The sequence below is a fragment of the Sylvia atricapilla genome, chromosome 14 (genome assembly GCF_009819655.1).
Source record: "Sylvia atricapilla isolate bSylAtr1 chromosome 14, bSylAtr1.pri, whole genome shotgun sequence".
NCBI lineage: Eukaryota > Metazoa > Chordata > Aves > Passeriformes > Sylviidae > Sylvia > Sylvia atricapilla.
The window spans coordinates 14,794,377-14,917,093 of NC_089153.1; the positions used below are offsets into that span (position 1 = coordinate 14,794,377).

General features: G+C 44.7%; 5 protein-coding genes and 1 long non-coding RNA gene across 14 annotated transcripts in view; 2 read left to right on the plus strand and 4 right to left on the minus strand.

Annotated features, from left to right (window-relative positions):
- EBF1 (EBF transcription factor 1) overlaps nucleotides 1–10,829 on the minus strand; it is a 265,338-nt gene extending 254,509 nt beyond the window's left edge. For all 6 annotated transcript variants that reach the window (XM_066329262.1, XM_066329261.1, XM_066329260.1 and 3 more), the window contains exons 1-4: nucleotides 9,891–10,829; nucleotides 8,431–8,587; nucleotides 8,058–8,121; nucleotides 7,796–7,851 (exon numbers count right to left, since the gene is read on the minus strand). In XM_066329262.1, coding sequence (XP_066185359.1) covers nucleotides 7,796–7,851; nucleotides 8,058–8,121; nucleotides 8,431–8,587; nucleotides 9,891–10,024 — 411 coding nt within the window. In that variant the 5' untranslated portion in view covers nucleotides 10,025–10,829. The remainder of the gene's footprint in view (nucleotides 1–7,795; nucleotides 7,852–8,057; nucleotides 8,122–8,430; nucleotides 8,588–9,890) is intronic.
- A 15,644-nt stretch (nucleotides 10,830–26,473) lies between these two features.
- RNF145 (ring finger protein 145) lies at nucleotides 26,474–73,467 on the minus strand. The gene is made up of 11 exons (XM_066329267.1): nucleotides 73,223–73,467; nucleotides 63,986–64,199; nucleotides 55,194–55,302; nucleotides 46,107–46,198; nucleotides 41,051–41,286; nucleotides 37,394–37,569; nucleotides 33,600–33,740; nucleotides 32,357–32,539; nucleotides 30,605–30,752; nucleotides 29,591–29,947; nucleotides 26,474–28,070 (listed from the first exon to the last, which is right to left on the minus strand). The coding sequence occupies exons 2-11, from the start codon at nucleotides 64,167–64,169 to the stop codon at nucleotides 27,642–27,644; spliced, it is 2,055 nt and encodes a 684-aa protein (XP_066185364.1). The 5' UTR covers nucleotides 64,170–64,199; nucleotides 73,223–73,467; the 3' UTR covers nucleotides 26,474–27,641.
- Nucleotides 73,468–73,536: 69 nt separating this feature from the next.
- On the plus strand, nucleotides 73,537–74,752 carry LOC136367540 (uncharacterized). Its single transcript, XR_010744699.1, has 2 exons — nucleotides 73,537–73,795; nucleotides 73,920–74,752. It is a non-coding gene; the product is annotated as an uncharacterized lncRNA (long non-coding RNA).
- A 6,443-nt stretch (nucleotides 74,753–81,195) lies between these two features.
- On the plus strand, nucleotides 81,196–94,141 carry UBLCP1 (ubiquitin like domain containing CTD phosphatase 1). Of its 4 annotated transcripts, none has more exons than XM_066329265.1 (11): nucleotides 81,196–81,240; nucleotides 83,529–83,723; nucleotides 84,555–84,646; nucleotides 85,054–85,139; nucleotides 85,227–85,342; nucleotides 86,408–86,506; nucleotides 87,528–87,565; nucleotides 89,661–89,759; nucleotides 90,209–90,325; nucleotides 91,677–91,804; nucleotides 93,112–94,141. In XM_066329265.1, exons 2-11 carry the CDS (start codon nucleotides 83,570–83,572, stop codon nucleotides 93,137–93,139), a joined length of 957 nt encoding a protein of 318 aa, XP_066185362.1. In that variant the 5' UTR covers nucleotides 81,196–81,240; nucleotides 83,529–83,569; the 3' UTR covers nucleotides 93,140–94,141. The 4 variants fall into 4 exon arrangements, with proteins under 4 accessions (XP_066185362.1, XP_066185360.1, XP_066185361.1 ...); XM_066329263.1 differs by having other exon boundaries at nucleotides 81,197–81,298; XM_066329264.1 differs by having other exon boundaries at nucleotides 81,197–81,298; nucleotides 83,532–83,723.
- A 13,001-nt stretch (nucleotides 94,142–107,142) lies between these two features.
- On the minus strand, nucleotides 107,143–113,871 carry LOC136367546 (serine protease inhibitor Kazal-type 6-like). The gene is made up of 5 exons (XM_066329271.1): nucleotides 113,751–113,871; nucleotides 111,263–112,653; nucleotides 108,998–109,023; nucleotides 107,953–108,065; nucleotides 107,143–107,188 (listed from the first exon to the last, which is right to left on the minus strand). The coding sequence occupies exons 2-5, from the start codon at nucleotides 111,318–111,320 to the stop codon at nucleotides 107,143–107,145; spliced, it is 243 nt and encodes an 80-aa protein (XP_066185368.1). The 5' UTR covers nucleotides 111,321–112,653; nucleotides 113,751–113,871.
- Nucleotides 113,872–114,575: 704 nt separating this feature from the next.
- LOC136367545 (ovomucoid-like) lies at nucleotides 114,576–118,827 on the minus strand. Its single transcript, XM_066329269.1, is given in 10 exon segments — nucleotides 114,576–114,753; nucleotides 115,238–115,353; nucleotides 116,028–116,082; nucleotides 116,223–116,350; nucleotides 117,180–117,225; nucleotides 117,485–117,612; nucleotides 118,150–118,172; nucleotides 118,642–118,706; nucleotides 118,708–118,742; nucleotides 118,744–118,827. Coding segments are annotated over 10 exon segments (711 nt in total). The 5' UTR covers nucleotides 118,813–118,827; the 3' UTR covers nucleotides 114,576–114,707.
- Between the last annotated feature and the right edge of the window lie 3,890 nt (nucleotides 118,828–122,717).

A 122,717-nucleotide genomic window follows, 5' to 3' on the forward strand; every position in this document is an offset into this window, starting at 1 on the left:
TAGAATGAGCTGCTTTTCCAGTCCTTACAAATGTAACCCACGAAGGGTAAGAGGTGTGGTACTTCCAGACAGGGCACAAATCCCAAGACACACAAATCTGAAGAAGCATGCACTGACTCTTACACGATTTAAATGGCAACATGCAATATTAATATTATGCATTAGAAAATTACTTAATAATTCCATAAATAATATCAGAAATGGGCCTGTGTTACCTCTGGTAGTTTTAATTTTTTAACTTCAATTTTGCTCTGGGCCTTCCCCTAAAATCTGAGAGCCCTGAAGCTGGAGTTTTATAGCTGATGAAACAGAGGCTGCTATTAATTGCCATTAATGGGCCCAGAGTCTCACCTGGCTTCTGCCCCCTCATTTCCACCAGCGAGACACAACAACTGTGAACCCAGCACTGGGATAAAGGGGATGCACAGAAAGTCTCCCCAGCACAGCCACCAGCAACCCCCTGTCCCAGCTGGCACCCCCACCTTGAGCTACTTCCACATCAGTGCTCAAGAAAGATACAGATGGTTTGCTAGAAGCTTTGGAAAATGGAATTACAGGTATTGCAGCAGGAGGTGGGTCAAATTCAGAAGAGCCTCATGCCCAGCATTAAAAGGGAAGATAGGGAGAAGCTTCTTCCAGGCAAAGCCAGAGAACTGAAGTAACTGGCTGACACCTGGTGGGGTCAGTCAGCGGGGACATTGCAAAGACTCCAGAAAACCCCAGATCAGGTTCCACCTGGCAGTGAGACAGGCCAGGCAAGGAGGAAGCTCATGGCATTTGCTGGACTTCATCAAGAGTTAAAAAATATTCTTTCTCTGAGAATGCAGAGCAGGATGGGAAGGAGCAGATCTGCTTCTGAGGCCTTTAAGTGGGGACAAACACCTCCAGCCCCAGTCACCTCCAGACAATCACAATGGGAAGAGAGGGCTGCTAGACTCAGCTCGCTCTTCTAATACTTCCAAATATTAAAATAAATTTACCCAGCATGGGTTAGCTTGTTGCCAGTGGAGCCAAGGAAGCGCTAGAAACGACAAGCCAAAACGCAAAAATTTACTTTCTTTTTTTCCCCTGCCCTCTCTCCTCCTCTCCCCTTCCTGCTGCTGTGCTTACTTAACCTCCAGGTAGCTGCTTAAATAACTCAACTAAATAGCAATAATGAACGGGCAGAGTCAACACTGTGGTACATAATCACCTTGTCTGTTGTGTTTAGCATCAGTGATCCCTTCTTTGCGTGCATGACATTCTTCTGCCTCCCTCCACATTAAGGATTTGCTTCTCACTTTATTTGCATTCAATTATCCAAGTTTCACCCGTGCACATTTTGTTTCCTCCGCGTCAAACGCAGCTCCTCTCGCCTGCCCTATTCCTGCAGGAATTTCTAGGAAATTCTGGGAAACAGGAGGACGTGCTGGGCTCATCCCTGAGCAGCTCATCCCCATCTCCCCACTCCTGTTGCCCCAATTTACTTGTGAGAAGGGCCAACAGTTTGCCCCCATGAATGGCTGCCCGAGAGCCCTGCAGATACTCGACTGCCGCGCAAACCACTCCACTCTGAAGCATTAATTCTACAATTAGCTTCAAAAAGGAAACAGGAACTGCTAAAGTTTCAGATCGTTAGAGCTGCCAGAAGTATTTTTACAGGAAGGGTCTACTACGTTAGCGTTGTGAAAATGTTTAACTCTCGGATTTGAAAAGCTAGTCTTTTTAACAAAAAGTATCTTGAATTTTTTAAATAAATGACGCGGGATTCAAGCTCTGATGTTGGAACAGGGAGATCGTGTCGGGGTTCCCTGTCGCACCAACTATCGTCGTGATTTTGTCAAACAGGGACCACATTAATGAGAGACAAAGTGAAAGTTACAGTGCACGAACTTAGACCACAGCAGAGCTAAAAATACGCCTGCAGATACACATCAGAGTTGCACAACAAAACACCGGCAAAGGAAATGCAAAATTATAGACTTTGGGGTTTTTTCTTTTTGTTTACTTCAGGTCGTTTGAACTCGGCGGTGTTTCATAAGCACTTGAAAATAGCGTTTCTTCTCCCGAACAACTTAATCATTTCCCCACAAAATTTATCTTCCATTTTGCCAGCTGTTACTCACCCAAGTAACCTTCCTGCAAGAAGTCCCAGTGAGTAAGAATCACTCATGCACAAACGGGCTTCAAAATCAGGCCCCGAAAAATTAATGTCAAAAAATATAAGGCTTCCTCACTTCTATTTAAATAAATCTGCATAGAAGTTAAATCAAATTCAATTCACTGCTTAACAGCAAATAAAAATTACTACATTGAGCCCGTCACAGTCAACTACGTCCAAATATTCACCTAAACTTTTCAGTGACAGACCTCATTATTAAAAAAAAAAAAAAAAAAAGAAGAAATAAAAAATAAAAAGAAAGGGGGGCGATATAAAACTCAGGGCTACAGATCTCATTTAATCTACTTTTTCCTCCCTATAGACGCAGTAGGATAACGCAATAAAAGAATGGACAAACAAGCTGGAAAAATACAGAGACATATTTTGTCCTTAACCATTCCTGAATAAATCCAGATTTATGCTGGTACAAGTGAGGGCAGAATTGTCTCGTGGTGTCAGTTTGCCAGTCAAGCAATCCTGCTTTCAGAACTGGACGAAAAACAATCTTGAAGGAATGAGATCATGGTCATTATATTACTCAGTTATGTCATGGCCTTGATTTTAAAAGAGTAAGAGAAGGAGAGAAATCACCAGCGTGCATCTAAATCCACTTGCTTTCAGATTCCATCTGCCTCACAAAACAAAGTATCTCCCTCACAGAAAATAAAAGAGAAGGGAAAACTCATTAAAATTAGGGTCTTTTCCAAAACAGAACTAAAATGATTTGGAATGACGTTTACAGCTGTACACACAGGGAGAAAATAAAATCCTGGCCCCACCGAATTCAATAGGCGCTTTGCAATTGACTTCAGATGGGCCAGAATTTCACCCAGAGAGGATTAGGCTTGTATCCACTATATATCTACAGAGAAAATACTGGGAATTACATTTATTTGGCTTTGAATCCTTAACCCTCAATTACCCGAGGTTTTACCCCTTCCCCAGGCAAAACCTCAGCTCATCCCAGGGAGGTTTATCCCGGACCAGCAGCGCGGAGCTGGTCCCGGGGCGAGGACAGGGAGTTCTTGTTCTGCCTCTCCACACACATTTCAGAAGCATCTAATTATTTTATCCAGTCTCCCTCTGCCTTTGATTCACAGCCTGCTTATCGACGTATTCACACAAATTAAATAAATTTATCTCTCCTAATATGTTCATTTTTAATGGTTTTCAAACATTCACATGGAAACAGCTCTAGCGTAAATATCCCAGAACAAATGGCTGTATATTATACAGGAGGGAGCAGTTGGGCTGCCAGACTGGGAATGCACCAGGCCATCTGGCTCAGGCAGTCTCTCCAAAATCCTCAGCTTTGTTTTCACCCTCAGACTCCAAACAACACATTTTCCACTGTGATGAGTTTACATTTTCCCAAACACAGGTCCTGATCATGCATGCAAATTCCAAACTTCTCCATTCCTCTCTGTACAAGAAAATTAAAATCACCTGCGCTTCTGACATCTCACCAAAGGCACAAGAAAGCTGCTAAAATCTGGCTCAATGTAAACTTTCCCCGTCACAGGGGTTAGGTTTTGTTTTATGTTTGTGTGAAATTTCTCCAACTCTGCTGAGGCTCCTCTGAACTTATTGATAACATTTTTTTTTCCCATGCGTGTAGCTGCCAGAGAAGGGCCATGCCATGCACAGAATAGAGCTGATCAAATATCCGCAGACCTCAGAGAATGACAGACAAGTCAACAGAAAAACCATTTGCATCCAGAGTTATAGCTCTGAAAAAAAAAAACCCAAATATAAACAGGGTTTAAGTCTGAAGGAAGGATTTTTGACTCATGAGGGCTCTCAGCAATAGACAATAGCCAGCGAGCAAAACTTATGATTGTTAAGATGCCTGAGCCATATTAGCATCCGTTATATCTTATGGATGAGAACGGCTGAAGGAAAAATGGGTGGGGAACAAGTATTTCAGATTTATTTCCTCCATCTCTCCTAATAGTGAAATATCTCAACTTTATGAAAATACAGTCAAAGAAATAGAAGGCATCTCTCCTCCATAAACATATTAAAATCCTTTGAGTTGCCTAAAAACTCCAGTTTTATTAGAGCACACATATTTCACGTTTTGCAGGCAATTTCAAAATGCATCATTGTTAGAAGCAGATCTTCTGCGGGAGGAGCTGCTGCTTTATGGAAAGCAACAGCTCTAAAGTTCGGGGTCCTACAAGGTTTTAAGTGCTTTAGGAATGTGATCCTGACATAAAATGAGGTGCCAATATAACATAAAAGAAAATTTAATTAAGCCAGTATTGACACCGAATGTTGTTGCCTGAACTAGAAAGAACTCCTCTGCCACAGGAATGATTTTTGTGCAGCACTAACAATTTTCAAGTGACAGGGACACATTTCAGAAACTAACCGAGACCCCCGAAAGCCACGAAATTCCCATTTCACCCAGCACTTCTGCAGGGCCACCACCAAAGGCCAAGCACGACACCCCAAACACAACCCCAAATGAGGCACTCTGAGACCAATCCTGCCTGGGTTTCCCGTCTGGAAGTCCCACAGTCCCCATTCCCAAGGACTGAGCGTGCAGCCCCAGCTCCTGTCTGGGACAGTGCGTGCAGAGCTCATCCCACAGCCCAGCTCTGCCCTGGGATGCAGCTCCCAACACAACTCTTGGCTGCCTCAGTAGTGCCACTCTCCAGCCCCACTTCCCATCCTGCTCCACAGCTACCAGAGGAACACACGCACCAGGACTCAGAGATCCCCCTGTTCCACCCAGGACACCACTCTTGCTATGACTTTCTCAGCTGGGCACAGGCACACAAACAGACTCCTGACTTAGGCAGAGCAGGAACACTCAGGAGCAGGAATATCTCCTCTATAGAACATTACACAGCCCCCAGAATAGCCAAGCCCTGCCTACCTACTGCTATAACACGAGCTACTAATGGGACATTCACATTAAATCTCTGAGCAGCAATCCTATGCACAGAAATCCAGGTCTGATTTGCAGAAGGGCTTTTATTTTATCTTACGGAACTTAATAATCCGCAACCGAGCAAAACCTCGCAATTTGTAACTGTGACACAAAGAGAATATATTTAAATCTGAGCCGTTCATATTAAAAAATAATAGTAAAAAAATTAATATTAAAAAAAAAAAAGTCACTGATACTTTCCTGTACGAGCTGGGGAAACCTAACTCATTCAAGCTTTGCTTCTGTGGGATTTTTAATTTGCCACCAGAAACCTCAGAGTAGCTGTAATTTCAGTCTGGGAATTCACAATTATCGAGTGTGTGAATGTGCGTGTGTGAGGACTGAGCAGATACTTGCCAGCTGAAACGTGTACACTTCTGCAACAGTTTCATTTAAAAGTAATCATTTCATTATCCAATTTGTTCTGGGCGTCATGCATTAAAATACTACACCTTCAAGTAGACTGACAATATATATTTAACTTTCATTAAAAATTAAAGAATTTTCAGACAGTCTTTGCAATATTTAATTACAGTTTGATGATTTGAAAGTTACTTGAGAATCTTCTATATAATTCACTGTCATAAAATATAAATGATATATTCAACATTTGGGTGAGCTTCTGTCATGTGTTGTACTTCACTTCCTAATAAGCATTCAGTAACCGGCGCGATCCCAACTCTGAAATAATTTCACTTTTGAAAAGAAAGAATTAAAAAAGGAGAAGAAGGCGAACTCAGCGTCTGGCCCCCAAAAAAATTCGGAACGGCACATGCCACAGCTTTGACATGACAATGCCCTATTTTTCACAAGCAGTTATAGTCATGCCTAAAGAAACTACAGACATGAAATTAATATGTAAGCAAACATGTTTGCGTCTAAAACAGCCTTTTGCTCCCCGTTTTCTAATCTAAGCTCAGAGGGCTTTTGTTCTAAAATCCTCGCTTCTCAACCGCACTGCACTTTTCCCAAAATCTGTAATTTGCACTAACTTTGTTTTGCTAAGATTTCCTGAAATCAGACAGATTTTTTTCTTTCCTCCTCCTTCTTCATTGTGAACGTGCTTTAAAGCTACATGGTAGGTTTTACAAATAAACTGTATCTGGGTTTTTTTTTCCCCCTTTCTCTCCAAAGACCCTCTGATGACTTGATAATAATGAGAGACCAAGAGGTCAAACAGTGCCTTAGGATGAACTCTTCATATGCAAGATGCCTTTGTTAAGAAAATTATTTTGAATCCACTGCTCTCCATGAGTTCAGGGCTCTGTTTTCAACAGGATTATGACCACAGGCTTCTGCATTTCCGTAACGATAGGAAAGCTATTTAAAGATAATATTTATTGATAGCCTCTCTCACACGATCTACACTGAAATACACGAGCTCCAAAAGGACTAAAAAAGAGTTCATATATCAGGAAGATTTTGTTACTTTTAACACAAACTAACCAATTTGTGCCTGAAAACCAGGGAATGACATCAAACGCTTTCCAGGATTTTTTATGAAGTAGGGTGTATTGCTGCTGTTTTAATTCCTACAGGGAATGGGCTCTGTTTGGAAGTGCACAGTATAACAGAGTTCAGATGCACAGCGGATTGTCTAGTAAAATTCACCCAAGTTCCTTTTTTCTTTTTTTTTTTTTTCTTTTTTTTTTTCTTTTTTTTTTTTTTTTTTTTTTTGTTACTGTTGAAAGACAGTCTTCAATAGCAGGAAAAGATGTTTTGGGACCATCAAAGAGAGTTTTGTAAAACAAACTCAGCCCTTAGAGCTTTATGTTTTGCTGTAGAAAAGAAATCCGAATACAAGCCAAGAGTTTTGTCCCTGCAGACAACATACAAGGACTGACATTTCCTAGCGTACAAAAAAAAAATCCTTAATGTTTTTCTTAAATAAAATTTAAGAATTTTCTTTAACAAGTAAAACAGATTAGGAAGGGAAGAAACATATTTTAAGGATGAAAAGGCTCAAAAGCGATCTCAACTATTCAAAAGAAACATATTCTGAGAGAAAAATATTCTAACAGGAGCAGCAAAAAAAAAAAAACAGAGGAACAATTAAAGAAGGGGGGAAAAAAGAAAGGAGAAAAAATCGATTTGCTCAGATAATCCCTTTGTAAAAAATACTGCGTTTAAACAGAAAAATATTTTTTACAGGTAGGCACGCGCGTTATTACTCGGTTTGGGAGGTTAAAGAACAAGCTGAAAACGAGGATTAATCCACTGACAAGTCCTGCTGCCCTCCCCGAGTCCGACATCGAGCTCGCCGCTGCCCGCGCCGCGATTCTGGGGTCTATCCCGACATGCGAACCGTGTCGCGATACAAGCGCTCCTCCTCCGGCCGGCGGCAGCGCCCGGAGCGCCCGAGCCCCGAGCCGGGGCAGCGCCTTGTGCCGGCGGCGCTCGGGGGCCGCCGGAGGCCGGAGGTTAATTCTTATTAATTAAGCGACAAAACTCTCGGCAGCCCTGACTGGGACGGCTGGGAGGATCGCCTGCGGTTTTTGCTCCAGCCGCGGGCAGGGTCCCGCGGGGAGCCCCTGGCCGCCCCGCAGCCGGTCGCTGGCCGCAGCGGGAGCGGGGCCGTGGCCGCGGGAGGCGGCGGTGGCTCCGTCCCGGCCCCGCCGGGCACAGCGGCCCCGCCGCGGGGGCGGGATTCGCCTCCCGGGGCCGCCCCGACGGCTGCCATCCATCCCCCCGCTCGGCGGCCGCCCCGCAGCACCCACCTGCTTGGTCATGGAGTCGATGAGCCGGACGTAGAAATCCTGCTCCGTCCTGATCCCTGAAACAAGGCAGAGGCGTGAGGAGCGGAGCGGGGACGGCCGGCGGCAGCGAGCCGGGGCTCGCCCGAGGGCTCGGGCCTGCCGGGGCCGCCCGTGTCCCGGCACAGAGCGCGGGGAGCGGAGGGGAACCGGGAGAAGCCGGGCGCTGCCGGGCCGTGCGGCCGCGGAGGCGGCGGGGCCGACCCCGGGGGCTCCCAGCCCTTACCATTGCTGTAGAGCAGCTGCAGGCGGTAGTGGATCCCGTTGTTGGTCTTTTCGCTGTTGGCTTCCTGAAGTCAAAGACGACACGGGAGGCCGGAGGGAAAAGGAAAACAGTATCAATGAAGCTTCTCCATCACTCGCACGCCGGGTGTCCCCGGGGTTGGATGGGGCAGCTCTCAGCCCTCTCCCTTGCCCCGGGCATAGCGAAGGATCAAGGGACACCCCTGCCCCATCTGCCCTCCGGGACACGGGAAGACTGAGGCGCCCGGGAGGCTGCCGTGGCTCCCGGGACGAGCCGGTGTCGCGGCCCCGGGGGAGCGGAGCGGGGAGGGCCCCGGAGAGGCGGCCGAGCCCCCACGGGGTGTTAGGGTACTCACCTTCTCCTTCTCCACGAAGCCCACGAAGGCGGTGCGCTCGATCTCCACGGGCTGCCCCTGCCGGTCGTACAGAGCCAGGACGAAGTGGAAAAAGTTGGACTTCCTCAGGTTGGAGGGCGGCTGCTTCTCGAAGTGAGCCCGGGCCAGACCCACTCCGCTGGGACCAGAGACACGCGGGTTAGCGGCGGCTCCGACGACGCGGCCTCCCGTCCCCCCCAGCCGCCTCCCCGGCCCGTGCCTTCCCCCGCCGGGACCCGGCTGGGCCCCCCCGGGCCAGAGCATCCCTCCCTCTCCCGAGCGGCCCCGGGGCTTTTCCCTCCGGCCACGAAGAAAGAAACACTCAAACTCCGAACCCCGCCGAGCCCCGACCCCATCCCGTCCTGCGGCGAGCCCGAAGCCCCCAGCAGACCCCCAGCCCGGGCCCGGTACCCACCAGCCCTCCCCGAGGGCCGTGCCCGCTCGCAGCCGGCCCTGCATGGCGGGGCAGCCGCGCTCAGAGCCGCCGGCGCTTTGCCCCGCGGAGCAGCATCGGTCCTGCCACTTCTCAAACTCGGCTCGGAGCTGTCACACCAGCGCCCATGTGCCTTATCTTGGGAGCCTTTCCTCCCGCGCCGGAGCGGTGGGTAAACACCGAGCCCAGGAGACAACTTCAAATATTTCAGGGTTGTCCCTGCAGAAACTTTCCCTTCCTTAGAGGGCTCCAAAGGGAGGGGTGCGGGGCGAGGTGGGAGACACCGGGAGATGTCAACATTAAACTGATGCCGGCTCCAGGGCTCAAGCTGCGAATCCAGCATCAGGGTTTGGTTCGTGTTTGGGTTTGTTTTGGGATTTTTTTTCGAAGGGAAGAGGATGGGAAGAAGGAGAAATAAGAGAGAAAACGAGGCTGGGCGCAGCTTCGCCAAATCCATCTTACATTTGGAGGGATTTCTTTTTAAAAATCTGAGATAAATGGCAGTGTTTTTACAAAAGGACATCAAATTAAATTTCTCCTGGAGTACGCTTTGCAAACTACCTACTTATCGGAGGAGAAGAAGGGGAGCTGCTGATTCTGACGAGAATAGGAAAACGAGGTAGAGAAATATATTTTGGATACATCCGTGCACAACTCGCTGCTTTCCGGAGGAGGAAAGTGTCATTTGAAGATCATAAGACTAAATCAGCAGCAAACATAGTTTTGAAAACTCCTTCCTCCGAGCGAACACAAGGACCCAGAGTGATGAAACCTACCTATCCGTACCTAGCGAAACTCGCCACTTCCTTTATTGTTGTTATCATTATTTAATAAAAAGTCATTCCTACGGGACAATAGGGATAAATATTTAACTGGCGACATCTACGCGAAACTCACTGCCGGTAGCAGAGCTCCAGAGCCGGGTTTTTGTTGGCGCGGGGGGGAAAGGCGCTGCGGGCGGGGAGCGCCCCGGGGCGCGGAGCGGGGCGCGGGCGCGGAGCCTGCCTACCTCTGAGCGGCCGTGCTGGCGTCCAGGACGCCGGCTCCCTGCATCCACGTCCGCACCGCGTTCATCCCCGCGCCGAGGGGCTCTTCCTTCATGCTGCTCCCACTCCGCTGGATGCTTTCCTGAATCCCAAACATGAATCAGAAACAACAGCGCAAATCTTCCTTCTTTATTCAAATTTTTTTTAAAAAAAGTGATAAAATCGCCAGACGGACTGTTATATGTGGGGTTTTTTCTTTTTTTCTTTCTCTGGTTTTTTTTTTTCTCTCTCTCTCTGCAGCTGATCGCTGGAATCAAAGCAAGTCGGAGAAAGCAAACACAGGCACGCACATTAAAAAAAAAAAAAAAAATCCAGAGGCAATCAGAGCCCGGTTTTGTTGCTGCTGTTTGCTGCGTGTGCAGTTTGTTTGGGTGCTTGGAGGGGCTGGCGGGGTGCTGGGGGCTGGTTGCAGCGCTCGCAAGCCGGAGGAGTACTTGAAGTCCCTTTTGTATGAAGACACCCCTCGGATGGCAGCAGGCAAAAAAAAAAAAAAAAAAAAAAAAAAAAAATCTCAGATGGCAGTTTAAGAAACAATAGGACGAACGGGAGCTGCGGCAGGCTCTGCTACATCAAGTGTCATTTTCCAGTGACAAGAGAGGCAAGTCCCCCCCCTTCTCCCCTCTCTCTTTTCTTTCTTTCTTTTCTCCCTCTTTCTTCTCTCCTCTCCCAGCCGAAGCGCTCTCCGCTCCTCTCCTCTCTCCTCCCTCCTCCAGCCGCGCAGGAAGCGAGTTGCCGGAGCCGGGCGCACGCCGGGAAGGGAGCGAGAGGGGCGCACCCGCGGCGGCGGCGCGGACGGACGGCCGGAGGGAGACCCTGGGGCTCCCCGTGCCCCCTCCCTCTCCCGCAGCGCCGGGCGGACTCGCCGTCTCTCCCTATGGGAGCCACTTTGACTGTCCCCGCCGCCGAACACGAGCCCCGCAGCCCCGGCGGGCGGGGGGCGGGCCCGCCGCGGACACGCCCCCTCATTTGCATCGCGTCACCGCCCCGCCCCCGGGCCGCCGCCGCCAATGGGCGCCGGGAAAGCGCCCCGGAGGGGGCGGGGTCACGCCTCCCTCATTAGCATAGCCCCGCCCCCGGCGCGGCCGGCCCGGGGGAAAGTTGCCCCGGAGCGCCCGGGGCGGGCCCGGCGCAGCGCGGCCGCGCCTTTGTTCGGCGGCCGTGCCCCGGAGCGCCGCGGGCCGCACGGGCACCGCCCCCGCAGGGGCTCCCCCGGTCCCCGCACCGAGCCCCCGGGGCCGGCCCTCGGCAGGAGGGCTCCGCACAGCCCGCACAGCCCGCACAGCCCGCGGCCGGCACCGCTGCGTGCGGGGTGGCCGAGCCCTCCCCGCTCCCCGCGGGATCCGCTGGCAGCGCCAGGCTGCCCACCCCGACTGCCCAAAGCTGGGGGTGCCCGGTGCCCCAGCCCGGGATTGTCCCTCGCTGGGAACGCGTGTGGGGCAATCCCCGGCCGCAAAGCCCCGCTGCAGCCCCGCCGCTCTGCCCGGCTCCTGCCCCGCGCCCGGCACCGTGCGCTGCTCCGCGCCACGAGCACGCGATTTCCGAACAGGACGGTTCGCGGAGAAAGTTCTTTCTCCTTTTTTTTTTTCTTTTTTTTTTTTTTTTTTTTTTTTTTTTTTTTTTTTTTTTTTTTCCTAGGAAGTCCGATTTTTGTTTTCCCAGGGAAAAATATGAATTATAATAAAACCAGTTCCTGTCCTCGCTAGGGAAAAGCCGGGCCGGTTGCGCGGCCGCCGAGAGGGCGCAGTCCCGCATCTCTCCGCCGGCTCCCCGACCCGCCGCTGTCCCCGCATCACCCTCCATCCCTCCATCCTTCCCCTGCCCAAGTCGCTCCGCGACTGAGCCGCTCCCGTCTCGTCTCTCGCTCGGGCTCTTGCTGCGGAAGGAGCTCTCGGTGCCGGCGGCCTGGGTTATGCCTCCCTAAACACAGGCTCGCCCATCTTCGCACATACAATGAAACAAAACCCTGCGCATCCCGGCACGCCGGGCTCCTCGCCCTCTCCACGGCGATGTCACACCGCGGAGGCTCCGGCGAGGGTAACCTCGGAAGTGTCAGGGCTATCTCTGAATTGCTGCTGTGTCCTTCCATGCCCCCGCTCCCCGTTCAGAGGTGCGGGAGATGCTGCCCCGGGAGATGGAGGAGCAGGAGGCTGCTGCCCGCTCCTTCCAGGGCTGCAGAGCCCCGCAAAGAGCAGCGGAGCCCACTGGGCTGCATCCACCAGGCAGGAGCCGGCTAAGGGCCTGGAGAGCAGCCGGACCAATCTACCAGCAGCACTTTACAGCTCCAGAGGCACCCCACGGCAGCCCGACAACTATACAGGACCCTCTCTCAACCACCTGTACATCACTTTGTGTGGCACAGCCGCCTGAACCCACAGCTAAGGCTGAGGAAGAGAGCTCTGACTCCAAAGCAGGCACAGAGCCCGCTGCCAGCATCTCGCTGGCACTGAGAAACTGCCCCCGATCCTTGGCTTTAGGCGAGTCCACACACAAAACACCCTCATTCCCAGCATCCTGCATCCTCACACAGGAACTGTCACAGACAGCAAGTGTTCACATTCCCTGAAGATGCCATTTGAATCTCGACACGATGCTACTGTGTCATATCTCAGGGAGATGTGGAAGAACACGGACACACAGCCACACATGAATATTTACGCCATAGGTATGGCACAGGAGCAGTTTGGCTTCTGCAGAGCTCCGGCTTATTGGGCTTCCTCCGGCTGCTGCTGCATCAGTTGTATCATATCCAGCCTAAATGCCTCCATGGTGAGATACATTCTGCAATTAAAAGCTATTTGCACCTGCACTGATTGCTCCTTTCCCAGGGCAAGGATCTGCCCAGGGAGGAATAATGCATTTGAATCAATATACTGAGCAGTTGGCAGATTTCGCCCTTCAAATCTGTTCAGGGGATCAGGGGACTGTTTCCATGCTTTTTCCAGGATGCTGAAGGGAAAAGCATCCCAGCTGCAGTCTGAGGGCAACTCCACCGGGCAGGAACAGCCAGCCACGACAGTAACAGTGACAAGTGCTCTGCTGTTTTCCTCCTTATACAACATTTGTGTCTCTGTGCCCAACTCAGGGAGCTGTGGCTGAAGGCTGGGGGGAGATGCCCCACCTGGGGCCTAAGGGTAGTCTCAAAGCCACTAAATAATTCCTATAAGGAGGAAAGAGTTAAACACTGACTCGACCCCCACAAGAGGAGTGTGAAAGAAAAGCAGAAGGGAAACAGGGAGGGGGTGAGAAAGTCAGGACTTCGCAAAAAAAAAAAAAAAAATTAAAAAAAAATTTTAAAAAATCAAGAGAGCTGGCAGCAGGCAAGGAGACTTCTGTGCTCCATCCACCTCACAGAGGCCGATCCTGGGGCTTTGATTTTAAAGAATTCCTAGTTGCCTTTAGCATTCACTTTCTGCTCCCTGCCTGGGCCTGCTCCCTGGACCAGCAGCACACAGATCACTGCCAGGCTCTCCATGAAGCTTATTCCTGTGGAAAGCTGTGTCCATCCTTCCTTCAGCATGGCAAACAGAGCTGGAAAACTCTGCACAGCCTGCCACAGGGGAACCCTCAGTGCTGGGACTTCACTCTTGTGCTGCAGAAACAAACCAGGGCGTGCTGCAGCGAGGGCTCCCTGCAAGCCCGAGTTAAATGCTCTCTACATTCAATACAGAATAAAACACACACACAGATGCACAGGCTGTGATTTGCTCCCAGGGTGGAGGAAGCTCCCAAAGTGAGAAAGAGAGGCAGGGCTGAGCCATGGGTTTTGCCCAGCAGCACAAAGCCAGGAGCTGAGACTTTGCAGCACGGGCAGCTCACAGACAGGACTGGGACATGGTCACAGTGTCCCTGGTCGTGACAGATAGCAGGGATGGAAGCAGCGGAGGAAAAGGCTGGCCCTGCCTTGCTCATCCTATGAAGGAAAAAACAGGGTTCCTGGGGAACAAGTGGTTTTGAGGCCTTTGAACAAGGGGCCATGGAAGGAGACCTCACTCTGGAGGATAAACAACTTCTGTGAGGCAGGAGAAAGAGTTCCCAGAGCACAGGAGTTCTCTTACACAGGGAGAATAGCTTGCCTTGACACCATTTCCAAGTGGGCCCAAGGCCCCTCTCGCCTCTGACCTGGAGTTTATCCAGGACAACTCCCTCCTCCTGCCTCCAGTCCCTCCTCTCCTGGGCTCCCAGCACAGCGGGGACAGTCAGCCCTTGCTTCCCTCTGCCCAGACCCCAAGGGAGGGAAGAAGTAGTTGGAAGTGGGAATTTCTGAGAGAAAAGCCTTCTGGCCCCTCGTCCCTGACCTTTGCAGCTGGATGAGGCCCCCCCAAAGGGACCACACTCCTTCCTGCCCTTCTTGGGAGAAGGCAGAGGAACAACAGACCCATGACAATGGGGGGAAAGGGAAGAGCAGCCCCTCCTCTCCAGGTGGGACTGAAAGAAGAGCACTCAGGTGTTCAGCACATGCCTGCACTTTTCTGAGGGTTTGGAAACAGTTCACTCCTGAAGTCCCCAATGAAAATGTTTTTCGTAAGTATTTTCCTTACTGGCTCCGGTGTCGATCCAAAGACTGTCCATCCACAGATAAATCCAATGTCTGCCTTGGCAGGTAATGACACTATTCAGCTACTTGGGGTGCTGTATTCTTCCTACCTGGCTAGCTCCTGGGGAGAAGAAGAGAAAAAGGCTCAGAGAACTGGGAATTGGGATGAAACACTCTGACTGAATAGAACAGTCCTGTCCAGGAGAGAGCCTGGATGCCACCAGCAGAGGACCTGATGGTGATGCTGATGGTGACAGTGATGGTGACAGCATCCCACTTTCACCCCTGCTACATAAAAGAAGCAGTAGCAGCTGACCCAGATGGAAAGGTTTCATCCAGGAACTTCCTCCTCCTGCCTCCCCTGGGGGGACTCCTGGGTTGCCCCTGGCTGGGCTGGGGTGTCGGGGCTCCTCTCCAGGGCGGGTTCAGCACTGAGGGTGGGAAGCAGCGAGTGCTGAGCGGAGAAACTGCTTCAAGAGCCGGGGGATGGGGGAACCCCCCTCGGGCTGCCTGAGGCAGCAGCGAGAGGCCGGCCGAGCCAGCTCCTCGGAGGGAGGATGAGGAGGATGCGGCGCCCCAAACTCAGCGCCCCCCATTACTGGCCAGGACAGGAGCCCCCTCCCCGGGGGCGAGCAGAGCTGTGGAGTGACATCAGGGCTGTCCCCCGGGGGGCTGCACGGAGGGGGGGCACAGGGAGGGAAGCGCAGCTGCGCTGGCAGCCCGGGGAGGGGCTCGGGGCCCGGGGAGGGGCTCGGGGCGGGTCCCCCGGTGTCCCCCCCGTGTCCCCCCGGTGTCACCGACACCCGGCAGTGGGGGGGCGGTGTCCGCGCCGCGTGCCCACAGCGCCACCTGGCGGCCGCGCCGGGAACGGCACCGCGGGACGGGGACGGGAATGGGAACGGGAATGGGAACGGGAATGGGAACGGGAATGGGAACGGGAATGGGAACGGGAATGGGAACGGGGGCGAGCCCGGGGAGGGGTCCCGGGGGGAGATCCCCGGGGAGCAGCATCCCAGGGAGCGGGGATCCTTAGGGGAGATCCCGGGGGAGGGGGATCCCATGGAGAGGGGATCCCTGGGGGGCGATCCCGAGGGATGATGATCCCATGGGAAGCTCGGTCCCGAGGGTGGGAGATGCCCGGGAAGGGGGTCTCGAAGAGCGTCGGTCTCAGGGAAAAGGTGATCCCGGCGGGACGAACCCCGGGTGGGAAGGAGGTGAGATCCCGGGAGGGACCGACTATCCCGAGGTGGAACATCCCGGCAGGACGGCGGTCCCCTGGAGCCGTCCCGAAGCGGGGCAATCCCGAGGAGATCATTCCCGGGGGAAAGCGGCTCTCACAACCCGCAGCCCCGCTATCCCGGCACTATCCCGTTCCCGTTCCCAGCTCTGACAGCAAACGCTCCTCTGAGCACGGAGGTGCAGCCCCCAGGTCACCCAGGTTAGTTGTGGATGCTCAATCCCTGGGAGTGGTCAAGGGCAGACTGGGTGGGGCCCTGAGCAGGATTTCGGTTCCCTGCGGTCCTCACGTAGCCTTGCCATCCATTCAAGCCTGCTCTGTGTTTATTCGTTTATGATGGCAGCCGCTGGACAGATTACAGTTATTTTATCGCACAAAACCTTGCTATGATTTTTACACAGTGAGTTCAGCAAAGCATTAAACATCTAATCAGCTGCTGTTGGCTTCAGGGAGAGGTGAGTACGTGTCTCCCATTGAAGAGTGAAGGGAGAAATCCAGAGGCAGGCACTCCCTCCCTCTGAGAGGATGAGTTTAAGCATATTACATGGAATGGATTTAAATACCTACTAAAGTTGTCACACGCTTTGCTGAATCAAGACTGAATATTATCAGAAGTGTTTAAGTGGCTCTGGAATCTATATCTCCTTTTAAACACTTTCATAAACTCTGAGGACTTTGCATCTTGGGATTTCGACTTAAAGGTGCACAAGCTCTTTTGAAGGGTGCCCTCCAAAACCCCAGGCAATTTCCCAGTTGGGGAATTGGATATTCAATACTTGCTGGGTTACAAGCGTGAAGATTTCCATGTCTAGGACTGGATTGTTCAGGATTTGGCTGCTCTTTTTGTGCTGACCGTTTGGAAATCTGTTTCCACTGCCATTCCTGTAAACATCAGAAGGTCCTGTGACTTCAGCAGAAGCAGAACTAAGTTCATCATCTGGCTCAGAATTCTGCCTGGAGCCACAGGCATACCTTTGAGCAGTGAGATTTTACCAGAGCACAGCATAGGAGTGCATTGGGGTTTTTTTTAAGTTAAAGATACAGAGAGACATCTGCATTTATACTGAATTTCCAGAGCTTTGGACAACTTGAATTTCAAGTCCTGGTTTTGTTGATCCAGATCAGGGGATTTCTTTGTTTTCATCTTTGTCCAGGCTCTCTGTCCCTCAAGGCAGACCAAAGACACTCACCTGGTTTTTCCTCATGTGCCTTCTCAGCGCCTTTTGTTAAAAACAACAAACCTGTGTGAAAAAGAAAAGTTCTGGTAAAGGGACAACTGGACAGTGCTGGTTACACAGGAAGGAAGGGAACTCATTGGGAACTCTGGGTTATTTTGTGTTAGAAAGTTTAAAAGTTAACCTGCTAAAAATATGCATTTTAGCAGAGGTAAAGCACCTTTAAACATTCTTACACATGGAAATATTTTTGGAAGTTGCTGTTCACTAACCCTCGGGTGAGGAGTGAGACATCGTGGTCCTTAGTGAAGCTCAGCTCCTGCTGACTTTGCCCAGGAAAGGGGCAGCCTCTCTGAGCAGGCATCTGTGTGCACGAGTGTTTGCTCCATATGCACACACATCCATTATGGATGACACACAAATGCTGCTCCTGCCTATGGCAAGGCTCACATCCCACTGATCTCACTGCAGGGCTTAGGAAGTGAAGCATTCAGAAGCTTCCCAAAATGTGTTACAAAATGATGTATGGAGAAACAACTTCCTCCAGCACATGAAACAAAGTCATTGTCATGGCATGGTGAAGGAAGTGTTAAACAGACACAGCAGCAACACTGGAGCTGGATTCAAGCCAGAGTATTTCAAACAACTTGTAAAAAGTTCACTGATTTTTTTAATGACTCCACCTGGCCAGAGCAGGACCTCTGGTTTATGTGCCTTCCAGAAGATATGCTGCAAGGGGAGTGTGTCTGAGCTGATATGAATCAAGCCGGTTCCTCTAACATCGCGTTGGTCTGGAATAGCTGTTGACCTGATGGAGTGTTAATGGGAACATTTATTTGTTTCTTTATCACTACAAAGATGTCATATATACTTACCCTGCTGCTGCCACTGTTCCCAGAGGGCTGTCAGCACCAGAGCCATTATAACACGACTGCCAGAGGTAATTTTTTTTCCCCCTCACACATTATTTCTTCGAATGATTCTGCGAAGAGAGAAAGAACTCGGATACAAAAATTGCTGGTAAAAGAACAGTGCAGTGTGATGTGAGGCAGAGAAGCTTTCCTAAATGCCTGTCAGTCTCTGCCTTTATTGCTTAAAGAGAGGAGCACAGGCACAGCCTGGATCTGTCTCGGCACAGGGGGTGTGTGCTGTGCCTGGCATTCTGAGGATGGGATTTGCCACTGGAGCTCTCCAGTTCATGGGGACAGGTGACAATTGCATGGCCTGTGGGACCAGGCAGCTGCCCCATGCACTGCACCCCAGCTTCATATTTCTTCAAATTTCTCACGTGAGAGCACAAAGACTCTACCCAGAGTGTTTTGGTGGTACAATCATCAGTGAATAAAAATTAGGCAGAAGCCCAACTGCCTTTTACCTGCGGAATAAAAACAGTCCCATCGCATTTCATTTGTGTCACGCCGTGACTTGACAGTTTAAGGAAATTGCTAATGGGACCTTTTACTGCAGGGTCAGGAGTTCAAACCTGGCTCTGTCAGTAATGACCAGCAGCATCTGATGAATGTTTGATGACGTGAGATGAAAATATGGGTCTCAGTCCATTTATCAGTAGGAAAACCCTTCAACAGCTCGATCCCCTTCAAGCTAATCCCAATAGAAAAGCCAGCGAGGCTGGAGTGGGAATGAGCCTCTCCACAGCCCTACAGTAGATCAAGGTCAGGATGGGGCCATGCAGATGGAAAAGCTTAGAGCAGAGAGGGCTGGGCAGCACCTTTCTGTGCATAAACAAATCTACTGCTTAATGCACTGAAATACTCCCACAGCAGCTCGGGATGAGAGAGCCAGATCCGGGATTGTTCTCAGAGGGACAATGATCCTGGCACGAGGGGGGAGATGCAAACATCGGGAAATCCGGGATCAAGAGCTGCCTGAAACTAGTGCCAAAACTCAGGACTTCACGATTTTGCAAGCTGAGAAGTTCTACTTGAATTTCTCGATATTATAACACCACTGTAAAGTTGAAACTCAAATATCAAGGCAATGGGTGAGGCGTAAGTAAATGTCCTTTTAAAATGTCTTTTTTTTTTTTTTTTTTTTTTTTCTGAGAACAGAAAAAGAAATTTTTTGCCTGATTCACTACTTCCCAAGCTGTCCCTTGCTCTCAAAAAATGTAAAAGCATCCCTGGCAGAATTTGGCAAAGTGCTGAGAGGCAAAGGCTGAGTCTGAGCAAGACACGCCGGTGCCCTGCAGAGCCCAGCCCGCCTCAAACGGAGCCCAGGTGCGGATTTGGGACGAGTCTGTAACACACACGTGCAAGGTCCTGCTCAGCATCACTTCCAGAACCAACTCTGCAGCCTCCTGAGCTCCCTCGGCGCTGCTCCCGGAGGATTCAGCCCCGAGCCGCAGAAGGGGATCGGTACCCGCGGGATGCTGCCCCATCCCGGGATGAAGCCCCGGGAGAGATCCGCAGCCCTGGTGTTTGGCAGAGGTTTCCCAGCGGTTCGGAGGGGAATGAAAAAAGCCGTGAGGGCCATCTGCTGGGAGCGGGGAGGGCATTCCGCTCCGCCTCGTTGTTCTCCGCACTTTGGCTAATCCCAGCTGCAGGGACCACCGGCCGGATTCTGAAATAAAAAAAAAAATAAATAAAATAAATAAAATTGGGGAATGCTGGAGGGGCCGCGGTGGCGTCATTTACATCAGTAACACGCCTGGCACCTAAAAATATCCTCTTTAAGGGAATTACACGTCTGATGAGTCTGTCAGCAGGAAACACAACGCGCTCTGCCAAGTGTAAGTGGTGGAGGAGGCTGCTGGGGCCAGGGGCGGGTGTGCGGGACCCGCAAAAACACGGGGGCAGCGGCTGCACAGCAAACACCTCGCAGCGATGGGAAGTCTGGAGCCTCAGGGGGCAAAAAAAAAAAAAAAAAAAAGGTTCCCCGGCGTCTTTACAGAGGTTTACAGAGTCAGAGCAGGAGTGGTTTTCTGCCCAGGAAAGCTCAGCACTGACTCACCGAAATCAGCAGCCTCCAGACCTTTGTAGCTGCGAGGGTAGAAAAGAATTCTCTAATTTTAGTGGTTTCCCCCATCTGTATGACATTTCTGCATAAGACTCTATTCCTGTTCATCTTTACACTTCCTGGGATTTGATCCGTATTGATCCACATGTGCTTCCTTCCAGGATTTTTTAAGGCTGCAGAAATGACAATTTCCACACTAGTTACAAAATAATTACCCATAATAATTTAATAATGAGCTTTCCCTTTAAATTATTAACATAGGTAGCCAAGAAAATTGTCAATTTTAACAAGTTTAAATTCAAATGATAAATGCCAAATCTGTGTTAAATGAGACCAGCAAATTAGCAATTAAAATATTTATGCAAGAAGGCAAAAGATATTGTATTCAAGGAGCTGCGGAGCAGGCTCCCATCGGAGTGTCAGACAGTGGCCTGTGTTTGTACATCCCCGTTTTAAAACCCTCTGCAAAGGGAAGAGGGGAAAATATCTGGCCCCATAATTGCAGCTGGACAGTGTTGACTGGCATCCAACGGGGTTTCACCAGAGTCCAAGCAACTCTCAGAATACCCCTGGGTTATACTGAGCAGAAATCCTGACCCAAATGAAATTATTTCCGTCATACAAGTCGTTATCTCTGGGAATCTCTAAAGGAAGGAATTACCTTTGTGGCCCCTCAGAGAACTTTGTCATCAAGAGTAGTCAACTGTGCTGGTTTTTAAGCAAGGGGAGAAAAAAATGCATTTCAAGCTAAAAGAAAAGTACCAGTGTCAAAGCAGATTTCTGATGCCCTGTGAATGTAAATCCCAATTTTCCAGTAAACTCGGCAGTGGATCAGCACCATGAAATGCACCAGAGCAGCTCAGCTCACGGTTTTGGTGGTGAAGAATAACAATAATAGGAATCATGGTAATAATATTATATTAATAACGGTAATAATCGTCATAATAGTAATAATAGCTATAATCGTCGAAGTAGTAGTAGTAATAGCAATATTATATACATAATACATCTTATAGCAATATTATATATATATTTTTTTATATATATATATACACGAATACGTATATATATACATATATACATATACATATACATATAAATGAATGTCCTAGCGATATTCTGTCCTTTACCCTGTCCAAGTCCCGGCACAGCCCGAACTGGCGGAGCCGCTGCCGCCGCTCCCGGGGCCGGTCCCGCAGTGCCCCGCCGTGGCAGCCGCCGGCACCGGCTCCCACCCTCCTCCTCCTCCTCCTCCTCCTCCTCCGGCTCCAGCCTCTTCCTCCTGCTCAGCTCTGTCCCCGGAGACAGGAGCCAGCCCTCCGGAGCGCCCAGGAAAGCGGAGATTCCCTGCACGGGGAGTGACTTCATCCAGGTGTTGGCAAAAGCATCTTCAGGGCGGGTGTAGGAGAGCCGGGTGCTCAGAGATGATGCGCGGAGGAAAGTTTGATCTCAGACCCAGAAAGAACATCAGAGGAGAAAGAACCCATCAGCCAGCACTGCCCAATCCCCCCAAAACACACGAGAAGCACTCGTGTCCAAAACCAGAGGGAACAACTCCAGACCCATCAGTGCACAGACAGACTCACCTGATAAAACCCCAGGAGAATGAAACTTGTGTTTTCTGTTCACAGCAAGGCTGGGGAGAAGAGGCCCGTTTCTTGGTGAAAATATTTCTGATAGTGAACCCTCCCTGCCACGTGTGACAGGTAAACACAGGGACAGCCCAGAGCCCCCAGCTGCACCCACCGAGCTCAACAAGGAGCTGACACACTCTCTTAAAAACAATATTTAAGCACATCAAAGCACAATGAAGAATTCTAGTAATACTCCACCATTGTGTTTGAGGTTGTCCCCCACGGATTGTTTCCTTCCACCTGTGCTGGGGGAGATCACTGCCTTTGACCAGATCAGCTGCACTCCAAACTCAACCACATCCATGCAAAGACTTTTATCTCCAAAACAAGATGCATTTTAGCAGGTTAACGTTTTTCATTTTTCTTTGCTTATCAACACGTACTTTCTAACACGGAGGGCCTATGAGAAATTAATTTCCATCTGAAAACAAACAAGGGCTGAAAACAGTTTACAAAGGAACCCATCTTTCAAGGACATTTCCTTTTAAATTGCACAATGTGGCTCTTAGCAAGGAAAATAAATAAAACTTAATCTCTCTGCATTCCAGCTGGCATTTTTTCCCCAAGCTAGAAGCGAACAATCAATTTAAAGAAAACCCAGACTATGGTCAATTAAGAAACTGTATATCATTTCATTTATAAATACCAGATATCTATTCAATTGATTATTTTAATCCAATTAAGCCAGTTTTACATTTTAAAATTCCTAGGAATGAAGTAATTTATCCACATTGCAGACCTGGGCTTTTCACATCTGTTGCTGCAGAATTCTGCAGCTCGTCTGGTCTTTGGCTGTGCTATTAGCTGAGAGTGTTTCAGCTACCAGATTTATTTAAGGATGTGGATTGTAAGCCTCCAGGAAACGGCAACTACTGGGGAAATTTGTGTGTAATTACTTGTAAAACAAAGAAATATTTTTTTCTTTTTTTTCTTTTTTTTTTTTTTTTTCTTTTTCTTTTTGGGTTGGTTATGTATTTAAATTATTTTTTTTACTGTGACTTCTCCAGCCAGGCTGGTCTCCTTTAGGTTTGTTTTGTGTATGTGTCAGGGTGTTCTCTGGGTGTTGTTTAATGAGCACCCAGCTCCTGCTTCTCTCCCCTTCCCAACCTCCCTTTTCCTCCTGACTCTGTCATCTTCATCCTGCTCACCTCTGCCAGGGAAAAGGAGAAAAACCCTCTGGAAAAATACCTATGGGCTTCTGGGGAAGTTGTAGAGAGCTCACCAAGTCTAGCAGGCAAGCTTTTCCACTAGAAGTGTTTGTTTTCAAGAGCACAACCAATACCTTAGAGTCACAGAATGAATTTGCTGCGTGGTTTATCAGCTGGATCATAACTTCCTTTAAGAAAAGGGATGGAATTTCCCTGGTCAGGCTCTCCACACTGGCACTCAGAATTCCCAGGCACAGCAGAACTGCACCAAGGAGAAAAGCCACCATACCTGGGTCTCTAGGAAGATCCAGCAAATAAAATAGCCATAATTAAAGTAAATAGGCATAACCAAGAAGAAATATTTGGAGTGTGGGGCTATGAGCTGTGATCTTTAATGTGGCTGCACACTCACGTGACAAAAATGGGGATCAGCAACACTGCCACACTCAGCATTGTAACACTGAGAAAAATGGAGCTGGAGGTTGTATTTACTGACAACTTTATGCCAGCAAAGCCGAGGAGGTTACTGGGGAAATAAATGTATTTGTCAGTCTCTCCCACAAATGTTTTTGTGGGGCGACATCACAGGCGAGGCTTAGAACGACCAATCCACACACAACAGCTCCAGGCACTGCAGAGACTGGAAAGCTGAAAAATTAAAGGTCTCTTCATACAAATTAAACATGCAGGAGGGAAAAAGCCAGCACCAGTCCCTGGCCACTTCCACAGCCCTCCTGGGAGCAGCACAAACCTGCAGAAGGCTGTGGATTGTTTCTTCTTGAGACCTTCCAGCCCTGCACTCTGCACCATCCTGCTGGCTCCAAACCAGGGAGGCCTCCTGCCCTGACCAAAACAAAAAATAAATCCAATGACATCAGATCCATCCCCAACTGGTTCCTTTCATTCTGAATGCTTCCCAATAACAGAAAATGCTTCAAACAGCCAGTTCTCCCCAAAAGTGTGCGTGGGATGGGGGGGACTGATATCATTATTCTTGTATTTTACAGCTTATTTGCCAGAGAAAAGCCGAGTTTTGAACCAAGTGAATTCAAACTCCTTGCCTGTCCCTGCCAGTTGGGAAAAACGTACAAGTCTGTTCCCAAACATTCAGAGAGTTTAAGCCAAATTATTTTTGTCTATATTAGAAAATGATTGAGGCAACTTAGAAATTTAATTTAATCAGGAAAAAGGGGACTCTGAAAGAAGATATTTTCCCATGATTTCAAGAACTCTCAGCCTTGGCATAAAACTAAGTGTTTCACTAGGAGTAAGGAAGGAAATAGATTCCTCTGCTGCAAAAGTGCCAAAACCCAAAGGAGCTGAGAGCAATGCAGCTCAAAGAGAGGCTTTCAAATCAAACCCCTCACCACAGACTTGTTTCTCTCCTCATGGAGTCATCCCACCTTGTGTAAAGCCATTTATTTCCCTGAGCCCAGAGCTGGGACACCTGATAGGACTGACTAGACACACACCACTACACCATGTGATCAGCGCTCCTATTTCCAACAAAAAACCAACCAGCCATAAAATTCCCAACTGTTCCCATTATATCACCTAGCTAGAAGCATCTTTTTGAGTCCAAATGTTCATCAATCACACCACCATCGTGAATCCACATGAAAACTATTTCAAGCCTCAGCCTACAGTTACACCCTGATCATAAACACTCCAAAAGCATTTTTTTCCCATTTACTCATGCACAGCTGCAGAGAAATAGAAAATCCACTCGAAGCAGTGTCCAAGAGGGAGTTCTGCACCAGACAGAGCACAGAGGTCAGGAGTGTTCGCCCAGATGCTCCACAGAGCACTCAGACAAACGGTTCATTTCATTCCTAACCTCCCTGCTCCTGCAGAGCAGCCTTCCTTCTTTTCCTCCTGCTCAGGTTTATTTCTTCTGCAAGATCTAAGCTGGCCTCGGTTTTGGCAGTTCTCACTTCATCCCTGAACTTCCTGACCTGCAAGATACGGCCTGCTTGGCTTATCAGTATTTATTACCCACCCACCCCCATTCTTTGCAGGCATATTTTTAAGTTCCTCCTAGAGCTAGCTGTCCCTAGTTTTCAGAAAATGGTATCCTGCCAGCATTTCTGAGTTGCCAAAAACCAAAAATGAAGAAGAAAAAAATGAACATGCTCACCACATCCCTTAAGTTTTCTAGTCCAGATTTTACCAGTTTGCAGTGCCTCATCCACCCTGTGGCACTGGATGTGCTCCACCTCACTTTGCTCTTACAACTCTTCAGAAAGTGTTGGCACCTCATGGAGGTAACTTCCATCTTTCAAGCCTGTGAGCTGTGAGCTCTGCAAGCCTCCCTCTGCTCCCCTTCCTCTCCTCTCTTTCTTTAAGGTATCATTTTCTTCAGTAGGAAATGCATCAGAGCTGTTTTCATCCCTCTTTGCTCAGGGCTCCCTGAGCCTCCACATCTTGGAGCACCTTCTCCAGCACTGAACAGTCACTTTGGGGTCATTCCAGTGGGAATACTGCAGCATCATTTGTCCTAAAAGATCACAAACCTTCCTGGTCTGTCTGTCTCCCTTCTCTCTTTCCATCCTGTAATCCTGGCAGGCAGTTGTTTGTTGAACCTGCTGCTGGTCTCTTGATTCCCAGCGAGCCTCCAGGTGCACTCACCCACACTGCTGTAAATCCACGGTCCTTTCCTACAGCTTTGGCATTGCCAATTAGCTGTGCATAATTCAGGTTATAAATTAAAAGTCCACGGCCAAGAGATCAGTCAGGCTGAGAAACGGCTCCCTGGCATCAGCAATGAAATCAGCCTCAGGGGGTTGTTGCTTTTTCAACGCCACTTCCTGCATTTATGAAAATGACGGGACAGTGTGGGATAGGAATGATCCCTGTGGTTCCTTCCTGCCCTGCTGCCCTCAGGCTATCCTACAGGTGAGTTCCTCTCCCTTTCCCTTCCCTGGGTCACCTGGGGTACCCGTGTGTCCCACAGAGCCCTCCAGCCTCCCTCCCAAGGCTGACCAAGCCTGGCTCTTCCCACCTCTTCCCACCTGGGTAACACTTGGTCCCCACCATGGAAATGAGGTGATCCCATCCCAAGTTTCCCATTATTCGTTTCACAAGTTTAAGGGATTATTTTTCCACATCCAGGGACAGCAAGCAGAGTTCAGGAGAGTGCCCTTCAAACACTTCATTCTGTGAATTGAGAAAAAGCCTTTTTCCCACCGTACTGAGGAGCATCCTGTAACAGCCCTGTCCAGAAAATCCCCATTTCCTGACTCCACAGACTTTTAAAGTGTGGCAGGAATGGAAACAGCCTAAATTATGTAGATGGAAAGCTTGGGCATGGACAAAACAGCCTTTTGAGAAAGATTCAATTTCACAGAAAGGGAGGCGTGCAAGAGCAGGACCCAAACCGTGGATTGACAGGAGAGAAGAGTTCAAGAAAATATTCTCAACTTTTTTTCCCCCTCCCCAAACACACCAAGCCGCTAATAAAAGTTTTGGGATAATCAGTGAAATCACATGAGGAATCCAAATTTCTGAGTAACAGACAAGAAAACAACATTGAGATAATCAAGAAGATGGTGTGACTGATGTTCCCATCCTGTCAGAGGGAAGGAAAAGATTTGGGGTTTGTTTAGGGCTCAGTAGCAGCAGGCACAGCCTCCAGGAGCAAACGTGCCTCTGAGCTCTGCACTGGCCAAGATCTGGTGACAAGAACAGGGGAGGGCAGGAGGTACCACCAGGGCACAGAGCACTGAAATGGAAATGGGGAAGAACACAGGGAATTTCACTCATCAGGAGGAACACAGGGCTATTGCTTGAGCCTCTCAACGTGTACTTGTGGGATTTCAGTGCAAGAATCACATAACCAGGTGTAAAAATCTTCAAATGTAATTTATTAAGACATTCAGCTATGTCTGTCAGTCTACATCCAAATTTACTACTAAAAATAAAATAGTATCACATTTCACATTAGGAATACCGACTTTGAAAAACACTTGAGTCAAGCCTATCGTATAAATAAGTGACTAATTTCTCTTCATATCAAAATTCACATAAAAAAATTGCCTGCCCCCTACTCCCACCTATTTCCCCACCCCAGTCCCTTGTTCTACTTGAAGCCATGATGAATGTAAAAATTTAAGTATGGACATGTCCTTGTCAAAGAAAAAAAGGTGCAAACCTATTAACAGCTTTTAAAAGTGGCATTTGCGGAGTCTGATCATACACAATAATGTACTCATTCCCAAAGTGCAAATATCGCCAGAGTTTAATACTGTTTTAATTGAGCTGCAAGGGTTAAACATTACACAGCACAGTCCTGCCAGGCCTCTATCCGTGCCCTAAAACTCATCCCACTTTCCTCCCGCAGAGGCAAAGTGTTCATGAGAGTTTTAGTTTACTTCATGCAGCCCACACTGTGCCCATTATGAGCAAAAGTTTCATATACATCAAAATATTGACGACTCTGTCATAAAAGTCAAGAGTCACTAATAGATTACATGAATTCAAATGCAACTGCCCCAAGAACACCCAAAGCATACACACGACGTATTAAGAGTGCTTCCATCTCCTGGTACAATCACTGCTGTTACATCTTTGATTTTTGCTTTACGTGCCATAAAAAATGTCAGCGACCAAAGCTGAGACCAGCAACTCGCGGCCCGTAACGCCTCTCAGGGCCTGGGACTCTGTGCAACTCCTCTCCCTGACCAAAACCAAGGCAGCCTCCTGGACCTCTGGCCACAACGTCTCACAGACCTCTTGCTCCTCTCACCCCTCACCTACATCTTGAAAACACTCTTGCTATTTATTCCCAGACATCCTTCCTATGCCCACAGTTCAGAGAGCTTCTGGAGTCATTTCTACTACATCTCACTGGAGTTACCAACTACCAAGCAGCCCATAAAAATCAGCATGGGAGATAACATTTTGACCAGCATTAATAGCTACACTTCTGTCACAGCTGTGGAGGATTGGTTTTCTTCTGAGTCAAACGTGGATCTCTGAAATGTGTTTGCTCCTGCGTCATCCTCTGTAGCCTCAGAGCTGGACACAAACCCTCAGATCTCGAGCAGGGCACCCTTCTGACACTGCAAAGAGTTCTGCAGCACAGGCTGCTCCCTGGCTGGCCTCAAAGAGGCTCGTGTCACTGTCCATGCTGTGAGATCCCCCTGCGTGGGCAGAGGCCTGGGGGCTGCGGTGTCCATCGTGGCCCCTGTTCGGGTTGTCCTTCACACTTGGCCTGTGGTCACAGGCAGCACCAGGCTCAGCTGCATCTCCAGGCCTGGTGTTCTGCTCTGCACTAGGATTTGGCTGCTGCACTGGCTCTGGTCCCAGTCCTGGGAGCTGTGAAGGGCTCTTCAGTTGGCAGTGGCACAGAGGGCAGGTTTCTTGCACGTACAGCCATTTCTTAAGACAACCCGCATGAAAAAAATGGCTACATGGTGTGATTACAGCAGTTTTCATATCCTGAAAAATACAGGGGAAAAAAAAAAAAGGAAAAAAAAAAAGAAGGAAATGCATTATTAGTTGTAATACCATTCCTCTTCTCTCTCCTCACACATCTGATGGGTTCACCAGGCACAGAAAACACAAAAGCAGTCCACAGACAAGGAAGAGAATGCTCCTTCCTTCACACCCACCACATTTCATATGAGGAGCAGCTGAAGGACCTGGGGAAGGGGCTCAGCCTGGAGAAAAGGAGGCTCAGGGGGGACCTTCTGGCTCTGCACAACTCTCTAACAGGAGGGGACAGCCAGGTGGGGCTCAGCCTCTTCTCTCAGCAATCAAGCAACAAGACAAGAGGAAATGGCCTCAAGCTGTGGCAGGGGAGGTTTATTTTGGATATCAGTAAGAATTTCTTCACTGAAAGGGTTGTCAGGCATTGGAGAGGAGGTGGTGGAGTCACTGGAGGTGTCCAAGGAAGGCCTGGGGATCACTCAGTGCCATGGGGATCAGCCAAAGGCTGGACTCAGTCTTGGGAGTCTTTTCCAACCTTAATGATTCTCTGATACACACACAATTCAGATACAGGCCAGGTCTTGCTTTCTTTATTACAGGCATTAAAAATGAGGCAAAACCCCTTTGTTTGTAAGATATTATTAAACACGACCTTTTCAGGACGAGAATCACATCTTGGTTGGCTCAAGAAACAATTGTGCAAGTCAAAACAGCACAATGACAGATACAACATGTAACAACACCAGAAATGAAGTGACACCACAAACTCTGCCAGCTGAGACCCACATAATACTAGTCTGGTGTTTTGAACACTGTCATTCAATCTGGCAGTTTTACTCTTCAAAAGAATTTCTATCAAATTTGGAGCCAATCCAATCCCACTCTTAACTGCACACTACTAATGTTAGGGTGATTCTTTCATTGTCACACATAACTACAATTTCTATTCAAGAGTAAGAGACTTTGGAGGTAGAAGTGTGATAAAGATATTACTTTCAGCATTAATGTCTAGGGTCCTTACATCTGCTGGCTTATGTCAGCAAGACCCTCAACCTTTTGATAATTAGGTTTCTGCTACAAAACTGACACCGCACATGAAGCAGCAATATCTGTAGAGACTGTGCTGCTTCTACAGAATAGTAACAAATCAGCTACCTAGACATGTTGTCTTTCACTAAAAAAATCCCCCAGTAATGAAGAAAGGGCACATTTGCTGCTACTGCTGAGACCAGTTCAACCCAAACATGAGAGGTGTCAAAGCAGCTTAAGGATAGAGTTTGCTGTGTAAATGGAGAAAAAAAAAAAAAAAAAAGGCAGTTTAAGCACATCCAAGCTCTTCATTCCTAAGAATTATCTTGGTGACAGCACTCCAAATCAATCTGCACAAAGCAGAAAACTGGGAGATTCCAGTTACTTACTGAGTGCAGTATTATTCATCACACATAATTCGAGCCACTTATTAGCTGAAGACTGAACTTAGTCTGGGGGTACTTCAACAGAAGCCAATCCTCTGACACTTCCATTCCTACCTGGTAGCAGATGGCACAGATGTCATTGTGCTGCTCCAGCTGCTCCTTCGTGGCCACGGGCAGAGATTTTATCTTGTTCACAGCGTCTCTGCGAAGGAGGAAACTCTTCCAGCCCAGCTGGGCCCGCAGCCACACGTTGTAGTAGGAGTGGATGAAGATGATGACGGAGCCCATGACAGTCCACTCCCCAAAGATGGTTTCTGAGACCCCATAGGCCACCACACACAGAGCCACCAGGAACTCCAGCAGCCGGTAGGTACCGTTCACGTAATAGATCACATCGTCCATGTTCTCCACTGGTTCTTTCCTGAACTCCTCCACCATGAACAGAACATAAATGAAGAGTGTCCCAAGCACCTGTAACACAGGGCAAGACCATGAGCTCAGCTTTCAGTTCCCAACTGGAGCTTGAGTCAGTGCTGGCCATCGAGCTCTGTCCACACAATGCTCCCAAAGCTGGACAGAGGGCAAGCCCCAAAGCAGTGAAATTGTTGCTGAACTTCAAGACAAATAAAAGTTGCTCTTTCTTGCAAAGCATTTGAGCTTGTTCCCAAGTACTTTCCCCTTCCTGAGTCCAGAACACAGCTGAGTTGATTAGACAAGAGCACTGAGCATTTTAAGGGGCAATTTAGAAAATTTAATAATAAAAAGCCCAAGTAATAACAAATACTTACAGTATAAAACATTTCCTCTATTTTCACTGCTGTGTTTCAAACATCAAATTGCTTTCAAAGAGTTATAGCTAAGTAATGACACATAAATGAGTACTCTGGGAGAAAACCTTTTTACTATGATAGCTACACACCCCCAAATGCCTTTTGGCTTTACAATTTGAAGTAGACTTCCATTCACCTCTGTTCTCAGCCCCAGACACAGGACACAGAAAGAGATTTTTTTATCACCTCTTGTAATTCTGCCCTTCTCTCATCTCTCTTCTTTTCTCATAATATATTTTCCCCCTTAGAATAACAGGATCACAGTTAATGCAGGGCTGCACAGGGCTGATATTCTTACCTGAAGAGAGGTTAGAATACTGCTGGAGATAATGATCAACAGCCAGAAATCCATGTGGAAAAACTGACAAATCATGTAGGCCATGTACGCGGGGAACACGAGTAAGAACAGACAGAGGCTGACTGCTCGGAAGTGCTTCCACAGACTCCTGCAAAACAACACAATAGGTTTTTATTTTTCAAGTCAAATTTGAGTGTCAGAATAAGAATAGAATGACTGCTGGATGTAGGCACGTTAGATGTTCGCTCAAGGCTTTAGCTTGTTGAAAGGAGTTTCTATTTTACTTGGGCACAGCCTCACTCCCAGCTTGCAGATGTGCCTACAACTGTGGAAAGTTCCCTCTCATCTGACCTTTGCTGTTTTCAACAGAAAGACAAAAATTATGGGCAAAATAAGTACTTGAGATACTGAATGTTACAGATGAAAGTCCATTACAATAAATTATTAAATGTGTAACTGTTTGGACATTTCTCTAAACAAACAAGTGGTCTCCAAATTAAATAATTCTTGCAACTCTTTATGTTTTTGTTAATATGTGTGGGGCAAATCTACTTTCATCATCAGATTTAACCCTGCTGCCTTTAGAACTATATTCCCCAATTCAGAGGTCACAAAAGAAGAAATGTATCACAACTTGAACACTTATCTCTGCCAGTCCTTACTCTGCTCCTATCATCTACTTCTTCCTAATCTCCTCTTTAACCTAAACACATTATCAATCTCTTTACAGCCACCCATTTGTGAAGGCTTTCAGAATATCTCCAGTAATTTACTACATTACTTCCACTTGTTCCTCAGGTTGTATTTTAACCTCACTTAGCTCTGGAGATGAGGTACAGAAAAAGTCAAAGCATTTGGGTGCACAGTACAGCAACACAAACTGATTCATTCAATACAGTCTGAAGAAACATCAGAGTGACTTTGAGATCTGCAGTTCCATGTGTGTGGGTGAGGGAGGAAGGGAGAGCTGAAGTGGAACTTATTCTGTTTCTTGCTGATTTAGAACTCCCTGGGAGATTTGGCAGAAGAGTTAAAACTCACTATCCCCACAGTCTGTTTGTTTAAGCTGGGCAGATGCTCCTGTCCTGGCTCTGCTCCCTTTCCCTCTGTTTCTATCCTGGAAGCTAAATTGCTGCACGAAGAACACCTCCAAGCTAAACAAACTCTACACATAAACAAACCCTCCCTGTTCATTTCTTCACTTAGATTACACAAAGGGAAAAGACAAATGCAATTGACAAAGATAAAAGCAGATTGATATGAGAACACCACACAGCACCAATACAGCTCCTCACACCACAAATGAAACCAAACAATCCCACACAATCCAAACATGTGGGACACTAAGGCAAACCTTCCACCTCTTATTCCGTGCCAGCAAACCTTATCATTTTGGGATCACCAAAAAAAAAAAAAATAGGTTTTACAATATCAAACACAAGGTCACTCCTAGAAACTTCCCACCCTCAATAGCTGTGTGAGATCACTGCTTTAGAGGGAAACCCACCCAACTGCAGAGGAGGTTAAGAAAAACCATTCTGCAGATCCACACAATGGAGTGTGGGTGGGGAGAGAACAGTCCTGGATTTGCTTAACTGGAACCACAAAACTAGAGAACTTGGACTAGGAAAGAAATCTGCACACAGAAAAAAACCAAGGCAACTTTACAAGTACTAAAAGCCATCAATTACTAGTTTATCACCTCCTAAAAGAGCATTGAGTAACTCTCAGTTTAGGAAACCAGTCTCTTACTTGTCCCTTGAGGCTCCCAATGCCAAGACAATGGGATCAGCAATTTCCAGCATGGACTGAAGGATGGATGCCACCACAATGAAGAGAATAATACTGAGCAGGAACGCCCGATGCACAACTTGGAGCTCAATCAAACCTGTCTGCACAGCCAGGATCAGGAGTGTGACTCCTTCAGTCATCCCCCTGCAGATCAACACAGTCAAAAAAACAAACAGTCACATCTCTGTGTCAATGCTGGTTCAAAAGAACATCTTAGAAACACCAGGAAATAAACTGTCTGCTTCTGTCACAACCTTTCATATGTCACTGGTTTTAGGTTTCACTGGTGTCCCTGGAAGGCTTTAACCAGGGAGGGATGTTTTCAGAAATGCTGAAGTGCTGGGCTTAGGAACCAGCAGATTTTGCTCCTGACAAGCTGTGTTTGGGCTACACCCAGCTCAGACACCACCCGGCACAAAGCATTTTAAGGACTCAGCTTATACAAAATACCAATTTTGCCCTTTTTCGGTTTATTCTCCTTGTACCTAAACCAAATACAGCTGTCCACTTCTTTCTGTCTTGGAACCTCAGAGTAACTTTAATCTCTCTGAGGATCACCACAACTATTTGATGCAAAAAAGTACATGCATCACCAAAAGATGTCTTTATATAGACTACTCTTATGTAGCCCTAATTTATACCCTTTTTGCTTCCACATCCTGGAATCCAAGATGTAAAACATTCTTTTGCAAATGGTCTCAACTCTCTATAGAGTTATGGTCTGGAGTTAACAGGAAGGCAGTGTCAGGATCTCAATTTTGTATTAGACAAGTTGAGACAAGCCTGAGAAAAGGCATTTTGGCTATTTCCCATAACAATTTACAAGCAATCCATACAATGCCATGTTTTAAACCTCACAGATTAGTAATGTTTCATACATGATTAGAGGGGAGATGAGGAAATGAAAATATCAAATGTTTATATTATGCAAGCATGTGAAAATCTTTCAGTGACTCATGAAAATAAAAGCAATAGTAAATCCCAAGTAACAGTCTTGATTCTGAGCAGAAATGAACCATCTCCCAAGAAGCCTGTGACAAGTATTTTCACCTCAAATCTTTTCAATGCACACACAGACAGGCATACAAAAATCCTGTCAAAACATCAAGACAGGTCAAAAAACTGCAATGCCACCCGTGCATTTTTATATAAATCCCCTTTCTCCCTGTTTCTTTTCAGAGCTTAGGCACAATGAGGCACTTACCTGTTCATAGCAGGATCGTTCATGAACGCTCGGTAACCCTGCAAGTAAAACTTGCAGAGAGTCAGAACTCCCAAAGCAACAAAAGAGACTGTGAAGACCAATCCCAGCAGTGAGTATGGAGTGCTACAGCATTCGGCAATACTGCCAGGAGAGAGAGGGAAAGAAACAAAAAGAAAAGGTTCATCAGTTAAAAGGAACGTGAATCAGCTCTCCCCCCTCTCCTGTTAACTGTGCAAGTTGGTTTTAGAGCAAAACTGGACTGGTTTAATGAAAATGTTGAAAGTTCTACACTGCCATTAAGTCTTCCAATACATGAAGAAGATGAGAGTGGTGGTTTAGCATGAATGTAAAGAGCTGGTTTTTTTTTTCTAAAGAAAGTTATAGCACGACATAGCAAAGCACAGCATGACAACAATGAGGGGTTTTTTTTTGTTTGTTTGTTTTACTTCTTTCCAAGATATAAATTCATTGCTGCTCTCTCTGGGAGGCAGGGCTGTGCTGTGACATCCCTGCAGTCCCCTCGGCTCAGGGCCACGTGGTGGCACTGTCCTGCTGCTGCTGGGGTTTGGAGCCACAGGCGAGCCCAGAGCCTCCACACACTGAAGTCACTCGCTGCAATTTCACCCAGCACCACAAAGACCCAGTTAAAGCAGATGGATTCACTTAAGGCACGTTCTCCTCTTATCCATAATAATGCACACCAAACTAATAAATCCTGTTGGGAGACTGGGGCTTTTTGTCAGCGTCCCCATCGGGGTCAGGTGGGCAGCACTTGTTTTTGGAACAGCTGAGCCTGAAGCAGCAGAAAAAGTTATCAGAGAAGGCTCTTCTTCAGCTGGTTTCTTCCTCTGTTTTGCTACAGCAAAGTCCCAGAGATCGAGACCCAGACTTCATTTGACAGCTGAATCACCCACTTTCAGACTGCTCTTCTACTGGCCCTGGCACTGTGCTATTTGAAGCAGCCCAAGCCCCAGAATGTGCTTTGGGTTTGCAAACACAGCACTGCCAATGCCAGGTAAAGATAAAAGGACCAGCTGTCAGCCAGGGGTTACACAGCTGGAAATACTCATATGCATAATCCAAGGTAATACACTGACACATTCTTTAAAAATAAAAAAATCTTCATTTATTCCTCAGGACAGTAGTCTTGAGACAGAAATTGTCATGGTAAAATGGTAAAAACCATGTCCTGCTAATTAACTGAGTGATGAGTGAAGCAGTCCAGTGTTGTGACAAACGAGTTTTGAGGAAGCACATGCTTCAAAAACAAACAAAGCTCATCCAGGAGACATTTACTTTGTCTCTTTCAACGACAACTTAAACCTGAAATAGCCTTTGAAAGCAATTCACTGCAGAAAAGGTTGATGTGTTTACCTATACTATTTACAGTACTTCTGGTAAGCATTCAAATTCTGCCTGTTTACCAAGCCAAGGGGGGCTGAAAAAGCTTCTAGATGGGCCTGCTGATCAAGATCATGAAAATAAGTATTTAAAGCAGTTACTTATATAGGGTATTTGAGGAACTCTAAGTTTTGCTTCAAAATAAATTACCAGTAATTGAGAATCCTGTTTTTTCTGGGGTTTTTTTTTTGTCAGAATGATGTTAGGACTCTCCTCAAACTTGATCTAATATGCAAGGGTCCCAGAGGAACTTATGAGCTTAAGAGATGCCTGGGGAGCTTTACTATGTTTGTGTGTCATGCACAAGTTTATAAAATGTCCCAAAGAGCTGAATTCTTCATGGCTTCTCAAAAATCACAGCAGTTACAAACCCATGGAAAAAATTTTGAGAGGAACAAGGATAATGAAAGGTACAAAATAGTTTTAAACAGCAAATATTGAACAAGAGCTTTCCAGTCTGGGAAGAAAAGACTTAGGCTACTCTCGGTTTTCAAGAAAACAACTTGATATCCATGTCTCCCCTCCCCAATATATGAACTGAGGGGCACTGAATGAAATTATATGGATTCAAGCAATCAAAATGGATTTTTCATTACAGAGACAAGGCTGAGCTATGAAAACGCTTTGCCTCAGGATTTTCCAAATGACACAAGTGTACATGGGTTCAAGGGCAGAAACCACAAACTGATGGAAGAGTTTTTTGAGGGTTACAGAAATACTTATTAGCCACATCCAGCTAATGCAGCCTGACAGAAAAAGTTGGATACAGGATTGGATGAGTCCTAGGAAGCATCCTGTGTGTCATATAATGGGTGGGTGTCCTTCCAGGAACTCATCTGCAGCCACTGCTGGGAACTGGATGCCAGGCTCCATCAGGATCTGGCCTGATCCAGCACAGCCACTCCAACCTCATGGAGTCAGATACAGCAGCTGTGTACACCCCAACTGCTCCCACCTGAATTCCAGCCCCACTGTTTTAAGCAATCGTTCACCTGAAGGGCACAGATGCAGAATTCACTTGTTTTCATGGAAGAGCACATCTTTTCTTCCACTCTGTTGAACAGCCAGCACTACATTATTACTTGACCTGTCAAGGTACTTCAGGTCCCTTCTAGGGGTCACAGCCTGTTAGTGGTACCATTAGAGTTTGTGTTTTTAAGATGAATCAGTGTTTTGTCCCTGCTTTGCCACAAATAGGAGAAGTATAACAGTATGGTGTAAGGAATACTCTCAACTTTAAGGAAAAGAATTGTTTCTCCTCTATTGTAACAAAACTAAAATTGCAGAAGAAATGAGCAGGAAGAATAATTTCAGACCCCAGTGGTTTAGTTAACAAGCAGGTAACATAGTCAGTGCTTCCACATAATGCAGGGTGACACCATAAGCAATTTTAATGCTATATGCAGTAAAAATCCTTGGCATTTCTCCTTAATGGTAATTAATTTTGACAGCTTACAGGATGGCACCATCGACAGATACAGCAAGGCAAAAAAAGCCCAGCAACTGAAAGTCTGATAGGAAAACTGTAGTGATGAAGAAATTACTAATCAAACAGTAGAACTAATGATGTATGATCCCTAAAGACTCTGTCCTGTGTTTAGACAAGTATTACCCCTCTTTTCCCCATCCCATTTTGGCACTGTACCTAATCTGCCTAACCCAGCTTCTGCAGCACCTCAGCTCCTGTCTGCCCTGCATTCCTGTTCCCTCTGTGTGCACAAACAGCTGAAAAAGTCACACAGAAGCCAGGAGAATCCCTGAAATGCTGCCTTTCAGTCACAGCACCAACACAGACCTCTACCCTTTATCGTACAACCTTTAAACTTTATGGCCTATAAAACTTTTTATATTTTTAGAAAGCTTTTACAAATCCAGTATCTTTCTGATCTTTACAGCTCTGCCACATTAACCACTGGGCTCAAAAGCTGCTTTGGGATCTGGGTGCTTGGGATGCTTGGATGAACTCAAGAATGTGTCCCACACCAAAATGATGAAGACATCCAAGGTTCAGAAAGCAACATGATCATGAATAAGGTATCAGATGGACTGAACTTCAGCTGAAATATCTCAGACTTAAAACCAATTCATAAACTGAAAACAACTTCTGGACCAAAGCTCTAATTATGGCTAATCCTTCCTCAAAGGAATATTTTGCTTGCTTTGGGAGCTGTCCCACAGTTCTCTTAATGTCTGCTCTGAATGGGATCCATGCCTTTGCAGGACAAGCTTAACAGGGTTTATATACGCATGGGCACTGCAATAAAGACAAATATTTGTTGGATATCCAAGTGCAATAAAGCCAATATTCACATCTCATCTCTAAAAGAGCACAGATACTCATTTCAGAAGACAGTTCAAACAGAAAACCAATTATCTGCAGGCTCCTGAATTACCTGGTCAAGAAGAGGAAGAGGAGCCTCTCTCTGGAGGCAGGCTGGTCCCGTGTACTGAAATAGGAATAGATCTGAAGAGCAAATAAGACGAGCCAAAACACCATGAAAAGCACTGGGACCACCAGCTGGTTCCACAGAGACATTCCCAGTGCCAGGAGCCCATACACCTCCACCACCTGGGAAGACACAAAAAAGCAATTTGTTACTGAGTCACAGCACATGGGATTTGATAACAGAAGTCAACAATATAGTCACAAAGAAGGCAAGGATAATCCACATGACACCAGCCATCCCACAGGAAGAGAGGAGGCACATCAAAGTACAGTTTGACAAAGGCAGAGCTCAGGTTCAGCAGTGACAGGTTTCCAGTCTGCCTGACTCCAGCAGCAAACCCTCAGACCAGCTCAATGTCCCTTCCTACAAACATCTGGCTTGGAGCTGCTCCCTGCAGCCCACTCACAGCCAGAGGGGTGAGGACACGTGGCTCTGGGTCATGCCAGCCCCTCAGATCCTCTTGTCCAGTTTAAGTCACAGCAGTGCTGTTTTCTCTGTAGCTACTGCCGAGTCACTGCACACTTCAGACACCAAAATGAGTCATACCATTAAAAAAAAAAAAGTAGTAAATCTACTTTGCTGACCTGTTTTTAAGGAAGGAATTTTACAACCCCCCCCACATTTTACGCTTAAGTATCTCAAAAGGATCACACACCTAATCCACCAAGTGTTTTGAAATTCATGCTTAAGACTTATACTGGAAGACTCTGAAGCTCAAAGTATTTCCTTTGCAATGCAAAGACTAAATTACAATCATTTCCAAGAAGCTGGACTTGAGTCAAAAGGAAACTGTTCATAACTACTAATTCCTCATCACCTGCTTCCCAAAATGACATGGAAGCCATCATGGCAAGGAAATTTTGAGAAATGCTAAAAAAGCTGACAAGCATGAGGGATGTGACACTCACAGGACCTGCTGCAGCACTGGGGCTGATGGACAAACAATATGCTGGTGGCAGGGACAGAGTGCCAAGCTCCTACTTTGCTCACAGACTTGTCAAGGAAATGCACCTGTCCTCAGGAGACTCCCCTGGCCTGGGAGCAAGGCAAGCAATCCTGTGCAGCTCCTGGCACAGTGCTCCACCACACTGGAAAAGGGTTATGCTGTGCTCATAATGCAGATTCAGAACGATGAGACATTTCTGGCATCTTCTACTGCAAACAGACAGCCAAGGTTCTGGGCCTGCTCTTAAACTGTACCACTGGGCACAGCTTAACATACACACAAACACAAAAAACTGCCCTGGTCCACCTGGTAGGGCTCTCAGGAAACACTCCTGCTGTTCAACATCCCAATATTCACTAAGTTTTGACACTGATATCAAGCTCACAATCAAATCAAGCCCAAAATAGCTGGATTTGTGTGTCAACTCTCAAACACCAGGACAGCACTGAAAACCAACAACTGCTCATAGTTACAGCACTGGAAATACAAGCACAAAAATATCCCAGATGGAATAGCAATATCCTCCTCTGGAATACACATGTAGGCTTGATTTGTAGCAGAGGTGCAACCAGTTACATGAACACACCACAAGCCGATGTTCTTTCTGCTCTTTCAGGAACACAAGCAAAATGCAGCAACTTCTTAAAAAACAAAAATCCTGGGGTTTGCCAGTACAATGTGAAAACCACTCACAACTATTCACTGCAACTCTATTACATGTATTTAGAAAAGCAGCATCCAACATTCTTATAAACCCAGTGCCACACTGCAAAATTTTTTGCCATTTTTTCTGTATTCTCAAGGGAGAAACACTTTATGCCCTCTCCATAAAAAACCTGGAGAAAGAGTATGATCAGTGTCCAAAGGCCAGGAATAAAAAGAATATTTCTTCATGATTACTGTAATACAGCCTGGCATGGAAAGACTTGAAATACTAGGATGGGGCAGGGGGGAGACAAGCAATTCTAGAGATGAGGAGAAGACTTGGGTAACAGCAGTTTTTAGAACTCAATTCTGCCAAACAAAAATACAGCAAGAAACAACGATTTTCGCCCTTCAGCCTGGAATGTATTTGCGATTAAAAAAACTGTAAGATGTTAAAGTGTTTTAAACATAAATGTCTAATAAAATGTAGATACAGTCTCAAATCCCCATCTAATCTGAATTTGACTTCAGGGAGCCAATCTGTGCATCCATTCATGTACAGGGAAAATGGAAGAGCTGGTTCCAACCTTTTGCAAGGCTCTGAGCTGTAAAGACACACAACTGTTTTACCCCAAATGTTGCCACTCATACACAGTAAGCATATTTCTATTCTCACTGGAAAACAGGATAGTGAAGCTTTGCCAGTTAGCTCCCAAATTAATTTTTAAATCAGCAAAGCCAGGGGAGGCTTTGATTGGATATCAGGAAAAAAATTCTTCACTGAGAGCATGGTCAGGCATTGGAAGAGGCTGCCCAGGGCAATGGTGGAGTCACCATCCCTTGTTGGATTTAAAAGATATATAAACGTGACACTAAGGGATGTGTTTGAGTGGTTGGACTTGATGATCTCAGAGTTCTTTTCCAACCTAAACAAATCTGTGATTCCATGGACGAGGTCAGACCAATGCTAGGTGCTGTACAAACACAGAAGGATAATCCTGCTCTAAAGACCAACTCAATACAAAATAAATAACCAGACACCAATGATCAACATGACAGGCTGAGACCTTGGCACAGCACACACCTCCTGCTGCCAGGTTTTTGTTTGTGTATGACAGATATGACAGCAAACAAGAGCTTTAAAGAAGGTTTTGAAAGAGCTTAACGAGTTAGTTTTCAGTCTAATCCTGGACTGAAGAGGAGAAAGCAAAAAACTCCCAGTGGCTTGGTTTGAAAAAAAATCCAGGCAGTCATGAGAGCTGAAACTGTGGCTCAGTCAAAAGCCAAGCAAGCATCAATCTTTTTATTTTGAAATATACAGAAATATGTATATACATATATATATATATAAAATGTAAAAACCCCAGAAATGCAATGTTTCTGTACCACTGAGAAAGTGTCTTTTGAACTAAACATGTATCAGATGTCAAAGCTTTAAGAAAATGGACATGTCAGATCAGATTTCTTGTTCGAGGTGCCAGTAATGTTGCTGCTCTAAAGAAAATACCACAGACTTCTCAAATCACTGTGCAAGTTGAAAAATCACTAAGTTACTGATTATTAGAGTCAAAACTGCTTCAGTGTCACTCCCAATTTTACACTTCTGCAATTACAAACGTTTTTCATACACAAGGTATTTCCTGAAATGGACAGCTACTACAATGAATGCTCAGGGATTACCTTCCTCACTTAATAAGTCGGCAAATAAATTCCAGTCTGACACAATCTTGTCTTTTAGCCTGGATTTGGGAAGGAATAAGCAAAGTCCAAGCAAAGTGGCCATGCTCAGCTGGCCAGCGGCATAATTCAGGCTCATGTCTTAACTGCTCACCCATCCAAAGCTATCACAAATTAAAGAAAGAAGATGCTATGGATAGGAGCTTATTCGGTTGGCTAAGAAAGGATGAGCTGGTGCACAGAAGATGGTAAAAGTGGGTGGGTTTTTGGTTTTTTTTTACATCTTTCCTGCATAAAAGTCTCCAAGAACAGAACGGTTACATCCACCATCTCACCTGCACAAGCTCTCTGTAGGCGGACTTGGCCAGGTTGTAGGGCACCAGAAGATTTGATGCCAGGAAGTAGAGAACCTCCAAGCCGGTGAAGATCATGGCGAATTTGTTGATGATGACGATGGTCTCGAGCGGGACGAGGCAGAGCCGGGCCAGCAGAGGGAGCATGTGCGCGGAGAAGAGCCAGATCTGCTTGGTCTTCATGACGCAGGAGCAGAGCGTGCACACCACCAGCTGCCCTGGAAACGCGACACAGCAGTTCAGAACCAAGCTGATTATCCCCTTCAGGAAAAAGCGTATTTTTAATACGTTATCTCTCCAGAACACCGTTATCAACAGCCGGCATATTATGACGGTTCTAACTAGGACATCTCTGTTACGAAACCAGGCTCCTCTCTGTGTCTTTTGCTGGGTCACTGAAGTTTACCCTTTTCAAAGTGTGAATGCTTTCACTTCCCAGATTAGCGAGCTGTAAACCCAAAACACATGCAGGATCAGATTAATAAAGCCCCAGGAATAAATCATACAGAGGATAACCCAAGAAGCCAGCCCTCTTTTTCCTCACCACCCCCAGCTCAGCTGAAATCCCATCAGTATCTCTACACACAGCAGCTTTTCTGAAGCCCAGCTACACTATTTCATCCCGACCTACACAAAAAAAGCAATCAGAGGTCCCAAATGGCTTTTAGAGCAACAATATTTACACTGTCAAGAGGAATTACTGACCAAGACCAGCAACAGGAGAACAGCCAGGTCAGCAGCTGAGACAATAATTTCATAACGCCCTGAGGCAGTTGCTCAGAATGATCACTGAAGCTTGCAAGTGACAGATAATTAACAACTAAATTCTCTTTAATAGCTGGTGGGGACACAAGCATGAGCACATCTCGCCCACACACCCACAGATTTGGTGGGTGGCCTTCCTAAAGCACTAAGACCACTTCAGTCGAACTGCTCCCATCACAGACACTGAGGTTGTACCCTTGATCCCAGGGAAAACTGAATGGGGCAAAACGCACATTGCCCGGATAAAAATAATCCTCACTCGTTGTTTTCCAGCAAGGAAGAAATTTATGGCATATAATCTGAAAACAGACCCTTGTTCATCATCTGTGTTAATTTATATCCAAATGCCACAGTATGTGGTACTGAATTCAAGTGCTAATGCCCTGGTTTGGAATCACCTCCACAATATTTGCATTTCATAACTCTCCCTGAAACCAGGAGCTGGCCTTAGGTAAAGAGAGAAACCAGACCAAGGCCAGTAACATCTCCAGGTCAGCACGAACTCCATGTGCTCACATAAGCTCACTGACCTTGTAAGCCCTTCTGGATGGGCTGGGGAGAGAAGCTGTGAGAGGAGAAACAGCAATACCAGGGTTTTGCTTTCATTCTGCCAAGCTTCTCTACCTAGGGCAGGACTTCTGCTTTCAAAATAACTGCAACTGAGCTGAAAGCAATCTCTAATCTCTACTACTTAAGCATACAAAGTTCTCCCTCCTTCATACCGTCCCCTTTCAAGTTAAAATTCCTACTGTCAATTTTATAGATGTATTTCTGAATTAGCAGATGTCTCTTCAGAACAAGCACCCCTGCTCTCAGCAAGACACCATCAGCATACTGGGTCTTCTTAGCCTCAGAGAAAGTTACTCTACTCATCTCTTTAGACATTCAGCAAACTCCAGCTCTGAAGCATTCTCCCTCTGCTTTGTTGTTCTCTGCCCACACACACGTTGCTACAACCCTATTTAAGACACCATCAGCACACTGCTGTGCTGTCATATTCAGGAGCCTGGCAGGCAGCTTGTGAGGATTTCTGCGACTCATGGTAACTAAGGCAACTCAGCTTCACACATAAAGCGGCACAAACACCAGCATCCAACGTCTTCCTCGGCAATTAATAAGAGTGTCGTCATCTGAGATCAAATATTGCAACAGCATCACATTAAACAATCCAGAGCTCTCAGGGATGACTCTGGAGCTCTCTGATCACAAATTAGAGCCTCTGAGTTCAGTCTCAGTGTAAACAGCAGAACCTGCTTTCCTCCGGCAGCCATGTGTGGAGTGTGCTGCTCATCCCTGCTCAACTCTGGCCCTCCCATCCTTTTAATTTAAACACTGATCAAAAGTTACTTATCATGGGAAGCAGAACTGTACACATCATCAAAGGAAATACATGGAGCACTTTCTCTGGAGGCTCCAATCTCCTCCCTGAAGCATGCACCTTGTCAATTCTCAACCCCTACAGGAAAGGCATGAATGTCTCCAGCGGAGCTTTGAGTGATGGTACTTCCCATTTTAAACTGGGGTAGCAGCACCTTAGTTCAGGACAGCCAATGTCTCTCTGCAGTAAATCACACTTTATCTGCAGGTGGAGCTGCACAGCAGATCAGCCAGAGAAAGTAACCTCACATCAAATCACAGATTTTAACACTCTAGGATCTGCTACAACTATCAAATCCAGGTGAATGTTTGCATCCTGTAAACTGAAACGCTGTGGCCAGAAAACTGACTGACACAGCTAATGAAGCCAACAGCTGCAATACCCCTGGAAGACACCAACCAGGGTCCTCTGCTGGGGAATGAGGCAATAAGGAAGAAATCCATTGTGTGAACTTCCTGCCCATTCTTTTCCCTTCCCCAAACCTCCAAAGATACATTAAACATTGCTGACAGGTAGCCAGAGCCTCTCAGCCCATAAGCTAATGGAAAATGTTCAACAAGACAGCTGACATGGCACAACCACTGTACAAGCCACTCGGAGTAGAGAAGCACCTTTCTTTCATTCACAATTTTAGAAAGCTGATGTGAACAAACTCTCTGGCTACATCAGGGACTTACTAAAAAACAAGATACCCTAAAGTTAATATAAAACCCCTTTACTGTGCCATAAGAATACCAAGCCTTCATGGTAGCATCACTTGAAAAAGCACACAGCAGCTTTGAGAAGTTCACAGCTGATGTGCTCCCGAAGTGGCTCACTCCTGAAGGGGCCATCTCCAAAGACATTTATTTCCTCCATCCACTTAGGAACACATTATTATCCCTAGACGACAGTCATGAGGCCGAGTTAAATGCAGGGGAAGAAATGACTGTGAGATCCCATTCAGAAAGAATTAATGAATAAAAGCATTAACAAAGGTTATGTTTGTGAACCAAGTGACACTGTGCATAATTCCCTTAATTCTGACCAGAACTTCAGGAACCAGAGCTGTACCAATAGTAGCATTTTTCCGTTCCCGTATGCACCTGCTTTGGTGCCTGTCAGCAGTGCTGCAGCACAACACCCTGTCAGAATAAGTGAGAAAAAGATGGAGCAAAGCACCTGTACATTCATTTTGCTGTGAAGATGGCACCACTCAGCGCTGTGCACTCTTGAGACTCCGCTGAATAAAAAACCTTGCATACAACAAATCTGAGAAAACATTTCATATTTATACAAAACACTGTCAAGCCTCACAGACCACTTTCACAAGTCTTCCCCAAAGATGACTGCTTGTCATCAAGACCAAAATTACATTTTCAAGTTGGTTTTGAAAGAATAAGGAAAATTAAGAATGGGGATATTAAATACGTTAACACATACATATTTGCTGGGAGTCACAAGCACCTATTTCTGAAACACAATTACAATAAGGGAACACTTTAGTCTGATACTCACTACAACTCAAAACTGTAATGAATAAAACCATTATATTTTTCTCACTTGATTTTAGTCCCTGTGAAAACCTGCATGCAGCATGCTGGGTTTGACTCTCGGTTTAGTTTTCAAGTGTTACTGAATGACACAATGCCTCCTGATCTCTTCCTGCCCAGGCCTGCAAGATGCTTTGTGAAGCTCTCTGCAGGATTCTTCTTTACCATAAAACCCTGCATTGCACCTGGGAGAGATTCACAGGTCTAATTACAAACATTTTCTCATTAAAAATATGCCAAAAGCTTTAGGTGTACTTTGGTATCGTTTGAAAATATATCTAGACATTCTGAAGAGAGAAGAAATTATATCTAAATAATCTTTCCTTGAAAATTACCAGTATTACTTCTATTAAAAATATTAAAATCAAAGAAAAATGCCACATTTGAAAGTAAGGATGCAGGCAAACAGGAGATGGGTAAATTCTGTCAGACCTAACATACTGTAAAGTAGTAAACCCATTTTTATCTGCCAGTAGCAGCTGCAACTAAACAGAAAGCAGCTGAGTTTTGCCAACGGTAGGACACGGCTGACTAAATCTGTCAATAATCTGATGAAAACCATAGATCTTAGTGAAAGGAATTAAGGAAGATTTTTCTTCCAAGCTTGTCTCAGGCATCATTTTAAAATACACATAGTGTGTATGTGTATTCCAGTATTCTCTCAGGAGAACATATGGTTTGGTGTAGCAACCTTAACACTGAATTTATTCTCTTCCAGTCAAAGTTCAAAGGGTAAGGAAACACTGGCAAGTCCAATTCTTCATGATTTATTTGGGATTTTTAGGTAGAGAAGTCATCTCTGCCATTAATCAAACAACTTAAATGTGTTTGACTTGTTATTCCTTAATTCTTTAATTAGAAATATCCTCAGGACTCTGTAAAAAAAACAGTAACCTGTAGTCCCATGCTCACACCCACCAATACATTTCACCAGATTTTGTAAGAGAGTAACAGCATTTAGCTATAAAGCAAATAAAGATTTAATGTGTTGACATTATTGCATTGACAAAAATCTTACAAATGCATGTAACTATTGAAATTTCTACAGTATTTTCCATATAAAGGTTATTATAGGCACTCTCGTTGTTCTGAATCAGCCTGCATAGTCTGAGAATAACAGAGGCAAAGCATAACAAACAGAGCTGGAAAATATTTCAGAGCTGCAAGTATACAGGGTATTGGTAAATCAGTGGCACAGAAAAAGCCAGGCAGGATACAGCTATCCTCCCATGCCTCTTGCATATTAATAAGAATCACAACAAGTTAAAGTAAGAAAGGAGATTAGAAACCAAGAGGTAAAACATGCATAGGTTGCAATGAAGAGAATTAAAGCTCTCTCCTCTCAAATATTTAAAGCACTTACCTACTAAAGCAGTCATGAAACGGTTCATAGACAGAGGCTCCAAGTACATTGGTCCTTCATAGCCTGATTCCAGTTCACTCCTCACATAATCCCTACAAAACACAAACCCGCAAACTATCAGGATCCATCTGATTCAGACAAGAAGCAATTTATTCATTCCACATATATGTAACTTCAGTGTACATCACAGCCAATTAACTAAATTGCAAAAAGCAATATTAACACTACAGGAAGGATCCAACTGAGGCATGACTTAAGCGAGAGCAGAATTATCTGTAATTAGACTCACTAGCAGAGCTGTAAAAATCCTTTGGGGCATCTAAGCTGTTCTTCAGAGCGTGGCCTCAAAACTGCTTATTGACAAAGCCTCTTAAGCACCATTCCATTTTTAAGTATCCTTATTAAGTGTTTTTCTTCTTAACAATAATTTCTTTTCCCACCAGCGACGCGTGAAAAAAAATTTGAGAGCTTGACAGAGAGAACTTCCAATTCAATGCTTACACTATTTTGAACTTATGAAGTTCTTTACATTCAATTAAAAAATAAGTATGAAGGAAAGGCAACAGTCATGGGCTAAAGTCAGGAACAGAGTTGCTACATCACCCCTTCATCCAACATGATCTAAAAATTTGGTCCTATCCTACCAGATACCCACAAACTGGTAAAATACTATTGACAGACACAGTAAGAGAGCCCAAAAATCTGTAATTCCCCTCAGAAAAGGTGGGCTGGGAGGGTGGATTCTGGCAACTAGAGTGAAAGGTAAGAACCTGAGGACCCTGGGCAGTTTTCTGCAGTTGCTGGTCACCATTGGCTCTGCCCTCGAGCAGGTTAACACACCAACAGAGCTCAGATATGAACCTCACACTAAGAGCAGGCCTTTCACACCTTCAGAAGCTGATCCTGGACTGGCACAGCAGGAATTCTGCAGTAGCTCCTTAATCCCCTACCCTCAGACAGCAGGCACTACTCCTGACCTTCCACATCAGATCCCCAGCTCATTTTTCTGCCATCCCTGTAATCCTCCCTGCTCCACTCCGGGGCAGCTGCAGCTCCACCTCACCCTCCTCAGGGCACCACCAGCAGCACAAAACCCCTGTGTTTGCTTCTGGCTGATGCTGTCCAGGATTCACATCCACCTGCATCACATCCCGGGAATGGCAGACAGACACACTCGGTCTGACCCCGCCCGGAGCTCACAGAGTCTGTTTGCTCCAGGGGCAATTCAGTTATTCCGTGTTTATTTTTATCAGTGAGGCGAGCCACACTTGCTGGGAACAGATGCAGACAAAGCACAGCAAAATAGGACTGGAAACCACAGGCAGTAAGAGAATTGCTCTTTTTATTTCAGTGCAGAAAGAGACGCAACTTAGAGCTACTGGGACAATTCACTTCTCCCCAGAAATGCAGGAATATACCCTGTCCCTAGGATTAGCTTGCTACCCCCCCAAGCAAAGGTATTCACATTTTCACTCGCAAAAAAAAATCTCTGGAATTCAAGATATAAATCTCAAAGTACTAAAACAAACACTTCAAAGCCTGTTCTTCATAGCTGACAACGCTGCCTACTCAGAGCAGCTTTTCAAGTGCCGTAGTATATGTGAGGTATGTTGAAACGAGTTCTTTAGATGCAATCTACAATTAAAAACAAATGAGGACTGAAAAGGCACCTAAAATGACAATTCTAGACAGAAATCTTCCCCCTGTTTTCCAGGTATAGCTAAGCACAAGTGCTTTTTTTCCACCTTCCAAAATCCATAAGGCTGCAATCCTTTGGGCAAAGGGGGTTTTTATGTGTTTACATCATACGGACCAGCAGAAAGCACTTTCTGAAAGCATCAGCAACACAAACAAGATAATCCATCACTTACAAAAGAGAGAAAAAATAACAACACTTGCACGATGCTGGAGATGGCTTTTTGTCTTAGCAAAATCATGCTCCATCTTCAAATTTTGAGTGGAAACACTGGCTATTTCTAAGCTGCTGGAAGAAAAGCAGTGAAGACATGATTTTTTTTTCCTATATTTGTTAGGAAACAGGTTATAAAATCATCCAGGATACCAAGTGCAGCAAGATGACCTTACACAACACAGCCAAGACACACGAACAAAGCTGCACTTACAGTTGCTTCTTCAACACCAGAACGTGCTTGGAGATGACCCAAATTTCTTGGAGCTACATTTCTTGCTGTTGTCTGATTCAGCCATCTGCACAGAGGTCTGCACTTGCCTGAATTCTCTAAGTAACCCTCAATTATAACTGAGTTTTAGGCCCACCAGTTTGGAGAAGCAATGTTATAAGATCTCCTAAATTTTTTAAACAGTATTTGTAGCTGATGTCTGAATGAGCAAAGTGAAAGCAATGATTCTCCTATTACCAGTACAAACACAAGGATCTTTTGGCACAGACACCAATCAGAAGATGCCTCGAACAGCTGCAGTGCCATACAAGATGCTGAAAAAAGCAAGTGCCTGCACTCAATTTCGATCAATTAAAGCTGTATTAATCTCCAGCTTTTACATTTGAGGATTGTTCACTTCACTGCAGCAGTGTGAGAAAACAAGAACGCTAAAATCATTATTTACTAGTTAATGAAATGACTGAAACTACATTACTTTGGAAAATTAAGATTTAAGAATAAAGCCTAGGTCACACTGCCTGCTGTTCCTTCTGTAGATGCATTCCCAGGGTCACTCAATCCAAGTGCTGGCCTGTTAGCAGGTACCAATGGACAGCCGTGACTAAATTGCTCCAAAGGTGATCATTTTTCACACATGATCATTTTTTTGTTACTGAAGTACAAAAAGGTCTTCCATTACTAAAAATATGCTTTATAATTGACTGACATAAGGTACAGTGGTTATCTGATCTAACTGACTCATATTGCTGACATTTACTTTGGCTGATTAATCTCCACTGTCAACATCAAACACACTCTCATAGGTTTCTAATATCTACAGACAACCTTAAAATTATGTGTATTTTAAGTTTATCCATAAGAAACAATTCAGTCTCTTGCTCCCTTCCCTTCTCATTTTAAGCTCTGTGAGGCTCAACACACTTGGGATACAATCACAATAAAACTGCAAAACATGAAATAAGATAATGATGTGAACTCCAGTTTTTGCGTTAACTGTGTGTTTAATCGCATCACTTCTATCTTGCATAACTGCATCACTTATTTTCTCAAGCTGCTTTTTGCTGGAAATGGGCAAAAGAAATGTGATTCTTTTAAGCAAAACATTTGTGCTACTACACATAAAATAAAACCAGCATCCACCTTCCTTGTCAGGAGTGGCAGAACTGGTAAATTAACTTAGTTCACTGAATTCTTTTAAATTACATTCTTTTGTCTGAGTAGTTTTCCTTAGCATGAGTAGCTGAAGTCGTGGAGTTTTCAGCCACAAGCTGCAAGCTCCCACCTAGGAAAGCTGAACTTATCTTGAACTTCTGCTCAGTTACAGGAAGAGAGGCCCTGAGACCAGTGTGAACTCTGGTTCACAGCAGAAGCTGCATCCCAGATCACAGCAGCCACACCCACCTGGAGACAGAGAAAGAATCCAACAGGGGACAAGAAAACCCCAGACCACCCATCACTGGAGCAAGGGGTGTGTGCAGAGCACATGAAGAGTGGATGAAGGATGGGTGCATTGACTGGAAGGGTACAAAGGCTCAGTGATTTCTGTGTTCTGGATCTCTGGCTGCAGGCACCCAGCTCAAGCTGTTCCTATTGCTGTGACACTCCATTATTAAACTAATTTTTCTTGAATTGGAAACTGCTGCAGGGGACCATATGGGATCTCAAACCACTTTAACAACTCCTTGTCCCTGAATACCCAAGTGCTGGCATTGGGTGAGCTCACCAGGTACCTCTGCAGGAGGAGGCATTCCAGGGCGAGTGTTTAAACTGCTCAGGCAGATTTGGAGAAGGTCTTGCAGTGGGTTTGAGTCCCTCTCAGTATCAGGGTGTGTGAGTCCCTCCCCTGCTGCAGCTCACTCCCAGCTGCACAGCCTGATCACACAGCCACGAGCACACAGAAAGGGGATTCAATTCCACATGTAAAAACGGGGTTCAAGTCCCCCATAGCAGCAGGAGATATAATCCTTTAGATACAAACTGTTGCTCAAATCTGAAACTAAGACTGGATCCAGCTGCACCTACAGATCTCTCTGAACCTCGTGACTCCACAGGAGGGTCTCCCTGACAATCTTTTTATTGCTTTTTCTTCATTCTTTCTGGTAACAGAGAACAAACTCAGCGTAGCAAAGGGGATGCCCTTGGCCAAGGTATTGCAAAATTGGGAAAAGATTTATGGTACAGCTCAATTATCTAAAGAGCACACAGTGGCCTTGTGCCAGGAGGAATGGCCATATATTACTAGGACAGCTGGTGGGGCCCCCAGGATATTTGGCCACTACATGGGACTTTCAATCAATTAAGACTCACTTATTTACGACTCCGCTTAGAGGATAAAAGCCCTGGACAAATGCTTTTCTGTTTTAGGAAAAGAAAATTGGATACACCAGTCTCATGTCAAACGAGGGGTGAGTAACCAGCCAGCTAATGAATGATGGCACCATGATGAACTGATACTCTGAAGAGATTAAGTGGGACAGCTCACTCACCACTCTTGGTGCTGTTAACCCAGATGACCACAGCTGCATGGCTAAGTACATAATCAATGCACAATTCAGTGTGGTATAAAGTTAACAAGAGTAAAGAGGAGCTAATTCACATAGATTGTTAGGGGCTGGGTGACCTAAGCTCTGTAAAACCCAAAGAAGCGGCTCTCATTTTTTGTTGTGAATCTAATACAGCTCATAATCCAACTTTAATAGAGAGAACCAGCAAGACCAAAGTTGATTGCCCCAGTGCTACTGTTGTTTAATATGCAATTCCAGCTGCTATGTGTGGTTGGACACTGGATTTCAAATAAACAGAATATCTGTTAATGCGACCTGTGAAAAAAGTTAATTCCAACCACTGCCTCACTGCCCAGCACAATGAGCTTAGCCACTAGACCTCCACAGGTAAGGGAGGAGTTGGTCCCAAAAATTTCTGAAATCAGCACTGGCTTTTAGCTGCATCCAATCGCAATTGTAGATACAATCTATAGTAGCTACAACCGTAAGAGAAAGGGAAGGGTGTATCTTACAAGTTGAAATTAAAAAGAAAAAAGAGAAAATGCAACTGATTTTTAGAGAGAATTCCAACTGTGGAGGTATCCAGCCAATTTCCCATATAGCCTCAGAGCAATAATGTTTTGTCTCAACAACATGCACCACATCAGTACACACCATAGACCCAATCCCTGTATTAGGATTGAATCAGAATGGAATTGCTCTCTACCCACTAGAGCTGAGTATGGGCCCCACAAAAGAGTATCAAATTGCAGAGTGTCAATGCTGATGCGTGTGTTGTTGGAGAACAACAGGGATTTATTTGTGAAAGTAAAACCATCAAAGCTCAAGACACTTGTTTTGGCACTGAACAAAACATCTGTCACTTGAAATACATTCCAAAGAAAGCCCTGAAACTGTACTTGCCTATGCTGGAAAAGGGTGTGTTTGTGTAAGAACTCTTCGTAATCTTATGTTTGTAAATAACATCACTGTAGGGATAAATAATCACTTAATTACTTCTAACTGTAGAAACACTGTGGGATGCAATTTTCGTTGTTCAGCTCCCATTATGTCCAGTCAATGGTTACAGTCCAATTATACTTAAACTAAAATTTACTACCTATCCCCATCTGAATGAATCCTGCACTGGTGAAGAAGCCACTCAAACCTGATGACCTGTATCAACTGCTGGAACGTGTCCAAAACAGTGGACAAAAAATTCCAGTCACCATTCAGTGCAGAAGAGATGCATCATGTCATGGGAAGAGTGAAGAAGGGGGCACAACACTGATGGTGGAAAACTCTCTTTGGGTGGTCACCAATAGCAGTGCAATCTATATTAAGATGCTCTGTCCAGTGGTGACCTTGTTCACTCTGCTTATATTGTGCCTGTTGCTTGTAATAACATTGTCTGGGAGACTAAGGGTTGTATTTAAAGACCTCATGGAGTTCCTTCTGACACACGAGCAGGAATGTTTATGTAAAAATGCAGGACTGCTGTAAATCTAATTTAGTTAGCTGTGTTCTTTTAACTGTCTTCTTTTGTCTCCATGGCTTTGCTTAGCAAAAGTAGCTGAGGCTGCTGGAGTTTTAGGCCACAAGCTCCAAACTCTCACCAGCTCCAAGCTCCCACCTAGAAAAGTCAAACTTATCTTGAAATTCTGCTCAGTTACATGAAGGACGGCCCTGAGACCAGTGTGAACTGGAAGATAAAGAGGCCACAACTCAGCAAAAGCTGCAACTCAGTCAGATAAAAGCAGCCAACACCCACCTGGAGACAGGGAAAGAATCCAACAAGAAGATCCCAGACCAAAACCCACAATTGGAGCAAGAGGTGTGTGCAGAGCAGCTGAAGAGTGGATGAAGGACGGGTGCATTGACTGGAAGGGTACAAAGACCCAGGGATTTGTGTGCTCTGGGTCCCTGGCTGGAGGCACCCAGCTCAAGCCGTTCCTATTGCTGTGCCACTTCACTTATTAAACTGTTTTTTCCTGAAATTAGAGAGTGCTGCAGGAAACCTAAGGCAAAGAGATTTCCTTAAATTGGATTTTGGGTTTTTAAAGCTGACTTCTCTTTTCTCCATAAACAGATGGTATGTTATTTCCACCCAAATTGCCAGGTTAGCATGCTACATACAAATGTAGCATCTTCTGGGATGCTCCAAGTATTCACAAATAATACCGAAACCATCTTTACACATTAAGGTGATTCTCAGTTCAGCAGGCAAGGAAACAAAACATTTAAAAAATTAAGTGGCTTGTCAAGGTCACATAAACCTGGAAGTCTGAAGTCAGAGCTTAACTATAAAATTCAGATGATCTTATTCCCAGACTTGCAGATGAACTGTAAGCTATTTCTGGGGTGGAAAAAAAGCACTGAAAGCTGAAGTCTTTCAACAGCTCAGAATTTCCAGGACACTGCAGAGTCACAAGTGCCAGATGATTCTGGTCTTGTTCTATAATTTGCACTAACCAAACTGGCCTCAATGTAAGACCTCTTCATCGGTCTTAAATAGCATCCCAACTGCTAGTGCATGCAGGCAAGTCCCTGGAAGTTTTCAGCTCTGAGCAGAATTACTAACAAAAAAACACTGAAAAACAGTTTGCACATGTGACTACTGTATGTCTTGTTATGATCAGGCTGCTAAACAGAAACATAAGTTGGAACTGGATAGCTTTGGCAATAAGAGGAATGGCTCTGCCAACAGATATGTCTGTCACGTTGTACTATTTTCAATATGATGGGATTCAAAAATTCTTTTGTAAGACTAATTCAAGTGTCACTCCCCACATGATTCCCTGATTGTACAAGGGCTTCAGCTGAGAGCCCCTTGCACTGTGCCTCCTTCCAAACCAGATCAGCCTTATGCCTAGGAATGGGGAAGCTCACTCAGAAGTGTCAGCAGCTACATTTGCCTTGCAAAATACCTCGGGAATACTGCTGGACTATTTGAATCCATGACATCTTTTAATTAAAAGTATTTTTTGTGCTAGTTGATGCAAGATTTAATTAAAGTCTTTATTAACTCGCTCCAGGAGCACCGAATAGAGAAAGCTAAGCAGGAGCACACAGAATAGTCCAAGCAATAGTTACTGAACATGTTACAATAAAGCCTATTAAGTCTCAGATCTCACAAAGCAACAGAAGTCAGAATTCCTATTACACAGAAATACAAACAAGGTATTTAAAGCAAACACAGTGCTATCCCTTAAGGTATCAACCAAACACATCTCCCTTTCTTATAAAAAATTTAAAGACTTGGAGTGGCATAAACACCTCCAGCTGTAAATGTTCTGGACCAATGAACCCGATGGGGCCAAGTGTCTGATGGGCATTTGTTACTAGATTTGTTATTTCAACACTTAAATAATGTTTAGGTTGCTTTTTCTAATAAATAAGCCTTTAACCCTCTAAGAATCAGCCACAAACTCCATCTATAACAACTCAGGACTCCCCTGAGGATGACAAATAAACCCTTTTTTCCTTCCTACCAAGGCAACAGGAGGCTATAACTCCTCTCTTGTACACTCATCCTTTTCAGGAAATCACTAACTGCAACTCTGACAGCCACAACAGCGACGTGTCAAATCATCACAAAACCTTCATTAACATTCCCCTGAACTGCAACATATCAAGAAAGACATTCCAGCAAATGCTCTGGAACAATAATTTTGATGCGGAAAAAAACAAAACTCTCACTTCCATTAGATCAATTGAAAGCACATTTTTAAATGTTTCCCATCAGCAGGCACCAAAGTAAGTCAGGCTCAAATCCATATTTTCAAAACTTCCCATACAAAGCCTTTAATGTGATGGCAGTGTCTTTGGTTCCAATTAAACATCATGTCAGTATAAAAGTTTACACTGGCTTTCAACAGATTTAACTGGGGCCAAACAAAGATGGTTCATTTTGTCTTGTTTGACTCAAGAGTTCTCCAGCCTCCCGTTCTGTGTTTTAGATCCAAAGCACCTGCTTCCACTGTTAATTCAAATTTGTGCAATGCATTTTAAGAAGAAATTCCACTACTACTTTGTTTTTACTGGATTCCAGATTTCTTATTTGCTCTCCCTCCCGACGTGCCAGGAAACTAAAAGTAACATCCTGTCTGCTGTGTAAAACACCCCAGTGCTGAAAGCATTTTAGCTGAGCCACTGAGGAACTTAGATTACTGCATAAGAGGCCACATTGAGTCTTGTGGTAAGTGCTTTCTCTCTTTAAGATTGGTGGGCATTAGACTCCCCAGACAAGTAGCTCCAAATTCCTGGTGTATGACTTCAAAGAACTACTTGACTGCATTTTTAATTCTGTAAACTCTTCCAAAGATGAAGAAGCAAGATATATTTAGGTGTCTGACATAGAAAAAAGGCCTCCACAAAACCATTTATAGAAAATATTAAGAAAATTACTTTCATTTTTCCAATTCCCAAACCAAGCTAAAAAAAATTAATCCATTTATTCTTACCTGGAAATTTGGTGCCCAGCATAAAGCAGCAGTGCAGTCAAAAAGTACAGGTAAAGCTGAACAAGGTGTTGCCTTGGTAAAGTTAGGAGCACAACACTTAAGATGTAACCTGTAACAAAAAGCAGAAGTTGATATTCAAAAAAATACTAAATAACATCAAATTCAAATAACACTTAGCATGTTCACAATTTAAGATGGGGACACACAGGCTTTACTCCATATTAATCATATAAAAGTCCACTCCAGATATCAAGGTTGCACAAATCAAGGACAAGACCTGCCACAGCCTAGGATTTGTAGCTTTTTATCCCAGCAGTTCCTGCACTTCTCATTAGCATTTAGTGAGGCTGCTGAAAACGACCCAATGCAGATCCAGCTTTACTCTTTAAGACAACAGCCTGGCTCTCAGCAGCCTCTCCAAGAAGCAGAACCCTGATCCTTATTTTCATAAGGCTCTCTCTCAGAGACTCAAATAAAGCAGTACTTTGAAGTCCACTCCAAAACTGGGTGGTAATGTCCATACTCCTCCTTTCCAGACAGGCTGTGGGTCAACAACCCAGCCCATGGTGCCCTTCAGAATATTTATTTCCAAGCTCTCTCTCCATCACTGCAGTGCACTTCTGCTCTTTCTGAAGGTCAGTTCAAGTGCCTGGCACTGAAATCCATTTAGGAAAACAACCCAGAAACAGCCAACAACTCCCCTGAAGCTAAGAACAAAATGCTAGAGAAGAACACATCCTGACCCTCGCAGCTACACCAGTCACGTCACATTTAAAGTTTCATACATCTATTCAGCAACATCAGGCACAGTCTTTTTAGCTGAGTTAATTTATATTTTGAGCTTTTAAAATAGATTTAATAATGCAACTCTAGATTAAGCACTCATAAGCAGTGGCACAACCAGGTAGTATAAAACAGCTGGGGAACACAGCATGTTCCAATACTTGAAAAAGATATTATTTCAGAGTCAGTATTTATGAAGAAGTATTTCAAGGCTGCTTAGTATCTGCCACGTTCAATAAGCCACCTCTGTAAAATTCTACCAACAGTTTGGTACTCAAAAATCTTGCAAGATGCTCCTAGAAAAGGGAACAGAGCCACAGGATGCCAAGCAGAGAGAGATCAATTCAGATAAGACAGATGATAGGATCAGTGATAGACAAAGACTATTTACTTATCTTTTTAAAATACCAGTATATCATTTATGTATTTAACATTAAAGATAATTTTTCAATCATCTTCATGAAGTGGATGTGACAAGTTGCACACTTGTCTCAGGATGTGCTTTTTAAAAAGCTGAAGTAATTGATAGCTTCTTTTATTAAAATCAAGCGTCACACAAGGCACTAATTCTGTTCAGTATCACTTTGACCAGAGGGCTGGAGCACCCCTCCTGTGAGGACAGGCTTGGGGGAGTTGGGGCTCTTGAGCCTGGAGAACAGAATAATTTTTATTTTGAGGTTTTTAAAAGGGGTCTGAAACACAGCACTCCATCAGTTTCCTTCTAGTGACTGTTTTATACAGAATATAGACATTTATACAGTGCTTCTACTCACAGCACATCAGACGTTCTACACCATCAGTTTTCTTCACAAATACCTGCATTTTCTGGAATTCCTGTTTCCTGTTCACCACCTTCCTTCTACCAAACACACAAATGACAAGAGCAGGAACTGCTCAGCTGTCTCTATGAAGACGTTTATCTACCTTGCATCACACCACAGCCTCATGAGCCAGCTCCAGAGCTCTCAAACCACCTGCAGACATTCCTCCACCTCATCTCTGCTGCATCCCCTTTCCCTGGATTCCTTTGTGAGGGACAATTCTCCCTGAGGAACAACCCACAACCATCTATCATTCCAGCACGTGAGTCAAAGCTCTCTAAACCCTTCCTTCTCACTGTAGCCTGTGACTCACCTTCAGGTGGAGAACTAAATGGAGTTTATTATGCAGGCTTTTATTCCTCTGTTACTTTATAAATAGTTATAGAATACCTGTTTACTGTATCTGTATTTAAGCTCTGTTATCTTTACCTTGCTCTATCACAAGAAATGTGATGATGTACCTGAGATGGTGGGATCATTTCTGTAAAAGTAACATTTCAATAAAAGTAAAGTTTTAGAGGGCAGTAACAAAAACATGATACACGAAAGGATTTTAGATATCACTGCAGTTCACTTTTTTCCACACGATCACAACTTTCATCAGAATACTTAGGAACCTTCAGCATACAATGAAGGAGTGGAAAAAACCACAAAAGGCTAAATTAAAAGATGAAGAGAGTGCTGTCACAGTGCCTTCTAACCAGCAGGCTTCCACCCGGCACAGATGCTCAGATCTGTGCAGGGAAGCAGCACACAAGACAGCCAAGGTTACTGCAGAAGCTTCAGCAATGAACTCCACTGCTCAGGAGTTTGGGCTGGAATGTAAATGTTCACTTTGAAGCAGCCATTTGGTTTAATTGTTAGACTTTGAAAAGGAGGAGAGCAACAGACATTTAAAGTAGTTCCCTTTCAATCTTATTTACAATTTCCTCTTGTGATTTGGTAAGAGGGAGATTTCAGCACACTTCATGCTGCAATATTTGCATTTTTGCTGCAGAGGCCCTATTCCCAAAGTGGTACCAACCTCATTTTTATCAACAAAGCTTCTGCCAAAAAGAAAAAAAAAAGAAAAAAAAAAAAAGCCAAATAATTCTTTACCAGCCCATCTGATTGCAGAAGAAAAGGATGACAAGCTCAAATTCAGTCATACTTGCAATAATATGGTATTCCCTTTGTTTTCATGCAGACAAATGAAATAATTAGTGTATGCTGTAAAGATGATTCCACTTAAAAAAAAGACCAGGAAATGGAATTTCTCACAGTAGCTTTCTCATCTAAATCACTACATTCTGTTTTCATTTGCACCTCCTCTGCCAGAAGAAAACACGATGCTGAGAACATATATCCCTTTGGAGAGAGTCCCCACACACAAGAACTTGCATTCTGAGAAACAGTCATCTTACAGGGTTACCCTTGAGCAGGGGTTAACAATAACTAACACTCACTTCCATCCAAAGGGAGTTTTTGAGCTCTGTGTCAGCAGTGAGCACTCCCCTCCCTTGATTTAGGCTGTGCTATTTTTGCTCTTGGGACTTGGTGCATTGTCCCTTTTGACTCACCATGTACATTTCTGTATAAAGAAAGCAGCAGGCTCAGGGAAGCCCAATTCCTGCCCTAGTAAAAGAATGGTTCTAACACACATTACAAACAAATAAACAAACAAAAAAGATAAAGAGAAGACAGAATAATCTTCCCTGAATACAGAATGCCCTAGTGCTACAACACCAAGAAAGAAACTTGCACCTTTATGCTTCCAGCATTACAGAAGACACATTCTGCCAATTTTAAAAATACACAAATCCCCCACTCAGCTCCTGTTCAGGGGCACAAGAAAGCAGAGAACTTCTATTGCCTCTCATGCAAGATGGTACAGATTTAGACTCCACTGGAGAAATAAACTGTGAAAATGATTCTAAGCAGAAAAGTGCAGGTAAACACTGCTAGACAAGAACACAAGTATTAACCAGTTCATGACCTCATTTACAACCTGTTGATTCAGCTCGATGGAAACCTCTGGCTGTGCAATGCTCATTGTTCAGTGAGCAGCAGCTCACAGACTGCCTTTCAGCAATCTTTTCCCATTTATGCACCACCAAGGTGTTCCCAGCTTCCCTGCCCAGAATTACCTCTTTGCAGACTCAGGTGTCTGAGGTTTATTGACTGCACACAATGGAGGCTTCTGGAACACGATCAAAGTCGCAACTCATCCTCTTTATGGAGCACTTTAGTGCTCATTTGCATGATTACAGATCCCTTGTGTCCATTCCATATTATCACTCACAGTTCCCTGCACATTTAGTCTAAAAATGAGAACTTTGCACATCAAAGAGTTCGTAACATTTCTTAATAAGGCCACACCAGCTCTTGGAGAGCCAGAAAGTAGGAGCACCATTGCTTAGATACTACCAAGAAATTAATTTAGGGGGTCCTACTTTTCCATTTTCCCATATATTGTGAGGGTAAAGGGCCCATGATTTGCAACTTGCTGGGAAGCATCAAGTCATGAGCCAGAGACTCCATCACAAACTCAACTCCTGCCTCAAAGAAGGATCAGTGCACTCCGAGTTAGTCACTGCACTTCAGCCAAATCCTTGACTGTCCTCATTTCAGTTTATTCAGACAAATATCTGGCCACAACATGCAAGTACCAACAGAACAGGACACACTTCTGAAAGCCTGCATTTGAGATGGCAGAAGTACTACAGAAACAACTGGCACCGTAATTTGCAGTGTGTTTAATTCTCAGAATAACCAACTGCCAGACTGGTTACACTGCAATTTAAACAGATTTAATAAACTGTCTATGTCTAAATCATCTACCTTGAATGGAGGATTTTTAAAATATATACTTTTATATACCTATCCTCCAGAAAATGCTGGAAAATTAGTTCAAGACTGAGAAAGAACACATTAAACATACTTGCACACAAGGAAACTGGTATTTATTCAGTCATGGCACAATACAACTGTAAACAGAGATCAGAAATCCTGTTATCAACATCTGCACATCTCGGTGAAAATAATGCCAACAAAACAATTTATTCATTACTGGGGTACTGCCATCAACAGCTGTTTCTTCAATTTTTAAATGCATAACAGCTTGGGTACTCTAAGTATAAATAATCCAAGAAGCTGACTTCTTTACAGAGATTTGCAGTATTGTCTGAACAAATAAAATGGACTTTTGATTCTAGTGCTGCCATATGATTCAGAGGCTCTTTATAAATCACTAAGCCAAGATGCAATGCTGTCATAAGACTGGTACTCAGAATCAAAAAATTTAAGCATCTCCTTTCAAAAAGGCTGCTTCTTCTTTTAAAAAGAAAAAGAGTAGTGAAGTGGCCTGCCAAAAAGGAGATATCAGCTTTATACAGAAAAGCTACCTGAAAGTATCCATATGCTGAGAAAGCTGCTTAGGAAAAGCCTCCAACACTTAGGGAGCAGTAAAAAATCTTCTGTCTTGAGACAGAAAACAAAAAAGGGTGTGCTGGATTTTGAGCAGGGCACACTTCCTACCTCCTCCTGTGTCCTACCAACTGCAGCATACACTGTATTTTATCCAAAAAGAGAATGAGAAGACGTAACAAGTAATTATTTTAAGAAATAAAGACCAAGTCCATGTCATCAAATTGCACTTGATTAAAAATAGCTACAGTTTAAAATTAAATAGTAACACTCAGAAAATAGTTCTATTACCCATTTATCTAAGTGCTGCTGGCAGGAGAGAGACAGAAGACATGTGGCAGCAAAGCCAGAGATGCTGATTCTAAGCAGGACCTCATCTTTGTATGCATTAACTGCATTTCCACATTTAAGTCATGCATCCTGTTCTTGCAATTTTAGGAAATCTGTTTCTGTAATGAACCAACTCACTTCTTCTCACACTGAAACTTCACTTGGCACTTCTTACAGTGTTTGTAGCAGAGTAGAGTATCTTTCCCCTTAAAAGGCAACACAAAAAAAGAAATCCAAATAAAAGATCTTCTACATAAAGCACAAGAGCTTAAAGAAAAGTGGGCAGACCAAAGGGTGCAATCAGCACACAAGGGCAGGAAGTCCAGCAGGCTTCTCCTCCCTCAAAACCCCCTCATAAAAGCAGCATTCAGAACAAGCAGCTCACACCTAGCAAGTGATGTGACCAAGACATTAAAGTATTAGCCACACAGTTCAAGAAACTGTCATTACAAACAGGGTTGTGGAAGATGACACACCTTCTGCCTATTCCAAATATTTAAATACTTTTCTTTTTTCTTTTCTTTTTTCCCCGAGATTTTTTTTTGTAATGACAAAGAATACAGTTTAAGATAGAAAACTGCTCTATTTTTACTCTTGAGTAAGAAAACCCTGTATTTTGTGCAGTTCTGTGCCTCACTCATGACAGTGACTTAAATTCCAAGCCTGACTCTGATTATAGGTTAAGCTCATGACTCTTTCCATCTAGCTCAGAGTATTTACCAGTTGGTACAAACAGCATTGCTTTGCTCTTCTTCACAGGAGGAAATTACGTGGTTTCAACTGTTTTCCACCTTCTCCACCTAAAACACTAAAAGAAGTGTCTGTTTTCTCACAGCTACTCTACAGTGCAGAAAAAAAAAATGGAGAAGCCTGGCAGTAAGTGCTAATCTACCTCACACAGAGGTTTCACCAATTCGAACCAGAAATTTATCTCTGATGTTTGCACTGCTCTGTGCATGTTTAGTTAAATTGCATGCAGGTGAACTTGTGGTTGAGTGGTTATCAGGACTGGGTATTTTCCTTTGCTCAAGCAGATAAGGGCTGTTTCATGGAAAGATATGAAGAGTTGTTTCAAAGAACAAAGTGCATTTTAGAAGCTTTTATTATACTCCCAGTACAGCTAACTGGAATGGGAATCACACTGAACACACACCATTTCTCTTGTTACATTCAAACAGAAAAGACACTCCTGGTAACCCTCAATTCTGAGCAAATTTCCAATTCTGTCTCCTTAGTTCCAGGAAAAGGTTCACTCTATAAAGATTGGTAGAGTTTATTAATTTTTAGGGCTCTCTAATCAAATTGTTCCTTGAGCATCTGCCCGAGATAGATGCACCCAATTTCCTCAGCTGCTAGAAGTACTTATACAGCACTATATATAGCACTACAAGATACTGGCTTGTAGAAGAAATTCAGTGATTGTCTGATATTGCAAAGCTGCCATACATTTGCTGATAGTGTTTCCTAACTGCAACTATGAATAGAAGGTTGGTGTTTTTTTTCCTAAATAAAGCAGATTAGCATGTTGAAACATATCCACGGTGAACTGTTGTTTAAATTATATGCTGGCAGTTAATTTCCCCCAATGTATCTTCAAAGAAGCTTAATTTTCCAAACTGGTGGAAAAGTATTTTGTTTTCCCTACAAATCCAATTTATATATTTTGATACATCATCTTAATTAATGTTATACTCTAAAGTGATGCAACTAAATCCATATAAAATGTCATGGAGGCATGTAAATTGATTTAGCCCAGCTTCACCCTGACACAAGTTAAAAAACCCTCAACAACCAAGGAAATAAAACACAGGAACTTTATTTGAAAACAACTAGCAAAGTTTTATCACTAAAAATTGTCTGAAAATCTTTTAAAATGAGCACCTTGTTTGACAATTTAGAAGCTCTTCTTGCTCAGCAACCACCACTTGGAGAAATAAAAGTGCATAAATTCAATATCATAAAAGCAGGAAGTAAAAGAACTGCTGAATGATTGTGGACCAGCACAAAAGCACCCCTTGTACAAGGAGCACAAAATAAGATTCCATTGGTTTAGTACCAAAATAGCCACTGGGTGGGAAATTCTTTGATAACAATACCCATCCCCTCTGTAGTGTTTTTTATTGGTGTATCTCAACATACTTTAACAAGGACAAGATTATCAAATGCCTATCAAGAGGGGCTTTGTCACAGCTGGAAATTACCCACTGCCATCCTGAAAACCTACTGCACAACTGTTAACTCTGCATTAGAACCTGATCTGATAAAGTAATTCCTAAAAGCTTTGTGTGTGCAAATAAATGCAGGAGAAAGCCAGCTGTAGGCAGAGGCCACCACAGTCCTGTGTCACATTCACCAGCTCCCAACATGTCCTCTCCCACAGACAAAGGAACTGGGAACTGTGACACCAATGTTTTGTACTGCAAGTACATTGTCATCCCAGCTTGAGTAGAGTGGAGCCATAACAAAGAAAGCTGCACACATTTTTAGTGCAGTAAATGATTTCCAGACAACAGACATTAAAAAAAGGGAAGCCTCATGCCAACACTTGTGCAGTCAAGGATTAAAGTCAGGTCATGCTCCTTCAAAAGCCCACAGTTTTCTAACTACTTAAGTAAAGTGTTTCCTTTAGCTGACTGCAGTGCCTCTTTATCTCCCAAAACCATCTACAAGGAAGAAACACTCCAGAGTGTAAATTATATCCCAGACCTTTCTCTCCAAGCCAGGCAGTGCTCAGGCAGATGCTCGCCAGAGATCAACCTCAACAGGCCAAATCCAATCCCTAATTTACCCCATGTGCAGATGAATCACATTCTCACCTGGAGAGCAGGTCCCAAAACACCAATCCTTTCATCTCCTAAAAACAGGCATCTGGCATTCCAGAGCTGGACTTGCAGGCCAAGGTTCACACCTCAGCTGCCTGAGCTGAGTTAGTAATTTTGTCCATTTATCTGCAACACAAGGACTGGTTCCCTGCTTGAATCTACTCACAGCACAGAGATGGTTTATAAGGGTGTAAACTGAAGAGCCAAATCTGTGCAGCAGAGAAAACTAAACTCCTAGTGCTGTGGTTAGTCCCAACCATATCATCTTTTCCCTAGCCTCTTGTTTAATGTTAAGTTTCTATACTTCTTGTCTGCACATTTCACAGCAGATTCCTCATCAGTCAGACACAGGCCAAAGTCACTGTGCTCTTCTTCCAGGGCATCAATTGTGTTTCCAAACACTAGGTTTACTTGTAAACGTTAAATAACAACAATCAGTAAAAACCCTGGGCAGGACTTCTTTACTGCTAACATAAACTGTTCCTTAGGCAGAAACTGTAATGAATGCACTGACATGTTATCCTTTGTAATCAGTATATTAACATGCTATTACTAAATTCTTGAAATTCTTGTAGCAAGTCGAAAGGTATTTAGTAGGGTAGTATTTTCTCTTTAATAGATCTTTACTTACCGACATAATGCATATTAAGGGCCAAGTACTTGTACTGGAAGAGAGGGTTGTTGTGCAGGCTACTTCTTTGGATCTGCTGGAAGAATGAGCTGACATCCCATCTGTACAGGACATCCAACAGCATGATGCTGGGGACCCTTAGGGCCACGTTTAATACTGCCTCCAACTTCTCCTTTGCAGCCATTCTCTTCCCTTTCTGTGAACTGGCAGCAGACTGTAAATAGCACAAGAGAGAGAAGAGTAATCAGATCAATCCCACTGTACAAACAGCCATTAGGCTTTGTGATCGTATGAATGGGGCTTCCTGTGTGGCCACAAACGACTGAATGAATCAACTGAGTTAAACTCAAATCCAGACAGGACAGCTTCTATTTTGGCTATATAAAGGTCAATTTGCTAGCAGTTTTTTCCATGGTGACAGTGTAAAATGGGGGAGGGCAGGTTAATGGTATAAAAAAGGTCCAAGGGTGTGCACCGTTCTTATTTACAGTCATTTAGCACCCAAAATCTCAGCAGAAAGACCCCAGTGAAGTAGGTACTACATAAACATTTACATGATCAGCATTAGAACGCAACACTCTGTATGCTTTAGAAACCAAACAACAACAAAATTCACACACTACACCTACCAAGCTTAGCACTATTTCTACGTGTCTCAAATTAAATAATCACCAATTAAGGACGTTCTTTAAATATTTTGGATTCACTTCCTCAATGCAAATTGCAATAAATAATTTTCAGATACCTAAGCTTTAAAAAAAACCCATTTACAGCCTTCATTAACTTCTACTAATTTATCTGTTTATAGAATTTGAGGGCCATGAGTTTTGAAGATTAGGACCAATAATGCAACTATTTTACTCATTTCTATGTAATTCACCACAAAGCATCATACAAACAAAAGACCATATCCTCACTCCTGAATACTAGAAGGTAATTGAAATTGGGAGTTTGCCATCGGGTAAGATGGAAGATGCACAACAATAAAGGGCACTTTTAAAGAAAAACAGCTGGTCCACAACATCATCTTGAAAGTAACCAACAGAATCATTTCAAAGAGCAAAAGGATCAGTTTAACATCCTGTCAGCTACGACTGACAGTTGTTCCTAAACAAAATGTGCTGTGGTTTTACCATTCACCACCTGCCCATCCCTTGAACATGATTCACTGCAGGCTGCATTAGAGAAGCGCAGTTGAAGATGGGGATGATCCAGCAAGTTTTTATCTGCAAGAAGCCACTCAAAGTAAAATCACCTGCAGCACAATCAGCCCCCCAACGAGGTCAGACTTAAGAAAAAGCTCCCAATCCCAATTATTAAGGAGACAATTGAAAAGAACTGAAACCTGAGCAAAGAAATAGAAAAACCTGCAGCTGAACTACACTTTTGAATAAAGTTTTACAGGATTTTATTCATGTTGCCTCCGTGTAAGTTAGAAAAGTTTTTCAGCTGTGCAAGTTGTATATACCTGAAGCCAATAAGGAAGTCCAGCATGAAGTGAAACCATGCAAATATACATGAAGAAAAAAACCTAACCCAAATAACCAAAACAACCTCTCACTTACACACAAGCCTCGTGTCAGGTTTTATTTGTGCTGCCATGGCCTAGATAACACTGTAAACTGTTCATGTCACACCTTCAGCCACGCTCACACTTCTCAAACCACGATGACATAAAATTAATTCAGCTCAAGAAGTCAGGACAGATAAGAACTGAGATGTGGCTCAAGAAACCACAGGTGGCAGGGCTGTTGCTAGCCATTGTCTAGCCCACAGTCTGATTTTTCAAGTTATGTAAATGCTGGCACTTTTTACAGAGCTCTTGCAACAGCCCTACAAACCCCAAGGTTTGCACAGGAAGTGCCTCCCAACCACATCAGGCACCACACAACACCAGCAGTTCATAGAGCTGCCCAACACAATTTAAAAGGTCAGCCAGAAGATCACAAATATTTAGAATGAACAACCAAAAGTACCACCCAAGCAGCTACTACTGAATCAGAGCATTCAACGTTTTGTGTGAAAACTGAGTTTAAAGGGACGGTACTGTACAAATACAAGTTGGAAGTTACACAAGATTGTATGTAAAGTTACAAAAAAAAAAACAAGCCTCAATAATTCATATCAAAATATTGTAAATGTCCTTGAATTTTCAAAAATCTATGAGTTTGTCAAGTTCATAAATTTAATCAAAACTCTGAAACTAGGCTGCCTCCTGTTTTTTTACTAGGTTCCTTTTCCAAGTAGATCAGGATGTAGGGATAGGGATGAGCAGGGACTGACAGGTTTTCATTCTGCCAGAAAAATACCCACGTAAAGTGACAACAAGTGCCTGATATCAAATTACATTCTCAAAACTGTCAAACCTTTTTCAGTCATCAACAACAACTAAATATGTAGGACAGGAAGGTAACTTTCACTTGAGCTTTCACTTTCCTTAATTACTCCAGAAAGATAGTTACATGGACAACTTCTCTTAATACTGAAAGTTCACTTGAGGGTCAGCACATCCAAATTAAGCTGAGAAATTCTGCCTCCCAAACTCATGCACACATACTTGAGACATGGCAAACTAAAAAGCGCAGCATTTCAATTATCTAGAAGAATAATTAAATTTCAAATGCTTCTAAAACGAAAGCAACACAAACTTGGGAAACCACATCATGTCTCAACGGAAGTGCTGTGAGGAGCAGCCACTGCAACTCCACAGCATCTTCTGTCCCTGACTGACAAAAAGACCCAATACTAATAAGAAACCCTTTAAAATTAACTCCACTAGAAATGCGGATGTGTTAAATAAAGCCTCAGTTGTAATGGCTGCCAAGTTCTAACAGAACGAAATAGAAGCAAGCAAAGTCCATTGCCCTCAACTCATTATACTGCAAAGAGCTCTCACAATACATTATTTTGATTGGTGTAAAAACAAACAAAAAAACAACCGCAACATTAAACCTCTAAAACCTTTAGGTAAATGATGATGACAGGAGTTGCTGGATGCTCAGGCGTTAGGAAAAAAAAAAATAGGTCACTTGTCTACAAAGCCAAAACATTGGACCGGGGAGCCACTTGTTTAGTGTTTCAAAAATTTTTCCCCAGTGATTTCAAACATCTCTCCCTGTTCCAAATTAGAGTAAGAAAGGGAAGAGTCTCAGGAAGGCTATCACCATTTAACTCCTACTGGAAGGTAATATCACACAGCCACTTGCTCACCATCACCCCTCCCAGGAGAATGGAGAGAACTGAAAAAAAAGGTAAAAACCTTGGACTGAGATAAGAACACTTTAATAAATAAAATAAAATACTGCTGACGAAAGGCAGGTAGGAACAAAAATAGACAGGACTAAAAGAGAAACCAGTGCCACAATCCAGTTGCTCGCCACCCACTCACCAATGCCCATCCAGTCCCTGAGCAGCAATCAGTGTCTCCCAGCCAATTCCCCCCTGTTTATACACTGGGCATGGGGTGCTGTGCTGTGGAATATCCCTTTGCCCAGTTCCCCCAGCTCCTTGTGCACCTGCTCACTGTCAGAGCACAGGAAACTGAAAAGTCCTGGATTTAGAGTAAGCACTGCTTGGCACCAACTAAGCCATTGGTGTGCCACCAACATTATTCTTGTACTAAATCCAAAACACAGCACTGCACCAGCAACTAAAATTAACTAAATCCCAGCAAAAGCCAAGACTGAGAACTTCAGATTTCACATCTTAAGCTGTGCTATTTGGCCAAAACAACCTTTTCTAAAAATCTCCATTATAACTGATTGTTCATGGAACGTGGATTGTTCATTTTTGTTTTATAGCGATTATGTTTCAAAAACCCCTCCCTCCCCTGGCACACCCATTTCGTCAAAAGCATATTCCTGGTTAGCCTTCCAGAAAACAGGAGAGTTGGCAAAATTTTTTTTAAAAAAAGAGAAAAAACTCCTTCAAGTTTGTCCCATGGCTCATTCCATCAGCAGAAGAGACCATCCAAGTGTGATCACACGGCACGTACCCTCTCAAAGATAACACACATTTTCCCTTTCACAGAATTTTCTTTCTCAAGTTTTGTCACAACACAAAATTTTGCCATTTCAGCTGAAGCCGTGAATTCTGCCACTTAAACAAGTGTAATTATTGCTACTGCACCAACATAAATATAAATCCATCACATCACAGGCAGAAAATACATCCTGGTAAAGCAGCACAAGGGGCAGCAAGAATCTGCTCCCATTTATGCAAATAGGTACAAAATTACATTAGCAGAGAAAAGTTTGTACATTTAGGAAAGCATAAATCATAAAGTTACTTAATAGTTAAAGAAATTAACCGGAATATCTGCAAATATAAGTTATTCCAAGACTATTGCCACCAAAAATCACCACAGAAAGTAATTCCAGATCAGAACCTCAAAACCAGACTTGATCCTGCAACATTCAGCCTCACACCTGTGAACAAGATGCTCATTCTGCTACAACATCACAATGTAAAATACTTGGCAAGATTGACTAAAATCCAAAAGAGAGAATTTCAACTTCTGTTTCTCACATCTATGAAATTCTAGTTACTCTGGATACATCCATTAACAAGCGGATTCTGGTCTGTTTAGTTTAGTTTACGTTAGATTATTTTTCAGTAATAGATTCTGAAACTAAAAATATCACCAGGAAAAGCTTTTGTTTTCCTTTGAGGTAAACTCTGCTAGACAGACTTTGAAGAGGGGAAAAAAAAAAAAAGTAAAAAATAAACTTAACAAAATACAAAATACACAAGTTCTATCTGTAGCTGTGGAAGAGTTCAGTGTCACAGCTCAACAACTAAAATTAGACCCATCAGCTCGGTTGTACCCACTCACTCCCTTCTTTATACCTGTCCTGGTCTCGGAAGCATAAAGAATTAGAATCACAGAAGAATCCCATTCTTCAAAAACTCTGATCTTTCTATCATCAGTTTGGGAGGGAGAGAACAAAGGGAAGGAACGCGACAAAAAGGTTTATCAAATATGCACTTAGAAAAGAATCTTCCTACGTGATGCTGTAGAAAAATAAACAAAAACAAAGCAAGAACTCGGAGTACGTGAGTCACCAATCCATCAAAAGGGCTCTTTCCCTTGCACACAGTGGCAGGGAAGGGAAAAGACTACCTTGATCCCATACAATTTAAATTGGCTAACAAGGACAGCAATCAAAGACTTCTGCTGAGAAGGGCAGATCCACTGAGATACCAAGAGCAGGAATAAATCCCTGGAACACTGCAGACGTGCAGAGCGACACCAGCGCTGGCACCCAGTCACTGCTCCCAGTAATGCTCAGTCCTGGATCACTGGAGTGGTTCAGAAATTTCAAATAATAACCAGAGAGTATTTAGCCTTCCATTGAAAGGTTTAGAGAGAGTCAGTCAGCAAACAGACAGCTCGATCTTGCTGTGTAAGCAGTTAACAAGAACAAACAACATTTTTTTTCTCCTTTATTTTTTTTCTCCTTTTTTCCCCATCTGGTCTAACAGTATGGATTGCTGTACAGCTGCTGCAGTGGTGTGCCTGAAGAACTGGTATTTCTACCTAGAAAACACAGTAATTCCTACATTCCTACTCATCCACCCAAGATTCATTCAGTTGTGAACTCTAGCACAGCTAAGGTTAACTATTCCAAACACAGCACGTGTTTTGCAAAAGCAAATGTTACTGCAAAATAAATTAGGTCAAACTCTTCTCTGTTCACAGGGACTTCAGTGAACATGAATTCCCATTAAAGGCATATTAAAAATGGACAAAAGCAACTACGGAAGGTTAATTGCAGAGAATAAAAAAAAAATAATCTGTATTTCCAACTTTCATTAATTCTAGCAAATTTTATATGAGGGGAAAGAAAACTAATCCAGGAAATGAAGATACATATCACAGAGCTGTGAAGATAAAGTTTTCTTTAAAGATTTATTTCTTGAGTACATTTATACACTACGAACAGTTTCAGTGCACTCTCAATTATATAGCAAGGGCATTATATTATTTATAGGCAGCCTGTAACACATTCAGTGGCTTTTATTTTTCATAATGAGCAGGTAAGACAAAGGAACTGAACTCAGGGAGTAGCACGTGTTCACAAAGGTTAATAAATCCAGCAGGTATGCAGCAAAATCCTTCCTGCTGTGGATTCCTACGGGATCTGCGCTCTGCCTGCACACCATCAGCTCCAACCCAATCACACTGAGAGAGGCTGCTTGGTTTTGAGATCACAGCTTAGCTGGGCACCTGAAAGACAGCAAGCTTAATTCATTAAAATTAAAGGATAATTAATAATACCTTTAATTAAAACCTTCAGAAGGAAATCTAGGTTGACTCAACAACCTAAACTGCTCCGAGGTCCCTTCTGGCTCCCCGGTTTCTGGCCAGTTCAAGGGCTGGTTTATTAACCAGTTATTCAGCACTTTTTCTTGCCGTCACAGCCGTGTTTGCAAGCCCACACCTAACAAGCCTGCCTAACCACATTTGTATCAGCACATTCTGAGAAAATCTGGGCAGCAATCCCAAAGCGCCTCTGCAGAGGAGAGAATACCCAGAGGAGCTGCACACCGAGCATTAATGAGAGCCCGAGATGATGCAGTGACATCCCACCCCAGAGAGCTGGATCCCAGGAACACCAGACACACAGGCAAAGCTCACAAAAAACCTGCAACCCAAATGTGTTACCAGGATGAAGCCACAGGACAGGATGAAATATATTTATTTCATCCTCCACAGAGGCTCAGATAGTTTTTAGCCATTTCGGACACAGCCTATGTTTAGAACCTGCAGTAACAATAACTAGTTACCAGACTGGTAAGAAGTTAAAACAGAAAATAAGACTTTCAAGATTTCTCTAAGTCAGCACTGATAAAGTTTCCATTGCTGCTGCTTTATCTGTTTTCTGAATCATGCAAACAAAGCTTCAAGGCCTGTGAAATAGGCTCAGCTTCCTGCAGCACTAGACTTGCCTGACAGAAATACCAAACACACGCTGGAAATACCCAGAAAAGTTCCCTTCAACACATGCTCAAAAACTCAAGATATGCAACCAGAGAATTCTTCCAGAAAAACTCCTCAAGATGAAGTACCCACTTCTGAGTGTGCCTCCCAAGTATGAGACTAATTACAGAGCACCAGGGCCTCTCTGAAACGAGGAGATGCTGGAAGGGCAGGGAAACAGGAACAGAATGAATCACACTGAAGGACTGGACTTGAATATGCATTTAAAAAGCAAAACGATGGTGAACCGTCCACTCTAACCACATCAAACACTGCCAGGTGTCTTTGTAGCTAAAAATGGATTCCGAAGAGTAAATCACCACATGGGTTCCAGAGGAGGGGAAGAGGAGCCATCTGCACTGTTTGAAGAGGAGGAAACCGACCCAAGTTTAGCAAACAGCTTAGAGAAGGTTTTGTGTGAGTACAACACCAAACACCAAGCGGGCTCACAGTTTTCCAGGACACACCCATCGTTCAAAGCTCACTGGCATGATGCACCTTTCTGCATCTGCACCACGGGCTCCAGCTGCTGAACAGGACTGAGATACCGATCTCTGCCCATCCTCTCCCAAAGGAAGGAATTCCCCTGTATTTCTTCCAAGGAAAGTTGCTCAGTTCACGTCTCCATCAGAATCAAGTGGCTCTAACATCAGTAGCTCCTCAAGACTGACATAAAGAAAGTGAATCCTTGTTTTGGATGAGCAGCAGTTTTATATCGTTCCGTAAGATTTCTGATGAACCTCTACGCAATGGTGGTCACAAAGACAATCATTTCATAATGATAAAGAGTTTAACAATTAATTAAATCTTTTAGTGATATTATTACCGAAAAACTGGAGCTGATTATTATAGATAACTAGAAACAAAAAAGATAGTTTTTCATGGACAGACCCCCTCGTATCTAAGATAACCAGCAAAAAAAGCCAAGGTTATAGATAAACTGAAGTCACAGGGTGCAATAGCTTAGAGCGCCCACCTAAACGAAGTATTTTTTTCCACAATTAAATCTACCGTCATTAGCCCGACAAGAATGATCAAAAAGTAATTAATAATTATTTTCTTCTTCGCCTCTCAAGTTTTATCTCTACACACATATTACAAACACAGACAAAACATAACTGAAATATATGTTAAAGTATCCAAGCCTGAAACACAACAGAAAAACTGCACTAAAAACCGCATAAGGAATTAATACCGCAACACCTACAGATTTAAAAAAATAAAAAAAGTATGCTGAATGGGATCACAAATGGCTAATATTTATGAGTCAAACATATCACACAAATCTCACTTTCCTTTGGTGTATTTTGCCCATAGTTTCTAATATTCTCCTTCATTTGCTGATACGTGCAGCATCACACACAAAAAAAAAATCACTTTTTTTCCACTTTATTCCCCCAATTACATTATTTATGCACCAGGTCCCACACACACACCCCCAAAAAGGCAGCACAAGAAGAAGGTAAGAATCCCTCTAAGAGCTCCATCTGTCACGAGTATACTTGGTACGCAGAACTACTCCCGAGCACAGAAGAAAAACGGAAAATTCTCATCACAAACCTTATTTTAAAAAGCTACAGAAGGTCTCATAAAACCGACTGACACGACATAAGTAGGGAAGATGGAAAGAGCCCTGTTCTCCACGCCACGGGCAGGCTGCTCCTTACATAAGCATGACCATATGCTCCAGGGCCCGTCTCCAGGAGAGGTGCCGGCTCCGCTCCGTGTCTCAGCCGTGTGGGCACCGGGCCGGGGGATGCTCCGCCGGCTGCGGGCAGCGGAGGGCAGAGCCCGACTCCACCGGCCGCGGGCAGGTCAGGCAGCACCGCAGCCCCCGGCCGCGCCAGCCGCTGTGTCAGGGACGCAGCAGCCCGCAACTCATCCCCGGCGCCAGCACGGGCAGGAGCCGGGCGTGCGAGGCGCGACCCCCCGTTCCCCCGCTCCCCGGCAGGACACACTTATCCCCGGCCCGGCGCAAGTGCCGCGCTCACCGCCGCGGGCAGCGCCGCGCATCCTGCCCGGCCCCGCTGAACTCCAGTAACCCCGGCGGCTCCCGGCGGAGGAGGGGAGCGGGGAGGGGAAGGGGGGCGGAGGGCGGAGCGGGGATGGAGGGGCTGAGCGCAGGGAAGGCCGGGGAGCCCCGGCACCGGCGCGGACACGCGCGGGAGTAGCGGGGGCGCGGAGGGGCGCGGGAGCGGCGGGGGTGGGGGGGCGCCGCGGGGTCGCGTGCCTGAGGCGGCGCGCGCGGGAATCACCTGAACCCGCGGGGTCGCCGCCGCCGCCTCCTCCTCCTCCTCCTCCTCTCTCGCTCCCGCTCCCCGGTTGGCGCGGCGGTGGCTCCGCGCTTCTCACACCGACGGCGGCGGCGGCGGCGGTTCGGTGCCCGGCGGCAGAGCGGCTCCACGAGGCACCATGGCCGCGCCGCGCCGCCTCAGGGCGCCGCCGACACCCCGCGGCCCCGCGGACGGGCGGCCATGGCCCCGCTGCCTGCGCGCGCGCGCCGGCCCTTCCCGCGCATGCGCGAGCCCCGCCCGCGGAGCGGCGCCTCCGCCCTCCCCGCGCAGGTTCGGGGCGGGGGCGGCGGGAGCCCAGCGGCGTTTTGGCTGGAAAGAGCCGGGATTTGGGCTGCACAGCGCTCCCCGCCGGGAACGGGTGCTGACCCTAACCCCGAGACCCTTTCGCCCGCCCACACCCCTGAAAAGGCAGAGGTTAGGGGTTAAATTCCGATGGGAGCCGCAGGGGTTTGGGTCCTCTCGGGACGTGCGGACTCGCCAGGGCAGCTGAGAGTCTGGAAGATGACTCAGAAAAGTCGGTCAGCAAAATTTGAGGTAGTGTCTGAGCAGATGTTTAAAAGGCAGCCCTGCTATTTTAATAATACTCCTTACTGGCCTTGTAGAACACAAAGTGCTGTATTACTTTCAAATACTAAGGGTGACTCTGGTTTTTTTCCAGTGTTTTACTGCAGAGCCTCCAGTCACCTTCGTTGTGAGTTCAACCAGAAAAGCACCAGATTTTCTGTACTATTGCAATGTCATTTTTCAGCTGGAGCCCTGACCCAGGGGCTGCTCCTTCACAGCCCTGCCCAGCCCAGTATAGTTTCATACTTTGCAGCTCACAGACCTTGCATGGAAAGTCTCACCAACATTTACTCATCCTGTCAGGGTTGCACGGCCAAGCCCTAAAACACATTCTTAAATGCTATGGAAAAAAATATGACACGAAAGGAATGATGTTTTTTACCTTGGCATTAGGAAAAAAAATACAAAGCCACGTTGTCTGGAAGATGAAAAAACTTTGCTGTGGTGAGGAATGAGAGAATACACTGAACTGGAAAATCCTGTAGTTCACAAGGGTTGGGCTGGCCAACTTAATAATTACTTTTTTCCTTCCATCTCTAATGAGAACTGGAGCATTCACAGACGTAGGTATTAACAATACCTCAACGCAGTGTCTTTAACTCTGTGAAGCAGAGACATTAAAATAAAGAGGTTTTGGGTCTATGTCCGCATTATGCTTTGCAGAATTACTTTGTCTGAGTACCTGAAGGTTTTCAACACACCAGGAGAAAAGGGTAGTTTGAACATGCCCATCCTCAGATGATGCATTTGGTGTTCACTCTGGGCCAGTCTTCTCAACTCCAGTCACTCCAGAATGCAGCAGGCAGGAAATCAAAGGGCAAAACTGACAGGAGTCTCCTGAACCTTTGCAGTACCGTGGAACAGCTCAGCACCATTTTTTACAGGCTTCAGATTTTAATACCATTTAAATAAAACCAACAGATTTTGGTTAAAGTGTTTACTTTAAATCTATTTGTTTATGCAAGGGTTCCTAAATTCAATTTAGAAAGAACAGACCTGCAGACCCAGCCAAACAAAGGACACCCACATGTGATTATTACTCATAAGCACTCCGTGCTCTGGTCAGGCTTAGGAGGTTCACTGACTCTCTTCTGCCCAGGGCTTCTCTGACCTGCTCAGTGTCTCCTCTCAGCAGTTGCTTTCCTCCTTTTGTCACTTAACAGGTCCCTGCATCACAAGTGTTTGCAGCTCTTGTTTTATGTATGTTTATTAATCCTGCCACTATCACCTAATCCTTTTCTTGTACCTGGGGTAAACCCTGCTCCAAACCCTGGATTTCTGCAGAGAACATGGGAAAAGAGCTTCACCAGTCTCCAGCCACCCCATTCTTCTGGCTCAGCCCACTCACTACTCCATCCTGTTGCTCACCAGTACCCCACTTCTTATCACAGGGAATATAAACCAGCTATCATATAAGGCATAAGAATTTAATTTCATTTCTAGGGGCTGCTGGTCTACTCATGCCATACATGGAAAAAAAAGTCATGAGTCACTTCTTGTCTATTCTTCGTGGGTTTGGTTCAGTGCTGACTGAGGTTGGGGTGGTCTCTAAGTCGGGGAGATATGGAAGAGAAGACAGCAAGCAGCAGAGAGAGACAAACACAAATTCACAGCTGGAGAGAACAACAGGCATTTATAAGAGTTGGAGTGGAAATACCTGTTACTTTAGAAGTAATTATTATAAAGTTCTCGCTTCAGTTTGCAAGCAAACAATAGGAACTGAACCCCACATTTATTTCATTCTGTCCTCTCTCAGCATTTAATTCTGAAAATGTGTTACTTCACAAAAGCAAAGGTTTTCTAATGAGCAGATCAGGTATGTGGCATTACTACTGTCTTGTCAGGCATGGCTTTTTAAAAGCACCTCAACTTTCTGCTTCATTTCTCCAGAATTTTGAAAGCCTCTCCTGCATCTGACACTGCGTGGCTGAGAATTCTGAACTCAGTGATTATTCATCTCTCATTATCAACAAAGGCCTTTGGATTCCAGAATTTCAGTGATCAGCAACTGAGGACTGAAGGACACCGCTATGGTGACATCTCATTAAAACTTTGAAAAGACTTTCTCAGAGTTCAGATAATGTGGAAGCTTGATTTGTCCATGCAGATGGACACATGCCAGCACCCCAAACTGCTTACAAAGAAAATCCCTCATAAGAATTCTCAAAGAGCAGCAAAATATGCTGACGTGGAAGGATGCTGCATGCATAAGGTGGACAATAACATAGGCAGTTTTATTTGAAGCTTTTTATAAACCATTGTTTAAAAAAATATTCATACATACATATGCAAAAGCAAAGGAATGTCTTAATGAGTAGGTTATTGGACAAAAAGTTAACTAATGCAAAAATTAAGATTGCCTGTGAAACCTAATTTGGTGCCTCATGTATAATACTGGTGGCAGCCAGCCCCTGAAGCCTTTGTGTTCCCTTCTTGCAATTTTATCCCATTCACCGAACAAAGGAACAAATAAACTTTAATTAAACTTTAATTCCTGCAGAAACCCATACCCAGAAACAGAAATTGGGAGCATTACTGGGCAATGGCAACAGAGTCAGTGCATCTGTCTCTGATTTATCTCTATAATCCCATCTCAAAAATTCCTGGTTTTCACTGTGACCCTATTTCCTAAATTTCTCACCACACTTTGCTTCTCATCATCTCCTAATTTTTCCTGTCATTCCTGCTGCTTTTCAGAGCTCTTTCTAGAGCTGGATTCTCAATTTCCTCTTTGTTTTTGCTCTTTTCAGGAAACCATTCCTGCAGTGTGACTGATAATTAAATCTCTCCTTTGATTAGATATATCTTTTACCCCTCTCATAATGCTGGACAGTGCTGACTCCAAACACATCAACAGCTGCTGTGATTTTCAACATACCTAAAGGAAAGCCAGAGCAATCTCTGTGTTGGGAAGCTGGAGAGCTGTGTGGTGATGTAAGGAAAGGGATGAATCAAGTTTTGTTCGGTGAACAAAAGCATCACAGTTCTTTCCCAAGATCCCTTGCCAGTGGGGCATAATCTAGAATACAAAGAATCGAAGTAAATAAAATAAAAATCATTGGGCTGAATAGTGGCAGAAGAATAACAGTTGCATTCAGGAGGTGGAAAATCATATGTACATGGGAACAAGCCTCTGGTATTTACAGCATCTCGCAGTGCCAACATTCACTAAATAATCCTGAAAAAACTCCTGTAAGGAAACTACATAAATAATATTCTAACCTTCCCTTTACTGATAAAGCAGCTGAGACAGAGACTGTATTAGTGATGACCTGAAAATGTGCTTCACTTCAAACTGGAGACATTTCCGAGCCTCCAACCAAGCTGGCAGCTCCTGAAGCCTTTACTGAACTCTGGGAGTTGTGCCCGGAGTCACCGTGACTCAGAATCACAGGGAGCACTGAAATGCTGCATTTCTGGGGCACAGGGATGGCAGTGTCCTGTGGGTTTAACCCACACTCTGAGGGTCCAGCCTGGCAGAACGTGGCTATAATAATCAGCGAGAGGCTGATTGCAGGTGCCTTGAAAAATCAAAAGGGTTTGAATCAAGATGGAAAAATAATACAAAGTACAAAACAACAAAGCCGAGCACAGCACAGAGACAAACTCCTTGCTGCTACAGCACCTTGAAATGTGAAAAGCAAAAATTGTGGAGTCCCTTTGTTCTCTCTCTTTAGTACCTAATTGCTTAGGTGGGCTTTTGGCCCTTGGCCCAATGAGTAAAACAACAGTTTTTGAGTAACATTTCCAGGGTCCAATCTACACTTCTGCACTGGCTCTGAGCCAATTGCCAAGAGAAATCCACAAAACTTTCCAGCTAACTTCTTAACATGTCAAAAGGTAAAGCGAAACTCTTTCCCTATTTATAAACACCTGCTGGAGGTGCAGGGATTGCAGTTCCACAGTGTCCAGCACACCCCACTGGCTGCTCTGCTGCAGTCACTGGTGATGAGCAGGGCAGGAGGCTGCACACATCAGGCTGCAAACATTTGGGTGGTTTTGAACTTGCAGAATCCTGACATTCTCAGACATCGCTGCCTTTACCACCTGCTTGGAACAAATCATAAACCAGAGAAAGGGGATTGGAAAAAAAAACAATAAAGTATCATAGGAAATCATAAAAAGAGGCATTAGGGGAAAGCAAAAAGGATAAAGCAGATGAAGAGTAAAATATACTGGTACCAAAATGTATTTTAAGGATTATTCTACTCTTAGTGGAGAGTATGGGCTGTGCTCTAGATTTTTTCCAAATATGAGTTCAGTTTAGAAGTGGGGTAGAAAGACTGGTGCATATTCAAGTGAGTTTTCTGAACCAAAAAGAAATCTAGGAGGGGAAAAAATAATAAATCACCACCACCACAAAAAAACTTTCAAGATCTTGCAATCTGTGCTGTTGGCCCCTTCATAGTCTGCAGCACATTAGCATCTGCACTGACTCTTCCCCATTAAAGTCACTGAATAAACAAATATTTAGCACCTCTCAGCCCTGCAATGTCATCACATTTTGCTTTCCAGCTCCTTCTGTCACAGAGATGTGATCTGATCTCTTAATTCTCAAAGCAACCTTTTGAGGTTCCCACAGAGTTTTCAGCTTTAAATGACGGTTTCAAAGGACTCTTACCCAGCATCTCTTTGAGCTGCTAGAGGGAATTTTGCTCTCTCATATGCAGCATGAACAGCAATTTAGGAGACGAGCTCCTGGGCTTCAGTACTTATGCACAGGAGCATATTGCACAAAAGGATCAGAAATGCGTGATGTGAACATGAGGCACGGGAAGGGAGCCAGCAGGCATCAATCTGACATGCAGCCACTTCTTTTATTTCACCCTGGAGCATCCCAGGATGTAGCAGTGCACATCAAGGTGAAAGGGAACGTGCATTTGCTTTTAAATTTCCCCCCTGCTCTTCCTTCCTCCTTGCCCTGCTAATTTACCACAGTGCAAACCCAGAGAGTGCCACCATGAAACACTTTCCTCGGTATAAAGATTGTGCTGTTTGGGCTTGGAATTCTAATTACATGGTTTTAGTCAAATTACTTTGCCACTTTGCATTTAGTAACATTAGGATTGAGCACCACCATGTGTTTCACAGCTAAATCAAATGATGTATTTATCTGCACCACATTAATCTTGTCAGGATCAGAGCATCTTTCAAGGATACCAAAAACACCAGCATCAGACCAGAAAATAAATATTCATTCTTATACTTCTTTTTTTATCACTCCTCAAACAAAAAACAAAACCAAAACCCTTTTGTCCCCTTTTCAACAGAGCTTCCTAAAGGTCAACCAGAAAAGAAAAATAAAATTAACAAAATTGCAAATACAGAGGTGATCACAGTGGATGTCATTTTTGTAGCCTGAATTTTAAGCAGGTCTGGAGGGTGCATATTTTCATGACAGGGTGTGACTTTAATTACCAGTTGCAGCTTTGGAAGCTTTCCAGCACTATTGTAACAGGCTGCCTCTGTTACAGAGGACAACCCTGTGTCATTCAAGCAAAAAGCAAGCCCTTGGTGACTGGGATACAAGCAGAGGGACTGGTTTTATGTGGATTTAGGTGCAGTCAGAAACTTGACAAGAACAGTCATTACAATGGTCTCCCATTTGTACCACTCTTCTAGAAACCAAAGTGGTGTTTTTACACTAAAACTTAAATACAGAACAAACTCAAAGTACACATCTAGGCAGGAAATACATTAAATTAATATCCTCTGAGGAAAGAGGTCAGGCTTCTACACAGTTTTTGCTTATACTGCCCTTCTCCACTGAGATTCCCTTACAGCAGGAAGGGCTCTTTCAAGTTCCAGCAGACACTGAAGAAACTTCTACTCAGTGTATAGTTGTTTACCTCTGCTCTTTCGTTTCCTTCCCTATTTATTACCAAATTAAATGGGGAAAAATTATCTAACCTCTCAACACTGCAAGACATAAGGTAATGGAGGACTGAAACCTTCACTTCCTTCCTCAAATTTAACATCACCTCTACTGACACCAAGCAGAACCTGTCTCTGTCACCTCCACGTGATTTCACGTAAGAAACCACACTTTACCACAAATGTTCTTCCCTTTAAACTTCTTCTGGAAACCAGAACCGCTGAGTGAAAAAGGCCATGTTGTGGGAAAGTCTGTTTTTTTCCTTCTGCATCTTTTGCCTAAGCACAGAAACACTGCAGCTGAAGGCAGTTCCCAAGAATCCCAACATTAGTCGAGAAGTGTCACAACAATATGCCTGTAAAGAGTCAGCTTTAGGAGTAAAGAGAGTTTTGAGTCATAGAATCACAGAATGGTTTGGGTTGGAAAGGACCTTAAGAGTAATTTCCTTCCAAACCCCCAGATATGGGAACACACCTTCCCCTGGACCAGGTTACTCAGAGCTCCATCCAACCTGGCCCTGGACTCCTCCAGGAATGGGATGGACACAGCTCCTCTGGAAAACCTGTTCCAGGGCCTCACCACCCTCATGGAAAAGAATTTCTTCCTAATACCAAATCTAAACGCACTCTCAGTTGAAAACCAATTCCCCTTGTCCTGTCACTCCAGGCCACCATAAAGAGTCTCTCTTCAGCTTTCTTGTCATCTCCCTTCAGGTACTGGAAGGCTGCAATTAGGTGTCCCTGAAACCTTCCCTTCTCCAGGCTGAACACTCCCAATTCTCCCAGCCTTTCCTGCCAGCAGAGCTGCTCCATCCCTCTGACCATCCTCTGCATCTCTCCACGTCCTTTCTGTGCTGGGACCCCACAGCTGGAGGCAGCTCTGCAGGAGGGTCTCAGGCGGCATCCCTGGGCACAGAATAACCTCCTTTATCAGCTGACAGTGGAAAAGACACACTCATGGCAGCAGCTGCCCGTGCAAATCGCCTCTCCGGCCTCCCGGGGCCTCGGAGCATCACGGCCTCAGGCCGGCGCTGAGGGGGCGAGGGCTCCGCGGTGCCGCGGCGTTTCCTCCCGCTTCGGAGCCCCGCCGAGCTCCGGTTCCCCCGGCCGGGGCACGACCCGCAGCATCCCCGGCCCCGGCTCCGCGCTGCCCGGGCGCCGCTCGGGGCCGCCGTTCCCCCGGGCCCGCCGTTCCCCCGGGGCCGCCGCTTTCCCCCGGGGCCGCCGCTTTCCCCCGGGGCCGCCGCTTTCCCCCGGGGCCGCCGCTTTCCCCGGGCCCGCCGTTCCCCCGGGCCCGCCGTTCCCCCCCGGGGCCGCCGTTCCCCCCCCGGGGCCGCCGCTTCCCCCCGGGGCCGCCGCTCCCTCCCGGGGCCGCCGCTTTCCCCCGGGGCCGCCTTTCCCCCCCGGGGCCGCCGTTCCCCCGGGGCCGCCGCTTTCCCCGGGCCCGGCCCCGCGCACATCCGGGCACCTCCCGCTTCCGCCGCGCGCCAGTTCCGCTTCCTGCGCGGCGGAGCCGGGACGGAGCCGGTCCCGCGGCCGGGGTGAGCGCCCGCTCCGCGCTGCCAGGGCGGGGGCGGATCGGCGGCCCCGCACAGCCCGGTGGGTGCGGCGGGGGCCGGGGGGAGGCCGGGCGCGGGCGGGTGTCGCGGCCGGGCCGGTGTCCCCGCGGGGCGGGAGCGGCTCCGCAGCCCCGGGCGGGCGTTCTCGGTGCGGCCGCGCCGCTGCCGGGCCGGCCTCGGCGGGGCAGGAGAGCCCCGCTGACACCGAGCTGCCCACCCCAAAGCCCGGCCCACACCTGTTACGGGGCTGCGGAAAGTGCGGCCCCGTGCGCTCAGCGGGCACTCGCGGTGTTTGACGGGGTTTGTGTTTAGTTGCTTAGTGGAACTTAAAGATATGGGTGCCTGTCTTCCGAATCGTCCAGGGAAAGCGGTGTAGTGCTGCACTCCAACAGCAGAACTCGGACGCTTTCTCTGACTCGCGGCCTTCCAACCCATTGGGTCTTGGTGGCACAGAGGTCTTGTAAAGGCTTTGAAGATTAAATTAACCAAAGGGAGCTGTGTTAGCTTCAGTTCTGCCCAGCACCCAGCCCCGATGGTAGATCCCTTGGAAATCCCCGTGTCTTTTTCTGCTCCCAAACAGTTTTCCCATTTTTCTTGATTCGGACCCCTGAGTGTTTTGGCAGGGAATAAAAGTGTCGTGTTTCCTGTAGCATTTGTCGTGACAGAGCTCTAGATCTGTAAGGATTGAGGGGTTGGTCAAGTGCTCAGCTTTGGAGGGACGATCTTTGCAATTTAGCACTGGACAGAGACTGCAGAAGTTTTCTTAGTTCTTGTCCTGTGCATGTCCTTGCAGAAAGATTTGAGGTGCATGGTAAGGTAAGGAAGCAGACCATAAACTCTTCTTTCTGACTTAGTCTAACGATTATGAACAGGAATAATTTATGATAAGGACACTGTGTATCAACTGTTCTACACCATGCACCCTTAGCCTCAGCAGAATTTCTTGGTGCTTTTAAGACCCCTTTTTCATGAGTCTTTTTCACCATGTCATACCAGGTCCCAGTCTGATTTGACAGTATTTGGGAAAAAAATTAAATTTATTTTACAGTGATACAAGTTTTACTCTTCAATTTGTTTTCAGGGCTCTTAGAGGCAGTAGTGTGGAGGTGAGGTTGGTAGTGTCCTTAGCAAAGAGGTTGTACCTAGACTAATTCTCATCTGCCCTGAGCTTGGTGGCTGTTCCTGAGGAATCACAGGTTTGTTCCCCATAGCCTTTACTGTGTCAAAGAGAAAAAAATTCCTGAGTGTGGGTAACCTCTGAGAATACAAAGTGAGAAGGAGGATCAGTTTTGGCTTCTGAGATTTTTTAGAATTGCCAGACTCGCATTTCTTGAAGGTTGATAACCTTAAATTTTTCACAGATCTGCTCTCTGTTTGAATATCAATCATTTGAGGACAGTTTCACCATCAGTGGTGCAGAGGCCTTCTGTGCATCTCCTCACTGTCTGTAGCAGCCTTTTCATACCTTTCTATCTCCTTGATTCTATTTCTAAGCCCTAACAGAGAAAAAACATGTTCTTCCTTTTGCATTAAGCTAAAAATCTTGTTTTTCTACTGTGTTTAATGTCGGACTAAACTGTTAAATACGATTTGTATAAATGATGCTGTGTAAATTAAAGGTAGTATAATTATGGTTATTTTGTCAGCACTGCAATGAAAGTGCAGTAATTGCATTGTGTGGGAGTATGTTTTGGCTTTGTTTTCAAATTCCTGCTTTGATATTGCTACAGTGAGATGTGACCTGGGGTGTGCATTACTGCAGGTATTGCACAGTGGAAGGGATTAGAGAAATCCAGTGCCAAAAATGGGCTGTTTGGCTCAGAACTACTTTTATGGGCTTATGTATGCTAGGGATTTCATATTTACTGTCTTGTTATTACATCTGTAAAAGCACCCATGGCTGGTTTGGTTGCATAAGTATTGCAGAGGACATTTCTGGCTTTGCAATGGCTTTTCTGGTGCTGCAGTGCTCTGCTGGAGTGTGCAGTGCACAGGCTGTACCTGCACAGAACACACAGCAGATGTGAATGTGACATTGCTGAAAACATCAAAGTGGAACTCAGAGCCCCAGTTTTCACACTGTTCTTTCTCCCTTTGTTTCAGCACTTTCACAACACGTTTATCATCTGCTCAGGGGGAACAAACAGCTCTTTGATGTCCAATGTAATAAAGAGCCAAGAATGCTTTAAGTAGATGTTGTGGGCTTGTCTTCTGAAAAGAGGGGTTCTCCTCTTTTTTCTTTACATGATCTTTGTGTTTCCCTCCTGCAGCAGATTTTTCAGACAGTAACACTGAACCATATGCTCCAAGGATGTCTCTCTCTCTCATAATAAAATGGGGTGGACAGGAGTACACGATAACCTCGCTGTCAGAAGAAGACACAGTGTTGGACCTGAAACAGTCGCTGAAAGGCCTCACTGGAGTGTTACCAGAGCGTCAAAAACTACTTGGGCTTAAAATGAAGGGTAACTGTCCTTATTTACTGTTTGTTGGGGCTGTGCCTGAGGTGTTTAGGGACAAACATCCCCTAATCCTAGGCAGGATGTGTGCACTGACATGGCATCCACTTCCCAGTTATAGCTCTGGAATGAGCATGAATACGGACACTTCATACATCACTGGATATTGTTTATTATTCATACATCTACCTGCTCATTTTTTAGTGGTTGACACTGTCCTGTCCTGGTGGGGAGGAGAACTGGGGGGGGAAAAAGTCAACCTCATGGGCTGAGATACAAAGAGTTCAGTGACTGAAAGATAACAAAATATGATATAATACCAATAATAATAATAATAATAATGAAAAGAGGAGATAGAGACATAAAACCCCAGACAAACCAGTGCCACAATCCAGTTGCTCGCCACCCACTCACCGATGCCCATCCAGTCCCTGAGCAGCAATCAGTGTCTCCCAGCCAATTCCCCCCTGTTTATACACTGGGCATGGGGTGCTGTGCTGTGGAATATCCCTTTGCCCAGTTCCCCCAGCTCCTTGTGCACCTGCTCACTGTCAGAGCACAGGAAACTGAAAAGTCCTTGATTTAGAGTAAGCACTGCTTGGCGCCAACTAAGCCATTGGTGTGCCACCAACATTATTCTTGTACTAAATCCAAAACACAGCACTGCACCAGCTACCAAGAATCCCAGGCAAAACCAGGACACTGTGTATGGAAGACGAGATTACACAGCTTGGCATAGTTGGAACTTTCCAGGGAGTTTGTTTCAATTAAGCATGGAATGTATTGACATTTTTCTAAGATCTCTACCCCAACTAAAAAAAAAAATCTGTATTACAGGCAAACCTGCAGATGATGATGTTAAGCTTGGAGCCCTCAAGTTGAAACCAAATACTAAGATAATGATGATGGGCACACGTGAAGAGAGTTTGGTAAACAATTTTCTTGTTTATCAGCTTAAACAGGAAAACAGTGCTTTGTGTCTCCTAATTGTGATTTTAAATTTTGAGTATTCCAGTCATCATTTAAAAAATTATAGTACAATAGATTTCTGTTTGCAGTTTTTTATGTAAACTTTGCTGCAGAACTCTCAGAGCAATGTATTTGTGAAACTCCTGTGGTGTTCTGCACTTGGAGTACAAACCTCTTATTGTGATACTCACTGACTTTTTAAATCTGAATAATCATCAGTATACTTTAGTAATTCTTTCCACTAGTAAAGTGAAACAATTTTGGTTAAATAGTATTCCTGCCCTGTAATGTGCAGTAACAGAAACTTGATATCCCTTGTTATTTTTTCACTGATCCTCGTTATCTTTTTTTATTTTCATTCCTCTAGGAAGATGTCCTTGGGCCGCCTCCAGATAATGATGATGTGGTCAATGACTTTGATATTGAAGAGGAAGTTGTGGAAGTAGAAAATAGGTTAGGAGTTCAAGCAATAAAACAGTTTGTTATTGACTGTACAGTGTGCATTTTAATTAACTGTAACTTTTTGCACTGTTACATCAGGGAAGAAAATCTACTAAAAATTTCCCGTAGAGTTAAAGAATACAAAGTGGAAATTCTGAATCCTCCTAGAGAAGGGAAAAAGCTGCTGGTGCTAGATGTTGATTATACACTGTTTGGTGAGTTTTTATGCAATTTGTGGTTTTAGTTTAAGAGCTCAATTTGTTTGCCAGATCACGTTTCTTGATTTTTGTTTTGCTGTGTTGTACAATGTAACTTCTGCTTTGTATGATTTTGTGGTCCTCTGCTCACATTTTAAAAAGCATTTTAAAATGTTACATGTTGTTGATTTTAGTGCAGCAACTATTTAATTGCTGCAAAAAGACATAAAAAAGCAGTTATTTAGGTTTTTGTCCTGATAGTCTTTCCCTTGACAACTTGTATCTTGACCATCACAGTAGCAGGGCAAGATACTGTAAAATAATTATCCCATTCTGTACCTGATTGACTCTGCTTTTGGGGGGTGTGGGAGAACAGCTTCAGATGTTGTTTACAGATCATTACTAAACATTCACAAAAACACGTTTTACTTGAAAATTCTGTCAAGCTGGCTTTTTTTGAAAGCCAGAATTTTCCTTCTGACTAAACTTTCTGGTTTGTAGGTGTGCCATGGCAGCATAACTCTGGGCAGTAAAAATTACACCTTCCTTTATACCTTTTCCTTAGCTTTCCTTTTTGATGATATTTGTTTCCAATCTGACATCAAAATTCAACCTATTTCTAAGTTTAAAATTTTTATTGAGACGTCCGCTGGCAGATTTTGCAGCAGTTTTGGAATTGGAACAGGGAATGTTTGCATTTCTGAAATGAGCTTGATGTATGTTCACACACTTAAGTGGACTAGGTTTGAAGGAATCTGTTTCATATCTGGCCAGCTACTAATTTGCTAAGTGCACTAATGATTTGCCCTAACTCTTCAAAGATATTCATACTCAGAGATATCTTGATTTAATTATTGCTAATCCCTCAAGTAGCTGTGAGACCAACAGATAAATATTCCCTTTGCTTTGCCTTTCCTCCTTTAAAATGGGAATGGGAGTTTGATATCAAATCATTCATGATCTTAAAGTTCTTCAGGCTCCCCTCATGAAACTTTGAGCGTCTGGATAGAGAAGGAAAATCAGACTGGGCTTTATTAACTAATACTTTAATACTGAATTGCTCATTTCTCATATTCTTTTTAGACCACAGGTCATGTGCTGAGACTGGAGTAGAACTGATGAGGCCATACCTTCATGAATTCCTGACTTCTGCATATGAGGACTATGATATTGTAATTTGGTGTAAGTATTATACTCTGTGCCTAAGAATTTACTGTAAATTGTCATCCAGAGCAGAGACTTCAGGTGGGAGGTTTTTATATTGCTTTTTAGTGTGAGTCACAAGATCTAAAACAATAGAGAAACCTTTTACTGTAATTCACACAACTATTAGAGATATTTTGGAAAAATACCAATTCTTATGTGAAAAAGCACCACATACTGCTCACAAGAATGGGTCTAGTCACAGGATAAAGCTCAGCATCACTTTACTGAGTGTTACTTTGTACAAAGAAGCGCTTGAAATAACAGAACTGTATAATCAACATTAGAACACTGTTTGATAGTGACTTTACAAATAATCTCAATGCAGACAACACACAGTGAACTGCCAAATGAACCAAACTCTCCTGTCTGCAGAGGTGGCTGATTGATCCTTTGCATTCTGGTTCAATTCCTGTCCAACAGCTGGAGAACAGACTTCAGCCAGTGCAGGGTTCAAACCATATTAAAACTCTGTTACAAAATTCCATTTTCATAGTCTTGAACAATGTTTCTGCATATTCTTAGATCAATAGGCAATGTTGACACTTTGTCCTTTCCAGATTTTACGTACAGCTTTATGTGATTTTTATCCTACACAGGCAGTGAGGTTCTTCAAGCCAGGTGTATCCTACTCTTATGGCCTTGCAGGCTGTAGGTCAGTGAGAGCTGATCTAGAAAATGGTTGAAATATTTGCAGTGCTTCATCTAGTTGTTCATTTGAAAAGTAAGCTTTTCCAAACAAAAACAGACTTCCATGAAGGAAGACTTTCTTCAAGTCTTTCTTTTAGTGGCCCTAAAAGCGGCAACAAAGGTTGATCTTTCTCAAATTCAATTTTGTGTAAAAATTTGACATATTAAGTGAACAAGCTCTTGTTTTTGTTTTTTTTTTTTTGTTTGTTTTTTTTTTTTTTTTTTTTTTTTTTGTTTTTGTTTTTGTTTTTTGCCTGCCAATGACTTACTTGGATAAAATATTCTTTCTGTTTTCTCCCTCCTGTTTCAGCTGCTACTAATATGAAGTGGATTGAAGCCAAAATGAAAGTAAGTTGGTCTGAAAACATGTGATTTGTTTCTGGTCTGGGTAACTCTTCATGCAGCTGGGCTCGTGCTCAGCGTTGTAGAGCATGTTAGAAACAGGAGAGGTTGTATGAATCATAACCTGAGTTGTTTCAATTTCCATAGTCACTTGAAATTGTCTTTATCACAAAACTAGATTAAATGCAATTTTAGAATTCCACACAAACTATCAGCAGTAGGGGCTAAATTTAGCAGAGCTAAACACAAGTCAGTACTTGCTGAAACTTGGATTCGTCACGCAGCCCTGCACAGTTGCTTTCATCTTACCTCTAATTATAGAGCTCCAGTCTTTAAATGTGATTTTTTTTAAAAGGAAAAGACAGATGTGACATGCTGGAGTAGGTTATCAAGAGGAAACTCTCTTCATATTTATCTTTATCTCTTGGTAAAGCTGGGGGTTCTGTTTAATAAGGCTTCCTTTGCCTTATTGAACATCCCATAAGAGCTCTTTCACTTTCTGGTTTCTTCCCTACTGGAATCAGGCAGGAAGCCAGTTTTGAACAGCTGACTTTGTGGTAAACATATTTACAGTCCAGCTTAGCTGTAAATCTAATGAGCTTACTGAGAATTGCTGTGGTTTTGGTTCGTGAGTTGGGGGGTTTTATATTTATAAATCAAAAGTTATTTCCATTCCAGGAAAAACCTTTCCAAACTTAAGCTTTTATTACGCACTACTTTTTCAGGTTTTCACAGAGCAAAGCACATTTTTCCAGTGTTCTCTTCCTCAACATAATCAGTTGCTACATTTTTTTTTCTAAGCAAAAATGCCTCTCAAAGATAAGAATCCTTAGTCAGAGCTATAGAGCAGAGTTAGTGCAAGTAAAATCAGTGTTGAGCCTTGCAACATTGCATTCTCATGGCAGTGTCACATGCTTACATGGTGTTGTCACAGTAGTGCCAAGACTCAATCTTGTGGAAAACCACTGTTCAAAACTGGGCTCTTTCCCCTGCACTGGTCACCTTTCTGCATTTCCAGGTTGCTTTTCCAGCTCTCCTGGATCCTGATCCATTGAGATTCCTGCCACTAGATGCCACTTTCTGTTTCTGATGGCACCAGGTGTGCTTCCCTCCAAGAGTCTCACATTTTCTCAGGGAGCTGTGATTCCAGCAATAGCTGGCATTAAAGTTTCTGTTTTAACGTACAAAGGAGGATTAAAAAGAAGGGAATATCAGACAAGCAAATTTAATCTCTCAGTCTGAAATTCAAACATTCTAGAACAGCTGGTTCTGTCAGTGTAACAAGATACTGACCCAGGTATGTAGAGCATTTAATTTGCAAGATTCCATTTTTAAATAAAAGCAAATCAGTTAAGTGTGGCTAGATAGTTCCAAGAGAGCTGCTGCACTGGGTGTTTCTCCCTGTTACATAGGTTTGCATATTACTGCTGTTTCACACACCAGAAATTGTCAGCAATATCTGTGTTGTACCACGTCAGCAGATTTTACTGGTACTTTGCAGCTTTGGAAAGGATTTGAAATGGAAATGATGCTCCCTCATCTAGATAAAGTTTTTTATTTCTAAAAAGATTGTTTTACTTAGTGTGTTTCAGGAGTTACCAAGTCTTAAAAGTGCAAATTGACACAAGCACTGGTTATCTTGGACATGTGCAGGAGGGAACAGTCACAGTGAGCTGTTCCTGGATATTCCATCTTGGATTGGGCTGTGATTTGTGCAAATCACTGTGAGGAACAGAGAGCAGCCAGAACACAATTGCTGTAGGGTTAAGTTGAGGTGTGTAGAACTTGTGGGAGGCTGTGCACGAAGGCACGAGCAAAACCTCTCTGTATTTTGCCTTCTCTGCAGAGTTGCTTTGATTTTCTGCCGGCATCAGCTGTTAAGTTCCTGATATTAAACACTAAAAATAAATCCCTGGGTGCACTTTTATGATCCTCATTGTGTAACAAATCTAAATTTCCCCGGGTATCTATTTTTAGCGTGTCTCTGGTAAACCTCCACAGCTCACCCCGTGACAAGCAATGTACTATAATTGTGGTTCCAGTTATTGAGCAGTAAAACTGTCATAATTAGGAGCTTTAATCATAAATCCTTGTGATGCAGGAGCTCGGGGTGAGTACCAATGCAAACTACAAGATAACTTTCATGCTGGACAGTGCTGCCATGATAACAGTGCACACTCCTCGGAGAGGACTAATAGATGTAAGTACCAACTTTTCTACTAAACTTATTCTACATTCAGCTGGCATTTTATCACACCCCTTTAAAGTATTCAACAACAACAACAAAAAAAGTTTGGGAGTTTTCATGCAAGAAAACTGCAAGAATCTTGGAACCACAGATTTTTTTCCTACTGAAAGTCTCTACTAATGTTTTGAGTGGTACATTTAGATGTCACAGCTTTGAAATCAAACTGTAGGTAACTGTTACAAGAAAACTTACTACCAACAGAAGGGTTTTCCTTAGTGTGGGGGCTATTTGTGTTATATTATTTCACATCTTCCTTTGTTAAAGCCAACCTGCTAATGGTAAAACAAAAGAATAGAAGTGTTCATTTAAGTTAGTTTATTCAGATTTCTATAGATGGCATTTTCATATCCTGCATGTGATCTGATTTACCTCAGATACCTTGTATTGTGTTGTGTTTGCAGGTGAAGCCTCTTGGTGTTATCTGGGGAAAGTTTTCAGAATATTACAGCAAAAAAAATACTATTATGTTTGATGATATTGGCCGAAACTTCCTGATGAACCCACAGAATGGACTCAAGGTAATGTAAACTGGAATTTTCACTTACTGCTGCTTTTTCTCAATACTTTAAGTAGTACCTTCTCCTACTTCTTTGCTGTAGCATAAAGAAAGACTATTCTTAACTAGCAAAGATGCATGTTAAACCTTTTAATTTCCAGTGCCATTTGTCTGGCTTAGTATCTCCTTAATAGTAGTATTAAATAAACCTGGTGTCACTAGTGAGTGTTTAAGAGATTATCAGAATCAATGAAATTGGTATTTCTGCTTAAGTTATACCTGCAAACTGTAATCAAGCTGGGCACTGCTGACAAGCACCATTGAAAATGTGATGTTCAATCTCCAGAGTGGTCATATTCAAAAATAAGTCAAATAACAAGTGGCTGTACTTCATGATCGTGTGACAGGATAATCACAAGTATTCTATATGAGAAATAATTAGTACCTTGAGCCGTTTTGACTATACAACAGCAAATATTTCATTTTATACAACTGTCAACCAATGTGTGCTCTGTTATTACTGCTGGTTCTGAATAAGAAGAGTGCAACTTAAATTTCTACGTACATGTGATGGTAGAGCACGGTTGTACTAAAAGAACTTGCACAACTCTCTCTAAAAAAGAAAACTATGTTTTCAAATGCAGAAATTCCAAGATGGTATCTCTTTGAAAGTATCCATGATGTGAAGTGGAGAGCAGTTAGTTGATGAAATCTAACAAGATAATCTTAACTGGAAGGACAATCAGGAATAGCAAAGATCTTGCTGGGAGGGGATTATCCAGAGAGGTCCCTCTAGCTCAGATTGGAAAGATGTTTGTCAAAATGCTGTTAACAGCTGCAGACCAGAGCACTGAGTCTCTAAAACAGGGCCCAGGTGTAATGTATTCCAAGCTTAAAGCAATTGTCAGATAAGTTTTGCTTCTGACATCTCTTTTCACAACAAGCTCTGCTTGTAGTCAAAGGCTTTTTGCTGAACAAAAATCTTCTGGTTCTGACAATGCCACACAACTCAGAATGCAGAGCTGAAAGCCCCTCCTGCAAAAATCTCTGTGAAATCAATTAGAAAATGTGGCAGTCCCTTCCAGATCATTTTATCAGTCTGTCTGGGAGGGGGAGGCTTGAAGAAGTACAAGAGAAAAGAATTTTTTTCTGGTTGATGAAAGGTCAAAGCTCCTCAGTCCAGTTTGCATAAACAGGACAAATTGGATCTGACCACTACTGGAAAAAAATTTTTTTTTCCTCTTACCTGTGAGAAGTTATAACTTGTCATATTACTAATAATATATTTTAGTCAGGTGGCAAATGACAGAGATTCTAAAGCACTTTTCTTTCTGTGAGCAAATGGTTATACCCAGTTTATTTCTTTTGTATAGATAAGGCCTTTTATGAAAGCACATTTAAATCGGGATAAAGACAAGGAGCTTCTAAAGCTCACCCAATACCTCAAAGAAATAGCAAAACTAGATGACTTTTTGGAGCTGAATCACAAACATTGGGAAAGGTAAGAACAAAGTCAAAATTCTTGCTTCCTTCTGTCCCTGACCCCTGTTTTGTTTGAGGTTGTCTTTACAAACACCAGAAACAACAGAACTGATGGACTTTAGAACTTACACTTATAAAGGTCCTTTGGTTGGGGGAAAATTTTAATAGGGTTGTAGTGTTGTGGCAGCTTCCCTAAAATTACAAGATTTTGACAGAATGCATCTGTGTTTTCCTACTCCTCCAATATTCAGCACTGTCAATTATGCAATTATGAAAGGAAAAGAATTTTGAAGGAACATGGTCCCTGGAAACCTCTTTCTTTGCCAAGTTAGACTGTGAGTTCAGATCCCAAATCCCTTGTTTTAAGGCAGCTTCACTAGAAGTTACTTGAAAGCTTTGTGGTGTTACTGTAGTTCACAGGCACCATCCAGGCTGGGTGGTGTTGCAGGATTCATCCAAGTTACTGTCTTATGAACAAGAGTTTTCCAGGTGCTCAGGGCACCAGCTAGCATCCTAATTCTTGCTAGAAAATGATTAACTGAAGGGCTTGAGCAAAATTCTTCTTGGTTTTACGCAGCAGCCAGAGGCTTCAGTGCATGTGAAGAAAAACTTCTGGAAAACTACTCCTTCAGTGTTAAAAAAAGGGAGCCTTGCAGGCTTAGTACAATTTCTCTTTCCTGATTAGAGCAGAAAGTGAAATGTTAAACCTTAAAAGCAGTGAAATTCACTGGATATTTCCCACTGTCAGTGAAATTTGTTGGATTCTTTCTCCTAGAGTATTTGCAAAGCCTTCCCTGTCACATCACACAGGCAGATTTCTCCAGCTCTGGTGCTAAGGGAGCTGTGAGATCAGAATTGAAGCAGTTCAGAGTCACTCAGATTCTCCAGAGAAGCTGCTGCAGGGCTGTTCTTTTCAGGTTATGCTGGATCAGTTCATTAAAGTCCTGAATTTATTTGAAGGAGTGCCATTACTAATGGGCCTTTTTATCTTAAAGGATATAAAAGCCACTTGTCCAGTTGATGTAATTTTCCATCCTCTTAGAACGTAACAGGTTTCCATTTCCTTCCTCCCTTTTGTTTAAAAAGCCTGATAGAGTCTAACTAAAACATGACTTTGAATTCCCGCAAGATAACCTATCATGGAATTGAAAGATGTTGAAATCAAATAAAAATCATAAGTGTTATTGACTGCATTTCTAATTTTTGGTCTTCAGCAGGAGGATTGTTGGTGAGAAAAGAAAGCAGAGTCTTACTTTGCTCTTAAGATCCCAGGTGTAATTGTGGCCACCTCTTACTTGCTAAAAACTCTACTTTTGTTTCTTTCAGGTATCTTTCAAAGAAGCAAGGACAATAACACTAATAAAACTGTGTGGCACTGCATTGAAGGGAACATCACTAAGATCATTGGACTTTTCCTTGCTTTTGTGCTAGAGTATAATAGTGCTGGACACTGGACCCAATGCCAGAACGACTGCTAAACTTGGTCTTCCAGTTGGTTGGTTGTGGGTTTTTTAAAAGATCACAGCAATAAGCTCAAAGTGGGAGAAACAAGTCAGTTGCTTTTTCTTGCATTCAGTTCTGGTGTTAGTTCTCAAAATACTTTCCTCTCCTTTGCTGCTGAAGTACAACCATAACCATCAAAGACCAAAACCATTCTGAGACTAGGAAAAAAAAAAAAAACCTTAGACCAAAAAAGTTGATTAAAAAGCCAACCTTGGCAGTGTGTGAAGTGTATAAGTCCTCTATTCCCTCCATATTTAGAAACAGTCTCCCTCTCCCATTCCAGTATTTAAGTCTATAAATTACAAGTTGTCTAAGTTTGGTATGTATTAGTATGTCAGTGTTTCTCTGTGCAAGACAGTAAGATGGGAAAGTACCACCTCTGTGGCCGGTTTACCCCAGTGTGTGAACTTGTACTATAAAGCAGTGTTTACTGGAAAACAAAAGATTGAAGTTTGAGGGAGAGAAACCCACTGTTACTTGGTCAGTGAAAAGCAGTCTGCCTGAAAAATCCCCATATGTCAGATAAAGGGTTTAAACCTCAGATGGGAAAGTCACATTCCTAACAAAGCATGAACAAAACCCTTGTTCTCTTCTAGCTAAATCTTGTCAAAGTGCAAACACTGTGTTTAAATACAATATTCAGCCATACTGTTCTTAAAATATCATTTACTTGCGCTGCTTATGCCTGCACTATAGAAGTGTGACGTGACTGCTGTTTGGCATTTCCAACACTTGTGCATTATGCAGTTCATGGATTTGAAAGAAGACTGACCCTTTCAAATAAAAAAAAAATGGTATATATTGTTCTTAAGGAACTATAGCAGTTGTGTAAATAATAAATACCTTTTTCATACTTTGTGTCCTGTGCTGCCTTCAGTATTCAGCTTGCATAACAGAGGAACCATTGATAATATTTGGGGAGGGAGGTTTGGAGCATTTGTTTGGATTCCAAAGACACCAGGTTTGCATCAGGAGTTGAGAAAGAGCCTGGTAAGTGCCTCTGTGGATTAGGGAAGTGGTGCAGCACCAGGCTGGCCAGGAAAGGAGCCCTGACAGCACATGTGAGGCTGTCAGGACAGCAGGTACAAATGAGCTGCTGGGACAAGCACGCAAGGCTCCGGCTCAGTGACCTGTCGGAAAACATCCAGGTCCTTGTCCAGGGCTCTGTGTGCTTTAGTGCCAACCCAAACTGCCTTTGAAATGAGCACACCAGAAACCTGACACATTAAAGTGGTGGTTTAGGCAAGTATGGAGAGTGAAGATCTGCAGTTTTGTCTCCTAGAGCTGATTTCTGATCGAGGAGCTGCGTGACCCCTGTGCAGACAGCACAGGGAGAATCCCTGAGCTTAGAACCGTGATCCTTTCCTGGAAAAGCTGCAGCAGCAGAGATCATGGAATCTAGGACTGGTGTATGGTGCACTGGAATTCCTTTGAACAGTGGAAAGAAGTCAAGGCATTGCAGTTAAATCACCTGTGGAGTTTGTGCTTGGCAGAAAGAGAAAAACAAACCAAGGGAATGTATTTAAACATGTGCCTATATTTTTTTGCTCAAAGTTGGCCTACAAACAGCAGGTTACAGTGAACGAGCAATACTGATTTCTTCTGCTTTACACAAGGAATGTTTAAAAACTCCAATCTAGACTTTATTTCAGTGACACAGGAGTTTTGCCCCAGAATTTGAGAGTATTCACTGATCTGAAGGAGACACGCTCCCCTTTCAAATATTTCATAAGCTGAGGTGGAACATGCAAGTGTGATCTCAGTGTGATGGTAACACAGCACTGTTGCTGACAAGTTGTTATGTTTTTTTTATGACTAATATAATTTCCCTTGCCATATTTTCTGTTTGAAGACCAGTCTTGCAGTTTGATTTGGTTATCTTCTGAAAATGCTGCTGGGATTTACTTGGCTGAGACATGGTTAAGATTTTTAAGATCATGATGCTGTGGTTAAGGCAAGCACAAGCCTGATGTTCAAATGACTACAAGGATCAGGGATCACTGATGGGAGAGTGGGTTAAAAACAGTAAAAGCAGCAGGAAGAAATCTGGATTTTGTTGCCATGGTTGGCTTTGGAGGCAGGTGCATCAGCAGGTTCAGAAAAGAATTTAGCACCTTCACAGAAAAGTCCACAGGCAGAAGCTAAAGGGAATAGGAAGGCCTAACAATCTGCAGTAAAAGAATTGGAGGTGCTCAGGAAGATGGGAGTGGGTCACACAGAGCAGCTCCTCACTGCACTACAAGGCTATACCCACAATGTGACTGTGCCAAACTACCACAGGAACTGGAAGGAAAAATGGGTAGTTTTCTGCTTAGCCCCACAACATTGTATTTATTGTTCATGAATGCAGAGGAAAATACCTGTGCTGATTTTTTGTTTCTTCAGTAGGGAAGGCAGTTTTGACCTACTTGTATTTCCAAAATTTAGTTAAGCCTAGAGAATAACTATGGACAGCAAAGTTTAAAGGTTTATTCCCTGCTAACATTTACTTTTCCTTTAGATTATATTGAGGTGCTTGAGCCATTATATTAATGGCTTTCACTATCTCTATTAAAAGAAACACTATTAAAGTGTAATTAAAGAGGGGGAGCGTACAGCTTAATTACAGAGCTCATAATTTACTGTTCTGCAAAACTCTGGAGAAGCATTAAATGGAGTCTGAACTATTTCAAATATTTTCATGTGTCAGAGACTGTCTCAATCTCCCAGTACATGTCAAACATTTTGTATGTTGTTCTGTCTGATTATTCAGACCAGAAGAGACAGTCCATTTCCAAATGAAGCTATTTCAGTAAGCCCTGGATACCTGACAACTCCAATGCCTCACTGTGGCATGAATGCTCATCACTGGAGGTACATGGAGTGACAGCTGAAGCCAGGAACTGAACTGCAAATTCAGCCCCACAAATCTTGCTGCATGACTGTGAAATCTACAGCTAGTTGCCAATTTTTATTCATGACTTGACATTCAACTGACAGCAAGTGGATGCCAAAGGGTTTAAGACAATTTTCCACTCTGTCTGTTCAGGATGTATTTAAGACTGATGTGAGAAGTGCTGAATACTTGCTCCCAGTAAGACAAAGGCCAGGTAAAAACTGTATTTCATAGGGTAAAGAAAAGTACACAGTTTTCCTGATTCATTAAAGCTGTTTAGAACAAGAGATGCTGGATGAAGAGGCAGAATCCTTGGACACTTCACTGTTGTCACTGCAGCAGCTGTGGCAGGTACTAGTGGAGATTAGCAACTGCTGCACACAGTGAAGGATACCTGATGATGTGCTTTGGCTGGGGGATTGACAGAGAAAAATTCCAGTGAAAAGAAAATGTTGAGGAAGAGAATAACAGGGGTAGATGATAAAAATACCACTCTATCCTGGAGAAGACAAGGGACATCTTGAGGGCATTACAAGTTTCTTGTGTGAGCAATATTGGCAATATTTTGTCACCAGGGGCTGGTGCTGATGCCTGTGCTTTGGATGGGCTCTGCACCAGCAGGGACATGGGTTAGCTACAAGCAGCCTCAAAGATTCAGCAAGAACTGCCTGGTGCTGGCAGGTGAACAGCTCTGGTTAGGCGTTCCTAAAAAGAGTGAAAAGCAGCTCTGAGGGCTCGCAGTGCCAAGTTTGACTCTCCTGGCTTTATCTGCTGCACCACACCACTTTAGACCTGTTTTTCCCAGCCCATCTCTATCATCTCCCAGTATCCTTTGGATCACTGATGATCACACAAGGCCTCAACCTCATTCATGCCTCAGCCCTTTTCTGATGATGTTTCATAATAGAGAACTTCAAAATGAACTATTTATATACTGATGAGCTTTCTCATACAGCCCCGAGCTTCATTATTTATGCTTATTTAGGAAGTTTGCTCATCTCTGGAGATCCTTTCACTCTGCTCTGAGCACTTGGATGCTCATTTAGCTCTCAGGAGTCCGTGCTGAGCTTGGCCTGTGTCCTTGCCACACACAGTCACATACAATGCCATGCCATTAATTTCTGTGTCTCTCTTGGCAAATAGCTTTCCCACCAGCTCGTTTTCTGTTAAGAATGGATACAAGTCAAAGGGAGCTTGTTCTCAAATTGCATAATGCTCAGAGCACTAGGCTGGGGTGCTGGGCACAGTGAAGAGCGCATCATTAACACCCCTTGAAAGTTTTTGTTGTGTTGGGATTTTTTCTTTAAACTGCCTAGTTGGAATTATGAACCCACTCTGCTCACACCCCAGCATTTGTCAAGGTGTTTATATATCAGAAAAGAGCAGCTTTTATCATTTATCACAGCAGGGGCCAGGTTTGGCTGCAGCTCCTGCGTGGAAGGGGACTGAGTGACCTGGAGCAGAGCTGCATGGCCACCGCTGCTGAGAGATGTCCCCTCCTCCCCCTGCAACACCCCAGAAGACTTTGACCTTGGTGTTTTGAAACATTAAGATTGCATCAGATTTTTAGCACTAAATATGTGTAGTGATAAAGCATTTGGTATTCAACGGTGGGAGCCTTGTTCTTCACGAATTGTGCTGCTCTTGAGAGGAAAGCAAGTCAAACTCAGGGCATCAAAGAAGTCACAGCTCACTATAAATTCCTGAGTCAATTCTCTCAACCTTTAGATCTGACTGGGCTTTTCATCTCCAGCCTGTTCTGATTGCTGCAAGATCAGCCCCTGGATTTGGAGCTGGATCTGTCACGTTCCTTCCAGAGCAGAGTGCAGGGCCAGACAGCTGGGCATGAACGATGGTTCACAGCCTGGTCAATAAACTTGTTTAAATTGTTTCATATTGGAGGAAAACATTCTCAGATGAATAAAAAATGGGTGCCAGTGTTGAGCTGGTTCAACAGTTCTGCTTCTGAGCATGTTCTTATCGTAAAACTGTGGGTAAAACCCTCCTTCCCAGCTTTGGTTTTTTTTTAAAAGCTCTATGACTATTTTTCCCCTTCACTTCTTAAAAGTTTTTTGGTGTGGGTGTGTTGTATCTTTCCATCTCTGTTTCACTGGCCCACTGGGCTCCTGCTCCATGCAGGGACTGTGCTGTGGCACGGGAATGACTCAGGTCAGAGGAGCTTTGAGCATGATGGAGCTTCAAGCCAAGAGCTCCACTGGTGAACACCAAAATTCATCCCTCAGGTGTTTCTCCCCCTCCCCAGTTTGGGTCATAGTCAAAAAACAAATGGTGGCGCAGCAAGAATATTGTAAATTTAACAAATTCTGGTAAAACTTTCTAAGACATCCTGGTTCCTAGGGCAAGATGAGGTGGCTCTAGAACTCAGTTTTGCAAAATTTACAATTGTTTACCCAATTTTCTATATTCAGTTCACATTTCATGACATACAGGGGTGTGTGTGACATTTCTGAGCAGCGAAAGCTGCAGCAGTTTCGTGGGGGAACATGAGCAGAATTTCAAGCAGACACTTAAACTGCAACTGATGCACTTTTGGGTCCCTCTGCTGTCCTAATGATGGATATTTCTTGAATCAGGACCAAAATGAGCACATTTTTGGAAAAGTTAAGTGTATTAACCTGCCTCAGAGATGAAAATGATAAAGTGATGTGGGAATTTTTTTAACCTGATTAATCCCTTACAGATGTGACTGGACAGAACACGTATGTTGCAAAATCTTTTTCTATAACAAGTAGTAATAAATAAAACCAAAATTATTTGTGCCTAACACTTGAAGGAAATTCTGAGCTTCAAATACAGGGGGTTTGTTATTACACTTAGGCAATAGCCCCACTCCCACAAATAGTAAATTAGCTGAGATAAACACATTCAGAAGCTGTTAAGCTACTTTGGTTAGGATTTAGTGAGTAGCTGCTGCTGGAGGAAAGCAGGCAAAGAATTGAAATTTGACTTCTTTAAACAGAAAGAAAATATTTCCTTTTGTATGGGCATTCCCACTTTCAAAACTTTAGGTAGATTTAGCTCTGCAGCTAGTAAATCATGTAACATTCAGTTTTATGGAGCTGAGATGACACTGTTGTCACTGATAAATCAGTTCATGGCTTGTCCATCACTCAGCCCAGCAATCCCTGACCAAGTTTATGACTGGTTTTAAACAGAGAGAATGCTGCAAAATAGGTGTCTATTTAAACTTAGAGCACTGATGCAGAGATATTCATTGCCCTCTGCTGCTTGGGAAGGTGTGTTGAGAGCACCACAGCTCCCTGATGGTCCAGGAGCCTCAGCTGGGTGCTGGGGTCAGGGAAAAGGGTGGGTTAGGGAGAAATGCCTGCCTGCATCTCTGCTGGCCCTGCAGCTAACCCAGCACTTCACACTAAGAGGAAAATGAAAACCCCAAAATGAGCACTAAATCTTGTGAGATTAACATACGAAATCCCTTAATGGAAATGTAGGCACCAGAGATACAGATTCACTGACTCAGTCAAGCACAGGACACAATTCCATAAACTGGGAATGGAACCTAAGTCACAGTATTTTCTCCAAAGAAACTTGAATCCAGCCAGAGGGCAGCAACAACAATTACTAAGTTGTCAGACTGTTCAGGCAGTAAGGAGGGCAAATGGAGAGTCAAGGGCAGAGTTTCCAGCACCTGGTCCATCTTACACAAGAATCAGATGAATTTCACACCCCTCTCCTGCATTGCCTTTCCAGAAGGGTGAGCAGAAGCCTTTGGACAGGCATGGGACAGGCACTGTTCTAAAGTCTGGAAGGAAACCAGACAGGAGCTTTTCAGCTAAAGCTCCTGCCAGAAGCAATTAGGAGGCGACAGCTGGATGGCAGCAGCTTTACAGGGGCAGGAGACAGCACGGAGTGACCTGACCTGACTTGGCAGGGTGCTCCTGCAGCCACTGTCAAACGCTCTCCAGCCCTACAAGGACCTAGCAGCAGATGTGCTCACCCAAACCACTCCTCAGCCCCTGGATCAGTGCTGTTCCCCTGTTCTTAAGTCACAAGAAAACACGGGTACAACAGGATTTTCTCAAGACAGCACAGATGTGTCCCAAAAGCAACAGGGCAAGGCTGGAGGGGAATCTGCAGGTGCTGCCCTTCTGCCTCCCGCAGCCCCTGGCTGGGCTGAGAGCGCCACACTCCTGTCCCATAGCAGGTGCCCTGGACACCATCTCTGCTTCCATCCCAGCACCTGGTGTCAGGGAGCTTCTATGGGTGGAGAAAAGCTGCAGCTACGGAACCACTCAGGCTGATCTTGAGGAAAGTTTCTGCTCATTTTGATTCCCAGGTTCAGTGCTTAGTGCACTCACCTTGGCCAACCCACAACATGGAAAATTCAAGAAACCCCTCTGGGGTCTGCACCGCCCCGAGGGCATAAAGAGCCTCTTCCCATTGCCCCAGAACCCCAATTTTCCTGCTTGCTGACACAGCTTTACCATGAGGCTGCTCCTTTACGCCAGACATCCTCCCACTGATCCCCTATCCGTCCCTAAACCTCACCTTCTCCCATTTTAAACATGAATCCCCACAGGGAAAATGTGGCTCTCATATTTCCATCACCTTGCCAGCATCCACGAAGCAAAAAAGGCATGGCACAGCCAGGAAATTCAAGTGCTTTTCACTTCATTCTCACCAACAAAGCACCATCAGCCAAGGACTATGCATTTGCTAAGGGCAGGGGTTAAGGCTCATCTCTCATTTCACTTTGTCCTCCCTCCTGTCCCATCATCACCGAGCTGCTTTTGAGGGGACCTGAGGTTTGACTGGTCAAAGCTGAGTGTTTGACCAGCACACCCTGGGCACAACTGGAGGAGAAGAGCCCTGTGAAAGCAGAAATAAGGGCTGCTATCTGAGCTTGGCAAGGAGGATCACAGAGCTGTCTTAATCCCTGACACCTCCCAGACTCCTGGAGCAGCATTTCCAGGACGTGTCCCAGGGTCAAGAAGAGTTGCAAACGAAACAGGGCCTGGGCTTTAGTCCACTGGAATTGTTTTCCCCCTCTCGTACAAGATCATGCTGATTTTCCAAACAAGTTTGCTTTTCTGCCTCCGAGTTTTCTCAGCCTACTTCTTGAATCGTGATTTGACCTCAGATTAGAAGGGCTTAAACTATATAAACACATATACAGATATATATCTACTTCAGCAGGTGGAAGCTGAAACTCACCTAATCACCACAGCCCAGGAGCTGGGAGGAAAAAGAAAAACCAAAAGCACATTTCACCGATCACAGCCTTCTGCCAGAAGGACACTGAAAAGACACGATAAAAGCACCCGGTCTGTGGCAGCATCCAGTGTCCATCGGCAGTACTGCACCCTGCCAGGCCGAGGCCATTCCAAGGGATCAGCAGGACCTGGAAATGCCACCGAGATGTGACAACAAGCAGCAGCACATCCTCAGCAGCTGAAAATCCTTTGAGACCCTTTTGGGGTGCAGGGGTCACAAGGATGCTGCGCTGGCCCACAGCTGTTGGATCCAGGAGCAGGGCTGTGTCTCTTTTCTCGGGGGGGGAATTCTTCCCAGAGGCAGAGTCCAAGCCTCGGATGAGTTCAGTGAAAAGTGCAGCAAATGTGTCATGCTCAGAGTCCCAGCACTGATGGTAAATCTCAATATCTGCACCTGGCAGATTAACCAAAATGCATTCCCCAAATCACAGAGATACAAAGCCAACTCACCCCAGCTGCATTTTTCTGTCCCCAAACTTCTTCCTCCAGGGTCTGCAGAAGAGGTGAGCCATGCCCTGTGGGCAGAGAATGGACTGAGCATTCTGAGACCAAGAAAGTCATTACCTTTCACCCCTTACATGCTGCAGACTGCACCCTGTGATTCCTGACGGCAGGTGATGGATTCTGCCCGAGCAGAGCCCTAGGACCACTAAAACTGCATTTTGCTCATTTTCACGGGGCTGACCTTGTCCCAAAGGTGGGCACAAATGGCAGACTTTGGGGCTCCTCTCCAGGAGCCTGTCCAGGCGGAGCAGAGCCCGTTCCCGGCTCCCGGCGGTCACCAGAGGGAGCCCAATGCCCGGGAACGGAGCATCCTCCGGGCAGGGACGGCCCTGCAGGGACAGGGAAGGCAGCAGGTGACCTTCTGCAGCCTCTCCTGCCTCCTTTCTAATGGGTCAGCACCACTATCGGACAAAATCGGGGCCCTGCTGGCCTGGTGTGACTGTGCATGAGGATTAAGGGCATTTCTAGAGACGGGGGATGCGTTTACATCGGCTCCCAGGCAGTGATGGCTTTATCCCAGGTGACTCCCCAGAATCACCCTGCCAGAAAAACAGGCACAACATTCCTGGGCAAGGCCAGAAGGGTCAGAACCAGCCCCTGCCATGACAGCAACATTTCTGTTCACTCACAATTAACGGAGCAATTTTAGCTTCAAAAGCTGAAGGGCATCCCTCTGCCCCAGCAGCAGCTCAGTTTTGACCTTATCCTTCAGCTCCTGACTGAAGTTCTGTCAAAGCTCTGCTGTCTCCAGAATCCTGAGGAACTGACCTCCTTCTTGAAGTCCTTGTCCCTCATTGCCCCGTGAGTGACAAAGCCAAAGAAGTGCCTTGAAGCACTGCCTCATTTGGAGGTTTGAGACAAACAGCTTTTCCTGTGACACCTGCATTTCTACAGGGCTAAATCGTGTTCTTCCTCCATTCTTCCTTTCTGTATTGGGATAATCTCTGTCTTCCACACTCTCTAAGCCTTCCCCAGTGTTTTTAGAGTTGCCTTGTAGGACATCTACTCCACACACAATCACTGCAGCTGCTCCTGCAAGAAGCTTCTAAACCACACAGCTTATTTCAGGGAAAAAATAAACAATTTATAAAAATAATGAACTCAAAACCAAACAAGCCATCCAACAAAAGCAAGCGACAAGCCCACAAAACCCACACCAACTCCCAAAAAGCAAACACCAACACTCACACCACTAAACAAACACCTCACCTTCTCTTTGCTCTGTAATCTATGAAAAGAGACAAATCCCTCCCCTGGGCTCCTATTTAAGCCCTTTGGCTGTGATAGGGATGGAGGGACCTGTTGGCTGATTCGCAACATCTGGGAGCCCTCTCAGCCCAGGGCAGGCTCAGCTGTTCTCTAATCCCTAAAGAGCCCAATACACTCTGACATCCTCCTGCTGCTCCTGCAAATGTCACCATCTACACCTTTTCAGTGCCCTGAGACACTCCTACAGCTCTCCCACCTGCCCCCTGAACAATCCTTCTCCCTGTCTCCATGGCTCAGAACCCCCTCCACTATTCAGTTTTGGGCTCTGCCCCAAAATAAGAATGGCATTGGAAAACTGAAGTGAAAAAAACACTGAGAGGGTTGAAGGCTGGAGCGTTTGCTCAGTGAGAGGAGGCAGAGGGAGGTGGGGTCACTCAGACTGGTGAGAAGATAATTTCAGGGGGGTATAACAGCAGTGACCAGTAAAAAAAGCAGGTTCCTGAGCAGGTGGATTCAGACTCTTCATGGTGGTACACAGTTTGGAGATGACACAGTTGAAAGAGAAGATGTTGAAACTGGATACACAAGGAAAAAATTCTTTACCACAGTGACAGCCAAATCCTGGGACAGACGGCCCAAAGAGATTGCACATCCACCTTTGTGGGCTCTCAGTGCTAAATTAGGCAAAGCCCTGAGCAACCTGATAAGATCTCAGCAATAACCCAGCCATGAGCAGGTGGTTGGACCAAGGTCCCTTCCAAGCTGATCCAGCCTGCTTCTCTTTGGGAAAAGAGGGGGAACAGGAATGATAACCAAGTCTGGAGCCTCCTCCCCAGCCAGGTTGTGGGAGCCCTGCAGTCAGCACCACCACCCTTGGATCATCCCATGGCAGCTTGAAAAGCCTTGTCAAACACTGTGGATGTCAAGGGGGAAAAGTAGGGCAAAGGATTCAACTGAGTTGTGACAGTGACACGTGCCTGTGCTGGGGGAGGAGGAGGAAGCAGTTGAGCTCACAAGTTAAATGGGCCAAGAGCCTGGACACAATAAAGGATGAGCTGCATCACCAGCAGAGTGGAGCTGTGAGAGGGAAAAAACATCCTTCCCTTTGCCATGGGCATGGCCCAGTCACAGGAGGGTGCTCAGCTGTCAGCAGTGCCTTCCTTGCAGTGAGACCATGCACAGATTCCATTCTGATTGTAGTTTAACTGGTGAGAGGACTAAGTGAGATGTGGGGAGAACCTGGCCCTCATTCCACTCCAAGGGGTGGCTCCCACTCCAGCCTCTGCCCCTTTCTCCCCTGGGAGAAAAAGAGCTGTGAAGATGCTCATGTTATCTAAGAGAGATCTCAAATGTATCATGACTCACTCACCTTTCAAAACTGTCAAAAAAACCCCAAAAACAAAAAAACCAACCAAACAAAAAACACAACCCAAACCCAACAGAACTTAAAAGGTATAGGAAGAAAATCAAGGAAAAACAGTAGCTGAAGGTTTGATTTCTGTTTTGGCATGTGTCTCTGGGGAGGCAGCCAGACACAGAAGGCAGCTCAGGCTGGACATCTTGTGGCCACTGCTGCCCTGTCCCAGATATCCATCAGCCCCACTGGGAAGGTGGATCCAGCTTTCCAAAACCAAGAGTGAGCACACCTGGCACCAGGAAAGCATCTCTTCTGTCCTGGTTAACTGGAGCCATGTGTCTGTTCAGCTGAAGGACGGATCACAACAGAAGTTCCAGGCTTCTTCTGGGGCACTGCCTCTCTTGGCCTCTCCTGGGGACATTTTGGGAAGTGTCCCCAAGTGAGGGAAGTGATTTCCTCAAAGCAGATTACCCCCACTCTCCACTTCCCTGGCACAGGTGGAGGAGATGGTAGCTGGGTCTGTGAGGTATGGAGGTGTTTTATTTGCTATTTTCTCTGAAAAAAACCAAAGTACATTATGATTATTATGATTATTATGCTTATTATGATTATTATGCTTATTATGATTATTATGGTTATTAAACAGTGAACTTCTGCAATTTTGGTTCTCTTGTGATCTGTCCCTGTTATCTCAGCCTCCAGATTTAAAAGGATTAGATATGACAATATGCTGTGAGAATTTTGGAGTCAGTGAGGGCCACCTTAGGCTTAAAGATGCCCCATTGCCCTTCCCTCATTAAAATGTCATTTTCCATCTTAAAAGTGGGGTCTTTTTACTCCTGTCCTCTGAACATGGTGCTGGCCCAGTGCCACACAATGTAACAGGATCATCACAGGATAACTGGAGTAGGAGAAGCTGTGGAGGTTTTTCTGCTCCAAGCTGGAGGATTGATAAGGAAAAGCATTTTCCCAATATGTTCTTCATGATCACTTGTGCCTCTTGCTCCCCTCAATCCTGCCCATGCCCTGGATGTCCTGTCGAGTTTAGTAACATAACATTTGACTTCAGAACCAAACAAGGGCAACTGGGCCACAGAGAGGGTTGGTCTGCTTCAAAGAAGAGGTGGCAGATTTTGCAAGAATCCAGGTGGCTGGGATGGGAAAAACATCAGGATCAAAGGCAGCTGGTCCAAGAGAAGCTCCAAACCAGCCCCAACACAAAGCTTTGCCTGTGCAGCTCAGCCACTGGCTGGCTGCCTGGGAAGTTACCAAATGACAAAGGACTTGCCAGAATTGGGTTATGTGGATTACCAGAGGAGAAGCTGGTATTAGGTGTGCTGAGCACCTTGCTGAGGCCTCTCTTTTTAGGCATTGTGCCCCAGTTGGATTTCAAAGCTGGGATTGTGGCATGAGAGGAAATGTTCAAGCTCTGTCCAAACAAGGTCCAGAGGTTTAGGTGCTCAGCATTTAGGCGCTTGCAAAAGATGTTGACCCCTGAGGCTCATGATGAATATAAAGCTCCCTTTGAAAGTTAAAGTGTTTAACTTTATATGAAAGTTAAGTGTTTAACATGAAGGAGCTGCTGTCCCATTGATCTACTGCCAGTGTTTTAACAAGAGGATGCCACAAATATTTCCCTGTGAGTTTTGCACAGTGAAAGGGGAAAGACTGTAAAACTATTTTTCTTGTGTTTGCACAAAGAGGGATTTGTCAGCCAGAGTGAAGAAGAGAGAGGGCAGCAGTGTGAAAAGTGAAGAAAGGAATGAAGTCTATGTGTATTAAAAATCGTAAATAAATGCAAACATGTGTGCCTAGAAAATCAAGGTCTGTGTATGATTCAGAGAGGATTTATCCTAGAGAAGAGGAGAGTAAGCCCACAGCTCCTCTGCTCCAGGGATTTATTTTTTTTAATTATTGACAATTTACACAATCTGGCGCTCTTCTAAATATAATTTTATTAGCATGAGAAGTCACTTGGCAGCAGGAAACTTATGCTAGTGAGTTCACAGTTTTCAAGACAAAGCGTTCTCTAAGAGAAAAGAAGGAAAAAGCCTGATTTGGGAAGAAGAACCTTGCAGCTTCTGCCTAAAGCCAGCCTCCACCTGCCATCTTCTGGGTGCAGGCTTAAATGGAGCAATATTGCCTACCCTCAGCTTGCTTGTCTCTGCTTTCCAAAGGAGATGAGGCATCTGCAGTCACGCTGCTCGTCACCCTCCCACAATAACCCCTGAGAGAGAAGGAACAGGGCTATGGAGGCTGGGAAGGGAACAGAGGCTCCTGTTGTCACCCACCCCCTGGGATGGGCAGAATTGGGCAGGAGCCCACGAGCAGGAGCAGTTTTGGGCTGCCCAGCATGTGCCAGTTTTCCAGGCAGGACAGGACAGAGGAGCTGTGGCTGGTTGGGGCAGGAGGACACAGCCCATGGGAGCCGTGGCCATCACCTTTCTTCCCCAGGTGGAGGGTGGTGCAACAGCACAGGAGAGCAAAGCCAAGCATCAGGCTCCAGCAGGGCTGGATCAAAGCGTTTTTCTGGGTCTTACAGAAAAAAGAATCCAGCCCAGGAATCGTGCTGAGTTTTATTTTATTGAGCAGAGACAGCAGAGGGAGGACGGGCTGCCGACAGTGGCTCAGCTCCTTCAGCGTGGTCCATGGAAGACTCAGCATTTCCCCAGGTGCTTCAATCTTATTTTCCCTCCACTTCTCCTGTAAAAGGAGGGAGAGAGACTTAAACCAAGCAGCAAATGGCAGACACAGCAGTGTGGGACAGAGCTCATCCATCCCAACAGGCCTGACTCGTGGCAGTGTGTGTCCCTGGTACCTCACAAGGAACACCCAGCCATTTTCTCCTCCCCTCTTTCTTCCCTGATTTCCCCTGGGATAAGGCAGCTTTGGTTGCACACTAAATGTAAGGATTGCTAAGGCAAAATCATTTTGCAAGCACATTTCCATCTATCAGGGATGGCTCCTATTGCATTTCCTTTAAAAGGTGACAGAGCCCAGGAAAAGGGGAGATCCTGTTCTTGCTCTGAGATCTTGTGTCTTGTTCCACAAAGTTCATTCAGACTTTTCAGGAATAACTTGGCATGGCTCAGCTCCCACATTCCTCCAGGCACTTCTCAGTACCCAGGAGTGTGGGCAGTGAGAGCTGCAGCCTGTGGCACACAGTGGGAATTGTGCATCAATTTAGTGCTTGTGGAAGGTACAGGCAGGATGCATTTGCTTCCCAGGCCCTGTGCTGCCTCTCAGCATGGCAACCAGCAGCCTGCAACGCCCAGGAATGAATTAAAATTAACTCATAGTCACACAGCTCTGCTCCAAGGAGGAAACCTTCCACTTGGCACGGTTCAGAGCCTGGTCCATACAAGAGGAGCAGCCTGCATAGAGGGCTTCCCCTCCATGCAGAACATCATTAGACCCACGGAAATGAAGGCAAACCCCGCTGTTTCAGTCCCCCCCGTGTCACTTACAGCACTGCCTTGCAGAAGGCACACTTGTTCCCATAGGTGACGCCATCCGTGCCGCAGTGAGGGTTGGACTCCCTCGTGCAGTACACGCTCCTGTTTACGAACTCTCTACAAATCTGCACAGGGAATAATGATAAAAAACCCCCACCTTCAGGACCCCCATACTCTTTGTTTTGCTTTCCAAGTTGGACCCAAGGTCATGAATGTAATGTTTTTTCTGACAAGTGCTGACGCTGCCTATTTTCTGATAGGAAAAGCCCTCTCTGAAATGAGCAGGAGCGGCATTCCAGGGGAATTTTGGCCCTGTGTTTGAGGAGGGAAGTTGTAGTCACCTGGGAGAAGTCTTGATCTCCCAACAATGGAGTGGATTAGCCTAGGCATGCATGAGAAGAGTCAGCACTGATGCTCTGTCAGGCACTTGGAGCCAAGCTACCTTCCTGCTGCATGACTTCAGGTGTCTTGCAAAACCCTGCGCTCAGTTTGGTGCTTGCTGAGCTCCTCCTTTCCCAGAGGAATGAGGGGAAAACCATAGGGAGATTCACTGGGGAATTTAAAACTATGGCATAGGAAGTGTACAGGTTTTTTGTCTCTCTACAAGTCCCAGGGATGAACTAAATTTGGGGGAATAGAATATACTCAATAATCTGTTCGTTTCGTGAGAAGATTGGATAGTGAAGCCAAGTCGAAAGTGTGCAGCACTTAAACATTTGCTAAATCAACCATTTATTTCCCTGCTCTACGTGCTAACATGGCCACACAACATCCCCCAAGTAGCAGTGAACTCCCCAGCACTGGGAATCCCTGGAAGGACCCACCTGCTCCCAGCAGACATTAAAAACTGTTTACCCAGCACCAAGATTTTGGTTATAAAAACATTCCTCCAAAGTGAAACGCCATGACTGGATGTGGCACTCAGTGCCATGGTTTAGTTGACAAAGTGGTGATCAGTCAGAGGTTGGATTCGATGATCTTGGAGGTCTTTTCCAACAGTAATGATTCCATGGTTCTATTAAATGCAGATTCAGCAAGCAGAAACAGCAGCACTAACCTCTTCAATCTCTTGACCTCCTACATCTGGAACTAAAACAAAACAAAAAACAAACAACGGAAAAGCAAATAAAAACCAGACAGATTTTACACGTCAGCATTGCTTTCTGATAAAGTCTGAGCTAAATTCACAAACCTTTTATGCAAACCACAGTGAAGCACACTCCAGGTTTTTCCTGCTCCGTCATCCCTCACAGGGGAAGAGGGGGCAGGAAATACATTATCTGAATTGCTTTTTAGTATTTTCCTATTTTGAAAAATGCTACTAAAATACCATGCAATCATTCATTCAGCTGCTAACTACACCTCAGACACACAACTCAATCTGCTGGAAGGCAGCCACTCCCGGGGAAGCAAGCTGCCATATCGGATGTGGAACCGTGCCCCCAGAGATTTTAAACCCATGTTGGTTTTTAAGGCTTTTAGGCTCCTGCACCTCTGCACAATGCAAGTGACTAGTGCTGTTGACAGGAGGGGACCGTGGAGAAGGAGATGCCATGGTTGGGCTCATGTTCACAAAGTGATGATCAGTCAGAGGTTGGGTTTGATGATCTTGGAGGTCTTTTCCAAGAGTAACAACTCCATGGTTCTATTAAATGCAGATTCAGCAAGCAGAAACAGCAGCACTAACCTCTTCAACCTCTTGGGTGACAGCACAGCCCTCCCAGGACAGGCTCAGCCCAGGTGAGATACAAGGAGACGTCATGGGGTGACAGAGAGCAGAACAGGCGGCGCCGGTCAGAACCAGCACAAAAATCTCCTCTGTAACCACAGGCTCTGGGCTTGGAGCTAATCAGTCCATGCTCTTGGTGTTTCTTCCCAGCAAAGCCAGCAGGCAGGCGTGTAGGTTGAGTCAGAGCTGTGAAACGGGACGACCCTGTCATGTCTCTAAGGGGGAGCCTGACACTCCAGGGTGGGTTGAATGCAGATCTGCAGAATCTGGGTCACAGCAGAGTGAGACAAATAGCCCAAATAGCATTTGGTGAGGCTGTGTCTGCTGCTCAGAGGGGTCACTGCCAGCTGTGGTGCTGCTCAGGTGGCTCTGGGCGGGAGGTGGAAGGACCTTGTCCTACACTCATCCCTGGCTGGTGGAAATCCCACCCAACCCTCAGTCAGCTCAACCCTCATCCATCAACTCTTCCTACTTCTTTTGCTATTTCTGTTGTCCTTTGGTGTTTTTTCCTGGTGCTGGCACATTTACCCTGTCCTTCAGGTTTGGCTCGGCTGCCTGAATATTGAAGGCATTGGTATGGCTATCTGCTGTATTTATTTACAAAACAGCGCATTAAATAGTTTTTATAAATATTGCATGAGGCTACAGAAGAACTTGTGATGATGCCTCTTGACATCTGTTTATTTTACAGGAGATCACAGGGTTTGCTGCTATTCTGCCCAGCCTTGGAAGGGAAGCATCAGCCTTCTGATGGAACCCAGTCCCAATTAAGACTCAATTAGAGACAGATGAATATTTCATAATGAATAATGTGTACAAAGCAATTCACCTCTTCTCCATGCGCAGCTTGCCATTTTCTCAAGTGACTTCTTTATTCAAATTATTCGCAGAAAAACAAGTATAAATAATTCTTGTTCCACATATTCTTCAATAACTGTTGCCACACACCTTGTAGAGCTGGGTCAGCTGTACTCAAGCAAGTGATAACACTGACGTGATCTAGAGGTTCAAAAATCCTCACTCAGCTTCCCCACATCATCACAGAGATGTGTAAATCTCCAGATAAATAGTCGCTGGATCCTTTTAATTTGCCCTCTTTGTTCTGACTCCTCGAGGACATTTGAATTTAATTTTCAAGCTTTTCTCTGCAACATCAACGAAAGCTGAAACTTTCATCTAATTACGTCTCCACATCTCCAAGGAAAACACCAAATACCAAGATGCTTAGGATCAAAACAAGAGCAGATGACCTGGAGGTGAGCGAGTTTCTTCTCTAACTGGTTCAGTAAAATTCTCCAGTGAACATTTGTACCAAAAATTCATAATTACACTCTATTTTGGTATATTTGCTGAAGAAATGCTCAGAATTTGCTCACTCTGTCTCTCAGTGGCACCCCCACTACATCATCCACTGCAGAGGCACACAAGGAGTGGAAATATGTCATATGAGTGAGCAAGTCCTGCAGATATTTGCTACTTGCTCAGCTTTATCTTCAAGCCTGTCAGCCAGTGATCAAGACTCTCCAAAATTTGTTGTCAGGAGAGATTTTGGCGTTTGTTTTTCTTTTCTAGGCTAGGGAAAAGATCACTTACCCAAGAAGAAAGAGAGCAGCAGCAGGCTGAGAAGCACTAAGGCACCTGTAGCCCTCATGCTACAGGCAGCTCTTTAGTCCAAGCCAAGGTCGGAGCAGGAGGTGTTGTCTCAGTCCCAGAGCCCACAGTGTGCACACAGAGCTGCCTTTCTGTGTATTTATGTGCCTGTCCATAGCTGTCCTCATTCCCCACCTTAATTGTGAGAACTTCTCCACTTGGTTTCTAAAGCCATTATTGGTCCTGGCCGGTTTATGGTGCTTTAAGGAATGCTGTCCTGTCCACATCAAACCTAGAAAGGGATAATTATATGAGTGATAGACGTGCTTGTAGCATAATTATAATTTTTTTTTTTTTTTCTGAATAGTCACAGGATTCTCACAAGGGTGAATTTTCAAAGCAGTGATTCATCGGGGAAGCTGGTAATTTTCATTCCCTGGGCACTCTCTAAACACCAGCACCAAGGCTCTGAGTGCAGCATGATGACACTCACTAGACATTACGAAATAAATCACAGCATGAGCATGTGTTGTCTGTGAAACCAGTGATACGTTGTTCCCTGGCTATTTTTGAGGATAGTTCTAAATTTGTGGAGTTGGGGTGGAGAAGCACTGGGCTGCGACATGCTCTCCTCGCTGTGTGCACAGTCCCAGATAGGACTGCTGGTTCTCCTCCCTGAACTATTTAAACTCTAGCTGTCAATGTTTTCCCAGTTTCTCACATTCACAAACATATGTTAGGGCTCTGCTCCCACCCCAAGTGGCAGTGATGGGAATTTGATGGGGAATTGGCAGATCCAAGCTCTATTTCCAGCTGAGGCTGCACAAGGATTTCTGTTCAGGCACACCATTTGCCAAACACCTCTCCAGATAAGAATAAGCCTAAATTTTAGTATGTTTTCCTAAGAAGTCAAGGCTTAGGGGAGGAATGTGCGTAGATATATCTGGGTCTTAGTTCCCCCACTGAATTTTGAATACACAACTAGTTGCAGCCAAATTTTACACAGGAGTGGAAAAAAAAAATTAAAAATAACCATCACATTTTTACACATTTTTCTAGCAACAGAAGAAAGATGCTGCCAGCATCCCCAGCCAGCAAGAGAGTTTCTGCAGGAGAGCAATGCCACGGGTGCCCTGCATCTGGGGAAGCATTTCAGTTTGCAGCTTGCCAGGCATCTTAAAATCCACACAGTGGCAGAGAAACCGTGACTGACAGGCCAACCCTCAGCTGTCTATTAAGGCTGATCTCACGACGCAGCCTCTCATGTAATTTAGTTATCAAACCCGTCAGCCGCAGCCACGCTCAGTTCTGCCACTCACAGCACTCCTTGTTTGCCTTCTCCTGCTTCAGACGTCACTGCTGGCGACCACAGCCCCGATGCCTCAGTCCCTTCTCTGCCCAAATAATGTTTCGGTGGCTGCAGCACAACTGGGCTGGCTCCAGCCTCAGCAAACACCCGGCAGGGACCAGCCCCTTCCAGGCTGAGCAGAGGAAAAGGATAAATTACCAGCAGGGTGATGGTTGTTACTGCCCATTTCCACTTCTTTGTGACACCTGAACAGTGAACTTGGTGGTGAAGGTGGGGGAATTCCATCCCTCTTACCATCCTTCTCTTACCACCAGGGGTAGGAGAAGGGCACCTGGACCTTGCTGTGCAGCCTGAGGGATGGTTGGGCAGAGTCTTGCTGGTGTCAAGCTCAGTCCTAACCTCTGCTGGCCCCTTTTTAGACTTAAATGCTGCAAAACCTTTCCATCTTCCAAAGTCCTTCCTAGAGGCTTATGAGGCAGCTGGGGCACAGACATATGTTCACCATTTGCCTCCCACTTTGCTGCAGGTGAGCTGCTCTTCCTTGGGCTTTTCCAAAACCTTCTGAGCAGGTTTCTGACTTCCTCTGGCACAAAGAACTGAAGAGGAGGCTGACCATAAGACCTGGCCATTGAAGACAATTTCCTGCTATGGCCAGAACTCCACTAGTCTGTGGCCACTATGTAAACCTCTTGTCCAGCAAGAAATTACAGCCAAATACATCCACTCGCTACTTTTACTGTTCCTTAACTATGTTCTCAGACACACAATCAGGTAACTAGTGAGTACTCTCACGACTGTCCAATTTGTCCTTTCTTAGGAGCAGGCACAAAGGTATGATGTGGTTTATATTACCTGTAGTAACACCAAAAGAAATCCCTGAAAAGAATTTTCATTCCTCTTTCTGCTCTCTGTGCTTGTTCCAGGGAAGGACAAGCCTCTCACATTCTGATAGGAAGCATCTACAAAATTCTTGGTCAAGAAATTATCTACTTCAGGAAACAAGACCAAAGGAGGTGTCTTGAAAGTCACAGATTTTGTCCTAAATATCAGCCTTAGCAGCAGGTGTTCTTTTACATAACAAGGGAATGGGAGGTGGAGAAAGGATGAGGAAGGGAGTGTGTGAGCCATGGCACTTGGGACTTTTTTGGCTTGTGCTGTTTGCATATTAACTCCTTGACTCACTCAAAAAGATGGCACATCATTATGAACAGTCATACATGTCATTTTTCCTGCAGTGCACAGTTCAGGCTCCCACAAAGATGTTATCTTCACACCTTTTTTTCCCCCAGGTAGAAAACACATTTGAGCTGCCAGCGCATCTTCTGGTCCTTCTTTCCTGGAGTTAGAAAACCCAAGACCCTTTCCTGAAGGGCTCTCTGCCTTACCTCTACCTCAAATACCACCAGTACAGCTTTTCATATCTCTTCTCCAAGAAGCTGAAAGCCTGAGCCCAGTCTAATTTCTCCTTAGGTTCTCATTAGGCTCATTACAGCCTTGCGTAGCTTGTTGCAATTTTCTGCTGATGGGCACAGACTCCGTGGACACACCCTTCAAGGAAACAGTAGTTCCTTATTTTCTTCCCTATGAGATACCTCCTCCCTTTGCCATAAGCCTCCTTTCTATAAGGCATCACCAGACCTGCCCCTTGCCCAGGTATGACCAGGTAAAGCTGATCACACCCCCTTTCACACTTCCCCAGGAGCATCCCACCAGGCCAAGGCCCCTAAAAGGAGCAGTTCCTCCAAGTTTCAGTGCTATGAAAGGGACAAATCCATTTACACTCCGCAAAACTTCAAAATTATATTCCAAGCTATGCTATTTTATAGCATTTTCTGATGGTTTGCTACAGAATGACATTCTCTCATGAGGGCTTGGGCTGGTGTTTTGCTCTTTATTGAGGTTTATTTCAGCACTTCTCCTGACTGGCAGAAAAGTACCCAAAAGCCTGAAGACTATTACCCCACCTGGAAAACAAAACCAAAATCAAAACTCATTCCACATCAAAGATGGTGGCTGCATTTAATTTATTGATCAATCAAAGCAAAGACTGATGCATAACAGTTGAGGGAGCAAGGAAGAGCATGTTTGATTGAAGAATTTGTGAAGGAAACGTCATGTTGAGGGATGCAGCTCCAGCACTTAGCATTGGCCCTGGTGCCTGACAAAGAGAGTTCCAGCGCTGCGTCTGAGGAGAGAGAGGGAGACCAAAATTAGGGACATGGATCTCATTTTTATAGCCTAACTTTACCCAAATAAGCCAAATGCCCTTGTTCTCTCCAAGTCATAAAGCACTGCACTTAATGTTCCACCTCTTTTCAGATTCCTCAAGTTACAGGCTTTCATAGGTTGAAGAGACTTGGGACAAACCCCATAATTTTGGACACCTCCTACGGTCACACTTTGGAATCACCCTGACAGGGAGGCAGTCAGCAATGCTATGAGCCTGCAAGCGGGGATCTGCTCTTAATTGCAAGGGAAGGAGGAGAAGACTCACTCAGGCTTAAATCTGCGGCGCCTGGGGGGTGGCAGAGGAGTGAGCGTTGGGAGAGGAGCATGGGGCAGGGGATGGGAGCTAACGGGAGCTCTGAGGCTTCCACACCAGCTGCCACAGCTGCATGTGAGCTCCAGCTGCTCTGGTTCCATGGCCTCATGGGGAGCTCTGTACTTACGAAAAGGCGTTGCAGAACTGGCACTTGTTTCCGTAAGTTCTGCCGTCGGAGCCGCAGACGGGGTTGAACTCAGAGGTGCAGAAGAGGTTGCTGCCCTTCTGCTGGGTGCAGTCGAACTGCGTGATTGTGTTCTGCTAATGGAACCAAAGCAAGGTTTAGAGCTTTTGCTCCCTACATTTTCCTATATAAGTGCACTATGTTTATTTAATGTTTGTGATATGGCAAAGCACGAAAGCACTTTTCAGCAGCAGGGTTCTGTTGTTCCAGGAATTCTGCAGACTCAGAGAGTGTGCTTGCCTGGAACAGCCTGAAATAGGGAGATGGTGGAGGCAAAAAAAAATTCTAATATATATTGTTGTAAGTAGTGAAACGACCATGACCAGCTGGTATTTCCAGGCTGCCTCTCCCACTGGCTGCTCGGGTTCAGCAGGCAAGCAGAGGCAAGTGGACAGAAAGGGGGTGGTCACAAGCCCCAGTGCACTAAGTTCTCCCACCCACAGAATCACTGCTACTAACAGTGCTCCTGCATCCATGATGCAGCATCTCTTGCTCATCCAGTTTCACAGTAAATTAAGGTCTCAGCACCCTCTGCCTGCTGTTCCCAGGTCAGAGAGGGGACCAAATAACTCAGCCATGAATTTGGTTCCATACCTGTTGATCCTGGCCTGTTTCACTCAAGTCCTATTTCCAGGCCAAATGCACCAGGACCGTGAAGTAACTTCTATTATTTAGTCATGGATTTGTGTAGCAAAATGTAACCTCAGTTAAGAGTGCAGATTTCTGGCTTTACCTGGCCGCCACCACCGCACTGTCCATATCTCTGCAGATTCACCTCCAGGCCGCTCCTTTGGGGGGAAAGCAAGTGGAGAATGAATGAGCACAGTGCAGCTGCTTCATGAGCCAAACTACCCCTTTACGCTTCAAATGCCAAAAAAGGAGCAATAGTGATGCAGAACCCCTCCCCTGACCCAGGCCCTTCACTTACGCCACAGCGTTACAGAAGTGGCATCTGTTCCTGTAGGTGATGCCATTGGTGCCGCAGATGGGGGAGTAGTCCATGGTGCAGGGAATGCTGAAACCACTGCCAGGCTTCAGGAAACCGGTACAGTCGATCTGAAACAGTCACAGAGCAGCATTTGAATCTCTGCTCCCCTTTGCATCAGCCCTGTGTAATGGAGTGTGGTGCAAGAGACATTTCCCCCTCTCCCCAGAGCTGCAAGATGAGAGGGGCTTCCAGCCACAGGGTGGTGGATTTGGGGGAGCGCAGGTGAAATCCTGCCTGTGGTACAGCATCAGTATCTGTTCTGAGGTGGGCTTCATCCCTGTCATCTTGGGGATTTTTCCCCTGAATGCCACCGTGAAGGATCCTTGCCTAAAATACCTTACACAGCAGCAACTTCTGCTGTGAGGTGCCTTTCAAAAATGGAGTTTACTCTCAACTCACTGCTCCTGCAATTATTCTGAGTGTATTGAAATGGGAGCCATTGTATTATGTGAAATTGCACAGCCAGAGTGTTTCTTTAGTCTCTCTCTCTAAACTAAAAATAGACATTCTTTGTCACTTCATGGTAGCACCATATATTGATACTAACTTTACTTCGTGATAAACATTTTGATAGAATCCATTTTTTCTGTTACAAAATTATAGTTCAATTGAAATCCAAACTTCTTCTGGGAATTTCTTAGCTACAACAAGCCTCTAAGTCTAAATGTAAAGAGAAGTGTTTTCGTAACACTGAACAAAACACTCTTGAAATCAAAAGCTTCCTGTCTAAACTCCGGTGTTACACGGAACATATTTTGCCTTTTAAAACTCACTGATTTTAGCAGCTCAAACTGCTGCTATTAAATTAAATGGAAATTAAACTTCCTGCAAATCTGAAACTCCTAGGCTAGGTCTGGCTGTCACCCACCAGGGGGAGGAACCGATCTCTGACCATACCCTAACGCATCTTCCGTCGTGTTTCTTGTCAAGAGCACGGTTGCGGCTAGAGGGAGAGAGGGAGAAGGAAAGCAGGGATTAATCTCTTTTCATGCCATGTACTCATCTCAATCATCAAGTCTCTCCACCCGTAAACCCCAGTAATTAATCAGATTCTGGAGCTTTGACATGGAAGATCCCGGGCATTAGGGAAGACAGAAACTTAAGAAAAAAATCCAGTCCACCCCACGATTAGTCACAACCCCAAGGGCTTCTGCCTGCTGTCTGAGCTGGCACTGCGGGTGATGGGGGGATTTTGTACTCACAGGAAGTCTCTGCAGAGGGAGCACTCGTTGGGGTAGGTGCGGCCATTGGTGCCGCAGACGGGGTCGTAGTTGCGGGGGCAGACCATGTTTATGGTTTTCCCAGTCATCATGTAGCTGCCGCAGGAGGCCTGGGAAAGGGGATTCATCATGCCTCCAGACAGAGAGAAGGGTGTTCTTGCCCTAATCATGGGGTTTTTTGCTGCATTGGGAGGCTACTGGGAGGAATCTCTATGGCTCCTCCATGGTGGAAAAAGAATAAATCAAGTTTCTTACAGCATATGAAAGCACCTCTCTGCTGTTAAGACTTAAAGTAATTTTTGGCAAGAATTATGGGCAAAAATGATCGTTCCTTGGGGAGTCAAGACAGAGAAGATATTTAGGCACATATTCAATAGTCATATAGATTTTCTGCTGGCACGCTGCGCTATGCTGACTCGCATTCTACATTATTAATCACTGTCTTTTTAATCATCAACATGCTGAATTATCTCTCTCTGACAAAGGTGTTTTCTTATATTGGGAAAAGAGGTGCACTTAGGGGCACTTCTTTCTTATTCATTCTCTCTTTTTTTTTTCCCTCAAGCGTTCCCTGGCATATAGTGTGAGTATGAATTATTCATCTAGACTTAGAAATCAAGACTAAATGACAAAAATCTAACACTCACCCGTCTTTGAGCAACAGCAAGATCTACAATAAAAAAAGAAATTATAAAATATAAAAATTGTACAATGTCCTTCACTAAAACTCCTTTGGAATCATCAATTTCCCTACAGAGTAACCAAATACATCTTCTAATTACTGAGAAGTGATTATCCTCCCAAATGTTTCATCTACTCCAAGTAAATGCAAAGTGATACACCGAGATTAAAAAAAAAAATCACTTTGTGAAACCAGAAATTTTAACTCACTAAACAAGAAACAGGACCTAAAATTTTATCCTTCTTTAGCACCATAATCCCCACTAAGGCTCAACAGCTTAAAGCACAGATCCCACGTGTTTATCTGCACAAGGGTGAAGTTCATTGAGAAGAGAGGCCGTGCGTTCCTAAACCACCGCATCCCCAAGAGGCTGCACTCTCCTTCAGGATGCACAGGGAAAGGATCAGGAGGTCTAGACCAGCATAGAGTGTAACAAAAGAATGCAAGAATGACTTACCAGAAAGGCAGCAGAGAAGGACCAGCCCCAGGAGGGCAGAACACCTGGCCATCTTCATGTTGGTTGGTAGTGGCTGTTCCGTGTGGGTCGGTTGCCGGAGAGTCCGTGGATGGTTCTCAGCCTTCTCCCTCCCCAGTATATATATGCATCTCCCCGACCTTGTGAAGTCATCACCAGAAAGTAATTATTTGCTCTGTAAACTAAGAAAATTGTATCGATTACCGAGTTGCACTCCAAAGAATACTTGTTTGTTAGAGAGATGCCCAGAAGAATTAAACAAAAATGTGAGCTACACCCAGCTTGTTAACAAAGGCGCCTTGCTGTACAATGAGTGATTTGTACTTTCCAAACAGGAGTACTGTCTCAATAGTGGATGTTGTGAAATGGCATATGGAAGCTGGGGAAGGGAAAAAAGAGCCCATTTGTTGGAAGTGTTTGATTTGTGCTCACCATATCACATAAGCTAGACAGGAACTGGGCTCTGGGAGACTTTCATGGTACAGCAAAGTTGGGTGACAGGAGCATGGGACACTCTAAGCTTTTACTGGCATCATATCTGGGGTCTGGCAAGCATCAGTGCACTTTAGAGATGCTGAAGTCCCAGTGAATCTCTCCACATTCTCTCCTGTAATTTCCTGGTACACCGGATTTCTCACCAACAGAAAAACATCACAAGAAGAAAGCATTACAAAAATCCCCAGAAGTTTATTAGACATTTCTGTGTAGGAGCAAGAGTTATTCATCTGTTGGCAATGAGCATGGGTCTGATTAAGAAATTATGACAATAAGTAGCCTTAAATCTGTACTGGGATAATGTTTCCTATTAATGGCAAGCAACTGGTATTTTGTGCAGGTGAAATGGGCTTGTTCATACCAAAGGCATTCCAGAAAAATTTCCAGTAACTAAAACCAGAAGGAGAGCCATTAGGCTTCCCCCTTCTCCCTCAATTATATGGCATTAAATTTAGAGTGTCAGCTGAAAGTCGTGTTTTAGGGAAGATAAGTGATAAATAATGTGCTAGGCTCTGCTAAGTGGCTCGACTCTATCACAAGTATATGGAAAAACAAATAAGGGATATTGCATAAAATAATAAATTTTTGATTTAAGGTAGTCACGGAAGGAAGTGACGGATGGAACTTGTTTGTGCTTCAGAAGAAGCTTGATTCATACATGTGGCTTTAAGGCTGCCTGAGTTTTAAATAGAAAATCAGAATTGGTTTTCTTATTATCTTGGGAGATGTTCAACACTTGGCATGAGCAGATAAATCATAAAAATGTAGCTGAAAGTGTAAGGGAACTGTAGTCAGAGAATGGAGCTTGAGGGATTTGGCCTGTTTATATCAATGAAATAATTTTCCTGAAAAATAAATGAATAATGCTATTTGGATCTCTTTCACAAATATCACAAGTTGAAGGGTTCCTTTGAAAGTTGTTTCTGTCGCATTCTTAGCATCCTGAGTGAGTTGACTTTCAGATTCCTTGAACTGATTGTGAGCATATTTGGAAAGGAAGCCGTAGTCAAGGAAGCATTAATATTGATTAATCTCCGGGGGCAGGAATGCCAAAGTCTGGAAACAAAGCTTCCTCAGAACTTGCACCAGGCACCAGTGCAGGTGCTGCTTGCCATAACTGTGGCTGGGGGGGCTCCAGGAGCAGAGTCTGCCTCCTCTTCAGCCCTGCCACCCAAATTCCCCCATACCCACCTCCAGATCCAAGATGCCCATTAGCAGAAACTGTGCTGCTCCTCCTGTTGTGTCTCGTGCCAGGCTGAAGCCAGCAGGAGCTGTTGTGCCTGGCAGATATCTGCCAGGGAGCGGCACCGCTCTCATGTTGGGCCAACACCTGCCCTTTCATTACTTAGATCCTCTGGGAGATCCCCTCTGCCCCACCCTCTGAGGGTCTTGGTGGCCATCCAGGATTGCTCCAAAAGCGGCTTTTTCTCCTCCAGCAGCCCCTGCCATTTCCCAGGGCGGCAGGAAGAAAAAGAGAAAAGAGGAAAGAGCCTTGCTACAGAGTCTGGGAGAAGGGATGGGAGACAAAGGGCAGTATCCAGGGCAGGGCACGAGAGCTGCTGGGACAGGTGTGACAAGGCATTGCACAAGGAGCCCCATTAAGAGGAAACAGAGGCAGTGGGACAGCAGTAATCACAGGAAAGCAGATGGACTGAAAACAGGCATTAGGAGCAGTGAAAAACAACAGTTCCCACGAGGGAGCCTTGAGACATGTCATATACCTGTTGCAAAGGGAAGGGCAAAGTGAACCCATCTGCCCAAACCCCTCTGGGATGTGTGTGATGGTGCCAGACTCTTCTCAGTGGTGCCCAGTGACAGAACAAGGAGCAGTGACCATGAACTAAAACACAACAAGTTCCACCTCAACATGAGGAGAAACTTCTTTCCATTGAATGTTGCAGAGCACAGGAACAGCTGGCCAGGGAGGTTGTGGAGTCTCCCTGTCTCCACGGGAGTCATTCCAAACCCACTTGGCCATATTCCTGTGTCACCTGCTCCAGGTGTTCCACTTTGGCAGGGGGTTGGGACTGGATGATCTCCAGAGATCATTTCCAACCAAACTATCCCGTGATTGTGAGGTTCAGAAATATGATGGAGGGCTCAGTAAAGTGACTTCGGGATTATTTCGATGTCTCTACAGATGAGATCCATGTAAAAGCTTAAATAAAATGCTTCCTTCTATTTCAGACTCCTAGAGGGCAAACACTTAGGAAGGTTATGGCCACATAAATGGGATAAATGTCGGCCATCGTGAGATGGGTCCTCTTGTATTAAGGTAAATTTCCAGTAACTTTGGAAATCCTACCCAGTTTCTAATCTGGCAATATTTCTTCCCATACAGTGGGACAATTTCCTGGGAAGCTTCTCCTCTAGTCTTGAGACTTCCTACCTCAAGTCCATAGCCCACCACAACCTAAAAAATCCTTCACTGGTGTTCCCTGCTTTGGTTTCAAACTTGCCATAGGCTTCATTTGGCTAACAAAGAGCAACAACAGGGGTAGGTTTGGGTTTTTTTATTATTATTTTTATTGAATGAGAGGGTGGATGCGTGCACTCAGGATCTGTTGTCACGCCAGCAGCGGTATCCCCGTCCTTGCTGGGGTCTGCGCTGTCACAGGGAAATCAGAAGGAAGATGTTCCTCTCTCCAGCCGCGTTTCCCTGCGGCTCCCCGGGGATGTGGAACAGCTGCAGGAGCCTCCAGCCGAGCTGCTGTTCCCAGACCTCTGCACACGGGGGCAGAGCTGGATCTTCTATGAGAACATAAATTCAATTTACAGCCGGCAAAGCCCTCGCTCTAAGCCGCACTCGCCTATTATTTCTCCTTGTAGTTGAGCTATCTGATTGCTGCCGGAATATCTCCAGTCTTTTAAGCAGAGATGATATCACAGGCAAGGGTGTCTGGAATTATCTGCCTGTCTGGAAGCTGCATGCTAACAGCATAAGGCTGAGGATCCCAATCCCTCGGTGAATCCCAGCTCTGCCTTGCTGCAATGGCTCTGAGACAGCCAGCGCCCAAAAACACCTGCAATTAATTCACTTTTCAAACATAATTTTATTTTTCTTCACATCAAGAGAGAATGCAGTAACAAACCAATTCTCCTGAATGAAGCCATAGAGAGAAACTGCATTAACAGAAAGGTCTAGACTGGCCTGAGGTATATTTTGGCCAGCAACAAGTAAAGCAATGCACAAAAATAGAAAGAACAATATAAAATAAAGCAGAACAAAATAAGTACATGCGATGTGTTAATCAGGTTGTGGGGTAATTGAATGGCATTTCCTGAATCCAAAACATCAGATAATGACATAAAGTGCTGAGGTACTGCTCAAAGAATTGTACCATAAAATACCTTGGCAGGCAGACAATGTTTCCTGCCTTGAATTTCCTGGAGGGAGAGTTAGATTAGTAATGGTGAGAGGATTTGTGCTGTTGTGGCAGGATTTTATTGAGAAGCAATAAAAAAAATTATTTCCAACGAGGTGCTCATAAAGAAGAGTTCTTTCCCTCTCCATCCTAAGGAGCATCCAGGATGAGCTGCTGGGGTGGGAGGCTGAGGGTTCT

What these genes read in the sequence shown, in the direction of transcription:
- LOC136367546 (XM_066329271.1), bottom strand. Translation starts at nt 111,320, where the DNA reads ATGAGGGCTACAGGTGCCTTAGTGCTTCTCAGCCTGCTGCTGCTCTCT. An exon ending in GCTGCTCTCTTTCTTCTTGG is followed by an intron (nt 109,024 to 111,262) that starts GTAAGTGATCTT and finishes TTTTAGTTCCAG; the next exon opens with ATGTAGGAGGTCAAGAGATT. An exon ending in GCCTTCTGCAAGGCAGTGCT is followed by an intron (nt 107,189 to 107,952) that starts GTAAGTGACACG and finishes CTCCTTTTACAG; the next exon opens with GAGAAGTGGAGGGAAAATAA.
- RNF145 (XM_066329267.1), bottom strand. Translation starts at nt 64,169, where the DNA reads ATGGCTGCAAAGGAGAAGTTGGAGGCAGTATTAAACGTGGCCCTAAGG. An exon ending in TTGGGAGCCTCAAGGGACAA is followed by an intron (nt 30,753 to 32,356) that starts GTAAGAGACTGG and finishes GTTGTTTTGCAG; the next exon opens with GAGTCTGTGGAAGCACTTCC. An exon ending in GTATTCTAACCTCTCTTCAG is followed by an intron (nt 29,948 to 30,604) that starts GTAAGAATATCA and finishes CCTGTGTTACAG; the next exon opens with GTGCTTGGGACACTCTTCAT.
- UBLCP1 (XM_066329265.1), top strand. Translation starts at nt 83,570, where the DNA reads ATGTCTCTCTCTCTCATAATAAAATGGGGTGGACAGGAGTACACGATA. An exon ending in GTTGTGGAAGTAGAAAATAG is followed by an intron (nt 85,140 to 85,226) that starts GTTAGGAGTTCA and finishes CTGTTACATCAG; the next exon opens with GGAAGAAAATCTACTAAAAA. An exon ending in ACCCACAGAATGGACTCAAG is followed by an intron (nt 90,326 to 91,676) that starts GTAATGTAAACT and finishes TCTTTTGTATAG; the next exon opens with ATAAGGCCTTTTATGAAAGC.